Source organism: Phaseolus vulgaris, chromosome 11 (assembly GCF_000499845.2).
Source record: "Phaseolus vulgaris cultivar G19833 chromosome 11, P. vulgaris v2.0, whole genome shotgun sequence".
Classification (NCBI taxonomy): Eukaryota; Viridiplantae; Streptophyta; class Magnoliopsida; order Fabales; family Fabaceae; genus Phaseolus; species Phaseolus vulgaris.
The window spans coordinates 8,816,444-8,960,622 of record NC_023749.2 but is presented as its reverse complement, the minus strand read 5'-3'; the positions used below and the strand labels follow the sequence as shown (position 1 = coordinate 8,960,622).

The window sequence follows — 144,179 nt, the reverse complement described above, 5'->3', positions numbered from 1 at the left end:
CGCCTTGGTTTGAAGTGCTTGCTCGAGTGTTTCCTCCTTCTTCTTCTTCTTTCGTTGCTCGTGTGCCTCGAGAGAACCGGTGAGCTCGTCAACTGTGAGCGTCGCAAGGTCCTTTGACTCTTCTATCGCGCACACAATACTCTCAAAATTGTCTGTTAATGTTCTCAAAATCTTCTCCACAACTCGTGCATCGGTTAGAGTTTCACCGTTTCGGTTGAGTTGATTCACCACAGCCTGTACACGTGTGATGTAGTCAGATACACTTTCTGACTCCATCATCTTCATGTTCTCCAACTCGCCACGCAGAGTTTGTAGACGCACTTGCTTAACTCGGTCAGCTCCTTTGAACACCTTCTCCAATATGTCCCATGCTTCCTTTGAAGTGGACGCACCAGCAATCTTCTCAAAAATTGCCTCATCAACAGCTCTATACAACATGTACAAAGCTGCCTTATCTTTCGATCGCATCTCTTTCAATGCCTTGGTTTGAGCTGCCGTATAACCCGTGGTATTGGTCGGTTCTTCAAAACCTTCTTCGACCACCTCCCATGAATCCTGAGAACCGAGAAGAGCTTTCATTTGAATGCTCCAGTTGTCATATCTGGTCGCCTTCGTTAACCGTGGTAGCGGTATTTGACCCGTCACATTCGCCATTGGCTCTTGATACCAAATTGTAAAAAAATAGACACTCACTCACACTTAAATTCTCTCTAAAAGAAACACTCATCTTTGCAATTCTCTCTATTGTATTTCTTTCTGTGGTGTATCTTACAATTGAGAGAGCATCCTATTTATAGGCTTTAGGAAGCTCTTCTAGAAAAGTCTTCATTATGGCCTTAAAACCCCACTAACAACACAATTAAAATCCCACTCACAACTTTTGACCTTTTACATATCCAAACTCCCATTCTACTCTTTTCTAGTAACTTCTAACTTTAAAACCCACAAATTACATTAAAGTTTATTCAACATCTTGTACTATTCATAATGACTTTTCCTTGTCTTGGTTTATAAATTTTGCTCCCCTAAAGACCAACGCACGTTTCTCCACCTTTGCTTATTGTCCTTCAGAAAAAGGAAGAGAAAAATTAACAAAACTCAAATTAATGTCATTCTTTAGATGTTTCTAGCGCATGTTTGAATAACCCTTTTGAATGGTATTGCTATTTGTCTCTCAATAAATGAACTTTGGGAAGGGGTGTATAGATTATCCAAGCATGTAGTTAATATCATTTTCTAATCAGTATTCATTTTTTTTTTATAATATGTACTGTAAAAGTTTGGATTAGATGAACAAAGATTACTTGAGAAAAAAAATTAGTTTAATGAAAAATAACAAAAGATACTTCAAAACTGTATTCAATTTTTTTTCTTAAAAAATGTCTATAATGGTGATCCGACCATATATATATGAGTAAATATATAGTATAAATATATTCTACAATGTTGTTATTCTTTTATTTTAATTGTTATGATGTTATTCCAAAGTTTGCATACTTGCATATTGCTGGTGGGACAATTAAGGTTCTATATCTACTATATTTTTCTCATTTTTTCTTAGACTCTCTTAGTTAAATGAAAAGCACTGCAAAAGGTGTTCTTAGCTAGCTTTGTTTGATTCTCAGGATTATGGTTGTCTTGGTCTTTGCATAACTGGAAGTGTTACTGCTGTAACAGAAGTTGTTAGAGTTGATGCAAGTTTTTCAACTTTCTTTTTGGTTCATTCTTCCTTGCCAATGCTCACTATTGGTAATAATAAATCTTTGAATGGTAACCATTTTGCTCATAGTATACCCATAGTTCCTAAAACTTTACATCTTTGGTTGACCATTAAGCATATAATAATATTTATAATATAATCTTAGAAAGTAACGTTATTTTCTCTTTATTTTCCGGAGAAGCTGAATTATTGACAAGTCTCTTACAGGTAAAGAAGGATGGAGGATTTATTGCTTCAAAAAGATAATCGTTTTTGTGCTAATTGTAATGCTCTAGATCCTAAATGGGCGTAAGTGTATTCACCTATGCACTTTTTTTTTTCTTTTAGTAGTTTATGGTCATGATCAGTGATTATTATACTAAAAAATGGAGCCTGAGTTTTGACCATTTTTTGGAAGGATTTATTAAGATCCTTGTGATTAAGTTATAAGAAAATTAAGTGCGTGAATTTTGCTATAACAGAAAAATGTGAAATGCATATTACCTCCTAATTGTGAATTGCTTTTTTCTAATTGCATCTTCATATCAGAGTTTTTGTGTGCTTAAAATGTTGTGGCGTGCACCAAAGTCTTGGTTCTCATATATGAAAGGTAAATTGTTCCTAACCCACTTTACTTCAGAAAGAACATTTTATTTTTAACAAGGAGTGTAAATCAAGTTCCTTCTTTTGTATATAACAAAATAGACACTAATGGGCTAGTTATGTTTTGAAATGGGTTCCTCTTGATGAGAAAAAGAACAAACAAGTACTCTTAAATGTCTGTAATTACAAAGTAGTTTGATGAATTTTACTTTGTTTGGGTGTATTCATTTGTTTCATATTTATTGTCTTATGCTTTATGTACTAGAAGGTTAACCGTATTCTTATATCCGTAATAAGTTGTGATATCTTGTGAAATTTAGAGAGAGAAACTAAAATTAAGCATATGAGACTAGAGGTGTAAACTTTGCAAATAAGGATTTCTTTTCAATATACTACTTAGTTATCTTGTAATATATTCATAACAAAAATCAGAATCCACCCCCACAATTCTTCCATACATCAACCTAAAAGCATTCTATGCACACAAACACAAAAAAAATTAGCATTGCCTTCATATTGGCCACCCCATCCCATGTATTGAAAATCAAAACTAGACACCCGAGTCAAAAATTTTGGTTACTTTCTCACAAAGTCCAGAATTCACCCACAATTCTTTTATACATCAACCTATATACATTATATGCACACAAACAAACAAGGGCATTGTCTTCATATTGGCCACCCATGCATTGAAAATCAAAACTGGACACCCTATTTAAAAATGTTGGTTACTTCCTCACAAATTCAAGGACTAGACTCAAAGATCATAATTCACCCCACGATTCTTTCATACATCAACCTATAAGCATTCTATGCACACAAACACACAAAAAATGGGTATTTCCTTTACATTAGCCATCCCATGCATTGAGAATCAAAATTGGACACCCCAATCAAAAATTCTGGTTACTTCACCTACTTATCATCTTCTTATTGTCTTATTAAGTAATGCAAAATATGCCTTTACTTATCTAAACTCACTACCAAACCACATTATGAAACATATAACCATATCTTGCAAGAAACAAACACACAAACAAAAATTTATTCAAATCCAATCTAATATTTCAAACGGTGATAACATGATAACATTAATATCGTGTAAATGAACAATATTATCGGTCACCAAAATAAAAAAAATTCAGTCATGATAATGAACACTTAGCTTGTGTTTGTTTCCGAGTGCAGAAAAACGAACAATCACAGTTGTCAATAAAAAGAGAAGAAAAACATATAGTAAAAACAAAATAGCACGCTAATCGAAAAAAAGTTTCTACGCAAAACTTTCTTCGCAACAATGCGAAGAAAGTTATATTTTATATATATATATATATATTATTCTCATTTACTTTTTTACCCTTTTATTTTAAACTTAAATTTTTATTATTTTTATTTAAAATATAATTATTATTTAAATATAAAATTTATAAACATTATAAAAAAATAATTAATCATATTATATATAATAAATTATAAATATAAATATAAATAAAAATAATTATATTTTTAATAATTAAAAAATAAAATTATATAATAATTATATTAATTAAAAAAAGTAAAGATAAAAATAATAATTTTATTTAATATAAAAACAATTTTTTATCAAATATTTATAATTATAAATATTTAAATAATATTTTAATTAAAAATAATTATAATTTATTAATAAATATATAAAATTAATTTTTCAACATTTCTAAATATAAGGATAAATTTGTAAACTTACATTTTTATCAATTAAAAAATATATAATTTCAATCACACCCATCATATCATTCACAAACTTTTATAAATTTTTCTCATACTTTTCACTTTATTTACCTTAATCAAAACATCTTAACTTTCTTTACACTTTCCCTTCAAATCATCACAAATCCACTCCCTCATTTCCACTCCTTAATCCAAACAAAGCCTTAGACAACAAATAAAGAAACAACAAGGTTCGCACACTAAAGACGCTTACCTAATTTCAAACGCCTATACCCTAAAAAGCTTGGTCTGTGCTACTGGTTATCTTCACGAATAACTCCGATAATGATCCAAACCCCGTCCGATGAGGTCGCTGCTTCTTTTTGTCCATTTGACCTTACCACTTTTCTTTCTCCCTTCTCAGCTTCGCGCTTCTCACTTCTCACTGCCGACCTTCTCCCTTCTCCCACTTCCAATAACACTCAGATACCTAAATTAGAATGGAAATAGAAACAAGTCTAATAAACAACAAGAGTTAAAAGACAACATAATTAAAATGCAACAAATTACAAAATACTACAATAATTATTTTTAAATTACTGCACACAAGCAAATTTTTTGTATAAAAAATTAATTTTTACAAACAAGTATTTTCATACAGCAAAAATACTACTGCAAGTAGCAATTTTGTACAACACAATTAAATTACTGTATAGACACGTTTTAAAAAAATTTACATATAACAATTAAATAAATTCCTGCAATATAAAATTTAAATGATACATTCACCAATACCATCACTTTTATTTATTTATTTTGTAGATCAAACCATTGCATTCATTCTATAGCATGATTTTATGTTTTTCTCAACCAAATTCTAAGCTACATATATGAAGCTAAAACACTAAAACTATCATAGTTGTAATATGAAAAACTGATCAATGGATGCAATCAAATGGTATGAAAAGGTCATATATAATTTTTAACTTTACTCCTGTTAATGTTTAAAAAGTAAGATGCATATTCTTAATTTAAATTTTTAAATGATACAGTAATTTATTTTTTTATTAATTAGTAAATAAAAAAAATCGAAATATCGAATTGTATTCTAGCTTTTGTCCAACGATTACATGAAAAAATGTGTTATCATAAAATAACTTAAATAATTGTGCTTGTAAACGTGACACCGTGCCAAGCTAGGTAGCACATTGTTGAAGAAATGAAAACTTTAACTTTTGTAAAGAACTTTTACTTAGATAAATCTTTTATCTCTAGCATTTAGGGGAATTTTACTTTCAAAATTCAAACTAGGGATGACAATGCGAGGCGGGCTGGCTTGCAGCTCGCTAGTAAAAAAGCGTGAGACAGGTTCAATAATTCATCCTGTCGATCCGCTTAAGCCCGTCCCGCATAACCCGCAGCCTATGCGGGCCAACAGTGGGACGGGCTGGCTTGCTGACCCGCAAAAAAATAAGACAAACTTGTGTACTTATGTCAAACGCTGTGTTTAAATACATTCAAAATATATAAATAAAAACAGGTGAATAATGTTTCTTCAAATTAGACTGAACTAGTTGAACCATAATTTCTTTCTCCCTATTTATTGTGGGAGTAGAATCATTTTTATTTTGTACGATTACTATTTATTTTGAATGATGACCATATTGGTTGAACCATGATTTATTTTGTATGATGACCATATTGTTGAACCATTAGTTTCAATTATATGTTAATTCTATAGTTCCCGATAGAATCTTAATTTGCAAAATGGATTGGAATGTATGACATTTCTTCTTTCTCCGGTTTATTGTGCGAGTAAAATCATATTTCATTTTGTATGATTACCATTTATTTTGTATGACAATCATATTGGTGGAACCATTAATTTTAATTATATGTTTATTCTATATTTTTTGTCAGGATCTTAATTTGTAAATTGAATTGGAATGGATGAAGAATGTACTAACATGCATCCAATGTTATTGAAATGGAAGAATATTGATGTTTTTGAATTGGCTATGTTTAATGTAGTAGTGTAGTTGTTTGATGTTTGAGTATGTTTTGAGATGGAAGAATATTTATGTTTGATTTTTATCTTAATTGAATTATTGATGTTTGACTATGTTTGAAATGGAAGAAAAGAATATTGATGTTTGATGTTTTACAATACTAACAAACATAGGTTCAATTTTTTATTCATATAATCAATTTATATTCAATATTTTTATAATTATTGAATTTTATTATTCAATTTCGTAACAATGCAAAAAGTAACAAATATTTTGATTGAGTTATTTTATATTGAATTTTTCAGTAGAAAACATTTTTATTCAATTTATTTAAAAAAAATTGTATACAAACTAACTCTTATTCAGTACAGAGAGATCAGTCCGCATCCACTACTCGAAATGAGCCAACCCTACATCCTGTTGACCAAACACGAATCCATACTCCCAAATTTCCAATCCTCTGATTATTTAGCTTTAACAAGCCTCTTAACTGAAAGTCCCTTTTCAGCTTAGACATGAACTAAAGTGCCTAACTTATCTATACTTATAACATTTGAGGCAGCACAAACAGACAACTTTCTACACGTGTCGCTCTCACGAATTTTGTTAAAAAAGAAACAAAAATTGAAATTTACCAGAAGAAGAATGTTTTACATGTGGCGCATTGTGAGGCTTTAGCTGGGAAGAAAACGAGCTCATGGTTCTGCTTACCGAAAATGAGTGAACAGGCCCAATATGCATAGGTGGAGGAAAAATTAGGGTTTATGAATGTGTGTTCTGTGTGCCTAGCAATGGCTTTTCCAAAAGCGTGTATGGCTGTGCAAATGTCAATTCCAGCAGATATTGCAGAACAATGACAGAGCACCCTTTAGGTAATGGTTTTTGAATTTAAATTTGAATTTATGCTTTCTAAGGTTTTTTTCGCTTTCCCCATTCTCTTTGTCTCTAAAATCTAATTACTCTCCTTTACTCATTTTCACCAATTTGGCAACTTCAGAGATCAGTATTTGAAATATTTTTTCCCCAGAACACCATTATTTTTCACTATATATGTATAGAGCCATTATTTCATTTTTGTTCGGTTTTGTTCTTTTCATTTGACATTGAACGAGGTAATCTTTATACCGTTTCTAGGGTGATTTTGTGTTCTAGGGTTGTAAGTATGTGTTCATTTCATTTCTCTTTATTTTTTCCTTTCTGATATTTTGTTCTTTTGATTTGTTCATCTTATCAACTTTTTCAATGTATTTTACCTCCTTTTTATTGAGTTCGTGTTCCAGGTTTGTACGACGTAATGTTATTTCTCATTTTTGGCTTTTTTGTTCATCTCATCCAACTTATTCAGTGTGTTTATTTTTCTTCATTACTGTTGAGTTCAAAGATGGCAAACAGTTCCTCCATTCGTTCAAACAGGCCCTGCAACTATTCAGGTTGTATTTTATTCCCTTTTTTCTATTCAATTAGTTTTCTTTCTGACATGCAAACGCACTTTGATATTCTCTGCCATTTTTTCATTTTTTGTTTGTCAATATGTTTTCTCATGCTTTTTCTTAATATTTTTTGGTCTTTGATTTTTTTTTTCTGATAAAAAAAAGCTTTCTTACTAACATGCAAAAGCTTTCTTAAATTTATTTTTGTTTTTTTTCTTTATTCTTTTTATCGAAGTTTCAAACTTTGATCTTCTCTGCCATCCTTTCATTTTTTGTTTGTCAATATGTTTGTCAATATGTTTTCTCATGCTTTTTCTCACTTTTTTTGTTGTCTTTCGTTCTCTGTTTCTGATAAAAAGCTTTCTTTCTCACATGCAAAAGCTTTCTTAAATTTGTTTTTGTTTATGTTCTCTGTTTTTTTTTATCAAAGTTTCTCTGCCATCCTTTCATGTTTTTTCTCAATTTTTTTTGGTCTTTGGTTCTCTGTTTCTGATCAAAGGTAATTTCTTTTTGAATTTGAATTATCATTGTTATTGGTTTTGACATTTGTCATATTGGTTATTGCTTATATAAGAAGAACAGTCTGAAGATCAGTTTGAAGAACATGCTCACGCTGTTGCTTATTGTGTAGGCTGCATTTGAAGAACAATGTGTAGGGTCAAAGAACTTTCAGATGTAGGATTGATACAAGGATCAAAGAATTTTGTAATTGTTTAAAGACATATTTTTTATACTCTGATGAGAGAAGTATATATCAATGTAAAATCAATTTCTTTGATTGTGTAAAAAGACATGTTGTATACTTTGATGAAAGAAATCTATATGAATGTAAAATCAAATTTTGATGTAATTTATTTAGATTAGATTCAAGGTCAATTCCTTTGTTTTGTGTATAGATATGAATATGAATATTTTGAGATTGTTTGAAAACTATTTTCTATTGCTTGTGTTTTGGAAATCACAACATGTTAATAATCTAATATTACATTTAGATGATATAAAAATAAAAATATAATGACATTGATTTTCATTCAATATTATTTAAATCATTTTATGAACATTGAATAAATTAGAAGGCTTAAGAATTAATGAATAATAAATAGTAGTATTTCAGTTGTACCAACTAGTAATATGGAAAATATTTCTAAGTATAGATTCATAACTGAACTTAAGACGAGTTATACAAAATAGTAGTATTGCAGTCAATCATTATCTCTTTTGAATGTTAATAAACTTCATCAAAATTTTATTATATTAATATTATGATTATTATTATTATTATTATATTAAGATTATGATTATTATTATTATTATATTAAGATTATGATTATTATAATTATAATTATATTAAGATTATGATTATGATTATTATTAAATTATTATTATTATTATTATATTGTAATTTTAATATTAAAAATAATATTTCAGTTTCCCACTTTTGCATTGTCATTTTTAGCTTCTTTTGCTTATTTCTTTCAAAGATGACAAACAGTTCCTCCATGTGTTCAAACAGGCCCTGCAACTGTTTAGGTTGTATTTTATTCCCTTTTCTCTATTCAATTAGTTTACATGCAAAAGCTTTCTTCAATTTTTGTTTTTGTTTTTCTTCTCTGTTTTTTTATCAAAGTTCTTCTTTGCCATCCTTTCATTTTTGTTTGTCAATATGTTTTCTCATGTTTTTTCTCAATATTTTTTGGTCTTTGGTTCTTTTTTTCTGATAAAAAATACCTTTCTTTCTGACATGAAAAAACTTTCTTAAATTTTTTTTTTCTCTGTTTTTTTATCAAAGTTGCAAACTTTGATCTTCTCGCCATCCTTTCATTTTTTGTTTGTCAATATGTTTTCTCATTCTTTTTCTCAATATTTTTTTTTTGTATTTGGTTCTCTTTTTCTGATAAAAAACATTTCTTTCTTACATGCAAAAGCTTTCTTAATTTTTTTTTGTTCTTTGTTTTTTATCAAAGTTGCAAACTTTGATCTTCTCTGCCATCCTTTCATTTTTTGTTTGTCAATATGTTTTCTCATGTTTTTTCTCAATATTTTTCTCATGCTATGTTTTTTATTTTATTTTATTTTATTTTTCAAATTTATTTAATTTAACCGTATTAGCAATATTTTAACTGAATAATGTTCTAATTTGTTTCAGAATTGGAATTTTGAATTTGAATATTTTATAATGCAGTATTGTATAAAGCTCAATTTTAATATATTGCATGTAAGAATTGGAAAGTCCACTTTCAATATTGCATGTCAAACCAATAACTAGCTTCAAATGTTAAGGACATACCAAATATACAAATCCAGAATACAGAGCAAACAAGATTGACAATGTTTGTGAATGTTCTTTTCCTTTCTCAATATAATAGCAATAGCCTGTTCATACAAGGAGAACGCATCCTCCATTTTCCCTTGTAATATCAATATCAAATCAACCTAAAATTAAGGCAAATGTAAAAACTACAATTTGTAAAATTTAATAAAAAAAAATAGAAAGTGGATTTTGGGAAATCATGTGGCGCCAATTTGACTGCATTAAATTTGACTACATTTATGACATTGTTTCAATGACGCTTGTTTGTATAAAGTTGAATAAGTCTTCTAAAAAAACACTTACATAAGCCAGCTTACCAATCTGTGTTCTATATTTGCATGCCTGATTATTGCTTCAAGAATAAAGTTTCACCATCTATCACCATTTATATCTTCAAATAAGTTTGTAAAAATTGTAATTTGTAAAATTTAATAAAAAAAAATATAAAGTGGATTGTGGGAATTCATGTGGCGCCAATTTTGAGAAAATTTATGACAATGTTTCAATGAGGTTTGTTTGTATTACGAGACACATTCATCAATGTGTTCTCCAATAGTGTATAAACTTGAATAAGCCTTCCCAAAACTGTAAAAAGTATGTGCAAAATTACTTTTTGTTGCATGGACTGCATTTATAACATTTTTTTATGGTTTATGAGAGCATTGCACATTCATCAATGTTTGCAGATCTGTATAATTCAACCTGGTGTGTTTCATGAAGTGAACCAATTGCCACAGCTGCCAATCCTATGAAGTTTTGGGTGGTAGAGCAAAAGGTCTACCATGGCCTTTCCCAAACGTTGTTCAAATTGGGTTGCCAAATGGAAAGTGGATTCCTGAAAGTATCACCAAAATAGTACTAATTTTGTCTGGATTCATAACATTGTTTGAATGAGGTTTATGAGAGCAGTGGACAATGATCAATTTTTTCTGCAATAGTGTATAAAGTACAAGAAGCCATCCTAAAACTGTAAAAAGTATGTGCAGAATTGCTTTTGTATATAGGCAACGTGATGTACCTTTCATTGTCTGGAGGGGAGAATTCTGGCAAGACAATTAATTTATGTTTGCTCTAAAAAAACTCATGCCTTGGGTTTACCTTAAGGGTGTTAAAATTTAGTTGACACATGGAAAGTTGAATGTGGAAAGCATATACATTTATTATGAAGGTGTGCTATAAAGATAGGTAATGTTGACTCTATTTAAATGAACTTCAGCATTGTGAATACATTCCGATTGAAATTTTATTTTGTCATTGTGTTTCTCTCACTAAAACTGTTTTCTCTATTTTATGGAATACACTATGTCTATATTGAAATTAGATCAAACAATCAATGTGTTAAATGATGTGAATTCAAAAAAGGAGTCATGGAATGTGGTTGTTAAAGTCTTACGGCTATGGTGTGTGCAAGATTTCATGAAACAGAAAATCCCTTTTTCACTAGAGATGGGGCTACAAGATGAACAAGTAAGTTTTTTCATAAAACTCAGAGTTGTGACATACATATATTTTATATGTGTTGCTTTTGAACATGTTTTCCTTATGTATTTTTTTAGGGAGTACGAATCCATGCATCTCTGAGGAGGACACTAATATATAAATTCCAGAGTCAGATATCTGAAGGTCATGTGTATTCCATCCAATCGTTTAGTCTGGCATCCAATTTAGGATCTTACAAAACAACTAAACATGCTTATAACATTAACTTCCAATATGGAACAAAGGTATCTTTAACGGCTAATGAAGTGGTACCACAAACTAAACCACATTACACCCCTCTTTCACTGCTTTTTGCTACTGGCTTTGACACTGACTTTTTAGTGGGTTAGTTAAATTAACTTTTATGCTGATGTTTGGTATCTTTTCAATACAAGTTTTCTGTTATTAACTTCAGTAGTGTTTTACGCATATATAATTGGAATTCTGACTGGAGTTGGCACAGAGCGGGAGTTGACAAAGGAAGGAAAAGTTACCAAAATGAATGTCATCTCCATAGATTGTGATGGGTAATGTTCTAACTTCTATTCACCATTGTTTTTTTTTTAAAACTGATTGTGTAACATAGTTGTTTTGTGAGAGTAGTTTTAGGATTCAATGCACCCTTTTTGGGAATTATGTAGATTAGTTAAATGCATTCCTGTCAACTGGGGAAGTAGACAATGCAGTCATATCTATAGAATTTTCCAAAGTCAAGTTCTTCAGAGGTATCATTTTGGATGAATCAAAATATCTTATCTCTATTATTTGTTATTAGTTTGGATTTTTTAATTTTCTTACATGTTAATTTTTATTATATAGGCAACATCTATGTTCAGAACTGTATTGATTACACAAGAGTGGAATATAATGTACTGACTGAAGAAGCATTACTGTTGAAAAAGAGGTACTTTAGAAATATCATTATTTGATATTGGTGAGACGATTTTTTGAATGTATTATAATTTTGTTTTAATGGTAAAGATTGTTAGAAACAATGGACTCTCCATCCCAGGGGTTCAACCAACTCTGTGAATCTTCAAAGCAAACTCCTGAAGATGAGTTTCTTAAGACCACCGTCAGGAACACCATAGCAGGGTTGAAGGATTGTAGAGAAGTAAACGTCATTATATATTTTAAATTCTTATTTGTCTTTTGTTTCCACTTATTTTTAAATTTTATTGAAACAAGTCAACACATTCATAGTTCTTGCAACTATAAAACATGTTGTGGATGATGATGATTGGTGGTATACTGCATGCATATGTAACAAGGCAGTTTACCGCGACTCCAAAATGCTTTTTTGTGAAAAATGCAATAAGCACGTAATGAAGGTCACCCTTAGGTACACGTTTTGAAGTATGTGTTATTGATTTATTCTCGGATATTGATTATAGTACAGTACTAATGTGTTGCGTTAAACATATTGTATTTGTATGGCACGTATAAAGTGCAACTTCGTGTGATAGATGACACTGATTCTACAACCTTCATGCTTTTTGACAGAGAAGTAAGTTCACTGCTGAGTAAATCATGTGCTGAAATGTTTGAAAACCATGATAAGGTTATTGTTGCACACCTTTAAATGTGAATTATATATATATATATATATATATAACACGTGCATTGATTAATTTGAATTTAAACTTTTATTTTAGAACGAAAATCTTCCAAATGAATTTGCAAAAATATTGGAGAAAAAGGTTTTGTTTAAGGTTGATTAAAAAATGGATAAAAGGCTTCAGGTTTGAGCAAACCTTTAGAGTTAAAAAAATTTGTGTGGATGAAGACATCATTCAACGTTTCATCAGTGACAATAATAGTTCATTGGTAAGTTATGTTTTACTGTACAATGTCTGTAATATAAAATGTTTGTTAAGTACTGATTTGTTTAAATCCTCATTTGTTTGATAAGGAGATGTATGATCAAGATGGAAAAAAAAGGAAAAGAAAAGCTAGCATTAACTGATGCTTCCTGTGAGAACATCACAAAGGTATAAATAATTCTAATAGACAATAGCATTAGTTGAAAACATTTGTTTTGAAAGTGTGTGTATTGAAACAGGATTTGTTGACAAAGTTTGGGAGTGAATGCAATGAGTCGCAATCTCAAACTGTGGATTTGAGCAATGACAGTGTTATAGTGACTCCACTCAAGAGACAATCTTCACCATTGTTGTAAGTTCCAGAGGAAAATCTGTCACTCAAGACATTCAAAAGAACTGTTAAAATTGAGAAGTGAAATGTTATTTAAAATTTATGTGTGACATTTGATCTTTTGAGGATAGGAGAGTAATTTGCTTACTTATGTAATATTGTAGTAGATTTGATATATTATGCAAAACAATGTCATAACTATTTTATGTTTTGAGGATATTATGATTACTATTATGTATGACATGTTATGTATTGCATTGTTTAGTTGTGTATTGCTATTTTGTAGGTTTGTATGTTTTGATCCTCAATGGATGAAGATTGTTAGAGTATGCTGAAAGTTCTGTCATAACAAAGTTGCAGAGGTGAACCAAAATGTTCCACGACATTGTTATAAGATTGAAGATTGTTCATACAATATTTTAAACATGTATAAATCCTTTGAGATTTGATTATTAATGTGAATAATCAAATGTGTTGTTTGTATCTTTCAAGTGTGTTATGCAGTGCATGACTTTAGTCCGTGTAATGGATTTATTAATAGGTTGTAATAAATGAAATTTCAAGGGTAGTATTGGATTTGAGCTCAAACATTCTTTCTTTGGTAACATTATGATGAATAGATTGCCCAACTGTTGCTAAACTTTATTGATCTTTGTGAATACAATTACACAAAGGAATTTGTGTTAAGCCTTATGATTTTTGTGAATGATAGTTATGACATTAAAATTCAAGTCAGCTAAGATACAATTTTGTAAGAGTTGTTGAATTTTGACATTAACATCATGCTGCAGAAGCTTCCAGTAATTCTGAAAACAAATTGCATAGAAAACCATCTCCTTTTAAGATAGTGTGCATATTTAAGCTAAAGATGAGTTTTGATTTCATCCACAGATTGGATGAGAATGAGCAATTTAACTTCAAAATCAGTAAGCAAATGTTGAAGCACAACTTGCCTTAGAACAGTAGTGATAGTAAGATTGATACCATGATCAGATGAAGTAAATATTAGAATAGTACTGCTTATATCACAGTATTCAAATTGAGATAGAATTGGGCATGTTCAATATCTACCTTGGGAAGCTACCAAGATCAATAGACAATCGTGTGTGTAACTTTTCATAAAATTTTATTTTAAAATGTTTGTCAGTAATTTTGGGAATGTGCAGACAACTTTCATCTGTACTTTATAATTAATTATTAATACAATTTGACTGTCTTTTGTAAATCTTTTTTGTCTAGCCTAATTTGTTTTACTTGATAACAAGAAGGAGATGATGTAGTATAGATTTGTGCAGACCATAGGAATAGCCCAAATTTGAGAAAGTCAAAGTGCATCCAAAAAAGAGAATTTGGATTCCCGCTTTAAACTTTCACTGGTCTCTACCTATTTGACAAATTCTTTTCTCAAAACAATTTAACAACTATCTGAACTTCACTAACTACAATATATGCATATGGATCCAGATGAGTCAAAGTGTGCAAGAAACTAAAGGAATCATCCTTCATAATAAGTTACACAAAAAAGCTACCAAACTTACAGGTAAAACCTCATATGCCATTTTTAAAAAAAATATAGAATTGAAGTTTATCATTGATGACTTGATTTCTTAAGGTACTTCAGATAAAAATTGCAGCAAACAAAGTCCTCGGACAACCACAATTTCTTATGGAGAAGCAAATTCTGTTTTAACAACAGGTAAATGAGGTTCTCATTGTTGGTTATTATTTACTGCTAATGTATTAAAATCAAAACTTCATTGTAGATGTCCGTGACAAATCAGGACACAATCCAACAAATAAAATGAAGATGGTTTTCAACCAAGAATCCACAAGCCAAAAGAATAAGTTAACAACATTTTCATATGGATTAAACTACACACATGATGCAATTTTTGACATAGAGAGTACAAGACATGTACATGATAGTTCATCTGAGAATGCAATAGAGAAAGCTGTCATGGTTGTTAAAAAAATGATATATTAAAATGAATTTATGATGTGCACATATATGTTCAAATATGCACCAAAAATATTTTTATGGTTTTTTGTACTTCTCATTCATAATGGAAAATAGCAATTTATTTACTATCATTGTCATTTCCCAAAATTTAGAAAAACATATTCCTACTTCATACTAAATGTATATGTTAACTAATTAAAAATAAATTAAATTAAAATTCTAATTATAAAATGTAATTTTTGTTAATTTGGAATTAAAAATATGATATATTAAAATGAATTTATAATGTGTACATGTATGTTCAAATATGCACCAATATGAATTTATGATTTTCTATACTTCTCATTCATAATGGAAAGTATCAATTTATTTAGTATCATTGTCATTTCCAAAAATTTAGAAAAATGTATTCCTACTTCATACTAAATGTATACGCTAACTAATTAAAAATAAATTAAATTAAAATTCTAATTATAAAATGTATTTTTTGCTAATTTAGAATTAAAAATATGATATATTAAAAATGAATTTATGATGTGCATTCAAATATGCACCACGCTCTTTATTTGAAATTCTGTTAATTTTTTTAGATAGGGATATGTGTGAATGAGAATTTAACCATAAAAATATTTATTTATTCATGATGGTGCATTTTTTAGGCATGCACTCTACTCTGCTGGATTGGATTGATATGTTGCCTCATAAAAGTTTTTTATTTCACATTAAAACATATACCTAACTATTGAAGTCTTTTTCAAACTCTTACATTTTAAACTCATTATTTACCCAATCTTCTTTCTATGGTTGTCTGTACTTCTCATTCATAATGGAAAATACCAATTTAATTAGTATGACTGTTATTTACAAAAATTACCATTCATCATTTCAATACCTAGAAATGTAACATTTTTTTTTAATTGCTATAAAAACTATTAATTATTGCTTATTAGTTATTATTTATAAATACCTTTCCACAATCACACTATTAGTTGCATTTCTGAAAAGTTTCTAAACTCTAATCTAACTCTACTCTCTGAATACTTTCCTCTTCTAAACCAATTCAGTGTTTCGTTAACTCTAATCTTTGTTATATTGTATAAATTTCTTTCTTTACAAATTGTATGAGTTGATTGTATTAGATGAAAGTATATATGTTGTAAAATTTATTATTATTAAAATATTTCAATTTAAGGTTGTATAAAATTATTTATATAAGACGCTAAGATTTTTATTGTAATAAAAAAGGTTAAAATATATACCTACATAAATTGTAATTATTTAATTATTTATTAATATATTAATAATATTTCATAAATATAATTTTTTCCAATTTTATAGATAAAATCTTTCCTGTGTAATAACCTAGTATTAAAATATAGAAACCCTAGCTACACCTGTATCTATGGCCTTTGTTGGGATAGTAGCACTTTAAAAAAATCTATTTGGGTGTCAACTATGGAATTTAGTTTTTTTTTTTTTTCATTAGTATTCATGCTGTTCAGTAAGAAAATCAGCATCTATATTAGCACTCGAGGTCTGTGAGGAGCTGTTAAATCTTGAATACTAATTAGTTTTCGGATTCTAGGCTTTAAAGGTTTTTGTGGTTTTCAAAAGCACAGGGACACCAGCCACATTTATTTGCAATATCAAGAATTGTAAGTAGCTGCAATGCAACCTCAATTTAAAACCTTGTCTCATGTCAAAGAGTATCCTTTACCATATTTGTTAAAAATGTATAAATTGAAATTATTTAACGAAAAATGCAATGTTTAGTGCATTTAGAACTTAGGAAAGCTTGGTTTTTTATTTTTCGATTTCCTTTTAATGTTTGTTTATGTTTGAATCCTTAACGGCCTATGATAACGATTGAACTAATCTTCTTTTATGTTATCTGCTAGGTTTTGTTTCTTTGCATGTTTTTTTTGTCTACTCAAGCATCCAATGAAGCCGCACCGGCTTTGCATGACCCATCATCTTGTTCTTTCATATGACCTTGATAAGAAAAATAGAGATTTATGTTGGTTGACAGAGAATGTCAATATATAAGGTGTGGTAGAGAAGGTGAATCTGTGAGAGGGATTGTGAAATTGCAATGGAACTCTCAGAAGAATGGAAATCATTCTTCCCAGTAGGTTCCTCCACCGTAGCTCCTCTTCTTCTCTCCAATTCCCCTTCTCTCCCTTTAGGTCCTCTTCTCTTCAACCCTAACCCTAATTCTCTCTCCCTTCTCTTCTCTTCCCCCTCTCTGCTACCATCTCTCTACTGCCCTCCCTACCTTTTACCTTCCCGTTTCCTTCTCTCTTCCCACCCTCCTTCCATTCTCCCCTCCACCGCTTCTTCAATTGCCTCCCTCTTCTCCTCCACCCATCAAAACGACGCCGCTCCCCCCTTCCTACACAACCGCCTCCACCTCCTCACCTACCCCCACCGCCCTTACGCCCTCCTTTTATTCCCCGCTGGCTCCAACGACCACAAGCTCGCGTTTTTCACTCTCCGCTTCAAGGACTCGCGTTTCCATACTCAGCTCGATACCAAAGGCGACGTCTTTTACGCCTCTACCGGCTCCTCGCACCGTATCTTGAACATTTCTGTTAACCCTGTTGCTGATTTTGGTTTCACAGGTAGTGATGACGAGGATGATGATGCTTCTCGAGTTATCGGGTATTTGTTGGCTACTACTCTATATTCCGTTCATTGGTTCGTTGCGAGGCACAATCAAATCTTGGATAGACCTAGCGTGGTTTGTTTGGGTGATAAGATGTTCAAGACTTGTCCGGTGGCACATGCTTGTTGGAGTCCTCATATATTGGAAGAGAGCGTGGTTTTGCTGGAGAGTGGCCAGTTGTTTTTGTTTGATTTGGAGTGTTGTGGCGCCGGTGCTGGTTTCAAGGGGACTAGGTTGAAGGTGCCCTGGATTGATTCTTCAGAGAGTAAGGTGTGGCTGAGCTGTGAGTTTAGTTGGCACCCCAGGATTTTGGTTGTGGCGCGTTCTGATGCTGTTTTCTTGGTTGATTTGAGGCTGAAAGATTGTAGTGTGAGTTGTTTGATGAAGATCGAGACGCTAAGAATGTATGCTCCGGATGAAAATGAACGGTTTCTTGCGATGGCAAGGGCTGCTCCGGACAACTTTTACTTTGCTGTGGTTTCTAGTAGTGTTTTGCTTCTATGTGATGTGAGGAAGCCTTTGGTGCCGGTTTTGCAATGGGTGCATGGGATTGAAGGGCCTAGCTTCATGTCTGTATTGAGCTTGTCTGATTTGAGGTCCCACTCGAGGGAGGATGCTTTTAAGTTGGCTTCTGAAACTGGGTTTTGTATTATGTTGGGAAGTATTTGGAATTGTGAGTTCAATATCTTCTGCTATGGGAATGTATTACCATTTCGTAAAAAATCTGTTACGTCGAAGATTAACCCAACCATTTGTGCTTGGGAGCTTCCGGTTGAGATTAATTTGTCTGGTCATGAGTGTCATTGTGGAAGTTGTCTCTTAAGGAAAGAGTTCTCAAAGGATGCGCTTCCTGAGTGGATTGATTGGCAGCAGAAGAAAGAGATAGTTTTGGGATTTGGCATTTTAAGCAATAAACTTGCCGCATCACTGTGTGAACCTGATGAAAATGGGGGTTTTACATTGGTAAGGCTTACTTCCTCGGGAAGGTTTGAATTGCAGAGATATCATGCCTCTTGGGCTCAGGCCAGAAACTTAGAAGATTGTCCCGATCAAGTATTGTGTTTGAATAGACACTTACTGTATCCCACGAGTGATGAGGAGTACAAGTTTCCAAAAAATTATAACTACTTAAAATTGGATTACCTTGAATCATATGCAAGTGGTGGACTTACTCAATTCCTGATTAGAAAACTAAAAAACAACTATAAGGATGCCCATGACAAAGAACGCAAAGAAGTGCACGAGTTATTATGTGAGAAATTAAATGCTTGTGGGTTTGGTCAATTAAGATCATGTCCTGCGGTTACTTCTGTTTTTAATGATGTCAAGCTACCAGAAAGCTTACATGAGGTTGCTTTGAGAAGATTGTGGGCTGACTTACCTATGGAACTGCTGCAGTTGGCGTTTTTGAGTCGTGCTGAATGCCATGAAGTTGTTGGAAACCTGGATCACAATAGGGTAGCATTGGAATCTTTAGCTGTTCCCAACCTTCCTCAACTGCCTCCATTCTTTTTAAGGAAATCATCACCCCACAGCAATGATGACATTGTGGGTCCAGTTATTCCTTTTCCTGTTCTTCTTGTGCTTAATAAATTTCGCAATGGGAGCTCAAATATGGAAGGAGGTGAATTTTCAGTAGAAACAGAGCTTAGCCTCAAATATAAAGAAGTTATGCAGGTGGCTGGCGAGATTGCTGTCTCAGCTTATGGGCCTACACAGCTTGATAATCATGCAGTCTCCCTTGCTGAGGATGGAGAGGAAACCTGGGCTGGATCTTCGAAATCAAAATCTTTTTTGTTATACAGTCCAGTTTCATTCAACTTGTCGGCAGCTGACCATGCACATGAAAAGTCTGTTTATAGTGACACAAATTATGATACATTCATTTCTTATGTCCCAGAGAAGAAGTCCACTGAGCAAACTGAATCTGTTGGCCAAAAAATCTTTGATGATCTTTCCCCTGTTGAGTTGAGATTTGATGCTTCTGTGAAGAAGCTCGAACCTCAAGGTTTAAAGGCATATGATCTATTGAAGAGACAAATGTCTAAATGGCAAGAAAATTTTGATTCATATAAGGAATTTTGTATTCAATCTAGATTTGAAAAAAAATAGTTAACGGGTGGTCCCTCCTTTATTCATCCTCTTCCCCTTAAAAAGTAGATATGATAAAAGCTAATGGATCCCCATCTCCTCCTATCTGTTGCTTTTGGTCGATTCTTGGAGACAGGTTTGGTTGGTGAAATTTTTAAGTAAGCAATTGACAAATAAGATGGTAAATTCGAAGAAGCTGTTCCTGGAGAAAAGAGGCTCTCATCAATTTGAAGAGGAAGTAGGCAGCTAGAGGCTTATATCCATTCAATTCTTAAAAGCTCTAATCTATTTGGATGGTATTGTACTGCTTCCTCTCATCCTTCTTAGTCCGTATTGGGGAAGATGATCTTCTTTTGTGGTTGGTTTACTTAATGAACCTAAAAAGAGTTTGTCCTCTACTTCCTCTCAAGATGATTCAGGAAAGGAAAGCAGTACAGTCTATCAATTATTGATTGCTCATAGAAGAATGATATTCTCTCCCAGCAACACCGATACAGATTTTAATTGCTGTCTGTGTGAAGCTTTGTGGTAAAAGGCAAAATGTACAAAATGTTACCATTGGCATGTTCAAGTATCTTCTAGTGTACAAGGGAGATGCATTGGAAGACTTGCTTGTTTGTAGACCTGATCAAGGGCAGCAACTTGATGTGATCCTTGGTGGTTTTGATAAATTATTGACTAGAAGTTTGTCTGAGATTTTTGAATGGTGCTAAAGTTTCAAGGAGTAAGAATCAAAAACATGGATTTTTGTCAAAAGAAAGAAATGGAAAGAAATATCTAGAAGCTGCAATATTGGATTTAAGACTCTGGGTGCGGCAAATTAGCAAAGATATCGCTGGATTTAGTTTGTAATGCTGTTTCCACTGAGTTGAGAGTTGTTTGGCAAGATAACTATGGATGGATTCTACACAGTAAGTGTCATCTTTCTCACTAAGTAAATCTTATTTCACATAAGAGCCAATATGGCAGTTGTCTACCATTGAAGGTCTGTATTGAATGTGGAAAAAGCTTGAATACTGCAAGCATGAAGTTGATACAGTATAGAATATTCTTGATGAACAGTTTAATTAGAGAAACCAGAGTTGTCTCGGAAAAATTGAAAATGGTCCTGATGAATCAGAGTCAAAGCCTTATTTTCAACATAAATCTTACTCGGAATAGCATGTAAGAATTATCTCCTTATCTTTTGATATTATTGCTAGTTTATGACCATGGCATTTATGCTGCATTATTGATGATGAGTTGTAGCATAAAAAGCCCTTAAGGACTTGAAATTTTTACCCTCTCTATGGTGCTATTCTTTTTAAGGTGTTTAGTGTTGCAGCACAGATCTGAGCTTTGCCTTTATCTTTTTAAATTTGGTTCTCATGCCACTTTTTTTGGTGTGTGGTTATGTCTTCCCCCATTTCACGTTTCTGAATGTACTTTATCTGCTTTGTATCAGGTTGGACAACAATTTCAGGATCCTCAAAACAAGAAAGCAACAAGGTACCCATCTCTCAAGATAATATCAAATCCTTTTCTAAAAGGTGTCACAAGGGAGAAATAAGCAATTTCCAGTGCTTTATGCAATGCATCTAAAGACCTTGTCAGGACATGATCTTCCCCAATATCTATCCAGTCTTTCCACAAGTATTTGCTGATTATGAGAGTGGAAATCTTGATTTGTCCAACCCAAAAACATTTCACAGGCTTGATAAACCAATGGACTGCCAGACACCTAAAGGTGAAGACTAGTTTAGAAAATGGTTGGTCTCTTTTAGTGCTTTATGATTTTGTTTTGAGTTGCAATTTTTCTTTCATTACATATGATGTATTGTTTGCAGTCATGCATACCTGAGGATTATATCAATACAAGGACATTAGTGTAGAACCTGTAGGTTGAATGCATTGTTTTTCTCTATCTTCTTTATTCAAGTTCGTATTGGAGCAGGTATGGTCTCGCTCTGTCTTCTTCATTGTCTCTGGCAATGTCCACTGTAAAACTTAAGTATTTCCTATTAAAGAAAATATATTTTCATCTCCCAAAGAAAATATGTAGTTGATCTTTATAAAGAAACAAATAAAGCTGAGATGTAGAACCTCAGGAGTTCCTATTGTAAAAAAAAACCCATATTGGTAGGAAAACTTAATTATTTATTGGTACAAGTCCTCCACATGTTGCCTTCCCACTGCCATAATCACTCCTTGACATCACCGTTTGTCTTGTTGGCATCTTTTGCCTTTTTGACCTTGATTCACTATTTCAGATTACTTTGGTATTGGGACATGTTTCCCGTCTCATGATCTTAGGATTCTTCTCTCTCCTTAGATCTAGTTATTGCTCTTCATCTGTATTGATGTATATATATGAGTTACCAAACAAAGGTAAGGCACTTGCCTTAACCTTAAATCTGGGTACATACAAAAGAAACAGTAAGGAAATAACATTTTATTTAGCCCTACAATCTAATATCTGTCTTCAATTGTATACACTTTCCAAACATATATTTATGTGGAAATGTCTGACATGGTTTGTCGTAGAACATTGTCATTATAGACTCCCGTGATGAATGATGTCTTCATACCTCGTATAACTATGAAATATGGGGTAAAAATAATGCTTTTCACTGCACAACCTTCTGCATAATTCCAATTCCTATTTGCATCCTTTTTGTTGATTGTCTCGCGTGCAATGTTAGAATAGTGAATGGCATAATTTCTAGCGTTTAATTTTGTGCAATCTTATGCACTTGATTTGACAACCATGATTTTGTAGTGATCAACAATCTTTTATTACTTGCAGATACATGAAAAATCCTTAGCAGAATCCTCTTTCAACACATGTAAAATTACATGGAGGCATTCAAATTCAGTACGAGGTAATACTACATCATTTGTAACAGTAAATAAAAGTGATGCACACCTTTTCGCGGACAATGTTATTTACCCTCTTTTGGGTATATACATTTTATCAAACGAATTTACCCATTAAGTTTAACTACTTGTAACACACTTCATCTTGATTCCCGAGTTCTACTGGCTAAATTATATGTTTGGATATTCAATTTCTTACATTTTAGTATATTAATAAATTTGAGTATGAAAAAAAACATTATTTTTATTTAAGTTATTACTTGAAACTGAAATCAAGTATATATGATGAAAGTTTTGCTAAAAACTCAAATTTATCTTACCAAAAAAATAAAAGTCTATATGTAGATAAACAATGGTGGATCTTATATGCAGCTGCCCCCTTCCAAATTTTTCTTTTTAAAATTACTTCTATATTAGTATTTTTGTGTAGAGATTGCCCCTCCTCCAAATGTTTTTTAATGATTAATTAATATGACACAAATTAATTAAGAATAAAGTTGAAGTAAATGAGAATATTACGAGATAAATTAGTTACAAAAATATGAAGATAAATTAAATTCATAAAGGAAATTATATAAATAGTTAGTTCTTTGAGACAGAAGGCTTAAAAACATTAAATAAAATAGATTCTGAGATATTTGAATGTATTAAATAAATTAGATTTTAAGAGATAACGAAATTTGAATGAGATAAATTAGGTTTGATATAGACATTAGAATATAAATATTAGAATATGACGTAAATTATGTAAGATGTTACAAGATAAATTAGATCCTACGATATAAAGATATAAAGAATTAGTTCTAAGAGGTAAAGAAGTTAGAATATGAAATAAATCAAATATAAAATGAATAAAGAGAATTCAAAAGGAGTTAAATTAAGAGATTTAAATAAAAGAAATTAGGTGACCAAAGATTCAAAAGATTAGAATGAGATAAATAGAAATATTAGAATATGAGATGAATCACAGTATTAGAGTATAAGATAAATTAAGATGAAAGATAAATTTCTTGTTTATAGTATGGCACATTGAAAAAAGATGTTAGATGAGTTCAACTATTTAAAAAAAAAATACAATTTATTCATCGCAATCTAAATCTATTTCAGAATGTGAAATTTGGAATTCAAAAATACATTTTAAATTATTTTCAAATCTAAAAATATCATATTTGAATTACACAATTTACATTATTTAATTTTAAAAAAATACATTTTGAATTTTACAATCTAAAATATATTTTAGAATTACATAATTTAAAATACATCTATGAATTATTGAAGCTAAAAATATATTTTATATAACCAAAATTTTGAAAATACACTTTAGATTATATATAAAAATATATTCTTAATTACTAAATTATGTAAATTTAAAAATATATTTTAAATTATATAATACAAAATATAATTATGGATTTACATAATCTAAAAATATATTTCAGATTATATAATCAGAATATTCTTCTTAATTCCACATTTCAAAAATTCATGGATATTATAACACAATTTGAAAATACACTTTAGATTATATAATATAAAAATATATTCTTAATTACTAAAATACACTTCTAAATTATGTAAATTTAAAAATATATTTTAAATTATATAATACAAAATATAATTATGGATTCACATAATCTAAAAATATATTTCAGATTATATAATCAGACCATTCTTAATTCCACATTTAAAAAATCCATGGATATTTTAAACTTATATAACATTTCATGGAGGTGCATGAAGAAACCCAAAAAAGTAATTGCCTATAAATTAATCTGGTACTACTCTAAATTTTAAATAGGTGTATGCTCTTTCAAAAATCTGTTACTTTAGGGTTTAGGGTTCAATTATATAAAATTAAACTAAAATGAATACGCACACGTTATTTTTAAACTTTAAACTAGATACATTAAATAAGTAATTTTGTAGTCTCAATTACGATTTTTATTAAATATAACTTTTGCTCGAAGATTGAAAGCACGTTAGTAAAAAGACAAATTGAAAATTCAATAGGCAAAAAGTACAATTTAATGTAAATATTATTATATATTAATTAGGGTAAATTATGTTTTGTATCTTTGTAAAATAGCGAAAATATTAAAAATATTCTTTAAAAAGTTTGGATTATTTTAGTCCTTATAATATTTAAACACAATTTTGTATGTTCTCATAAGTAATGAACTAACACGTGTAAATCTAATTAAAAGGTTTTTTTAACATTTGTTTTGTTTTAAACTAAGATAATTAAAGTTATAAAAATAACAAGTTAGTAACCCTTGGTAACAAGAATCGGAAAGGGGAGTAAAAATAGTAAGATTTTCGAAATTATTGAACTCTTATTTGAAAGAAAGGAGAAAAATGATTTTAAAGCCGAATTTAGAATGAAACACTATTTTGCAAGGTCCCATTGACGATTATAACTTCATTTAACATTGCAGCTTTGTGATGAAATAATGTGTTTCCCTTTTGTTTTACTTTATGTTTTGTTGTTTTCTTTGATGGGACTGGTGCATTAGGGTTCTTCATTTTCATTTTTCAATTTGAATCCATGTTTGTCATTTTCGTTAAAGTTGATGGATTTTGAAAATAAAAAGCTTGTTCAATATGGTGGGTTTGGCCCTTAGGTTCTTAGGCTCTAATATGTGAGAGGGTTCTATTTTATAGGAATGTTGGAAAAATGACCTCAAGCTCATTACTAGGGTATACTTCATTCATGTATATGGAGTTGATATTTATCAATGGAGTTGTTTTCATGTTTTTGGCTTTGATAAAGGATTTGAAATATAAGGATATGTTCAAAGTTGAATTTTTAAATAAATAATATTCTGAATAAAGAAATAGTAGGTCAATTTATAATTATAATCATTCACAATCTCTCTGATAAAAATATATACATAAAAAAATGGTGTTAACAATCAAATTATAAAAAATGGTTCTTTTATAATTAAAAATGAAAAATCTAAGCACCTCGATAAACTTTGTTGTCATAATGGTTTGGACACACGGATGAACTTTAAGATGTCTTTAACTAGAATAAACTTAAGTTCATGGACATATTGTCCAACATCAATTTTTTTGTCATCCAAAAAAATATGATGAAGTCACCTGGCGAAGGGTCTTATTAAAACCTTCTTTGTGTTAACTAAGAATGAATCTTTTAAATTTGTCTATGCTTGATGACTTTTTACAGTGAGTGCATCGCGTTTGTCAAAAGTAATAATTGTCCCTAAGGACGGATATCGATCCCACAAGGAACAGTGAATTATCGACTACAATATTCGCTAAATATAACAACAAAACAATAGAAAAAGTTTGAAGTGATTGTGGTGACACTGATCAATAAGAAAATAAATAAAGAATTAGTTGCTTCAATTGGAAAAATAGGGATTAGGTTTCATCTCTCTCACTTTCATGTATTTTGATTAGCATGTTCATATTGAGTTTTTTTGAATGAAATTGATGTCCGTAGAAAATTCATTTATATCGATCTCCTGCATATAAAATTCTTAAGAATGTTTCCTAAATATCGATCTCTTGCATACTTATAAAAACAACTTAGAAATCACAATTAATGACAATTAACATTTCAAGTCTATCTCTAGCACTCAAATATGTTAAGTATTGATGTTTAGGTCTGAACCCTAAAAAAAACCTCTCGATCAGATTTAAGATTCTCAATTTGTCACGGAAAGTTAAAAGTAAACCAACAATACCAATAATCAATCAAAAGTTGAATATTAATATATAAGATATCACCTCAATACATAAGAGTTTGAGCAGATTAGTCCCAATCCAAAAGGGTAGAATTAGTCATGCATACTTCTAGCACCTTTCATTCTCCCAATTGGGTTACAATTCACTCTATGGTGTTTTCCTCTAAATCTAGCACACTAGGGTTGAGCCTCTAGCCCTCTATTTATACTAGTTTTATAGGGTTAGGTCACTTCCTGTGTCGCGCTAATGGGCTAAGTGATAAAACATAAAAAAAAAAACTAATCTTTCTTTGCATCTTTTTCCATTCTAGGACCTTCCATTTTTCTCTTTTTAGCTCAAATTATTCTTTTTTACTTCAAATCTTCATTCCTCCCTAAAGATCTGCAATTAACACCAAATTTGGGAATAAAATGCTCTTGTTCAAATAATGCTCATAAAATTGTAAAAAGGTATAAATTCATAAATTAAGGATTATTTATATGTAAATTAGCAATAAATCCTCATAAGGGCATATATTTTAATATGAAATATTACGGATATTAGACACTTATCAATGCTTTTCTTAACCTTCACCCATGCATGTTATTCCTTGTGATGTGTCCAGGGTTATGTTGCTCAGGCAAGCCATTTAATTCAATTTTTTATTTCTTTTCTTTCTCTTCTAATTGCATACATGACTTTTCCATGATGACATCTCAACTGATAAATAAACATTTTTAGTTTATAGATCTTTTACTTGATTGCTCGTAGAAAAATTAGCCTCCAAAGCTTCTTTCAACAAGCTCTCTCAAGTAGGCCAACTCTTATTTTGATTTCAACTCTATTGAGGTCCCACGCCACACCAATTTGGATCCCATTTGGCATCAACAATAACCCTAAGATTGCAAGTCCATACAAGAATTCAATAGATCATTCAGAGTAGCCATCGTGACTACTTCCTCATAGATGAGCTCAAAGAGATGTTTAAGTTAGATTCAACATGGAAGTCACAACTAAGGAAGGTCTTAACCAAACTTGTACTGGTCCTAGGATAGAATGACATATGTCTTTTAGGAGATTGGTTTGACGGTGACCTCTTTGCTTGATATAATTTCAAGGGACTTATCCCTTTCCTTATGCTCCCTTTTTAGTCCAATTGATAGTGAATGAAGATCTTGTTTCTCACATTTGGATTCTCTTTTTCTCTTCTTCTTTTTCTTCTTAGCTATAGCTGAACACTCCATCCGTAATTGCTAGAACAAGTTATTATTTTAAGGGTATGTGACTACCATAATATTTGAAGGAAAAAGAATTATTCTACAAAGTTAACATAGAGAAGATAAAGTGAAATTAAGAAAAACAATGTATACAATCTAGATTCTGGTGATATTGCAAAGATAAATAAACATAAATAATCTTATGGTGGAAAATTTCTAATGAAATTTATTAAGAATATTTAGTATATGATTATCATCCAAGATCATATGAGATCTCAAAAAACTATGATATCTCACAAGATTTTCTGTCCAATAAAAATAAAACTTTAGCTTATCCTAATCATAAAAATATTGACAACCACTCATATTAACAACTACTTTAAAAAAATCCTTCTAAAGATTTATGTGAGGTAGTATACATGGCAAAGAGGAATGTCATAGATTGTTTTACAAGATAAAGGAAACCAATTTGGTCCCCTAGTTGGATAATATAAAAAAAGGTATATTTGGGGAGAGAGGTCTATGCACAATGCCTTATATACTTGTAACTAACTGTTCAGAGAGAGTTAGGTGGGTGTCACATTTAGAACCCTGAGCACATCCATAACGAATTCATCAATTAGAAAACACATGTGTATACTTGGCCAAGTAGACATACATGTAAAAAAACTCAACTAAACTCCATTCTCGGCCATGACAACATTATCAATAGCACAATGTTGGACAACCAACAAGATATCGTCCTTGACTAAACTCTCCAACATATAAATGCTAGTGGTGAAAGCGCAAATGATAGATTAGAGAAAGTCCCCCTCACATACGAAACCACCCACTTATTTCTAGTGTCTAACGAGAGATCATTATCAGCTTGCTCCAAGGCTAACCGATGGTGTGATTATTTTTCAACAAGTGAATCGAGTCAACTGTAGTACATCTAATAAGAGGGGTTCTCGTATCCAAAGGGACTAGTGATAAGCATAATAGAAATATATTTCTTATGAAGTGGAAATGTGATCATAAAGGGTTGTATATATTATTTTTATTGAGTAAAATGAATAAAAAGTAAAAAATAAAAATGAGTGAGATTGAAGCTAGATTTAAAAAGGGGAAGTTCTCTATTCAATACAAGGGTTGAGATTGAATTTCTTTGTAAATCTCTTATGCTAAGTTACTTACAAATGCATTGTTTTTCAAGTTCACTGATCCTTATGGTCATACCAAGTTAATCCCTTAATCATGGTTATCTAGAACAAAAGATTATCCGAATCATTTCCTTGACTTACAATAGCTTGCTTCTGCTTTAAGTTGGAACAATTCAAGTCAAATATTCAATTATGTTCCCAAATATTGACTTGTTTGGATGATTTGAAAGAGTTTGAAAAATGAAAGTGTTTCCCAACATCATTCATGTTCTAAAGGAAAGAACGATGATTCCTCACATATCAAGCATTAAACATTCAATCAAATCAAATGAACTAAAATAAACAAACATTCATAAATAACAAAGGATATTACATTGCTTTTCAATCCCAAGATGAGGAGTTTAGCTACTCATAATGATGTTTACAAGAACAATCAAAGATGAATAATTAGCAACTAAAGACATGGAGTCTTGGATGTTGCACGCCAGCTGAGGCTGCTCTCCTTCTACCAAATTTTACACCTTCGTGTCAACCTATTTAGCTCGAAACAGGGTCTCCCTATTTATAGAGCTAAGGTGTGGGCTGCTTTTAATAGGAAATTCATTCAATGCATGCCAATTCATTCAGTGGATTAGCTTTCTTCAACTTGAAGAAAGCTTGGCTCAGAGCCCACTCTCAGCCTAACCCAACGAATTGATTTCCTTGGTCAAAGGGTTTCTTCTTCGCTCAGATCCTCATAGATTCGCTCAACAACCCAAATTTCCTTAGCTTGAAATTTGAAATTTCCTTAGCCCTTCTCTGGTGTAAATTTGCTTAGCGATTCCTCAATGCTTAGGGCTTGGAGGTTCTTATTTTAAGTGCTCTCTGTCATCAATTCGTTGAGCGCTTTTGCATGCACTTAGTAGATTGAGACTTCTTCTACTTCTTTGTTTCGTTTCTTTTTTTCCTCAAATTCCTGCAAGTTTTCACTCAAATGCACACCAACATATTCAATCAAGTCAAATCATGATTCTAAATGGGAAAACACTATTTTTCATAAGATTTTCTACATATTTCATTCAATTTTAGTGCCTAAGTGTATGCAAAAAAATATGAATATTTGGCACCTATCACTAACCCCTCAACCACAAACTTGAAATCCACTGCACTAGAACTACTACTATCACAAATAGTTCACGACGATGTTATGATGGAATCACTCTTAGAGTCAAGACGAGATTGTTAATAGACTTCCTCAAATAATGATTGCCCACTCGATAACTCCTCAAACCGTGAAATCAAGTATATAACTTGCTTAATGCTTGAATAAGATCTTAACAGCTAACACTATGATGTGAGTTGATTTTAGGATTGCACATTTTATGGGTTGCACTTTGTTTAGGATTTTTTGAATTAGAAATTATGGTGAGAAACCCAAAAAAGATTATCACTGGACACGAACTTAACCAAGTGGATAAGTAAGTGTGAAGGTTCACTTTTAGAGGGCAAAGAGAAAAACACAATATAGGGTGATGACGAGGTGCAAGAATTAAAATAACATAAGATGGAAGGAAGCAAAATGATGACCGAATAAAAAACAAAAAACAAATAAGCAAATGGAAATGGAATTTTGGAAGGCATAATGGAAGAAAGAAAAAAAGAAATATGAGAGCAAGCTTATGGAATGGAAGATGGATTACGACACTTGGAAGGATGAGAGCTTCTAAGATGAGTGGTGAAGAGTCGTCACTTGAAATGCATTACACTCGCAAGATAAGACCCAAGAACCTTTAGGAGACTCACACTATAAGAAAAAAAGGTTTTAACGGAGGTTATTTAGCAAATGTTGATATAACCCTAGGAATTGATTTAATCAATGAAAGTTTTTTTAACATTCGTTAAGTTCCAAAGGTTATTAAAAAAACCTCAGCAAAATAACAGAGGTTATTTTAACCTTTGTTAAATTTCAAAGATTTATTTTAAAATCTTAGCAAAATAACGGAGTTTTTTTAACATTCATTAAATTTTAAAGGTTTATTTTAAACTCTCAGCAAACTAACGGAGGTTTTTTTAACATTCGTTAAATTCCAAAGGTTTATTCTAAAACCTTAGCAAAATAACAAAGGTTTTTTTTAACCTTCATTAAATTCCAAAGGTTTTTTTTAAAACCTCAGCAAAATAACGGAGGTTTTTTTAACCTTCGTTAAATTCCAAAGATTTATTGTAGAACCTCAATAAAACACTCCAGCTTTTTCAAACTTCAATAAATAAATATAATTAAATATATTTATAAATAAATAATTAAAAGCTGCAAGTTTTAATATATTTTATAACTAAGTTCTCTAAAATTTTGAAAGTGTAACTTTACATTACAAATAAGTTTTCTAAAGTTTCAAAATTTTATTTTAAAAACTCAGTAAAATAGCATTGGATAATAAGTATATCAACAATTAATGTTGGATAATAAGTATTTTAACCGTATTTGCATATTTTTTATGATTGATGGTAGTTGATTTATATAATTCCTAGTTTTTTTTCTTACTAGCTCATACTTCAAAAAACTTGACTTATTTTGTTTTAGCTTTTGATGTACGTTTATTTTATGTATAATTTTAGTTTTAGTTTTAATTTTTAATGTTTAATTCTCATAATTTTGAAACATTTTAAATTAAAGTCTTTATTTTAAAATGCATCTAATAATTAATTCACTGTGAAACTAAGAAGTGATAAAGTTAACTTCTCCTCGCAATATGTTATTGCAATCTTTAGCCAAGAACACATATGGTTTTGAAGCCCACAACTGATAGATAATACAATTATTTAGGATATAAAAAGAAGTGATAAACACTAGTTGTTGTCGAGTTAGGTAACAATGGTTTGTGACCTAAGTTGGGGCAGTAAGGTGATGGAAGAAGCAATATTAGAGTAAGAAGAAGACAGTACCTTATTTAATGTTTCTTCTCCTTAGATATAATAAACATAAGTGAGGCTGAATTGTGATTCCTTGTTAGGACTGTCGTCGGTGGCCATTGAGCCTGTGCTGGATAGTAGTGTGTCTACGGTATAAGAGAGAAGTCAGGAGGATCGTTAGAGATAGTGAAAAATAGGGTTGAAGGTTATTTAAAACGACAACTCATTTTACGAAAATTTCGAAACTCATTGTATTTTACGGAGGTTTTTAAACCCATGGTATTTAACAGGGGCTTTGAAAGATTTTTCCTAAGGTTTAAAAAAACCCCGAGGAACATGTTCCCCAGGGATGGTTTAGTGGGGGAAATTGCAAACTTAGGTAAATGACTTAATAAAGGTTTTAACCTTAGATAATGTAAAAATAAACCTCCATTAAAACCATTTTTTCATGTAGTTTAGCTCACTAAACACTCTGACAGAGTTTCTTTTCTATTCAATTCAATGTGTAAATTACATGAGGTAAGACACCCTTTATATAGGAGAGAGTGACTTGGGGAGCAAGATTGAGAGGGGTAGAGGAGTCATTTATGAGAAACCTTCTAGAACGTAGGTCAAAGAAACCCTAAACCTAGGTGCACATGTCATGAAAAGTGAGCTTGATACAAGCCAAATTATTAAGCACACCCTACTCTATCTTATTCTTCTATTTAGACCCCCAAAGTGAGCTCAATTTATTTACATAAACTTGTCTTTTAAAAAACCATAAGAAAGTGACCTATGTCTAGTTCTTCTTCTGCTGAGGTCCTTTTTAAGTTTGGTGGGACCTTGTCTTGGATTCTGAGATGACTGACTTAATTGCGAAATGTCTATTGTGTCCTTAGTCATCTGTTTGTCGAGATGATTTGTATCACACTACAAGAAAATCATTAAATATAAACTATTTTAGAGACAAAAAATAATTATTTGCTATATTTACTAAATTAGATACTAAAAAGATCATTGATATCTAAATTAATTTCTATTATTGATAAATAGTTTTTAAATTGATATCTAATTAGCTACCAAAGTTTTAACTATCAACTTTATAATCTAAATAATTAAAATCTTGATATTTAATTACATATTAATTTAAAAACTATTTATCAATAGAAACTAATGTAAACTCCAATACTTTTTTAAGTATTTCAAATGATATTTAATTTATTCAATATAACAACTAATTATTTTGGTATTTAAATTTGGTTTCTAATTAATGATTTTTTGGAATCAAAAGATTACATGACTACCACTATCTATTTATAGAAATCAAAGATAAGACAACCCAATCGTAACAACTTTCCTCATCTATTAGATTTCTCATATTTATTAGTCATAAAAAAGATGTTATTGCTTCCAAATAGATACTATCTTCGTAGCATCATTACACTGCCGTCCAAAAGGCACAAACCAGCTCTTCCTTATTTTTAAAACAAAGAAAATACTGAATTAACACAAGAAGAGTATGAAAGAAAGTTAACTGACAAAGAAATATAAGTGGATAGGCCCATTTATAATGAAATTTTTTCATAACTCTAAATGGATTTATATATTTTTACTGTTCAGAAAAATAACTAGTGAAACTAAATTGTTAAATTTTTAAAGAGACTTAAGAATAAAGTATGTTGCATGTATAGAAATAGAGAAAGAGAGAGATTATTCCTCTTGTTTTTTTTTAAGAATGTTCCTCTTCTTGATAGCATACCATAATTCAAAATATATGTTCTGAAAAGTCATTGCAGAACTAATTTCCTCCAAATTCAACATTATCCATATATTTATTTGAAAGAGGAAAATACTACATACAAAAGTGAATACATCTTAGTGTGTATATTCATTGCCAATGAAACATATGACCAATCAAATGCAAGAAAAGAGAATATTAACAGATTTTTGTTATCTTGCTTCCCAATATTAGAAGAAGCACTAGGTGGGGGCAATGATGGTGGGATTGAACAAGCTTGAAGGCCTCACTTTTTAATGCTAAATCAAACTTTTCCATTATTTCTCTTTTACTTCGTTGATTATTTGGGTTAAATATGTTTTTTCATTTGTAAGTTTCACGCGAAATTAGTTTTTCTTTCTAATCCAAATTTTAGACATTGAATACTTGTAGTAAGAAAATTATTGGAATTAGTTATTGTCAATTTTTTTGACATGACAAACAAATCTACTCTACGATGAAAATTTGTTTGTTACATAAAAGAACACTCGTAAGGTAATGATCAAATCTAATAGTTTACTTACTACAAGTATCTAGAAGATCTAAAGTTTGAAAAGACAAAAATCAATTTCACATTTTAATAGGACGAAAAACATATTTAACTCATTTTTTTACACATTTATACATCTTACACCGCATCGATCAAAGATAGTCAATTTATAGTATATAAATAAAGTATAAATCTTATCTAATAAATTAGTTTTATGACATATATAGAGTTATATATATATATATATATATATATATATATATTTCCTAGCTATATCTTATCTTCATTTGTTGGGAAAGAGACACTTAGGTAGAAGGTTAGGCTAAAAGAAGATAAGTTTTTAGGATAACACAAACAAGTGAATTAGAAATAGGAAAGGAAGAAGAAGGAGCATGTGTGAAGAAATTTTGGCTACTGCGAAAGTAACATCCACCAAACAGCACCCAAGATGCAGAACCAGCAAAGTAACATGTAAAGCATAATGGAAACGTACTATCACTTGGAAGCTATTATGTAAATGAAGAAAGAAAGGGAAATCAAATTAAAAGATAACTGACACTTTTAGTGAATACATCTTTGCACTTTATTTTGAACAAAGTATAAAGAAAAAGAGCAAAAGAGAGGTGATATTTTTACATTTACTACATAAAATATATTTATTTAATAACTCAAAGTAATAATATTTTAATTATATTTTACTTTTTAATTTAAAATCTTGATATACGTTATTATATTATTACTGTGGTTGTAAAGGTAGATGAAAGCTGAACAAAAATTGTATATGTATAACATTTTTATGAAAAGTTATTCAGAAAAAGGAAAAAGCGATAGACGTGTGAAATTAAATGATTTATGTGATCAAATAAAGATACAAATTTTAAAAGTGATATTGTAAAATGTAACATAAAAATATTGGTATAAATAATAAATAATATAACACAATTGTTACCTTCTCCAAACCCATTTTTTTCATTCCTTTTTGTTGCCATTCTCTTCCCATCTCATTATATTCTAGTTATTCTCTCTCTATGTCTCTGTTTTAATTTTAGAAAAATTATACTTTCACAACAGGAGTTATATATAACTCCTGTGATAATTTTAATAAAAGAAAAATACAATAAAAATAAATTTATACTTAAATAGTGTAAAAAATAATTAAAATAATAGTATCGGATTTGTCAGATGGGTGTAAAAAAAATTTGAGTTGTTCATGGTTCTTAATTTTAATACATATTTATCATTTTCTCTCTTTTTTTTTTAACATGAATATCTTAAAAAATATTACTAATAACCACTTTTTATATATATAACTAGATATCTTATTACGAGTCTCACGTTTATTTGAAAATTGAAGTCAGTAAATTTTATAAACACATTTTTCATACTTTTAAAAAACAAACATAAAAATGTAAATAATTTGTAGTACACTGTAAGAAAATCATGAAATAGAAATCAAATTTAGAGATTAAAATTAATTAGTTGTTATGATGACTAAATTAAATATTAAAAATATTTTTGATTTCTAAATTAGTTTTTATTATTATTAAATGGTTTCTAAATTAATATCTAATTAGCAACCAAAATTTTAGCTACCAAATTTAGAATCTACATAATTGGTAGTTAAAACATTGGTAGCTAATTAGATACCAATTTAGAAATTATTTAACAATAATAAAAACTAATTTAAAAATCAATTTTTTTTAGTTTCAAATTATTTTTAATTTAATTATTATTGCAGCTAATTATTTTTTATATAAAATTAGTTTTTATTTCATGATTTTCTTGTTGTGGAAATACTCTAAATATAACTAAGTCCAAAAGGCATATACCAAGCAAAAATCAAATCAAAATGAGAACATTAGCCATAAAAAACAAGACTTACACAAAGAAAAAGCCTTTATAAATTGTATGAAGTTAAGAATGGAAAGAAAGTTAAAAAGATGGAATATCACATAATAGAAAAAGTTGTAAATAAAAGAAATGTGGCATTTGAAGTTGATTTGATCCAAATAAAGTGTATCCATTTGTGAGGAAGTTGGGAGTGAGAAAGAAGATCTGTATATGTTTAGAAACGCATGCATTGAGAAAGTAGGTGATGATGATTTGGTTGAGAGGGTGAAGTGGAAGTTTGGAGGGACCAGGAGTGATGAACACATGTTGAGGCATCTCAGGACACAGGAAGAGACCATGATGCATAATCAAAGGTTCCACCACGCCAGTAAAGACAAAACCAACATTTAAAATGTTGGAGCTTCCTTCTTTTGAATCATTTTCGTGTGAAAGTGACCCGACCAAACCTAACCTTATTTTCCCACTAAACTAATCCCTCTAAACCAAACCAAACCAACACTTCAGTTATACTTTTAAGGTTTTAAGTAAACTGCAATATCACCACCAAATGCTAAGGAAGATCCACATCGTACCTTGCCCTTTTTTTATTAATTGGACTGTTATCATCAAAATTACGTTTTCACCTTTCAACCAAAGATTGCAGTGAGGAACAAGGAGAAGACTGGTCAAGATATGGTTCATTCCATTTCCATTCACAAGAGTCCTTTAACTTTGTTTTCCATAAAAGGCTTGCCAATTCATTCATCACATTCAGAGTCTTCCATTAGTACCCTTTTAGCTCTATTTCTCTTTTCTCCCTCTAACCAGAAAAGAATAAAACTAGTAAATAAATTGGACACTTTTTCCTATGGCTTCATGCTTATGTTCAGTTGAAGATCAATTCAACATAGTACATTTCTAGTAACATTCAGAAACAATCAGCTCCAATTGTTTTTACAAACTAAAATCACTGTCTAAGATAGTTTCTAATTGTTAATCTGATAGAGTGGACTTGGTCTTGGGGTTTGGATAATTCGCATGCAAATTTTGAGTTCAAAGGTTATGGTTTCTAAATTACATGACAGATATATCAAAGATGGTTTGTGAGAATTTGACAGTTGTGGCACAAACTAAATGCAGAGAAATAACTAATTTTTCTTGTACAACTAAAATTTCTGAAACTGGAAATTATTTTGTTTCTCTTAAAAAAAATGAGTATGTTTCCTTTCAAGAGGAAAGGAAATAAAAGAAGAGTTAAGGCAAGAATAAGAAACTAAAGAGACAAAAAAAAAGGTTAAAAAAAAGGAATTAGAAGAACAATTTCAGTTCCCTTATGTGGTCTTACAGGCATAGATCAACAAGGAGAATTCAACTCTGTCTTTATCTTTCTGTGCATTCTTTTCCTCCAACCACAACCTGCTATCCATGCCACTCCTAGTCCTGAACATGAACACTGCATATCCAGAAGAAGATGAAGAAGAAGAAGAAGAAGAAGGGCTGAAGAACCAGTCATGAACATCCCAAAGCAAATCAACCAGCAACCCATCAACAAAAATGGTTTGATTCCCCCTGAAATTCCACTGCAACCTCTTCACACGAATCACGGTCTTCTTATCTATGCACACACACAAAACCGGTGACTTGAACATCCCTTCATTCTCCTTCTCCACGCTGCATCTGATCATAACATCGTGCCACGTGCCAGTGTCGCAGAACTGAGCCTTGGTGGTGTAAAGGGTGTTCCCAGAACAATGCTCTCTTCGTGACAAAAGAGAGACCTTAGCCAAAGCGGTGTTTATGTTGTTACTTCGGAAATCGAGCCTCTTGGAAACCACTGTTTCTTCAGCCGTGTCACCGAGAACCAGACCAATTTCCGAGTCAATGACGATGACAACGTGAAAGCCTTGAACAGGTTCGGGACCGGATTCATACTTGGCGTTTGAAAGATCCCACGAGATTTCGACCTTGGATGAGAGAGAAGAAGAGGGTTCGAGGATTTTGGTGCCCTTCTTCTTCCTGAAGAAACGGGAATTGGTGTTGAGTCTAAAGGGTGGAGGGTCCTCTTCGTTGAAGGTTATGGCGAGTCCTTGGTTGGAGTGGCTCCTACACCATGTGACTGTGACCAGAATTTGCTTTAACGTGGAGAGGACTAGTTTGTAGACGCTGGAGACTGAGTTTTGGGTGGAGGGAACAATGTCGGAGGGAGAGATGCAGGCGTTGTTCGAATAAGAAGAACACGAGATAGATGAATGAGACACGTTAACTGCGTTCTCGCTGAAGCAAGTAACAATGTCTCTCATTGTTTGGTTTTCACAGGGAGAGAGCACCAACTGACCAAGACCTATCTCACCTGTACTTATATACACTTGCTTTTGTCTTTATGTGATCAATGTGGGATTTAATTCTCACACAAAGATCTGAAGTTTTTGGAGAAATTGTGAGGTCTGAGAGAATGGAGGTTATGGTTGCATCTTCTGTCTTGGGTCTGTGAAAAGGGGAAACTGAGAGGAAGAAGACTTGACATTTAGCATGACAGTCTCTCTCTTCTTAGAATAATGTGCGTCTAATGAGAGGGAAGAGAAACCTTGGGTGCTCTGCTTTTTTATTCTGAGTTGCCAGTTGATACTGCAATTTAAAAGAAAAGAAAAAGGGCGAGAGAAGAAAAGATTCATCAGGTTTTCAACACCAGTTTTTTATTTTTGTTTTTGTTTTCTATTTACTATTCATATCTTGGGTTTGATGATGATTAATAACTCCAATTAAATAAAAATATGTTATGAACAATTTATTAGCCTCATCGGGTATGAGTGGTCAAGTTGGAAAACAACAAAGGGACATAAATGAGAATGAATAAGCATAACAAAAAACAGAGGAATCTCCTTTATTTCCCTTTCTCACCTGTTTTTTGTTTTCTTTTTCTGTATTTTTTATTCTATTATATCCTGTTTTTCTATTTTACTTTTTTAAAATATATATATATTCTTTTTAATAGAGTACTATTAACTATCTTTTAATAAATTTCACTTATGAATAATTTTCTTAAATACTTAATTTGATTCTCAGTTATGCTCCCAATTCCATTCATTTTTGTAAGAATCACATTAAAAGTTAACTTTAATAATTTTGTAAAGCCCAATGTAGAATTAATCTTTGCATTAACTATTTAATTAAGACTCTTTTTTGAATTTAATAGCTCTTAGTGATGAAAGAGACTACAAGAATTAATATTAATTGCTGATAAAAAAAGAATTAATATTAATATAAAGATTTCAAAAAAATTAAATGTAATGTTAGGATAGTAGTAGCTTTGAAAAATATATCAACTATGTTTCAACAATAATGAATTCATTAATTGAGTCTTATAAAAAAGAGGATAATTCACTAGTTCTTCTGATAAGAATATGTTTATTTAAAAACTCAGTTATTTTTATCACGTGTAATTAATCATTATATTCATATATTTAGCAGAGAAATAACGTGAGATGACAGCAGTGGTTTTTATTTTTTGGGAAGTTTCCTTTGTCAACTGTTATATGTTAAGTTTTAGGTGCAAAAAATGTGTTGTTAATTCCATTTTTAAATATCTGTGGCTCTCTAATACCCAATAATTTTTTTTATTCTTTAATCGGTACTATTTGAGCATTGGTTAACATTCATCATATTAAAAAGAAATACATAACTTAATGAAAAAAAAAATAGTTTGCTAAATAGAAGTTTTCTTAGGGACCCATTGGAGCAAAAGTTTGATTGGATAAATATGTGGTTGTTTTTTCTTTCTTTCTGCTGCCAAAAATACTATATCTCTTTCTTGCAATAAACCAGCAAAGTGAATAGTGCAGTGAGGATGCCATGAATATGCAATAGTGAATGTTGGTCCCACAAAATAAATATGGCCTTTGAACTCATCCCAACACAACCTCATCATCAATGAGAAATATTTAAGAAGCCATGCATCAACTAGTTATAGACTAATACCTTTCTGAGTAATTAATTCAGATTAAAGTATTTAATGTGAAATTAAAGGAGTGTGTGTGACTATTTTAATTAGTACGATCTAATTGTTGCATCATAGGATAAAACAGAGTATATCATGTGGTTGTGGTTGGGAAAGAAAAGCATTTGAATGAACAGAAGCACATGAAGTATTAAAGCTTAACTGTTGATCCAGTTTCTACCCCCTCATTCTACACTTTTTGGGAAGTGTTCTGAAACCAAACATAAAGTATGATGAGTGTGTGAAGATGAGGGTTCACACATCACAAGGAGTTGCAGTTTGATTTGGTTTAAGGACTCAAGTGGAAAAGAGAAGAACATTTTTCATTTGTATATGTTAGGTTATTATGGTTGAATTATTGTTACAAGTGTGAAGAGGTAAAAGAGAAGTGAATTAAGGGGATGGTGGAATCTGTCACAAACAATCTGAAACAGGGCATAAGGGGCATCATTACTTTCTCTAGTTGAGGTACAAGTGTAAGGGCATGTTGTTTTGGGTCATGGACCCCAGAAACTCTGGTCCTGCTGGGGGCATGTTCTGCCTTCCTCATTATGAATCGAACATTCAAACTTGCTTATGGTAAACGTAAGGATTCTTTATATGTAACCGCATCTACAAATCACACTCTACAGTGTGATGACAAATATTGAGCTGAATTGCAGCTAATTTATTGCTGTGCATTAAGGGTATTCCTGTGTGGACAACTAGACCACTTTTTTAGGTGGAGAATCACCAATTTGAAGTTTAAAACTAAATGAGATATAACATATGATATGGTTATAACTTTAATAACCACATATCTTGAATATGTCAGCAAATGCTACATGTGAAATCTTCAAATTTGTATGTAGGAAAGATCATATATTCAACCAGAACAACTTCTTAAATTATTTTCAGTAACTCCAATAGTTAGTTTCTAAATTTTGACTAGGTACACCTCAAGTTCACAAAAGTAGGTATAATCCCTCTTGACAAAGTGTTCTTCAAATGAAATATTTAATGGTCTCAAACATTTCACAACTACAATTGCAACTATATATGTGCAGAATTAATTTTAGTTGTTATTTAAGAGGGGAAAGGAGGAGCTGCAAAAAGGTGAATAGAATGCATGGTTCTTGTGAGTTTCCTGGTTTATAAAGAAGGCATGTTAACTTTTCTTTTTCTTTTCATCTACATTTTGAACTTTTCCCTAACAAAGTAGAATAACCAGATTCCTTACAAACCATATGTTTCTCTCAACAAATTATTAGCTAGCTACAATACAACTTGCATTGTGAATGCAAATCCATGAATGAAATAAGAGAAGCATATTATATTCCAGCTTGCCCACAAAGCTAGCTGAGAAAAGGCACACACTTGTATTCACTCTTCACTTAGAAACCTTGAAATTCCTTGAGCCTTTTACTTTTGAAAAGTTCATAGTAGCTGGTAATTGTAATAGAGACTAGAGATTCATGGTAGGGACTGATGAATCAAATCGATGTGTTATGATTAAGCAATTATAATCCATGTGTCACAGACACATTATATACCTTTGTAAAACAATAATCAGTAAAGTGAACCCTATGCACTCTACTCTTTTTCTAGAGAAACCTCATTGTTTTCTTCTTTCCCTTTTGATGCTAAAGATTACTTAGATTAAGATTCCAAAGGGTCATGACTCATGAACATGATGATACATATAATTAAACTGAAGGTGAGGGTGACCACTCAAAAGGGGCAGAATGGAATCCAACTGAAAAGGAAATTATTGTGCCTTGGCCTTGTGTAATACTGATAAGTTTTTCTTCAACCAAACACCTTTTCCTGGCAAAGTTGAATTTGAATTTCTTTTGGCACATAATAATGCACACTTGGTACCAATAGATCTCAGACTTTATCCTAAGTTGTTGATGAAACTTGAAGGAACCTGTTACCTATCTATCTGCGGGAATATTGGGAATTAATAAATCAATTGGGCCAGCCATAACCTTTTCCCCCACTTTTTATTTGGTTCCTTCCCAAGAGCAATTCAAACTTCAAAATCAAAACCGTTTTCAACTTTATCTTTTCTTCCAAAATTATGCTGTAACTGAATGTATGCAGACAAAAAATTTGAAACTGATGAGAATGATCAAGCTAGGGACTAGGCAAACTCTCCCTGCCCTGTGCTACATGTTCTCTCAATTATTCAACACATTCTGCAAAATCCCTGTTAACCATGGAGTACACAACTATTTGTATATTCCTGTTTTATATTTTACTTTTACAAGCCTTAATCTAACTAATTTGGGTGAAATTTATGTTTTTTTGTGATCTTAACCAGAGAGATTATTACATGTTTTAAGACCACCATACTTTTAATTAATTTTTTCATAACATATAATTAAATGTTATCAGTTAAATATTTTTGGTTATGTTTCTACCAAGATAGATTGAAATGATAAGTGTGTATGTGATGATATGAAACACTGTAATGGTTTATCAAAAACAGGAAAATAATCACTCTCTTTGAGGCCATTTATTACCAGAAATTCAAATTACTTTCTTGGAGATGAAAATATTCCAAGAATAAAATTTCTGAAAAATTTAAATAATCATAAAAATATGTATAGTTGTTAACTTCTTTTAAAATAGGATATTTATAGTCAATTATTATATAACATTTTGTGTAAGTTGACATTTAAAGGTAAGGAAGTTTCATTTTTACTTATGGATTAACAATTCATATGAATCTTTTTTTAATAAACATGAAAAAGTTTTACTTTTATTCCACTTTTTAAAAAATGTCAAAATATTAATGCCAAAAAATCTTAAATGCTCTCACAATCTCATCTATGATAATCACTCCATCAATATATTAAATTTGGTTTTAGAAAAAAAAATTGCATGTCTGCATATATAATTTAAGGAGTGACTTATTTAAAGACCTCACTTCATTTTTTTCATTCAATTACTCTCAAAACTCCTTTTTCTTCCTATATCATGAAAACTATACAATTATTTTTAATAAATTAATATTGATTTATTAAGAAGTAAACTTTAAGTTCCAATCTTATAAAATCACTCTCTCATGTCCGAGATCTGTCAACTCTTATGAAACTATATATTATGCGTTGTTCGATAACGATTAATAGCTTGGATTTTAAACTTAACTTTACAAAATCATTCCCCACACATCAAGACATGTCAACTCGTGTGTGAGACTATATATTATGGATGGTCCGATAGTAGTGTAACAGCGGATGACCTGATCAGCCAAACAAACTCTCACTAGAATGGACCTTAAATGACTGTGACATCATATGAAAAAGTAGACTTTAAATCTAACTCAATCTTACAAAATCAGTTTATAAGATAAAGTTTGCACTCTTACATATAGTGTTATTCCCTCAAAGGTATGAGAGTTGAAGTATATAAACATAATTAATAAATTTGAGAGAGGAAGATGTGTTTGATTCACAAATATTTTAGCCATTGAAATTATGTATATTGGAACATAAGTTGAAGTAGCTATCTTGTAAAAACCATCTGTATCCTGGATAGTACAATAATACAGTGAATAGTCCAATGTTGGGTTCAATGAGTCACAGATTATTATAATGTCTTAAATGTCATGGACTTTTAGAGTACAGTTCTTTAAATATGGTATTCAATGATATAGGTGAATGTTTAACTAAAACCACCGTTTAAAAACATTAAATGTGCAATCTTTGATTAAAGTTTTTGTTAAATTGGGAGAATTATTAGAAGGGTACTTCAAAACTTTTTAAATGTATCTGTATATATATATGATGCTGATGTAATGTCTGTGTTACATAAAAGAAAAGTTTTGTGGATCACTTTCTTCAGTTACAACTTTGTCTCAAGAATACTGCAAACAACATGATTTGGGTGTGCTAGCTCTCAAATAACTCTTTTTTATTTTATTTTTTTAACTTACTCTTACCATTTTAAATGTCATTGATTTTATTTTATTTTGTTTAAAATGAGTTAACAAAAAGTGATACACCATATGTAATTGTAATAATAATGGAAGATACTTTTCAAATTTGTTACAAAACATCAAAATATTAAAAAAAAACTATAAAAAATGAATTGGTTGAAAACTAATAAAAAAATGAGAGCATTATTCCAAATTAAATTTAACTCATGTTGGTTTGTTTATGTGATTCCTTTATTTAGAATAATAGACAATTGACTTTATTTTTTTTCTAATTATGTTATAGCAATTGGTTTTCGCGATAATGACAAGAAACCAACCAGCAATTGAATTCAATGGCTACTTTTGGGCTTTTTATTTCTTTCTTTCGTTGAAATATTTTAAGGAACTTGTAAAAGAAAGAAAATTGATCTATTGTATAAAAATCATGTTCAAGCACAAAGTCAATGGAGCAAGATTGAATAAATTTTCCATTTTTTTTTCTATTTGAGTTTTGATCTTCCTAGCCTAGATCCATTGCATTGTACTGAATTTTTAAATATAGTGTATACATTAAAATAATTATAATGTATATTTTGGGTTATATAATATAGTGTTATTAGTTTTAATTTTAAAAAATATATTTTAGATTTAATGTATTAATTATTATCGTTTTATAATTAGGCTTATCTATATTTTTTTCACATACTACCGTCAAACTTTTTTATTTTCGTAAATTTTATGATAGTGTCATGAGATTATTTTTTTTTAAAATGAGGTCAGAACTATGTTGTTCTACAAAAATTAGTAAAAAATCACATTGTTTTGACTTTTTTTTTTAAATTACATTTTGTTATTCTACTAGAAAACTAGTGAAGTAGTAAAATGGTTGAGATTGAAATTTTTAAGAATAAAATGTGAGTAAAGAACTTGTTGAAAATATAGTAATAAAGCATCAATATTTTATTATTCTCCCGTTGTCTTCATTGAGAAGGTATTTTTTTTATATATAAAAAAAGTTTAAATATTATTTATTTTATTTTTCATCCGTTACTATATTACGAAAACAACAATTGCTGTGTTGCTATGGGTTTGCAATTTTTACATATCTTTAAGAAAGTTTATAGTGTTTCTTTATTATAGATATTACAGCTTATAATAATTACAATTTTATTAAATTAAAATATAGTATAAATTTATAAGTATCATTACAAATTTATTATATATTTATATTCATATATATTAAAAATAAAAATACCAATTTAAAGAATGATACATAATCATGTAATAATAAATTACATGTTAAAAACGAAAACATTAATTTAAAATCTGACAATCTTATAATTTTATAACAATAAAAAAATTAAATAGAAAAAAAAATAAAAATTAGTATTCATGAGTTGTTTTTTTTCAAATTCAAAAAAGTTGATTTTTTTTTTCGTTTTAAAATTAAATTTTTCTAAGCTTTTTAAAATTCAAATTTTCAGTTTAAAATAACTATCAGATTTATTATATTTAATATTATAAGTAATAACATTGGAAGATGAGTGTACAGTGTACACTAAATTTTGTTTTTCCTTTTAACTCTATAAATAATTGTGTTTACAATATTAAATATTTTTACTATTCATCTCCTATATTTTAACTTATTATAAATGATTGAGAATTAAAAGTTAGTTGCTAACCTTTATTAACAGAATAAACTTAATTATAAACAGTTTAACGGTTTAAAATTTGATACACTACAAACATTTATTTTTTTTAATTAATTGTCTATTTATAATATTTTTTTTCTCTTATAAGCATGTAAAAGTGAATCCTACGTCAATATCCATCAGAGATGAGTAAAAAACTGCAACATGGTACCTAAAAGTAATGAATGAATCTTTGTTGCAAAGACAATTAAGAATAAAATAACATTCTTTTACATGAGATTGGTGTTGCTTTTGGGAAGTTTGGTTAAGGGTTCATTTTCTCATTAACACAAACTTTAACAAACTTGATTGATGAAAGTGACACTTAAAATTCTGCAAAAACCTTTTTTTTTTTCTCAAAATCTTCTTTGAAGATACAAGATAATGTGATTGTCGGCAAAATCAACAACTAGTTCCGTGTGATGGGACGGATCAAATGATATACTCAACAATCATTGAACAAGTTTAAACATGAATCACATCACAGTGTTTTGAATTTGAGAATTTCTAGATCTCTTCCTCTTAAAATTAAACAAGCAATGGCATCATCCATTGAAGAATTTTGGTGACTAAAATTAGTTGCATCTCAGCAATCTTTGTAATCTTGTGTAAGATTTATAGTATGCCAAGGTGAAAATTTTCAAATGTTTGATTGGGTGATAAATTTAATCTTCTTAATTATAATGTTTTTTTTTTAAATAGCATTATTTTTATTTTTATTTCTCCATCCAACACCATTTTGATTTCATTTTTCTATTTAGATTTGTTTTTTTTACCTTTTTACTCATATTATTATTTTCACTTTTAAATATTTATAAAATTGTAGTGAATTTAAATATTTATAAAATTAAAATAGAAGAAAATTTGAAATTTAAAAATTAAAAATTAAGTATATAAAAATTTATGAAGAAATATCAATACAAAAAGAATGAAATAAAATATTTTATAGGTATTTTGATGTAAGTAAATATTATGGATAAAATAAAAGTAAACCCTAAACCCTAAATTCTAAACCCTAGACTCTAAACTATAAACCATAAATCATAAATCCTAAGAAATTATAAGAAATATTATATAATCATATTTGTTGTTATAATTTATGACATATATTTATATATACTTCATCATTTACATAATCTTTCAATTTAAATATAATATTTTTCTTAATTTTTATATTAAAATTTATACATTTTTTATTAAACCTAATAATAAATTTATTCACTTAATTTTTTTTATTATTACATACATATCATCAATGAATAACTTAATTTTTATTTATAATTTTTTAAACCATTTGGTTAATATTTTTTTATATATAAAATATCCAAACAATTTTATTTAATTTTTACTATTACTTATTTTGATATCTTTTTAAAAAAAAATTATTTCAATTTTATATATATGTTTAAATTTACTACAATTTTGTAAATATTTAAAAGTGAAAATAGTGCTATTTGAGGGGAAAAAAAGTAAAAAACGGTGTTAGATAGGAAAATAAAAACAAAATGGTGCTCGATGGGAAAATAAAAGTGAAAATAATGATATTTGAGAAAAAAGTTCATAAAAATGTAAAGAAAGTGAATGTGTTTGGATTGGGGTATAGTATAATGAATTTGTGAAAAAAGTTTATTGAAGTTTGTGAGTGGTGTGATAGTTATGAGGGTATTTTTACTTTTTTTTTAAATGTGTAAAATGTAAGATTACAAATTTAACTTGGTCTTTAAAAAAAGAATAATTAAATATTAGGTATTTTTCTCTAAATTTGAATGAATTAAAAGTATTAGAGTATAATCCAATATAGTTGAATAATTAATTTCTGAAAAAAAAGGAATTACTTAACTAATATATGTAAAAATTATAAATTGTTATGTAGAAATAAATAATTTAAAAATTTTAATTATAATTTTTTTTGTATTAAATGTAAATGATATTATTATATTTATAATAATTATTATTATATAATTTGTTTATTATAAATAATTATATATTTTTGTATTAAAATTTTATTTTCTTATTAATTATTATTATTTTATTTTATTAAAATATTTGTGTTTGTTAAATTTATTTAGTAGGCAATATTTGTAATGAAATCTACTTTTTATTAATGAAAAATGTAAAAAAAAAATGTCAAATCCTAAAATAAAAAATGGCAAATTTGTAAAAAACTTAATGTTGAGTTGGTTTTCCCTTTGGTTCTTTTCATTTCAATAGGAGAAGAGATTTATTGTTCATACTTATATCCTCTTCTCCTCTTTTCCACAAAACTATGGATCCAAATAAGAATTATATCCTCACATATTTGTTTGTGAATAGTACATCCATAGAAACAAACAGGTCCAAGATGAATTTCACAGACAAAAAAACAAAAATGATAAAATTTGAGTAAGATGAAAAATGATATTATTTAGATAAAAAAAATGAAAAGTGAAGAAAAATAAAAATAAAATTTATAAAAGTTTGTGAGTAATGTGATGAATGTAATTAATAAAACAAATTAAAGAAATTGTAAAATTACAATTTTATTTTTGTGGTAAAAAATAATTTAACATGAAATCTTAACTCATATATAATTAAAACATTATTTATGTTATGATTCTTTTTGCCACATTTAAAAAAAAGTACGAGTTATTTGACATTAATATATGTAAAATTGTTGAAAATGGTTAAATAAATTTTAAATAAAAATAATTGTAAAAGATGTAAGCAAAATTGTAAAATTTAATTAAATAAATTGAAATTGGTGTAAAAAATTAGCATCTAATTAATATTAAACATAGAATGATACAATACAATATGGTGGATAAAAAGAGTTAAATTACAATATTTAAGCATAAATATTTAAAAAAAAAAACAAGAATCATATCATGAAAGCAATCATTCAAGAGAGTCTTGAAACTCATCAAATCTTCGTTGCAAATGGTCAATTCTTTGATGTAGTCTCTCAAATCCTTGCTTCATATTCATGTTTAAGTTATTTAATTCATGTTGCAACTCCTAAATACCAGACTATCATGGTAGATTGGGGTTTGGTGGGACATGTTGTACATGGTCATCATGTATTGTTGGGTCTTCGTTGTCAAGATGTTCTTCATCATCCTGGTTGGCCAAACCATGTTCTCCAGACACCGTTGACAACAATATTCAATTTCCTCAAGTTTTTTTTTACCAAAATTGTGTATCCAGCCTAATTAGACAAATGCATCAATAATAAGTCATGATACGTGTAATCAGATTGATGTATGGAAGATGCATGTTTAAATTATTAATATATACATATTTAAATTAAATTCATATAAATTTTACCATAGAGTATAATTTGTCCTTCATATTATATATACCTTAACCTAATTTTTTTTCCTATTTAAATATTTTCCTTAACTAATTTAGTTTTGGACTAAATCAATTACACAAAAAAGACTTTATATTCAACTCAAAGAATACAAATAACAATAATGTATTTGTATACAAATAACAAATAACAAAGATTTTAATTTTTATTATTTGTATAATTTTAATCAATTATTCAAACATAATTTGATATCAAGTCTCCATAATCGATTATGTCTCACATGCAAGACCTTTGTGTGTCCAATATGTATATGCAAATGAGACACTCATCAATGGAAAACAATGCATTTGAGAGCTTACTTGTGGATGTCCATAGGCATACAACCACGAGACCGCCAAAAGAGCTACATCAACACAACTACACCTGCCTTGAGGTTGCACCTACAAAACATCATTCTATTAATTGATTATGGGTCACTTGGAAGAATCAGATCATGCACACAAAACAATCCACAACTGGAACAAAAACACAATGATTGAAAAGAAAACACCATGTGAAAAAACAACAACATAATCAGTTACCCATAACTGATTATGTTATTCTTTGCTTTATGGATTTGTTTTAGAAAAACACATCAAACTCCATATATAAACTTGGGAACCATGAACCTCACCTTATTCATTGATCTTGACCCCAAGGTCTATCAATAACTCGTCTTCACACAACAACTCCAACACACTTCCAACACCATCTTTCTTCAAAGCCACCAACACCAACCAAGTAACACAAGTAGATGAAAATGGAACAAAGCACCTCACACTAATCACAACACCACAAAGCTAAGATTCGAAGGTTCAAACTATGAACCCAACATAATGATTTTAATGTCATGATAAAAACCTCACCTACTCGTGATCAACATAGCAAGAACTGATTTTCCTACTCGTAATCAAGATAGCAAGTGTTGGGAAAAATGGGTAATTTTCCCACTAAAACAAAACCCTAACAGAGCTACCCGACAAATAATATTGAATAAATAAAGCGGAATAATAAAAGAGATAAAGAGGAAAAAAACACACCCGAAAATTGTTAACGGAGTTCGGCCTGTTTAGCCTAATCTCCGAGCACAGCAAAAACAACTCACTTTTATTATTATGGGAGAAGATATTACAAATTGGGATATATAACAGTGAAGGAGGAAAGTTTAATTTATAACCCTCAAACCTCCTTCCCAAACAATGAACCCACTGATGTGGGACTTGGGATTAAGCCAAAATCAACAAATCTCCACCTTGGCTTAATTTCAAGTCCCACCTAAAACAAATCTTCTCAAAACATAACAAAAATAAACTTTACAGTGCTTCAAATTTGCGCCTCCGGGCGCCAACTTCAAATGTGCAAGATATTAACCAAGTCTAAACAGTGTTCAAACTTGGTCCTTGTAACCACCTTGGTGAGCATATCTACAGGATTCTCCGTAGTGTGAATCTTCTGGAGAACAATCTCCTCTTCTTCGAGAATCTCACGCACAAAGTGATAACGAACATCAATGTGCTTCGTCCGTGCATGAAAGAATTGATTCTTTGCTAAATGAATAACACTCTGACTGTCAGAATATAACTCAAGTTGTTTCTGACCAACTCTCAAGTCTTTAAGCAACCCATGAAGCCAAATTGCTTCCTTCATAGCCTCTGTAATCGCCATATACTCTACTTCTGTCGTAGACAAAGCCACCGTAGACTGCAAGGTAGACTTCCAACTAACTGGCGCTTTTGCTAAAGTGAACAAATAGTCAGTTGTAGATCGTCGCTTATCCAAATCACATGCATAATCAGAATCACAATATCCAACTATGCATTGACCAAGTGATTCATCTTGCTCAAATGTCAATCCAACATCTAAGGTATTTTGGAGGTACTGTAGAATCCATCTCACAGCTTGCCAATGTCCCTTGCCCGGATTATGCATGTACCTGCTAACAACACTCACAGCCTGTGAAATATCTGGTCTTGTACACACCATTGCATACATCAAGCTTCCAACTGCATTTGCATATGGGACTTTCACCATGTATTCTCGTTCTTCATCAGTCGTCGGAGATAAACGGCTACTCAATTTCAAATGAGGAGCAAGTGGGGTACTTACAGGTTTTGTATCTTCATGTATACCAAAACGTTGTAGTACCTTCTGCAAATACTGCTTCTGTGACAGCCAAAGTTTTCCCCTCTCCCTGTCCCTATTTATCTCCATGCCGAGAATCTTCTTGGCTTCCCCCAAATCCTTCATTTCGAACTCTTTACTCAACTGAGCCTTTAACCTGTCAATCTCAACTTGGCTCTTTGCTGCAATTAGCATATCATCAACATATAAGAGTAAGTAAATGTAGGAACCATCTTCAAGTCTGCGCAAATACACACAGTGATCATATTTGCTTCTCTTGTACTTATAATCCTTCATGAACTTATCAAATCGTTTGTACCACTGTCTCGGAGATTGTTTCAGTCCGTACAACGATTTGCTAAGTTTACAAACCCAATCTTCTTTACCATCAACCTTGTATCCTTCTGGTTGAGTCATATAGATTTCCTCCTTCAAATCACCGTGTAGGAACGCGGTCTTTACATCAAGTTGAGCAAGCTCCAAATTCAACTGTGCTACCAAGGCCAACAAAATTCGAATGGAGGAATGTTTAACAACTGGAGAAAATACCTCATTATAATAAATTCCCTCCCTCTGAGCAAAGCCTTTAGCAACCAACCTTGCCTTGTAGCGAACATCTTCTTTATTAGGAAATCCTTCTTTCTTTGTAAATACCCATTTGCACCCAATTGCCTTCTTACCTTTTGGTAATTGTGCCAGCTTCCACGTCTTGTTCTTCTTCAAAAACTGCATCTCCTCTTCCATCGCACCTACCCAATTACCACTCTCTGAACTCAGAATGACTTCTGGGTAAGTGGATGGAATGTCATCAACAACTGGAAGTGCATAGGCAACCATATCCATGAAACGAGCAGGCTTCTGAATATCTCGTCTCTGTCTTCTAACTGCAATTGGCTCTGATTGTTGTTGAGATTCTTGGGTAGGAGCCTCTTCCTCATCTGACTCTTCTACTACCATAGGAGAGTCACTTGTGGTATTTCGTTTTGGGATCACCACTATCTGTTCAAACTCCACCTGCTTCTGGGCACACTCCACCTGTTGCGGAGTACTATCAGCTCCTTCTGGATTTACCTTCTTTAACATGGCAGACATCAAAGGTAACATCCCTGCTGATAATCGTCTTCTTTGCCTCTAGACACCACAAACGGTATCCCTTCACTCCAGGACTAAAGCCCATGAAAAGAGCTTTCTTTGCCCGTGGATCCAATTTTGATTCAATCACATGATAATATGCAATAGAACCAAAAACATGCAAAGAATCATAATTAGTTGCAGGTTTTCCAGACCATACCTCTAACGGGGTTTTGCCATCTATAGCAGAAGATGGCAAACGATTGACGAGATGTTGGGCGTATGTCACAGTCTCAACCCAAAACTCTCTGCCTAACTCAACATTAGACAACATACAACGAACTTTCTCCACAAGTGTCTTGTTCATACGCTCTGACACCCCATTTTGCTGTGGTGTTTTTCTAACAGTGAAGTGTCGAACTATGCCACAATCTTGACATACCTTCAAGAACGGATCACTCTTGTATTCTCCTCCATTCTCTGTTCGGAGAACCTTAATCTTCCTTCCTGTCTGGTTTTCAACTTGAGCTTTCCACTTAAGGAAAATTTCAAACACATCATTTTTGTTCTTCATAGTAAACACCCAAACTCTCCTGGAAAAATCATCCACAAAAGTGACAAAATAATGCCTACCTCGATTGACGGAGTCTTGGCAGGTCCCCACACATCTGAATGCACATAATCCAAAATACCCTTGGTATTGTGAATTGCAGTGCCAAACTTTACTCTTCGTTGTTTTCTCATAACACAATGCTCACAAAATTCAAGTTTGCAAGCCTTCGTACCTTTCAACAATCCCTACTTGTAAGAATTTGCAAGGATTTCTCTCCAGCATGTCCCAACCTCATATGCCACAACTTCGTTGCCTCAACATTCTTCTTAGAGCTAGAAGTTGTTGTCGCTACTGTTCCCACCACTGTACTACCTTGATAGTAATATAGATTGTTCTTCCTCACGCCTTTCAACATCACCAGTGCTCCTGAAGTTGCTTTAAGAATTCCATCTCGCATCGTCACAACTAGGCCTTTAGATTCTAAAGCCCCCAATGAGATGAGATTCTTCTTCAACTTTGGCACGTACCGCACATCCCGCAAAATTCTGGTGGATCCATCATGATTCCGCAACTTGATTGAACCTATCCCAGCTGTCTTACATGATTATCGTTACCCATGTAAACAACCCCGCCATCAAGTTCTTGAAATTCAAAGAACCATTCCCGAATGGGGCACATATGATAGCTACAACCTAAATCCAATATCCACTCATCTGGATACGATGATGTTGAAAGCGAGACAATTAAAGAGATATCTGATTCCACATCACTTTTGCATTCTGCAACATTTGCATCTTGCGGAGCCTTCCCTTTCTTCTGCAGTTTTGGACAGTCTTTCTTCCCGTGTCCTTTCTCATGACAGAAAGCACACTCATCTTTGACAACGGCTTGACCTTTAGACTTAGACGTCCCTCTTCTCCTTTTTGTCTGACTTTGCTAACGACCTCTTGCCATCACAAACTCAAAATATTGTATTCAATATTACAAACAACCCAAGGGTGAACCTTCGGCTCTTGATACCACTTGTTGGGAAAAACGGGTAATTTTCCCACTAAAACAAAACCCTAACAGAGCTACCCGACAAATAATATTGAATAAATAAAGCGGAATAATAAAAGAGATAAAGAGAAAAAAAACACACTCGAAAATTATTAACGGAGTTCGGCCTGTTTAGCCTAATCTCCGAGCACAGCAAGAACTGATTTTCAGGAATCTCTACGTGACTAGGATCTTTGTCATGCAGAGTGAAAAAAAACATGCAAAAAAGAAAGACAAAATTCGTAATCTATTTAATATCCAACTAGCTTTCTCTTAAAATTTGTTCACACACGCGAGAGACCACAAAATTGAATCACCTGCAAATTTGTTCACTCAAATCTTTATAAATCACGTGAATACTCAACTACATTATTTAAAACGACACCCAATTGCCACTGTTTGTGAGACTGACCTTGTTATTGGGACAATGAGTTATAGTTAAATATCCGGAAAAACTTGTTTGAGACCACACTTTCATTTCACAACTCCTTAAATATCGCCTAACGTTACTATTCTCCCGATTTAAAACATGCGCATGTCATTTTAGATTGTTTCACTTTATCTGTTATTTAATAAATTTAAATATACCTGTTTTTTTTATAGTTTTTTTTATAGTTGTTTTTAGTAATACGTTATTTTTACCAATGAAATGAAAAATGGTAATATATGTTTTCTATATTGTTCTGTAAGCACTAAAACTTTTCCTTCATAATGTACAAAATAAAGTTATTTGAAATCATTCAAGAAGAAATGGAATATTCGAACATAACTCACGATTTCTTTTACTTGTTATCTGAAGAGAGGAGAGTAAAATATACTAGACAGCACAACGTTAGTTCCATAACATATTCAATGCCTCCTCAATTCCGTTTTTCTTAAGAGTCATACCATTTTTTGTTGTATCTTTTGAATTCTGTCAAAAATTTCTTCCAGTGACACTATTTGCTAATAGCGAGCACAGAACTTTGATTTGTTTTCTACACAGGAAAATAGTCAGCAATCACCAAATAGTGTATATTCTGAATTGCCATTTGAAAAGAAAAATACAGCACAGTTGACAAAGTAATCTTGGATGATTGGTGTTATGAACTGCACATATCACATGAAGCAATATCTATATCTTGAAGTGAAATGCATTACGAGGAAGGCAGGCAAAAAACCATGCTGTCTCATCCCTAGGTCACCCTCCTCTTACTAAGACCTTATAAGATTTCATTTTTACTGCCATCATCATGCCTTGAAATTTCAACTATCTTCACCATGTTGAACCTCTGAAACTCTACACTTGAAAGCTGGGTGTTATTTCAATTCCATTTTAGAATCACAAGTTTACACTTAAAACTCTTCACCATCTTCTGTTGATCTTGTGATAGGTATGGACCATCTCCCCAAGTGTGCAGTATAATTTATGCACCTGATGACACCTTTTCCCTTAGCTCCATCAGGGAAGTCAAGAACACTGATGCTCCCTGCATCAAGATGAAATGATCCCAACCATTCTTTAGTCAAATTAAGGCAGTGCCCCATTAGTGCTATGTGGATTGCAGGAGGACCAACTGTCACTATAACTTCGTCTGGCTTAGATTCATCAGATATTTCATCCAACAATGATCGCCAGGCTTTTCCAGATTGATTCCATAATGTTGTTCTCAATCCATCATCAACTCTATTTAACCAACCAGGTTGAAATGGCGGAAAATTGGATACATCCTACAATACATAAATAAAAATTAGATAGAACATACTCATAATGCACACATCAACTGTTAACCAATCCTTGTTATTTTAAGAAGACTAGAAAAATGGATATTGAAATTACAAGCATAGCAGCTATTAGTACCAAACACTTGGCAAAACCTTTTTCTAGTTGAATTTCTTGGTACATTGAGATGGTCACAATTTCCTTCTACTTTTCAATATTGTCAAGTGATTATCATCAAGCTTTTTTTTTTCTATATCTTCAATTTGTATTTACCAAATTTTTGTGATCATTCCTTTGTAAAGATCATACCAGTACAGAAAATACTACATTAACTAAAGTATCCATTTCAGAGAAAGAAAAATGTCAACAAATGATTGATCCACGTTTCCACATTCAAACATTACTTGCCATTTCAGATTGTTTGAAGATAGTTTCAACATCAAGGCTCCCCATCTGCTTCATCTCAACATATCGAGGCACACAGTCAGCACCCAAGCAGTCTGCAGCTTCTTGTACCTAAATTCAAATCTAACAATTTAATTAGAGGAGAACAAATATGAATAGAGATAGAAACCAAAGCTCTCCAGTTCAGGCATACAATTTAACAGGGGTGTGTGTGTGTATAAAACCAGAGTCTATGTAGAAGTAGATGCAAGTACTTGCAATCAATAGATTAAACTAGCAAATAGGAATTTGACACGCTAGAACTATGAATTTGGCATGACGAACTAACTACGAAGTACCAAAAGTGAGGCTACCTGGGAGATTGCCGTGGCTGTCTCAACACATGCTTTGTTAGGACTGCTAATTATGGAATTCACTTTCAAATCAAGTAGTAGCTCTGCAGATTTCTGGGACTGTTATACATGCAAAAGATCAGATGAAATAACTTTTGCCCACCTATTTCTGATGATTGGATGTAATACCTGTATGACACCAAGCATGTTCAATGGTTGATCACCACCAAAAGGAAAACCATCCTGTTAACACAAGATAGTTTGTTTAGAACCTGTATGTGAAGAAATGCATTTGGAATCATAAACCAAGATCAATCAATTATCCCAAAAGCTTAAATTATTTGGTGAAAGCACAACTCTAAACCACATGGTTGACTATCATATCATGAACACCTGAAAGATGATCAACAAATGGTTTTCCAAAACCTTAAGCTTTTTGGGTGAAAGCATACAGATGGTTTTATATCTCAATTTTCATTTCGATTCAAAAATTAGAGCAATAAGCATTTTGATAAAATCTGGAAAATAAATATAGCAAAGCATTAAAGAACCAGATCACGTCAAAAAGATATTTGAGTAAACATTAATTCTGGTCATACAACAATCACTTCCATAAATTTACAGTTTTATTCTTTGAACACCTTCCATCGTACTTCCCATTCAAGTTTTAAAAACAACATTTCGCAACTTGCATTGGATATTAGAATGAGTCATAAGAACACTGGGTAAATTACTTAATATTTCAACAGGCATTGCTTGGGTTCAATGGAATACACTTCGTTGCTAGTATTAGAAAATAAATAGTTCAAAAGGATAGAGTACCCGCAGCAGCATATCAGTTATAAATTCACAAAAGTAAGTTAAAACAAAGACTCAAATTTTAGAAATTTATCAAATACATTTGAGCCATTGCTTCATACCTCTGCACTTCCTTGTGTTGATCCATTACAAACAAGTACGATCCGCTTACTTGTCTCTCGACCTCCAGATTTTCCACCAGCAATAGGTGAACCAGGGGTCTGCATTAAAGTTCAACTCTGTTTGTAGAACAGTTTTTTGTAATAAAAAAAACATTTTTTTTGTTAAGAGGGAATTACACATTCTCATCAACTTTGAAGTTATGGCCAGGGGATAACAAAGCCAATTCCACATTTAACCACAGCTAGTCCACTTTGTGACATTGTACCAAGTAAATGGGCCCATATACCTGGTTTAAGCGGTTAAGGCAAATATGTGGAGATCCACCCTCAGATCTTGGGATGAAATCCAGCACACTAACACCACAATTGCTCTGAAGTAATTTTCTGAAATACTCGGGCCCCAGACCTGATTGTTAGGAATGGAAGAAAAACTGAGTATATTATTTGACAAAATTTGATCTTTTCTTTTCATCATCAAAATTTCCTCAGGGAGAAACCGGTACCAATTGCTGTGGCAACAAGAGCCTGATTAACAGCATTGTGAGCAACCACAAGAACAGACCTGCTATCATGAGCTAAGATTTTAGTCCAGCAGCTTCTAGCACGTTCCCACAGCTCTCTAACTGGATAATGACCATCAATGATGAAATTCTCAGCATCTATCTGCCATTCACGAAAAGCAGAACCAAATTTTGCTTTCCCCTCATGCTTCAGCAGACCCTAAAGCAACATAAGATCAGTCACACCAAGTCACAAGCTATACCTCAGTACAATACAAAAACCATTTTAGTACTTAATAAGGTACAAGCTTATTTAATTTGGTACCTAACAGACTAATTTTATTAATTGATGTCTGAAGGTTCAAGGTCTTTAAATACTTCCATCCTTAAAGATTAATTTTACCAATTTCATCCCTCCAAGTTTAAATTCTCAATATTTTAATCTTCCAGACAAAATAACAAAGGTAAGACGTGGAGTAGAAAGTTAATGGCTTGTGTTCGTTTACCAGGCCTTTGACCCTGTTATCCGGAAGTTACTTTGAATCTTGACTAATCTAACTTGAGCTTGGTGAACCCTCTTAAGGACACAAAGGTTTCCTAATGCTTATTTTTCCCATAATAAGATTCTAACCCAAAATTTTTCTTAAGGAAAACCAAGTTCTTTGTAACTCAAACCAACAAACATTGGTTAAGAGCTTGCTTGGTTTGGGAGAATATTAGCGAATCTCATTTTCTATTTCATGTGTTCATGTTTTCAAATATCATGCATGAAGAATAGGGTCAATAAAGGTCTATTTGGTTCGACAAAAGTTTTCTATTTCTACTTTTAACAAATAATATGAAAAGGAGAATGAATCAAGCAAATGGACTTTAAGTCTAACTCCAGTTTGCACCCACTTAAACAAACTCTTAAACAAACCCTTAGTAGGATTGATTTCACTTAAACAAACTCTTAGTAGGATTGATTTTAAATGACTCTAATACCATGTTAATAAATAAATTTTAAGTCTAACTTAATCTAATAAAATCGACTTATATGATATATGATGAGATTAACACCTACTTATATAATATGAAATATCTTGTCTCCCATCTATGTACGATCTCCAACAACAACAAAAAGTATTTTCGTAAAGTTACTCCGAAAATAACTTGATCTCTCCTAATCATAAAATTGTCAAACTTATTTTTTCTTTTTTCCTTATTTTCAAAGATTTGTACAACAAATAGTGAAACTTTTTCGTGTATAAATCTTTGACATCATGAAAACGTGACATGTTTTATGACTGCATATGAAAAGCAACAAAAAAATGAAAACAAAATGTTTGCTTAAACAGTTATTCTACTTTTTTTTCATACCACGGGTTTTCTCCGGCCCATTGGATACACTAATATCTTTGACTCAACAAGTTTTCGTACACAAGGAGAGTCCAAACATGAAGTCTTCACTATATGAATCATCACCAAAATGTGTGAGAGCAGGTGTCTAACCACTACGTCAACCCAGTGCATGTTCATTTTTTAATTACCAGTGAGTATAAAGAGAGAGAAAATAGAATATGCTCTTAACTAATCAGAAACTGACATGTATATTAGCTCTTATAATAATGACTTTAACAATCACAGTCAGCATGATTCACAATCGGTCAACACTGACTATAAAAGCTGCTACAGAGACATTAAGTAGAAATTGAACTAAAAAAGAAAGAAAAAGATGATTGTGTGAGTGGAGCATAGCATACTTGAAAGGAGTACAAATCGATTTCCCGCAATTCAAAGTCGGGAATGAAGGGTTCCTGGCGAGATCCCCAAATGATTTCAGCGGTTTTCTTGGATCGAGCCAAAGGACTACACATTATTAGAACAATAAAGAGCACAAAGAAGAAAATCCAAAGTCACGAAGAGCCACAATATCTAGCAATTGCATTAAGCAATGGAAGATGATGAAGATGATGAAGAAGAAGAAAAAGAAACCTGGCAAAGCAGGCATCGAAGTTATCGTCGATGAGCATTTGGCGTGATGTCTCAGCCTGAGACTCCCCCTTCTTCGTGAGAACAGAAAAATTAGAGCTTCCTTGGATTCTCCCCTCCGCGTTCCACGTGCTTTGGCCGTGCCTCACCAGAACCACCCTCTTCGCCGCCCTGATCGGCGGAAATGATACCGAAGTCTGGAGCTCCGAATCCAGTTCAGGTTTCTCCTTCTTCTCCTGCACGCTGCTGAGGGAGCATCTAACGACGACGTTTCTGGTACGGTGCGATGTGGGAGTGGAGTGAAGATGATGAATACGCGCAGAAGAAGAACCGCATGGTCTTGCCACCAAAAACATCGTACTGTGTTGGGTTGGAACTTGGGACTCTGTTTCTTTTTAATGTTTTATGTTATGTAATAATATTATGGTTGGTTCCCATTGTTTCCATATCGCTCTGCGTGGAGGGAGATGCCTACGGAAAGACACGTGGTCCAACAACCAACCCTCTATCTTAAAAATCTTATATTATATAATTTTTTAAGATAAAGTAACTTTTAAATATTAATAAATTGTTTACATATAAAGACCAAATTTAATTCAAACAACTTTAGTTTCGGGTAATTTAACATTTGAGTGAGCAAAAAGGGAAACAAAGTTTCATTTACCAGTATCTATATGCCTTTGTCCATTTTTCCTCTTCATTTTAAAGTTTTTGTTACATTTAGATCTACAAAACCGAAAAATCTGAAGAACGGATGTGAGAAACCTGAATTACATATATGGTGTCTGAAGTGGAAAAGCAAGATAAGCAAGATAGAGTGATGCAAGATGGTCACTGTTTTAAAATTATATTGCAAACCAAATTATTTATACTAAAATACAGATACTAAAGAAGAGCCTCTCCCACTCACGATGTACGAAGAAAATTTGGAAGTATATATTAATTTAAAAAAAATTATTGATGGTATGTTATTATTATTGTCAAATAAATATATACTCAAAAAGAGAGAGGTAGATCATCATCCTAAACAGAAGCTAGATAGACATCCATGGTGTCAGTCTCTAGAAGGAATAGAGAATAAGTTGTTGTTGTTGTCAATGATGGTGATGTGTCGTCACATGTGCTACGAGAGAGAATGAGAAAACTTGAATCGAATTTTTTAGGGTGCCTATTAATACGTTGTTGATGCAGCCGACCACATGACTTGTAAACTATGAGGGGATGAGGATGGACAAATGCAAGCTAGGTAAGTTTGGGATTTGTCATCCCCAAATTGAGGTCATGGTACTTAACACCAGTTATTACCACTTTGCAACGCTAGTTATGAGACTGCTGATAAATGTCTCATATTAACCTTTGTCGAGAGGTGGTACCACAACACCAACAATTTCCACCTTCCTATTGATGAGATGACTATCACTCTGGATGATGTATTTGCATTGCTTCATCTCCCCATTATAGGGCAGTTTTGTACGTATGTGACGTTGGATCTATGTCATCATTGTTGTCGAGCTACTTGGGGTAGATTTTGGTGATGTTGACTAAGTTGGGAACCAATGATATCACTCCCACATTTCAGGAGTTCCTCCCTTAGATGTGTCATTATGTCATTGGATACCATATATGTATAGTTAGCCTTTTGCATGTGCAAAACGACAGTCTTACCCATGTTGAACTCCTTACGATGACCATTAGCCTAGTTGACTGTTTGAGGCGATATCAATGTTCTCAAGATATATCTGGCTTGGGACATGCCCATAACACCATTTTCTCGAGCATGTGTTGCACCAGTTTGGGTACAAGCAAACAATTGCTCGGCCTCCTCCACCTTTCGAATGAGGTGTATTTGTTGTCATTGGGTGACCAATTGTTGCACTTTATCGATCATCTTGTTGCCAGTGTGACACTGGCTTCACATCACTCAGCATGTGCAATAGAATACATGCACTAGCTCATATATGTGCCACATCCCTACATACTTCCTCGGATGGACAAAAATTATGGCAAAAAATGACCACGAGCATGCTTGTCCGGTGAGTTATTTATGTTAATACGTCATGATTTTTTGTTTTTATTTTTCAAATGCTTAATGCATTGGTTCAATGAATGCATTACGTATTCAAGAAGATCGTTGATATTTTGTAGCTTATGATCACTATGGACATGTGACACAACATATTTCAATGTGTATTACGAAGTGAACTTTAAGCCTAACTCAACCTCATAAAACCGGTACATGGGGATAACATATGATGGGTGGTCCGATAACGGTCTGATAGCGGGTGACACGATAGACCCATCAAACACTTGCTAGGATAGACTTTAAATGACTCTAATATCATGATTCTGATTTTTAAACTTGAAATGAGGTGGAAAGTCATGCTTTTTATAGCATGTATCAATGGTATGTCATGTCCTTCCATTGCTTCCTCTTCCGTATCTAGCACCTCTGCCATAGGTTGTAGCATTGTTTTTATAACCTCCTTTGCTAGTAGCAATCATTGCCTTGGATTGATCACCAAATATTTGCCTCTCTTATTGTGTAACAAAAGAGCAAACTTTATTCAAGGATGGCAAAGGGTCCATCAATAGAATTTGAGTTCTCACAGTCGAATAATTATCATTTAGCCCCCTTAGAAATTTCTGGGCTTGTGTTTTATATTTAGAAACATTCACAAAAGTATTGCATTTAGAGGCACATGAAGAAGCGGATAGCGGGCTGAAAAGATCAAGTTCATCCCAAAGAATTTTTAATTGAGTGAAATAGTTTGTAACAGTCAACTCACCTTGTTTAAAGAAGAAATCATCTCTTGGATATCAGAAATACGAATCATGTCTCCTTGTGAGAACCTTTCCTTTAAATCATTCCATATGTCAAAGGCATTGTCCATACAAATGATGCTCTACGCGATGGATTGAGAAACAGTCTTGAGAATCCACGAAACAACCAACATATTGGCTCTCTGCCATGTTGGAGACAATTATTTGGTACGATTGGGAGCTTCTATAGTTCCATCAATGAAACCTATTTTGTTCTTTGAAATTAGGCTCATTTGAAACGAACGAGACCAATGATGATAATTTGGTCCCTCGAGAATAATAGGGACAATAAGAAAGGAAGGATTATCTGATGAACTAACATGGTAAGGTGAACTAAGATCTTGTGAGGGATCATCAACTTCACCCATGAATAAATGTAGCAAGCAGAGCTCTGATGATCAGAGCTCTGATGATCAGAGCTCTGATACCATATTACAAAATAGAACAGAGATGAACAAAAGAGTAAACTGAAAACAAAGGATATGAGAATGAATATCTCTTCTTTCTTATTATTCAAATCAGAACAAATGGTCTGAATATATATAAGTAGTACACTCATTATAGGGTTTAACTAAAAAAGGAAATAATCAATAATTAAATACTAGAATCATAACACACAAAGAGATAAAATAAAGGTTATTCCCCTCTATAAAGAGAAACAACTGATAATTAGAAAAGACACCCAATTATTCTCTTATATAAAGAGAAGTAATTGATAATTAGAAAAGACACTCAATTATTCTTCTATATAAAGAGAAACAACTGATAATTAGAAAAGACACCTAATTATTCTTCTATATAAAGAGAAGCAACTGATAATGAGAAAAGACTCCCAATTAATATTAGGATCCTCCTTCTGTAATTCTGGTATTTGTATCCTTTAATAATGTGAGATAAAAATCACAATGCATTGTAGTTAGTTTAGGGTGTCACGGATGAAAGGGTAGTTTATACAGACGTCCCCAGGCTTTATAGCAGGCAACATGGATATATTCTATTACTTATATTTTGTATTTTTAATTTTAACAATGATTATTATATATATAAGAATGTTTACTTTTAGTTAATATTGTTCTTATTAAATAAATTATTTGTGTTTAAAATTAAAAAATACTCTTTTAAATAAATTAATTGTATTCAAAATTAATTTAAAAGGATAAAAAAATTATATATTTCAGAATATACGATCTAAAATATAAAATATGTGTTTCTATGTATTCCAGATTATACATTCTGAAATACATATTTTGGATTTTATATTCTCTAAAATATAATTTTAAAAATGTAAAAATAATTTTCAGATTATATAGAGGTGGAGTTAAATTTTATGGGGTGCAGAATGCAAAAGGCTTATTTTATGTACATTACAACGGGCTTAAATAGTTGATCCACTTTAAATTAGGCCTGGCCTACTATTTTTTTAATTCTTAGTTGCAGTTTTAAACGTGGGAGATAGGTAATAAGTTAAAGATCTAATTCTTTTAAGATTTCTCTATTAAAATATGTGATATTGTATATTTTAAATAAGACTTTACTAGAATGAAAAATTATTATTTTTATTTTGAAAATATCTCTTAACAAGTAAATAAAAGTTATTAAGATGTGAATTTTACAACATTCTTATATAGGAGAAAAATTTTATGGAAATTTTAAAAATGATGTAAGATAATAAAACATATAAAATGTAAATTAAAATTGTATGTGATAATTTTTGCATCAAAGATTACCATTTTTTTTATAACAATATGTAAATATAATATTACTTTATGGTGTATTTTTAAGATCCTTATTTATTTTGTAAAAATGCATATTTAAAAATAAATGATTGTAAAACATTTCAATTCTAAATTTTGATAAACAAAATTTTAATTAAACATAATTACAAAGATTTTTTGATTGTTTTTTAGAGTAATAGCTTCTTTTCAAAATAATTGTATCTCTCAAATAATTTTTTTTTCCCCGTCTATTTTATGCTTAAACACATTCTCTTGTTATTAATATTTTTTTCTGGTACTTTCTTTAAAAAAAAAAAAATCTTTTGAAATATTTTCTTTAACAAAATTTAAAGACGAAAGACAAATTTTGACTGTTTGCTCTAGACCTTTTTCATTTGAATGTATATGTTAAAGAATAACTAAGTTTTGCATACATTATATAAAAGTTAATGATATATAATAGATTATTAGAATAATGACACTTCACGAAAACCACGAACTAATATAGAAAATTAATAATGACCAATGTTGTTAAATTTTATGGTTTGATTTTAAGTTTTAAATATTTATTAATTTAAGTATTTTTAATTAAATTTTTATCAAAAACATTATTCTAAGTACTTAATATTTTTTATTTTATCATTAAAATGGTGTGGTTATTATTTTTTTTCGTTTTATTTCTAATTCGTCGATCAACTTACATTCTGTCTCTACTTTGTTTTAACTCCATCAACTTTTTATCTTTGATTTTATTGTTGAAATTTTTTTTCAATTTTTTTTTCTCATTCATTGGAGTTGTAATTTTCTTTTTCTGCAAATTTTAAAACGTATATTCATAATTTTTCTATACTATGTCAAAAAGACAATTTAACACTAAAAATATTATGATATATTTAATTTAATGTTATTAAAAAAAGGACAACACCTGTGTTTCCTAGTTTAACTAGTGGTGTGGTCTAGTTTCACTAGTTTTTTTTATTTATTTTTTATAAGAAGAGTGCTGTTGATAAATAACATTTTTTCGAACACATTCTTTCTCACATTTTATTATGGAAATATATTAAATACACGTTCACTTTTCTTAACTTTTAATTAATCATGAAGAATAATATTGTATAAAATATAATAAAGTGCACTTAATATTAAGATCGAATGTCTGCATTATACTTTTACTTAGACATTTAATTCCTTGGTATTTTTAATGTAAAAATCACAGTAATTTATATAATATAGAAAATAAAAAACATAATTATGAAATGATAGGATTAATGAGTATATCTTTATTTACTTTATAGTGTTTAATGCTCGCATTTAGATTGTATTTGAGAGTAAAATTAGATTAGGTTTGCATCACTATATGAAAATAGACATTAATTAGAATCATTGTTTAAATCTATTTTTTAGATACATTTTATTCTTTTTTTATATTGACCATATGTAAATATTATGGACTTTATTAAGGATAATGCAGATGAAGAATTACATGGAATTGAAGTCTGGTAAATTTTGTCAAGGACTATAGAGTCTCATCTTTCACATCAATTAGACAGTCTTTCCAAAATATCGAAGTAATAACCAAAATATTTTAATCTTATACGAGGACATTCTCTCAATTTATGCTATTAAAATTCTTCCTTAAAATGTGCCATAAACTGAGCAAATATCATTCAAATACATTATTCAAGTAAATATAAATAAAAGTGAAAACGAGATGTGAAAGTGATTGGGAATTAGAACATATGCTTAATAAGTTGAAACAGAAAAAAGGAAACATTCAATAATTGTCAAACAATATCCTGAGACAGATTTTGAATTCAATTTTGTGCAAAAAAAAAACGAATATTATAAAAGAAACCTCATTAGAATGGGGGGAATTGAAGAGTCCCACAACACACTCAAGACTTAGTTTGCTTAATTATAATCAATCTCTTGTTTGCTTAGTTTAAGAGGTAGAAAATAACCATATAATGAGTAAACACTTGAAGATGAGTAACATACTAAATACGTCAAAAAACACTTGTTTTGTCGATAATATTATGTTGAATTTGATTGACATTTGTTTGATTAATTTTGACATTTGTGTGAGAATTGGATAGATGATAATCTTATGATAACCAATGAGGATTTCATGAAATTGGGAGCCAACCTACTTTTTTTACTCAATCCTCATTTTACTTTATTGTTATTACTAACCTTTCTTGTTTACATATAAGTTTTAAACTTTGTTGCATTGCATTCAGTATTGCATAAGATGATTATGAGTCATTCCAATCAAATTTATATTATCACATCTCTAGTACTAGATGGTCCAACACGGTTGTTAAACGATCTTTACACTAAAATTGAATTTTCTTTTAATTTGATTAAGAAATGATTGTTATCAACGACTCTCCTCTATATTTTAAAAAATAATATATGTATTTTTTTTCATGTACTATAAAGATTTAATTAGATAAATACCTTTTTTTTCATGAAATTTTGTTCTTAGGTATTTTAGATATTTAATTAAATAAACAACAACTTAAATATTTTACTTTTTTTAGTTATTTATTTAACTATGTCTCTTCCTTTCTTGGAAGGACAAAAAAGTGTTTCTTATTAGTGCTTTATCTTTTATTATTCATTTATTCATTCTTTGTAATTCTTACATGAGATAAAAAAAAGTTTTATTAAATTGAAGAGAAATAATGAGAAAATGGAAGTGGTGATGATGAGGTTGAGTTGAATTAGAAGGTAGAAAACCCCAATGGTGGATAGTGTCTTGTTTATAGATGCCCAAGTTTCCGAATTCGCGGTTATAATACTGAGACCATCGATGAGTGTGTTGAATACTCTGAGAAACTATCATCATTTTTTGGCGTAATATGCTTCTTTCAATGCCAGCCATAATCAACACACTACTTGTCTGCTTCATGCTCTGCTTTTTCAAACACAACACACAATCAATCAATCCATTTCAAAACTGCCTTAGATTAACATAACCTCGGAACCATCACATCACCACTTACTTCCATGTAACTACTGTTGAATCTTATCAAAAATATATATTTCATTGCTTTTTTGTACATGTAAATAAACTATAAAATTATTCTTTGTTAATATAAAATTTTATATATTTTTATTGTTTATCTTGGGCATTTGAATGTCTAAGTTTTTGTAGGTTTCACTTTCTATTTAAGATCACTATGAACTATTGAAGTCATATTAGTGATTCTTCAAAGGTATCAAAATCTCTCCCCCCATCAAACTTCCCTCCAAAATATAGTTATATATATTTAAAATTATGTAAAAGTTTATTCAAATCATAGTTATTTAGTGAAGGGCGTGAAATATTGGTTAATGATGATGCTAACTTAAGGGCAATTGTTTAAAGTAAAAAATCTTACTTAAAAAAAAAATAAAATAAAAAGATAAATATTTAATTAAAAATATTTATACATATAAAAAATATTTAGTCAATCCAAATTCAAACTCAAGATGGTAGGTGTAAGATTAGGTCATTGGTCAAATTAGGTCAGGACGGGATGATATCAAATTAGTCAAGATCGATCAATGTATGTTGAGTCGGGTTCAAGTCAAATCAGGTTTAAGTCAATAAGAGATAAATCAGGTTAAAGTCAAGTCGAGTTTGGCTTGGCTCAAGTCAAGTTAGGTTGAGAGGAGCCCAATCCATGTTAGACCAAATCGAGTCGAGCCTACATTAGATTGAGTTAGATCGAGTCCAAGTTAGATTGAGTCGAGTGGAGCCTAGGTCAAGTTAGGTTGGGTCGTGACTATGTCAAGTTGGTCGGGTTGGGCCAAAGTTGTCCAAGTTCAAGTCAAGTTTAGTTGGTCTTACGTCATATCGAGTAGTGTCGAGTCATCTCTTGTTAGGATGAGACATGATTAGCCTAAGTTAAACTCATGTCAAGTCAAGCCCATGTCAGGTTGGGTTATGTGGGTCAATCAGTCCGAGTTGGATTAGACCAAGGTAAGACCAAGTTGGTCTATGATCAGGGGTTAGATTAAGTCAAGTCGGGCTCATGTCAAATTGAGTTGGGTTGAACCTAAGTCAGGTTGGAACCTTATTAGGAAAGGTCAAGTTAGGTTGGCCCAAGTCATGAAATGTTATTGGGTTGAGTCCAAGTTAGGCTTGGTCGGGATAGGTCAAATTAAGTTGGATTGAGACAAGTCCAAATTAGTTTAGGTTAAGCCTATGTCAGGTTGAATGCATTAATTCTAACCCATGTCAAGATGAGACTAAGTTGGGTTGGATCCAAGTTAGTTTGAGTCAAGCCCAAATGAGCCCATGTTAGGTTGGTCAGACCTAGTCCATTTAGGAGGTGTCAAATCCAATTAAAGCTTTGTTGGTCGGGCTAAGCTCATGTTAATAAGGGTTAATGTTAAACCAAGTTTGATCTGGCTAAAGTCAAACTGAGTTGGGACAGATTGAGGTCAGACCAAGTTAGCTCAGTTCAAGGTCAAACCAAATTGTACTTGGATCATATCAAGTTCAGTCCAAGTCAAGAAATGTCTAGTCAAGTTGCACTTAAGTCATGCAAGGTTGGACTGGGTCAAATCGAACACAAGTCAGATTGGGTTGAGCTTGACACTGGAAAGTTGGGATGGATCTCAACCTTACAATTAAGTTACAAATAATAAAAATAATTAAGGATCAATTTATCATTATTATAAAATATTTAAAAATTAATTTGTAAGAATTGATTTGTAATTTATAATATTGTAAAGACTTATGTAATTTTGAAAAATATTTAAGAATTAATTGTTTTGGGGCGAGTTAAATTTACTTATATGGACACTAGGATTTTTTCAATTCAATTAGATCAATAATATAAAACTTATTTTAGAAGTAGTTTGAGATTAACTCCAAATTAATAATTTTAGTGAAAAGGTATCTAATGGGTCTAAGAAAATGTTAGTATATTTATTATTTTAAACTCTTAAGATAGTGTAAAGCATAAATTCTCTCAATAGTTTTTTGTTACACTTGGTATTTGAATATAAAGTAATTTGTTTTTCACACGTAATCTCTGTGTTTGATTGTGAACCATTGATCAATAAAACAAAGTTTCGTTCTTCTCTTTCTCTTATTATATTCTATTGTTAAAAATGCAATAATTGATGATAAAAAGGAAAAAATAAAAAAAATCAATAACTAAGACATGTCACCAAATTTAAGATCAAAAGGTTTTTAATAATAACAACTTTATACTATAGAGGATTGAAGCAATGAGGTAAACATATTTCTTTGTCACAAAAAAATAAAAAATCATAAATGAAATTGAAAGTATAATAATTTTACATCTTCAAGATAAAACACACTTAAATTGGTCTATAAATCTTGTTAACCATCAAAATGAACTTCATTAATGGATGATTTATAGATATTTTTAAATCTTAAGATATGTTCAAATATTGTGAGGTTCAGAAATTCAACTTATATAGCATTTGCATGTTTTATTAGTAATTCTAGTGGTTTATGTAAACCAGTGGAATGCATTTTTATTAGAAATTTAGAATGTAACTATAGATATTTAAATAATATGGTGCTATAGATATTTTTAAAATCTTACTTTTTTTAATATTATTATATTAGTTTTGTTGTTGTGGTGCATAGTTGATATTATTAAACGACTAGTAGGTGTTTGGATAATGTACAGAAGAAGATTGTTCACAGCTAGCATTTTATATTTTATATTTTTATATTTTCTTGTTTTTTCTACTTTTCTCAATAATTAATATTCCTATTGATAACTTGTGAAGTGTACCCCACCATCACTATGTCTTCATCTTTCTACCAGTTTAGTTTCTCACTACAAATTTGTTAATTTATTTTTTCTCTTTATTTTATGTTTTTCTATTATCTGTCATTTTCATATCTGTTTTCCTCAGGTTAATCTCATTTTTTTTATAGAAATCAAAATAAAATAAAATTTATTAATATATTTAAGCCTATTTAATATAATAACTAGATATTTTAAAATTTAGGTTTAGACTCAAGTCAGCAATAAAAGAAAACTTAAGTATAATATTTCTTGAGAATTTTAATGGTTGAAAATGATTAAATTATGTTTGATGGATAAAAGTATCTCGATTATAATTATATACATTGTCTACACGTCAAGTAGATAATATGTCACTTTTACTATTTTTTAATGCATTACCACATAAAATAATTTAACAAGAACAATACAGTATTTTGTTTCAATAATTTTTTATTTTAACTCAACAAAATTAGATTATCATCACTTACTTTTAGTAAAAAAAATCTACCTGTCATGTTTTTTAGGAAAAATCTAATCAAAGAATGAAAAAGACATATTTTATGACGTTGGGAGATTTTTTTTTATATTTTATGAAAAAAAACATAAAAAAACTCATTAAATATAAATTAATGTTAAAGATAAAAAACAATTAATTATTATATTAATTAAATTAGATATTATTTTAGAGACTAAAATAATTAATATTTAAAGTAATTATTATTATTAATATATAGTTTCTAAATTAATATCTAATTAATAATTAAAAATTATTTATTAATAATAAAAATTATTTTAAATATTAATGGTTATTTTAATCTTTAAGATAAAAATTAATTTAATTAATATAATAATTAATTATTTTTATCTCTAAAATTAATTTTTATTTAATGATTTTCTCATAAAATATTGAAATAGTATATACAAAATTAGAATTATGTTCTTAAAAGTTTTCTTTGAAGGTATAACTAAACTCATCTTATATACAAAGTTGTATTGTAATTGTAAATATTTAAATAAACAAGTTGGAAGAAATTAGAAAGATAAACAACAAATTAATCTAATAAGTTAAAGATAAGAAAACAAAATTAATCTGAAAAATTGAAGATGGGAAGACAAAAATAGCAGGAATGTAATTGGGTTTAAGATAAAATCAGAGGAGAGGTACCTAACAAAATATTAGGCACTCAATAGAACAAATTTTGTAATAAAAATTCAATTAGAAACATTTAAATTTAGAAAAATATTTAGAACTTAATTAAACTATATAACTATGTCTAAAATGGGTAATTGGAACTTAAAAAAAATGTAATATTTTATTTTTATTAGCAGAAAGAAATGTGAAAATTTAGAGATTTATGAATTTATTGCAAAACTTGAAATCCTCATGAGATATGTGAATTTTTCTTGACACAGGATGACATTGATGAATGAAATGGAGAGAAGGGATACTTTGTGCAGATATCTCTCGTGAACCTTTAATCTTTACACCAAACTCCCAATAGCATATATGGCAATGATGATTCTGTGAATGCACCCCACCATCAATTCAATTTCATGCTGCATATATCAACATAAAAAACTCGCTCATGCTTTTCTCTGCACCAAATGCCTATTTTTTTTCCACAGCTACAATACACTGTAACATGAAAATAAAAATAGGTAAAAAGAATAATAAATAAGAAGAAACACAAACAAATTCATTATGTTGAACGAAAGAATGAGTTGTTTTCTTAAATAATTGTTGTGTTTATGGTTTTCGACTTTGATCTTTGGTTTCAGTTTAAGGTGAGTTATTTGTAAAAGGCACTCCGACGTGTTCAAGTTAAGATTCGAAATTTGGTTGTTCGAGTATTAATTCTTGTAATAAATTTGTACATTTATCTTGTGTGAAGTGCATACTTATAGCATCGTAGTGGGTATCTGATTTTGAGTTTGAAATATTAGAACAAGTTATTGAATTAATCTCGATAATAGAGTAACATTCTGGGTGATAATTATATAATCATGTTGTGTTGATGGATGCTTGTTAAGTCTCGATAAGTGCTTCAAACAGTTAGTCAAATAATTATGTCCCTATGGATCACTTACCTAACTCATTCTTCTTAATATTTTGGAAGCATTAAAACATGTAAACAAATTATAAATAATTATTTTAGATTTTTTTTCATGGAGTTATATAATTTTGTGAAACCTTATAGTATATTTTTTCGCTACAGAAATTTTATCACCTAATATAGTACTATTGTAGAATTTAAATTGTTTATAAATTAAAAAAAAATATTATGTACCGAGAATTTTTATTTACTATACTTTTAGTTTAAACACATTTAGTGTATATATTTAAAGAAATATCAAATCATAAACTTTTATCAATATTACACAATTAATAAAATTTATATAATTTTTTTTCAATCCAACTATATATTAAATTACAGTTTCATTTCAGCATCAATATTCATATTAATTACCTTTTAAATGAAGTCACACTAATATAAATAAATTATTTTTTAATATTTATAAAATATTTATATCAATTTTAATCTATATGAGTGAATTATTAAATACTTTTCTATTAATATAAAATTTGTATATATAATTTATGTAAAAGAACTTTTAATTAAACGTAGAATTTATATATATATATATATATATATATATATATATTCAACGTGTGTGTGTAAGTTTTAAAAACATGATCAATTTATAAAAGAATCATAAATTATGTTTTATATAGCTTTTGAGAACAAAAATACGAATTGGATAATTTGTGATTGAAAAAAATTACAAAAAGTAAGTAGGTATATTTAATTACATAACAAAGATCTATCAAATTTTGTTCAAAATATATTATTTTTTATCTCTTTTCTTAAGATGATTTCTTGTTGGATTGATTGAATGTTTAGGTATAGATGCTTGCATGCGAAGTTTGATGGGTAGAGATTAATCTATGTTACTCTTGGGCCAAAATAACATTTTTAGTTTGTTGAAACGGTACTTGTTGGGTTTCAACTTGGAGTAGTTGAATATTTCAAGTAAATTTAGCTACCTTAAATAACCTAGTTGATGATTTTGATATAAAGTTTGTTTTGTTTGGGAAGGTTTAAGAGAATAATGTTTTGTTACATGAATGAGCTTGAAGTTCTTAGGTTGTATGTGAATTTAAGTTCTTTGGTGCCTGTGAGTTTGAAGTTCATCTGGTATATGTTGAGCCTATAGTTTCACCTGCATGTTGAGTTGGACGCTCTCCAACAGCGTGATTGACTTTGATGATTTTTAATTACATGTTGAGTTTGACGCTTTCAATTGGATGTTGAGCTTGACGTTCTTAAATTACATAATGAGTCCAAATTTTTTGCCTTATATATTGAATTAGATTTATTCCTAATTTGTTTGATCAAAGTTTTTATTTTATTTTAAGTCTTCATGTAAGTTAATTTCTTCCATTGTATTTTAAGAGGGATAATCTTATGAAACGAGAGGGAGATGTGGTTCGAAGTTCAAGATAAGGATAATTTCGTTTCTAAAAGGGTCTATATGCTAGTGCAAAAGGTTCTTTTGAGTCACTAAGTGAGAGTATCATCTGAGTCACTCCAATGAGTCCTTCATTTGATGCCCCAGCTCAATAAAGGCTCAAACGAAGGTTTTGTTTGAGTCGTTTACGTGAGAGTATCGTCTGATACCCTCGCTTGAGCGAAAACAAATGAACTTAAGCAAAGGTATTGTTTGAGCCACTCTATTGAGTGTTTCATCAAATACTCTCGTTCGAGTGAAAACAAATGTGCTTAAGTGAAGGTAGCATTCGAGTCACTTTATTGATTCCTTCATCTAATAGCCTAACTTGAGTGTAAATAGATGTGCTTAAGCATATGTATCGTCTAGGTCACTATATTGAGTGCTTAATCTAATATCCTTGCTCAAACCAAAGTAGATGCGCTAAGCGAAAGTATAATATGGGTTATTCCATCATTTGTATCATCTGATACTCGCTCAACAAAACTATTTTTGGTCAAGTGGAAGTATCTTTGGTGAGAAACTGAATGAGGGTTTATTGTATTATTAGATCACATGTTGGACTCTAAAAGAATGAATAAGAACACATGTTGTAGTATGAGTAAGGATATAATTTAAACTCACTCTAATTCATGTAGTCGAGGTTTGTATATATGAGGTGCTAAAATAAGTTAGATGTTAAATATATGGTGGAAATACATGTCCTTGAAAAGGAACCAATATATATTCTTTGTTGAATATGATTGATATGTGGGTCAATGTTTGATCTGTATGGATGTATGAATGCATTTGATAAAAAGATGATAAATTGAGTTGTTTCTATTTAAGACCTTGTTTTCATTGTTTTCCTTTGGATAACTTTATTAAGAAGTTGACTTTAAGCCTAACTCAACCTCTTAAAATCGATTTATAAGGTGAAGTTTGCATCCACTTATAAACTATGAAATGTCTTAATTTTTAGTTGATGTAAGATCTCCAACAAACTTTTTCTTATGTTTGTTGCTCGTGTGATGACCTAGTATGACTGTATTGTGTATGCAAACAAATCCTGAAACTGCATCTGAACATATATTTCATGATTATGTTTTAAAAAACATATATAGAAATATAACGTATATTATTGGGTTCTCAATACTAACAAAGCAAGAAAAAACAAGAATAAAGTTCAAGAAAACACTTTATCTATAATATAAGGTCTATATGCATAAATTTCTCACTATTTCTAGTGTGTTAACACAATTTATAAAGACTCTCTATATATATATATATATTTACGTCTTATATCGAAAGAATAACAAAAGAGCATTAAAAAAAATCCCGTTAAAATATTTATAACGAACATGTGCTAGGCAGTCTAATTCGTATTAACTCTTTTAGAGAGTCTTCTCCTCCTTCACATCAAATAATCAAAATGTTTAACTTAGTTATTCATATACATTGTACATGATTTAGAACCAATCATTATATATATATTAACTAAAGTTTATTTTTGAATTATTTAACGTTTGATACGTACCCTCCTTTTATTATAGAATAATGTTAGAAAGTAATATGACTTTTGGTCGTAGATAAATTGAATCAAATAATTTATGTGAGTGAGCATGAAACGTTAAATTTATCATTTTACTATATAATAAGTATTTTAAAAGCATCTATGAGAGATAAAAAGTAATCTGATAAAATAATATAGTCAGAGTCTGATTGACAATGGACAAACTACCAGAAAAAAAGCTATAAAACAAGATAAAAGAAGAAGTGAAAAGAACAAAATAAAAGATGAAGCCCCTCACAAAAAGTCTTGAATGGGGGTGGGGGAAAGACCTTAATGACACTTATATTAAGTGAAGAAGATGACACATTAAATAACAACACACCACACTTCAAAAGAAATGCACTTAATGCGACACGATAAAATACGCCTTACAATAATATATAATTTTGTATATTTAATTTTGCTCATACTTTTTTATAATCATATAGTTATAATAGAGTGTGATGTTATCCCACTTAATGGGATTATTTTCTTATAAGAAATTATATGTATTCAGTTTAATATAATTTTTAAAATAATAATAATAATAATAAAAAAGGGAATAATAATACCTGACGATGCTCCGTTTAACCAGGGCATAAAATTCATCCCGTTTTGTTTGTTTCTGTCTTTTCTTCCCAACCCATGTAATAGAATTTTGAAGTCCACCGTTTGTCTTGTAAAGAAAGAACAAAATAAACAGAGTAGAAAAATAAGAGAAATAGATAGATAGATAGATAAAATATCTATTCTTAAATTCCAACGGCCTTCTACACGTTCTACTTCGCCTTCACTCCACACTCAACTCTCACACTCTTTCCTTTCTCTTCCTTTTCCGCTTCTCACACCTCACTGCGTATTTTCCATTTTCGATTTTCGATTTTCCATTTTCCATTTTCCGTTACTTCATTCGTCTCTAAAACCCTAGCACCTTCGCTTCTTCATTCTGCAACTCCACGCGCCAGATCTGCAACCATTAAGCTATGCACACCACTACGCATAGCGCATAGCTTATAGCTTATCCCAAACATGTCCAATTCCGATCCTAACAACCGTAACCGCATGGCTCCGTCCCCGCCGGAGCCCAAGCCAATGCCGCCTTCTTCCTGGGCCAAGAAAACAGGTTTCAGGCCAAAATTCTCTGGCGAGACCAATGCCACCGATTCGGGCCTGATAACCATCCCTCCGCCTAACGTTGATCTCGAGGCCGGTCGCGTTCGAACTCCGGGAACCGTTAACGGCGTCGCACAAGGCGACAAGCCTCCCGTTCCGATTCCGCCGCCGCCTGCCATCGCGAAGAAGCGGAGAGAATCTGACGGCGTGCCGAAGAATTCGGTTCCCAGCACCAACGGACAGGCGGTGCCGGCCGCGGAACAGCCGCAGCCGAGGAGAATGGCGAGGCACGAGGAAGTGGTGGACGGCTTGCCGGTGGATGACGACGAGTTCGTGTCGCGGCACGCGCATATGAAGTACGAGCTCAGAGATTCACCTGGTTTAGGTATTGAAATATTTTTTAATTTCGATTTGAATTATTGAAGGGCTCGTTGATTTGATTCGGTTATTGAAGGGAATTAAAGTATGATTTCAATTTCATATGTGTGTTACTCTGTAGTTCCTATTGGCGTGTACGGTGTTCAGCACTACGTTTCGATATTAGGTTCGTTGGTTCTTATTCCGCTTGTGCTTGTTCCTGCCATGGGAGGCACTCATGTGAGTTGTTTTCATCTGGCTTAGTTTGTGTTTTCGTGTTGTGTGGTGTTTGGTTTTGGTTTTGGTGGCGAAGTTCTTGATGTGTTAGTGAGTGTAGGAGGAAACTTCTATGGTGGTATCGACCGTGCTCTTTGTCTCGGGGGTGACTACTCTCTTGCATATTGCTTTTGGCTCCAGGTTACCCTTGATTCAGGGCCCTTCTTTTGTTTATCTGGCGCCGGCGCTCGCGATAATCAATTCCCCGGAGTTTCAAGGATTGAATGGAAATGTTTGTATCTCTTTCCTTTCCTTTATGTTTAAGAATCTTGGAATTTGATTCCCTGCAGTCATGAATTGCGACTGTTGATGCTAGATGAAGTTCGGATGATTTATATTTTTACTTTCAAGATAAAATATGAGCTGTCTGATTTTCGTTCAACAAAGGGAATCTGACTCCCAGAAGATATTGATTCTGTCTGTATATTGGTTTTGTCTATAACAAAGTTGTCGGGTGTTGCAGCAGTTTCTAATTTTGTTTAGTTACTCATTAGTTGGGAGTTTGTGAATGATTGGAAAAAATAGATGATGAAATTTATTTATCAATTTGCAGAAATTCAAGCATATAATGAAGGAGCTCCAGGGGGCTATAATTATTGGTTCAGCTTTTCAAGCTTTACTTGGATATACTGGACTTATGTCACTGTTAGTAAGGTATGGTTTTGGGATTTTCTCAATTTGATTGTTTTTATTAGTTTTTACATATACACACTTCAATTTTTCACTAAACTGAATAATTGTGCATTGATGCAAGTGGTGTGCTAAAGGCTGAGAAATTCACGTTACAGAATCGTAGACGTAGCAATGGAACCTAGACAAAAATTTTGGAGGGGCAAACATACTAACGCATAAGATTTCATTTCTTAGTTTTTTTATTATATTTAGGCGTGACAAATCGAACCATTTATCCATCCAATTCATTCACAGGTAAATTCATTCATACAGTTTACAAAATGAACATAAAAAATGGATGGGATCCAACCCATCCATTTAATTTTATGAATGACTAATGATTCATCTATTATTATTCAAAATCTAATGGATCCTTTAATAAATTCTTAATGAATCAAAATTAACTTACCTATTTTTTTTCACATTTAAATCTTTCTTAGATTTAATTTTTAAAATATTCAAAAAATATATATATTTTTTTTCAAAAAATATATTTTAAAAAACATATGACTAATTTCAATTACATTGATTGTTAACTTGTTTTTATACTCAATTTATTGTGAACTATATCAATGAGACATTCACTCATTTTTTTAATGAAAGCAAATGCATTATTGGTTATTGAATAACATAAGTAATTTTGGAAAACAATTCATTGAATTATGACTATGAGTAGTTAAATTAATCACGCCTTATAAGTTTTAATTATGTGAATATTTCTGAAATAAAACTAAAATTGTGACATTATTATTAATTTAAACTAACCAATTCAGCTACTTTTAAACTAAGTATTTGTTTTTTATATATAGAACTAAATGTAGTATTATTTTTGTGGATGAATTGGATATCCATTCATGAGAAAATTGTTAATGAATGACTTAGAAGAACAATTTTTGTCAAATAGAACATGGATGAATCGGATTTTTTTAAATAAATCAAAATAAGTTAACAAATTAATGTTATCTGATTCATCTAGTTTGTCACTCCTAATTATATTTAATGAGTTACAAACATATCGAAGGAATACCAAGATTATTGACAGTGTGGGACTTCATACATGAATATTTATGAATGTGTTAATGTTTTTAAAACTGGACCATTCATTAAATTGCTCATGACGCTAGTTCAAGGTTCAATGGTTCACTCATAATCAAAACAGTATTAACAAAGTAATATGTAAAATAGTATTAAAGAAATATGATATCAGAACTTATAACACCAAAAATACAAACAAAATATCATTCAAAAGTATAAAATCCTTAGATTTAAGTTTTAACAAACACAAGTGCACAGAATGTTCATTAACAAATAGCAGGTTTACATGTAAAATAAAAAGGCAAATACCATTTTTTTCTTTTGTTTTTTCCTCACCTTTTAATGGAACAATGAAAATGGCATCATATTAAGCATTTTTCATTAACCCACAATAAATCAATCTTTCGGTGTTTTGACCAGTTTTTCTTTTCTTTGACTGATTATTAGGTACATGATTTAATTTAGAGAATACACTAGATTGACATTCCAGTAATATATATATATATATATATGTATATGCAAAGTTTGCATTATCCTGACCCTGTTGTACCTTGTATTTTTTGAAAAAATTCTGTATCCCTGATGTAATAATGATCATACTAGTTGAGCTAACTCCTGTCAGCATTTCTTATAATAAATAATAGAAAACTCCAACACTAAATAAGGTTATATAAAATTTAAATAGATCTATAATAATATTAATATTGGCGTTCTCATGCTAACAATCACTAGATGATGATTTATGTAGATCTAAAAAAATTCTCCTCTTCTGTTAAGAATGAAAGTGTAAGTGTAAGTCTCACATTGAGTAAAATATCTTAAGGTTTTGGGTTGGATTGAAGATGGTATCAATCCCTATGTGAGTTTGACTAAGATCTTATTGTTGTTAAATCTCTTTGATGAATTTCCCCTTGAAAGACTCAACATCTTCCATAATAGAGTTGGTGAATATATTAACCAAAAATAGCTAGATAAACAATGTTCTTTTGAATAGTTTATGAGTACTTTTAAAAGTATGGAAATGATATATTTTTCTTTATTGTTAACTAAGGTTATTATCTAATTTTATAATTAGCTGTTTTATAGTATGGATACTGTCAATTCCCATAATTAAGATGCTGAGATAGTTCTTCCATGAAAAAGTGCTTTTTGTTCAAAGCTTTGGGTATACCTTGTTTGAATATGATTCCTCCAACCAATCCCAGTTATACACATCCCCCTTGATGTTTTATGCAATATGAAACTATGTCCTTTGCCTTTTGTCAGAACTTAAAATTTAAATCCTTTTGTCACAAATTAAAATTAAGTCACTTCATTACCTGAGTTGACTACAATAAAAACATCAAATTGCAGTCTTACTTTCTGTTCAGTACAGTTGACAATGAGCCTCATTTTATGTGTTTCCTTACAGGTTAATCAATCCTGTAGTTGTAGCCCCTACTATTGCTGCAGTTGGCCTTTCATTCTACAGTTATGGTTTCCCATTAGTTGGTACATGTATTGAGATTGGTGCAGTTCAAATATTAGTGGTTATTGTTTTTTCTCTTGTAAGTTTGTTTAATTGGCCTTGAGTGTTTATTTCTTTTAATATGGATTCACTTATTTATTCTTTATTAAAAAAATCCTTGAGTGTGTATAGTATTGCTTGGTGCCTGGACTAGAATTTGTAATCTGTTATTTCTTTATTTCCACAGTATCTTCGTAAGATATCTGTTCTTGGGCATCGCATATTTCTAATTTATGCAGTAAGTAATCTTACGTAACTCTTTGGTACTTGAAATTAAATTTTGTGCTGTAGCAAATGATTTCTGTTTTCTTTGCCTAATTGCCAGGTTCCTCTGGGACTGGCAATTACATGGGCATTTGCTTTCTTGCTGACTGAAGCCGGAGCTTACAGCTACAAAGGGTGTGATATAAATATACCTGCCTCAAATATGGTTTCAGAGCACTGCAGAAAGCATTTTTCAAGGATGAGGCATTGTCGGGTTGATACATCTCAAGCATTGGTATCCTCTCCATGGTTTAGGTTTCCTTATCCACTACAATGGGGTACTCCTGTCTTCCATTGGAAAATGGCTCTTGTAATGTGCGTGGTTTCCTTAATCTCATCAGTAGATTCGGTGAGTTTCTTGTCTTTCTCTGTTTTGGTTCCTAGGCTGTATTTTATCTTACTCTGAATATGTTGATCACCTGACATGTTATTTTCGAAAAAAAAAAACTAGTTATCTACAGTGCCCTTGTAGAATCTTTATAGCCATTTCTAGTAATATTGTATTTATAAGGCTGCTCTTATTCTGGGATGTGGTACAGGCTTTGATGGGAAATTGTGATTTGGATCTACCACCAACTTCATAACTATGTTCTATTATACTGTATTCACAAGACTGTTCTTTTTCTTGGATGAGATACAGGCTTGATCGGAAATTATGATTTGCACCCACTTCTATGTTATACGTTTAATAAAAATATTCCTTTGGAGGGTAAAATATGAACCTTGCATAAGCTATTGTAAGTTAATTTTTAATTGAATACTTTGTCAACGAAGGTGAAAAACTTTTGCTATTGAAATTACACATTATCGGATCCAAGCTTAAAATTCATGATTTTCATCTTGTCATTTTTTTATATGATCAACGTCTTTTCTTGTGACCGTTGTCTTTTAACATCAAGCTATTACCAAGTGTAAGGTGAGTAATGTTGTATTGGTTCTATCTCAAGACTTAGGAAATTACTAGATCAATGAGAATAACTATTTAATTGCTAAAGTCTTAAGAATTTTGATGCTGCAAGGTGGTTATCAAATAAAAATATGTCTTGATCTAGTTGAGAACAACTGTAAATGATATGTTCCTTGTATTTTTCTCTGTATGCAGGATTATAAGAAATCATTGTACTGTGTCGTTGATATTCATTTACTTTTAATCTTTGCAGGTTGGCACCTTCCATGCATCTTCGTTATTGGTAGCATCCAGACCGCCGACTACAGGAGTTCTTAGTCGAGGCATTGGTTTGGAAGGTCTTTCTAGTATCTTGGCTGGTCTCTGGGGAACTGGAACTGGATCTATAACTTTAACCGAAAATGTTCATACAATTGCTGTGACTAAAATGGGGAGTCGCCGGGCAGTTCAACTGGGTGCATGCTTTCTGATAGTGTTGTCTCTTGTGGGTAAGTTTCTGTATTTTTTCTGTGGTTGGATCTAGTCTAAATTTCTTCAGAAGTACACTTATTATGAGCATTGAGTTACTTGGTTGAAAAGCTAATTTGGGTTCTGTAGTTTGTGGTATTACTTATCATGCAATTTATTTGGTTTCCCAGTGATTCTGAAATTTCATTTTTCTGGTCTGCTGCATTTAGTACAATTATTTTGTGTGAAACATATAATGTTTGTCAAATCATTTCTGGAAATCAAGCTTCCAGTAGAATTACGGGCTGTAGAATAAAAAAATTGCATTAGTGTAGTTCATTATGATGTCCAAACTAAAGTCTAAATCTAGTCTTATGTAAGTTATTGTCCAAACAAATGGCTACGCCATTTGCACTTTGATCAATGATTTCCCAACAAGTGAATAAAGAAGTATGGCTTTTGGGGCCAAAATTGTTTAGTGCAAAATTTCCAAATATATCAATTCGAGGAATGTTAGAAAAATCGGCCAGCAGTTGGGAGGGGGGTTGAACTCAATTGGGATTTAAAAAATTTCAGAGAATTATTTCCTTTGAATCAAATGGTTTCGATGATCAACAAAGATCTTTTCTTTTCAAAGATTGTGATGTATGAGGTATTGAAATCAATGCACACTTTCAGCTATTGCAGTATCAGGTTTAAAAATCTTGTTAAAGATTTTAAAGAAAACATGCCATATGCCCCAAGCTTATGGGTTCAAGGGATAAAGAGAAAGTAATATAATAAGATTTTTAACTTGGTTCACTTGGTCTCTCAATCGATTAGGATTCCACTAAATAAGCTAGTTGCTAACTTATTGGCCTTACAAAGCACTCTCTTAAAGTTATTTTAATCCATTAAATTGCACAAATCTTTTCTTCAAAACTAGGCATTTTAACATTAAAATCTTTATAACAGATTAAAGCTGGCAGCAAATATAAAGGCTTGGAGACTATCTCCTCTCTATATGATATTATTTCGACAAAAGATCAAATAGGTTTTTCTGAGAAAAATAAAGTTCTTCTACAACGGTCTAACTTCTTTTCAAAAGATCGTCATATTTTCTGTGCATAAAGATCAAAGAAGTTCAACATCCTATGCAAGATTAGTCATTTGTTTTTTGGTAAAACGTTTACCCAAATGATGTTGTTCTGAACTTTTTCTTTTGCATTGTGGGTTTGTTAATCCTTGACACAAGGGTTGTGTTGAGGTGTATAGCTTATGGTAGAGTTTAATAAGTGGGCTTGAAAGTGTTCTTGTCCTGTTCTAGAAACTTTCTTGGTTGGCTTTTCTAAGTTTGCATGTGAGGTATGTTTGTAAAAGTTTGAAAATTTAATGGAATCATACTTAGCTGATTAGAAAATTGGATGTTCTAGAGTTAAACGAACCAGTACAAAAGTCTTTGTATATTCTTTCCTTTTATCTCTCTTGAATTCATACTTTGATGCATACGGTATGTTTTCTAAAAATTTGAATTTAGAGCTTGATACTTTAATAGCTGAAACTGTTTATTGATTTCATGATCTCATCCCTTACAATCTTTGAAAAGCTTTTACTTTTCCTGGTACAAACTGATCCCTCCCTTGTCAGATTTGATACTGATGTAAAAATTACAAGTTCTGAATAATTAGGTTATCTGTTAAGTGTGCATGGAGTAATGAGCAAGCATAGGGCTTATGAAGGCAATTGATGACATCAGAGTTGAGTGTGGAAGTAGATAAACTGTGTTAGAGAATATATTCAATGTGAAACACATTGAGACTATATATTTGTGAGTGGTTTGCGCCTGATAGCGGGTAGCATGATAGACCCAACAAAACTCATTAGAATAGATTTTAATACCATATTAGGAAGTGAATTTTAAGCCTAACTTAACCTCATAAAACTGGTTTATAAGATGAAGTTTGTACTTATTTATATACTGTGATTTGACCTTATTTCTAGTCAATGTAGAATCTCCAGCACATTGTTTAACAACTAGATTCCCTGATTTTTTACTCTCCCTCACACATAACAACCGTTACCCAGACTTGTAATATATATTTGTGTTACCATTTAAGGTATGACTAAGCAGCTTTATGTTTTTAACTGTGCTCAATAATGCACTAAGAGATGCTGGTTTTTAAGTTAAGGCGAACTATACAGAATGTTAATAGTGAAAGAAGCGGTTGTGATGCTAGAGAATCTCAACATTGCTTAGGTTGTACGCATTAATATGGTTAGATGATTTTGCAACCTTTAATATTCAGTTTACCCTGCATTTAGAAATGATTTTCCTAAGTTGCATAGTTCCAAATTACTAACTACTATAATAATTTATTATGATTGCAATGTTATTTTAGCATCATCATGAGACATGCAAATAACTCTAAAGACTCAATTATATTTGAAATTGTGTTGGGTTTGATACATGTTTGACTGACCCAGCTGCTTTTGAGGTATCTGTACTTCATATTTCGTTGCAGCCAAATGCTTCAATGGGGCTTTATCTAACTGGTGGCTAGTTAGCCCTTTTGAACTGATGATCTAGAGCGATTTCTATCTTTCTTCCGAGAGATAGAACCTTTCTTGCTTTCAAGTGATAGCTATTGACATTGCATAAAATCTCAATTCTAAGGGAAAAAGTGGTTTGAAGCTTCCCTGAGATACTTTCTCAGTTCTCCTATCCATATTTTTGGCATATGAGTGGTTATTCATAACCGGTGTTATCAATGGCAGATGGTTGAATATGGTGAAAGGCCAAAGTTCCGCCATATAAACATGCCACATTGTGTTCTATTATGCCACCATAGTAGGCTTGACTTCACGAGTTGTCTGTGGCAGTTGGCAAAAAATCTGGCATGTCTCTGCCATTTAACCACAGTGTTGCTCACTAAGTGCATCAATCTTCATAGAAACATTAAATAAGCTTTGATTTCTTGGATGTCTGCATTCATTTTTGTGACCAAATAAGTCTTAATACAGTTAGGCGTGTGATTTATTCAGTCTGCTTTTGCTGTCTTTTCTTGTGCCCACTTAATATAGTTTTGTAGTTTTATGCTCTCATCATCTGTAAAACAACTCTTACAAGTTATCCGTGTTTAATTTTGCTTATGCCGCACAACAGGTAAGGTTGGAGGATTCATTGCTTCAATACCTGAAGTTATGGTTGCTGGTCTCCTCTGCTTTATGTGGGCAATGCTCAGTGCATTGGGCTTGTCAAATCTACGCTATAGTGAGGCTGGAAGCTCACGCAATATCATCATAGTCGGGTTATCACTGTTTTTCTCTCTTTCCATACCTGCTTACTTTCAACAATATGGCATCTCCCCGAATTCCAACCTGTCTGTGCCAAATTACTTCCAGCCCTACATTGTGGCTTCTCATGGGCCTTTCCACAGCAAATATGGAGGGGTATGCCTGTGTCTTTATGTTTTACTATATGGTGCTTGAATTTGTGTCAAATTTTCAGAAAAGATAGAGTAATCCAAAGGCCACTTTCATTTCTTTAGATGGGTGTGGCTCCTCATGAAACTGTCATTACATATTTATCTCCATGATACTGTGAATGGACGTTGAAACTACCAATTTCTTAATAGGGAGTAGGTATTTGGTTTCTTATTGTAAGGCCAAAAATGCCTATTACTCCATAGTTTTGACTAAATATTCATGATGTGGTGAAATTGTTAAGCTAAAAAGTAATTATGTCTCTGGAATTAGTATTGATTATTTTTGTTATTTTAACACTTGAATGCTGGTTAAAAATCACTGTTACTCCTTTGTAGAAACTTTACTTGTGTTGCAATGTAGGTTTGTCTAAAAGAGCACTTGTTAATCCTTTTGCAGTTGAACTATGTCTTGAACACGCTTTTGTCGCTCCACATGGTGATAGCATTTCTTGTGGCTGTTATTCTGGATAATACCGTACCTGGCAGTAAGCTGGAACGTGGGGTATATGTTTGGTCCGAAGCCGAGGTTGCTAGAAGAGAGCCTGCTGTCGCTAATGACTATGAGTTGCCCTTGAGAATTGGTCGGATTTTCAGATGGGTGAAGTGGGTTGGCCTGTAATGTAGAAGAACACTTGTTTTTCTTTGGTTGACATATTCACTTTATTAAATACTCTCTCAACTGCTTAAGGAACCTTAGCAGTGATGGAGAGTAATAGGTGATGCATTTTACAGTGCTAGTTTGTACACATTGGGATTTGTTGGGGCCTATTTGTGTTGTAATTTATTAGATTAACCTTATAGCTAGTTTCTTTATTCATTCGACATCTCCAGGTGTAGTTTTTTTCCTTGCATAAAGCCATTTTGAATGTATATATAATTTCCTTTTTGTAGTTTTATCAAGCTTCATTTGCAATTCCTAGTTGAGACTAGCTATATATAATTATAATTAGAATGTAAGCATAGTTAGTAAGTAATCACGAAAAATAATGCATCTTCAGGACAACGGAAGGTTTGTGCTGTTCTCGTCAATATCTCTCTAGTTTAATGTTTTCATTGCGTGAACAATCTGTAAGAATATAAACGCATCTCATTTTACACTGTTATTCAAATCAATTGCCAAAAAGTTGTAAAGTGATGCAAGCCTATGTATTTATTTGCTAAAAATACGGCTCCAAATAATTAAAACTAATTCATAACCAAATCAATTTGAATAATTTTAATCCCATCTTAGTAGTTTGATTTCATATTTAAATCCATTTTTTATATTTTAAATTCAATCCCATTAATTGGATATTGATTGAAACATTGTTTGGACTTACAAAATCCAAATTGACTGTCCATTCCAAGACATATAGTTTGGTTAAGATATATTTTGGTTGGTCTTGTTGAGAAACATCTTTAGTTTTTGTATATGGTTCTGTTTAGTTTGAGCTTTGTTGAGGAATCATTGTTTAATCCTCTCGTATACAAAATATTTATGTAGGTCATGAATGAGACTCTTCCGCCCATTTATGTAGGTCATGAATGGGACTCTTCCACCCATTTATTATTCTTTTGTTGTTTGTTTTTTGATCTTTGGCTAACATTAGAATTTTTAGGTTAATTTTGGTCGGGATATCTTTTCGTTGGCCTCAATTAAAGCATCACCAACTCATCTTTCGTTGGGTTGTTAATGAAAATGACTTAATATTTAATGTACGTTATTATTTGTTCTATAAATAATAATGAGTCTTTACATATCATTACTATTACTAAATACATATATTTTATTATTATATTTGTTTAACCTATTTCTTATGAAGATTATTATATACAATTAAGAGAGAAAAATAATTTATTAATTGTCTATCTTTTTAGGAAAATATATTAATATAGAAAAGAAATAATTCTTGATTCACATTACCTTTTAAATTAATGCTATTCTCAAATAACAAAAATTTGCTAACAAGAAACTGATGATCGATACAAGAAATAACTTTGGTGAGAATATTCATAACTTAAAACTAAGTATTGATATGAGTGATTGATGTGATATGGTCATCTTAAGTCTCACGAACAAATGTTTGGATCGTTTTTACAACACCAAAATTACAACAACATGAATAACACTTGTATTGGAGCATAAAGAGGCATTGGATCTACTTGAGAAAATCCAAGTTCATCCAAAAGACCACAAAGTCAAATTATTTCAAAATAAATAGTAGACATGGTGCAATACTTTGATTTAGTAAATAATATAGAGATTTGTGTTTACTTCTCACTTTTCCATGAGATCAACGAGAGCCAAGAACTATGTACCTACTATTGATCGATTATTGAGGTTTTTTTAACTATAATTTTTTTTTTTACCAAGGTGAGATTGCTTTTAAAAAAATTATAAATTTAGGTAAGTTGTGTCAACTTGGCACGACTTAATATGAAGAAATCGTGCTAAGTTGGCACGATTCTTATCACGTCAACTTGGCACGACTTTGTCCACGTCATAATTTTTTTTTCTTTTTTTGACTTAAGTTTTATTTTTTAAATAAATACATATTATTAATTATTTAATTATAATTAAAATTGAGTGGTGAGTTATGTAATATTTGAAATTAATGCTATTCTCAAATAACAAAAATTTGCTAACAAGAAACTGATGATCGATACAAGAAATAACTTTGGTGAGAATATTCATAACTTAAAACTAAGTATTGATATGAGTGATTGATGTGATATGGTCATCTTAAGTCTCACGAACAAATGTTTGGATCGTTTTTACAACACCAAAATTACAACAATATGAATAACACTTGTATTGGAGCATAAAGAGGCATTGGATCTACTTGAGAAAATCCAAGTTCATCCAAAAGACCACAAAGTCAAATTATTTCAAAATAAATAGTAGACATGGTGCAATACTTTGATTTAGTAAATAATATAGAGATTTGTGTTTACTTCTCACTTTTCCATGAGATCAACGAGAGCCAAGAACTATGTACCTACTATTGATCGATTATTGAGGTTTTTTTAACTATAATTTTTTTTTTTACCAAGGTGAGATTGCTTTTAAAAAAATTATAAATTTAGGTAAGTTGTGTCAACTTGGCACGACTTAATATGAAGAAATCGTGCTAAGTTGGCACGATTCTTATCACGTCAACCTGAAGTCATGTCAACTTGGCACGACTTTGTCCACGTCATAATTTTTTTTTCTTTTTTTGACTTAAGTTTTATTTTTTAAATAAATACATATTATTAATTATTTAATTATAATTAAAATTGAGTGGTGAGTTATGTAATATTTGAAATTAATTTGATAAATAATTTTTTTTATGGAGGAATATTTGTTGTTGGTTAATTTAGGTTGTTAGTTGAATAAAATAAATGAAGGCATAAATACATAGGTAAAGAAAATGAGGGAATTAATGATCAAAGTTGAGATTAAATTTTATTATCAAACTTGTCTGTGCGGACAATTGCTTCTATTGAGACATTCAATTCTACAATATGACATTTTTTTGGCTTATTTGGAATTGAATCATCCATTTCGTTACAGATACGTTGAGTGATAGGTCTTCCTGATTGATGTCGATGCATCATGGGGTCAGGTAACAAATTCGATCCCATGTAAGTATACCAATAATCCTTATTTCAAAATGGATTAAATTGGACCTCATAAGCCTTGAAAATATTGTGGAGACTGTACACTAGGATCTCATAATGAAGCCAATATCGATGATGACGAACATATCACTGATGATCCTCTTCCACCTCCACTTTCGTATGATCATCACCCTCCACGAAGACCTCAACGACAAATATGAAGATCACATTGTGACACGTCTTCCCATAAATAACTTACTTCCAATAGTTCAACTTTTTATTTTTATTTTATATATTGTAATGAATCTTACTAATTTGTCTAGTTATAATTAATCTCTTCTCATCATTACATGTTCTATAAAATCATTACTTCCCAAGGTATTTATTTTCCAAATCCACAACAATAATTCTCTATTTATTTTCCAAATACAATAAATATTCTCATTTCTCTATTTATTTCCAAATGCAATAACAACTTTCTTCATATTTTTTATTAATCACATAACCAAATTAATATATTACATTACCGTCAAACATGATCCATGCACGATAACCCAACTTTTTGTCACTTAAAACTAACACCCTTAAAAAATTATTTATCAAATTAATTTTAAATATTACATAACTTACTACTCAATTTTAATTAATTTCAAATGTAATTAAATAGTTATTAATATATATATATATATATATATTTAAAAACAAGAAAGTTTTATAAAAAAAAGAAAATTTTTATGACGTGGACAAAGTCATGCCAAGTTGGCAATGCCTTGAGCTTGACGTGGCGGAAATCGTGCCAACTTGACACGAGTTCAAGTGAGTTCAGGTTGATATGGCCAAAATAGTGCCAAGTTGGCACGACTTCTTTATATGAAGTTGTGTCAGATTGACATGATTTACCCAAATTTGTAATTTTTTTAAAAGTAGCCCCATTTTGGTAAAAAGCAAAAAAAGAACCCCATGGTGGTCAAAAACCCGATTGTTGAATACTAAGACACTTAACCCAATCAACATCACTATAAGCAATTACTTTAAGAGTTATCCCTATGGGAAAGAATAGACGTTGTTGGGAGGTTCTTTTCAAGTAGTGAATTATACAATGGACCATTGTCAAGTGTATATGATGACCACAATGCATAAATTGACTCACTTGTTGCATGATAAATGATATGTGAGATCCTGTGATGGTCAAATAATTAAGACTACACACAATATATTGGTAAAATAAAAGATCTAGAAAAAGATCACCCTCATCATGGTGATATTTAACATTAACTTCAAAAGGAGTATCCACCAAATTAGCTTATTGGATGTCAACCATAAAAATCAAGTTTAAGGTATATTTATCTTGATGTAGAAATGTACCTTTGTTGGGAGAATGAAACTCAAGACCAAGAAAATAATGCAAGTAATACCTTTATATGAAATGTGATTTGTACTTTTTGTTTAAGTTCTTTGACGAATGTCTAATCAAAGTCAATAATAACCATATTGTTAATATAAGGAAGTAAAGAATAGTCATATTTACTCTGAGTAGAGGAGAACATGGATAATGTAACAAAAGTTATTTATACTTTGGGAGCTTGGTTAAGATCATATAAGGAGTGTTTGAGCTTGCACATACCAACGAATCAAGCGAAGAGACCCTGAAGAGGATCCATGTAAATAACTTTAGTGAACTCAATATGAAGAAAAAAATTCTTCACATCCATTTCATGAAGAAACCATCCATTTGAGGTAGTTATAAAAAGGAAGTTCTGATAGTTTTCATTTGGGAAACAAGTCTAGATGTCTCATCATGATCAATCCTATATTTCTACTTGTTACCTAAGACAATTGATCTAGATTTGTAATGGTTAAGAGAACCATTCAAATTTAGTTTCACATGATACACCCATTTGCAACCTATGGGTTTGATATTAGGAGGAAAAAGGACAATATCTCATGTCAAATTCTCCTGAAAGGTCTGAAGTTCATCATTCATAGTTTTTAGCCAACATACATATTTATGTAATTAACAAGTAGGAATACATGTGATAGAGAAAGAAATAATCAAAGAAGTATAGAGGAATCAAACATGTATGATAATCAATGAATTCTTAAGGCATTCTACTATATCGTTGAGGTACAACTTGTACAAGAACAAAGACGAATTAGCTTCAGAAGGAGGATGTGATCATGCAAACTTTTTTTTTTTAACATATGGATGCCTAGTTTGAAAGATTTAATAGATGGAGACAAGGTGGAAAACTTAGGAAGAATAACAACATGGTTCAAAGTAGGAGAAAAACAAGGAAAGAAGAACTAATTATCAAAGAATTCAAATTTTTGAAGATGCAGAAAGGATGGTTAGAAGTATCATAACACATGAGATTCTTATGAAAGTGATTATACCTAAAAAATGCACATTGAACATATTGTGCCCCCAAGCTTATGTTGTTTAAGCAGAGTAAATGGACAAAAACATACACAATTAAAAGTATGTAAAGTACTTAAGGAAGACAATTGATCAAGAGAACAATGGTGGAAAGAGAGGCTTGGACAAACAATGCATGTGTTACATCAAGTAAGTGACAATTCTTATGTTTTGCAATGCCATTTTGTTGAGGAAAATTGGGGTAAGAGCATTGAAACACAATGCCTTTTTACTAAAGGTACTCCTGAAACATGTATTTACTACCAAAGTCAGAGCAAAATATTTTAGTACTAGTTTAGCATTGAGTTTCAACATATGCCATATATTGTTTTAAATATGGAAAACTTGGCATATTTATATCAAAGAAAATATACCCAAATAAAATTATTATAATCATCAATAAATATAACAAAATATTTGACCTTTGAATTGAATAAAAATTGAACTTGCAAAAATGATATTATTCTAGTAAAGAATCTTCTCTGAGGAATCTTCCTTGGAAGAGGAACCCTAGTTCAAATTTCTTAAAGAAACTTGGAAAATGTTGAATTTTCTAAGTCTTTTGCTACATCAGAGGGCGCTCCCATCAGAATTGAATGCTCAAATGTAACAAAAATACTTATATTGAGCATGTAAAGTCACAAGAGACTTATCCCAAACATCATTATGAATAATTTCAAAACAAGAGGAACCATAATGAGAATTAGATGGAAAAATAAGAGTTTTCTTTTAGCAACAAATTTGCAATATATAATTAAAAAAAACACAAAACATATACAAATTTTTTTTATCAACAATAAAAAATAAATAAATGGGAACCACTTCAGGAGTGGTTCAACCCTTATACAGAAAAGACACCTTACTAATCGCCTAGCTAAGACCCAAATACAACCAAGAAAAACACCTCAAGGCATTAGGGAACTAACCTCATACAGGCCAGAGGGTTCAATACCCATCGGAATAAGAAAAGGACATATACCGTGATTTTGCATGGAGCCAAGACCAAACCTTCACCTGCACCAAAGCGAACACTTCAAACGCATCTACCACTCCCCTATTAAAAATGACACAATTCCTGTGTTTCCAGATTTCGCTCACAACACCAACCCAAATTGCACCCCAAACATCATTAACTGAAACTGAAGCCTGACTCAACCTAAATTGTAAGAAATTTGACATAGGGTCCTTGTGGATTACGTGCGACACTTCAAGCCACCCAAAGCAAAGACTCCAAACACGCCATGTAAAACTGCAAACAAAAAACAGATGACTGGAAGACTTTTCCTCCTTCCCACACAAACTACACAAGGAATTTTCAACCACCACCCCACGCCTTTCCAAGTTAACCCTAGTAGCAATCTTATTTTCCAACACCCTCCAAGCAGTGAGCAGAGCAAAAGGCAAGACTTTACACCTCCACAACAAACTGAAAACTGGAGAGAACTCCCCATCACAAACCCCCCTTACCTAATCATAGGCAGAGTTAACTGTAAAAGTCTGAGGCCCCCCAGCCTTCCAAATCCAACTATCCACCTCCCTCAAAACAAATTTCACCCCATGCAACAGCTGAAACAGCTGATCTGCCATAGACTTCTCCTAGTCGAAGAAGGGTCTACGCCAGACAAGATGCCAAGCCCAGACACCATTAGCCCATAACCCAAGCTCATCCACCTTTGCATCTTTGGTCGAGCTAGGAGAGAACAATCTCGGGAATACTCCCTTCAACGCCCCGCAACTCAACAGCTATCCTTCCCAAAAGAAATAACCTTTCCATCCCCAATTTTCCACTTAAAACCGTCTTCAAAACTTCTTCCCCATCCTTCCGAAGCCCACACCTCCTTCAGATCTTTCCACCAAAGGGAGCCCCTACTGATATTTCCATCCTCTCTCAAGCTTCTCCAACCACCATATTTAGAAACAAGAATCTCTTTCCGCAATCCTCCCTTATCCGCACCCAACCTCCAAATCCACTTTCCCAACAGGGCCAAGTTAAACGTCCTAAGGTCAATGATTCCGAGAACCCCCACATCACGAGGCTCGCACTCCTTTTTCCAAGAGACCCAAGCTATCTTCCTTATATTTCACAGCAAACTATATTTAAATAAGACACAAGAACCAAATAAGAACTAAAACAATTTCTTAGACTAGGTGAGGAAAAATGGAGATGACGAGGTGGTTATAGTTAAGAGGATTAGAGCACTGTTGATATTTCTCGGCAAGTGTACCGAATCAACTATAATATAGTACTCTTTAAAGTACGAATGTCGAACCCAGAGGGAACAATTCTAATTAAGATGTTCTGTTTTAAAACTCATTAAGTATAGAAAATAATTTTGAGACTTTGTTCATAACCAAATTAAAGATTTCACAAGAACTCAAAGATTTAGGGTTTGATTCTGGATGTAACAAAACCAACTTATCAAATATAGAGAAAGATACTTGGGATAGAATTGCGTTTGTCTCAATCATCTGTATTTTGAATAATACAATATATAATACTCAAAACTACTTATTCTTGATGCTTAATTTAAAGTCATTCATCTTGATTCTTCACAAATGAAATTCATAAGATAATTTCTCAAACACTGATTCCTCAGATATTTAACAAATCATCCAGCTTTAGGAACAAAATTATAATGCAATCAATAACCTGTAATCTATTCCTAGCATTACAAGTTATCAAGTATTTTCGTTTATTTCATATCCTTAAAGTTACTTTCCAGTTAAATTTAAGGATCAAAATCAAGACTCTATTGATCAGACAGAATCAAGCAATAAGCATAAAACGAAAATACCAAGAACAAGTAGAAAAGAGAATTTTTTATATATATATATATCACCAAAAATACATTTGATCAAGATAAATTACATTCAATCCCAAGTTAGAAAGAACTTAGCCACTCATGATAGCTCCTTCAATCTTCATTCTTGATCTGGATTGCATAAGAAGGGCTTATCTGAGCAAGTTCTTCTCCTAAGAACAGAGGTTTCTTCCCTTTCTCTCACTAGTCTCTCTCTATAAAAACCCAATCTTTTTCCACCGCTGGTTTTGAGTTATGTTTCAGAATTTATATAATCAATTTTAGCTCAAGCTAGCCCGTTTTAGCTTGAGCTAGATCTTTCAGTGCATTTTTAGCTTGAGCTAGCGATTCTAGCCTGAGCTAGATCAGTACTGCACCTTTAATCAACTCTGGACAGTTTTAGCTTGAGCTAAATCTTCTTGTGATCCAATTCAGTTTTTACTTTTTTTTTTCTTTCAATGCCAGCTTGAATACATTCTTTCAATGCTTCATATTCATCTGCAATTTACACAAAAATTGAGATTAAATTTCTTCATTTGTTTCTTGGTTCAAAATATATATAATCAGATTCAATAATTCTCAGATTAGGGTAATTTTCTTACATTAAGCAACAATTAAGTTCCAAAGTGTTCAATTTTTTCAATCATAAAAATTACACATTGGTACTTATCAAGCACATAACTACGAACTACATTATTAGGAATAATCTTTCCACGCCTCAATCGACCAAATATGAAAAGATTTTTGTCCTTTTGAGTAGGAAATCATGATTAGACTAATGAACCCAAAATTATGATATTATCATTTTTATTGTCAACAACACTATTATCACTCTCATCAATATTATTATTGTTATCACTAGTCTCATCATCATTATTATTGTCATCATCTTCATATAAATTGTGACTTTTTGTTACTTTCATCAAAAGAACCAAATTGTTATTACCATGATTAATGTCACCACCACCATCAGTGCGGTTGTTATAACAGTTAATGTTATTTTTACTATTATTGTGAAGAAACTATTGTAGTGACTTTCACTTTAATCATTATTATTTATATTTTTTATTGTTATCATTATATTATTTTTATTATCATTATTAGTAACACTACTTCATTATTATCATTGTTATTATAAAATTATAATCATTTTGTATTATTGTTACCATTTGGTTATTATCAATGTTATCAATATTACCATTTTTTTACAAATATTTTTAACATCACAATCGCAATTCATTGTTATTAGGTATTCATTACCATGCATATTGGATTTCATGAATTCAATAAGAAAAATATAGAGGAACAGAGTATAGGCAAAGAAGAAGAAGGACTCTTCTAGAAGAAAAGCAAATATGTTTTTAGTTATCTATTTTTTTTATCCTTTGTTTTTTACATAGATAATGTTTTATACAAAAGAAAAGGAAAGAAAAGACTTGAACTTCGTAGTAAGGTCCATAAGAAACTATAAACTCAATAACATAAAACTTAAAACCCTCCCTCAAGCTAGATCATGTATGTTAATAAGTATCTGGAAACTGTTTCGCTTGAGGGCCTTTGTTAGAACATCTGCAGGTTGTTCTGCAGATCGAATGGGCAGGAGATGAAATAATTTTTGTTGAAGCCTTTCACGAACAACATGACAATCACTGTTTATGTGTTTTGTACGTTCGTGAAAGCTACTATTAAAAGTCATGTGTCTGGCAGCTTGTGAATCACAGTAAAGACATGTAGTGTTGGAGATGGTGACATGGAGATCTCTTAAAAGAAAGGTCAACCATTGTAGCTCACATGATGTTGAATCCAAGGCACGATATTCTACTTTTGAGGATGATCTAGAAACCAGGCTTTGCTTCTTGGTTTTCCATGAAATCAATGATTCTCCTAGGAAAATGCAGAAATTGGTTGTCGAGCGTCGAGTCATAGAACATGATGCCCAGTCAGAGTCACTAAAAGCTTTCAAATGCAAAACCAAACTTTTTGAATAAAACAAACCTTGTGCAGGTGGAGCTTTCACGTAACGTAGCACATGTTGAACAACACAATGATGGTGGATTGTAGGTTTCTGAAAAAATTGGCTTAGATGCTGAACAACAAAACATATATTTGGTCTAGTGTTTACAATATACAAAAGACGTCCAATGAATCTTTTATAACTTGAAGACTCATGAATGTCAGCATCTTCAAACATGTTCTCTGCCTTTTCTGCATGGGTGTGGTTGCTGGTTTGGCACCTAGCATCCCTACATCATCAAGAATTTCTAGAGCATATTTCTTTTGATAAAGATGAATGCCTTCATGTATATGTGCTATCTCTAGGCCAAGAAAATATTTCAATTTACCTAGGTCTTTGATTTTAAAAGCAACATTTAGCAAGTTCTTGACAGTATTTATCTCATGCATATCATCATCACCAGTTAAAATAATGTCATTTACATAGACTAATAAAGGAACAAAAGAATTTTCTAATTTTTTTGATAAAGAGAGAATTATCAGCTTGATATTGGATGAAACCTATGGTTAAAAGATACGAGGAAAGTTTTTCATACCACTGTCTACTAGCTTGTTTCAAGCCATATAAAGATTTGGTCAGATGACAAACTTGATTTGGTTTTGCTTTGATGATTCCAGGAGGAACTTCCATATATACTTCTTCAGTGAGATCACCGTGTAGGAATGTGTTATCCACATCTAGTTGTTCAAGATGTCAATCTTTGATGGCAACAATAGCAAGAATCATGTGAATAGTTGTCAATTTTGCTACTGGAGAATATGTTTCGATGAAGTCAATCCCTTCTCGCTGGGTGTAGCCCTTTGCTAATAATCGAGCTTTGTACCTCTCAATATTTCCATATGCTCTTTCTTTAATTTTGTAAACCCACTTAAATCCTATGAGGGTCTTACCTTCTGGAAGATCCACTAATTTCCAAGTGTTGTTGATCTCAAGAGCTTTAATCTCATTGTGCATGGTTGCTTTCCATTTATCGGAGTGAATGGCTTCCTCATAGGTGTGTGGTTCAGTTTATAAAATAAGAGAAACAAAGTAGTTAAAATGTTCATCAGATAATTTTTTATATGATAATACTGAATTGAGTGAATACCTTGTTGTGCTAGTATTTATTACCTTCTGTGAAGAGGTTAGCAATTGATGATAATAATCCTTGAGGTATGCAGAGCTTCTTTAAATTCTTGTTAATCTTTTGAGATCTTTAGTATCCCTTGTCTCATCAGTGTGTTTCCTACTCTATTCATGCTGCCTCTGTGATAGCTGTCACGCGAACTGTCATATATATGCTCCACAAAATTTTGGTCATAACTTAACTTGTTTTGTTCACTTTTATCAATAACTTGATAAAAGCTTTGTTCATAGAAGAGAACATTTTTGGAGACGAATATTTCTCTTGTTTGGACATCAATGACTATATAGCCTCTTGTTCCTGCCTTAAAACCCAAAAAAAATACACCTTTTGGCTCTAGGATCAAGTTTATTCTTGTTGTTTTCAGGAGTAGAGGCAAAACACAAACATCCAAATATATGAAGATTACTTATATCAGGAGCAGTAGAGCATAGTTTTTCATATGGACATTTATTTGAAATAATAGCTGAAGACACTATATTTATGAGATGAACAACATGCATTATGGCGTAAGACCAAAAAACCTTAGGAAGCTTAGATTGAAACATGAGACACCGGGTTACATTTAAGATGTGTTGATGCTTACGTTCCACCACAAAATTTTGTTGTGGTGTCTCAACACAAGTGGCTTGGTGAATGATACTGTGCTTATCATAGAAATCTTTCCAACAAAATTCTTGACCATTGTCAGCAAAATTCTTTCCAGCAAGTGGTTCTAACAACTAGTAGGCCTAACATTATGTTTGTTGTTTGCATGTATGCAAGGTTTCAATCTGCACCTAAGGAGTCACTACAATGCTGCCAAGAGGATTTTGAAGTACTTACAAGGGACTAAGGAAGTTGGTTTGTGGTATTATTGTAATGTCTCTTTGAATTTAATTGGTTATTTTGAACCAAAATTTGCATGGTGTAAAATTGATAGGAAGAGTACTAGTGAAACATGTCACATGCTAGGATCAAGCTTGATTTCTTGACATTACAAAAATAAGCATGTGTGGCACTATCCACAGTCGAGGCTGAGTACATAGCTACAGAAAGTTGTTGTGCCCAAATTCTTTGGTTAAAACAACAACTAAATGATTTTGGAATTATTTTGAATAATATTATACAACTAGCCGATCTTTTCACTAAGCCACTTGCTAAAGATAGATTTAATTTTCTAACAAATGAGTTAGGCATAATCTGTCTAAATAGTTATCTACGGTAAATTTTAATTGGTTGAAAAGCATATCAGTTGATTATTTCTTCTCTGTATTATTTTAATTGATTGTTTAATGGTATAACAAGTTATTTTTCTGTTTCTGTATTGCATATGTGATTAGGAAAGAGAAACTGAAAATTCCTTGACTGCTTGGACTATGCATTCATGTGACTGTATTTGGAATTGATTATTGACCAACAAATTCTTCACAACTTTTTCTAGTCAAACTAAAACTGAAAAAGCATTGATTGTTTTCACTCCTATGTTCAAATTTAATTGGTTAAACGCACCACTACACATGTTGCCTACACTACTGTGGAACTCTACATAAACATAGCTTTGCACTGCATCTCTGCACTGCACCTTATACCTTCTTTGTTATACATTGCTTTTCACAATTTTTTCTCTAAACATTGCACTATTTTTCTAGTCTTTCTCTGTTATGCATATTTCTCTCTTGCAGTTTCTTTCAATGGCTTCATTCTCACAAGAGAAGAGAAGGTCCTGAGAGCCATTTGCCACAGAGACCGAAGTGTTGGAGAGGAAGAAGCAATGATCACCTTTATGCACGAGATAAGTAGAAAACAAATCAACATTCCATAAGTGTTGGAGTTCTCATGGATGAAGGAGCAAAATCTTGAAGAACCGAGAGCCTTGCTGAAATTCCAGAGGCTAAAACTCTTTCTAGAAATGAAGGGAAATGTGTATCTTGATTTGATAAAGGTATTTTGGTATTTTACATCAGTTTTTATAACCGATGTAATATATGATTGACACTTTACATCGTTGAAATCTACATCAGTGATAGACTCAGTGTAATATATCTCCTAAAATCGATGTGATATGCGTCATTTACACTAATAATTTTTTTCTTTTTAGATTCTCATATTTATATCAACAATAGTTTTTCTCTTAAATGGAAGAGTAAAAAAAAAGTAAAGCATATCTAGGATACGAGGTATATGTCCAACATAAACAACATTTTAATAAAGCCTATTTAAGACCTATTCTAACACTACCATCCAAGACTAGATGAATTTCAAAAGAATATTAAATTCGAACATGTGAAATTAATATTAAACATATATTTTCACTTTACAATTATCAATTCCACAATTATGAGGGTAAATTCTGACATACTTGTCTAGGTTACTCATTAACATAAAATAATCATGTTTTCATTATGAACACATTTTATAATTCAATATTTACACTTCAATCATACAAATTAGTATTCCCTTCGTTTTACTGGAATTACCATTTTATACCAATTAACTTTGGATTTCTCAACTCATTTACTAAATTCAGCATTCAAACTTCATAACCATACATTAATTAAAAACTTTGATGAAATATAAAACAAGAAATACTACCTTTAAAACTTTAATAATACATAACATCTTAATTAAAAGGCGAGATATATAATAAATCAAACAAATAATAAAATGCAAGAGAATTTTTTTTTATTGAATTCTTCTCACTCGAGTAACATGCAAATTACTTTAATAAAAAAGCAAAATTTGATTACACCATTCACCTTGCTCAATTTCTATTTTAGGGAAATTTTCTTACTGTATATGAGTTGTGTGGTGATCAGAAAAGAGTTGTATCTAGAGATCAAGTTCTTTTTAATGCATAGATTAATCGAGCTATTTTGGTTTATATAAATTTTATCTGTTATTATATACCGGTCAATTGATTTAACCTGTTTAATTAACTATCTACAATTTAACCATTAATCCATTAAGAAAGTACCTTAACCGATTTGATGATGAGGGTGGTTTTCATAGCACTGGTTAAACGTATGACAAATGTAGCATTTGTCACCATTTTTTTGTGAAATAAATAATTGGTGCAATGCATACAAATTGAAAAATATATAATGGTAAAGTATAGGAAAACAATTTAGACAGTATGATATGTTAAATTTAAAAATAACAATAAAATACGCATACAAAATCAAATAGTAAAATTCATGATGTTCTCTTTCGGGTATTGGGGTCTGGAGAACTCTGTTGGTTGTTTGCTTTAGGCTTCAATCCTCTTTCCTTGCTACTTTCCTTCCTTCTTTCGTCTTCTCTCGCGGTCGTCCGAGGACACAGGCTCAGATGGTACATACAGAAGGCACTCCGACGAAATGACTTGACTCTCGGTTGTCAGGGCACGGTAGATAATGACGTACCTGATTCTTGAAATCTGCGTTATTTATATTACCTTAATGGACTTTGTTGGTGGGTCAGATTAAGAGATTGATTTGTGTTTAGGATTGCATTAAATGACCTTTAATTATGAGTTAACCTCGCTGACTTGATCACCCCATGACTCATCGTTATGGGTCGGTCAGTCACGTGCGGACTCATAGACCCGTTATCGTGAGCAAGTGATTGAATGACCTATGATACTGACCGCATTAAGGTGACCGTCCGACCGTACCAGTACACATGCAATAATAAAAGTTAAGTAGTAAAATATGTAATTAAACTTTTATATATATATATATATAAACTTAAATATGTGGGGTTGTAATTTGACATTATGCTCCATGTATTAAATTATTTATTTCATAGTTTGAATCTTGATGTACTTTTATGTAAAATTGTTCTCTCCACGTGATAATATGATATAATATACATATATATTATTATTATTTTTAAGCAAACGTGGTTATAATTTTTACTTTAAGTGAATACTTCTGCTTATACATTCAATTTCAATATCTTGAAGTTACAACAAACCCACGAATTCACTTATTTAAGTCAATTTAGACGTAGTGTTTTATAAAATGAACACATTATAAGACATGGATGCCGTGATTCTCTATTTCATAAAATAAATTGGTAACTTCAAATCAAATGGGTTGATATGCTGACACAAAGGAGAGAAAAATATAATTATCGTTTTGAATAATTGTTTTTACATTATTTCATATAAAACAAAAATTATATATATATATATATTAATTAGAATAAAGTAGTTTTAAAAAAAATTATCTCTAAAATTAGTTTATATTAATAATTTTTTAATAGTAAAATTAGAGACTAATGTATTAGTTTAGAGCTTAAATATTTAAATATAATAATGTTGATTATATATATATATATATATGTCAATTACATAATAATAAATTGTTGGCTAGGAATTTATTTTACAGTACTAATGTACTTTAATCACATTTAATATTATTAGTATAGTACATCAGGAGTAACGTGAAGTTTTGTAAAGGATATATTTAATATTTTAAAAACTTTATAGGACACAAATCATATTTTAGCTTTTATTAAATATTAAATTTATTTTTTAAAGTAAAACAGAATTGAATAAAAAAATAAAGAAATAAATGTTATTATCTATCATTATTTTTCGAAAACAATGGTTTTTATCTGCCATATAATGAATAAAAAAAACCTGCTTGAATGAGAAAAATATATATATTTATAAAAAAAACAAGTGGTTTTTCTACCGAATGTCTCATTTGCTTACCAAATGAGTTTGTTGTTACCTTTTTACCCTTTTCAGATCTGTCTTCATAACTTTCAGAAAATTCTGTTTTCGCCATCCTTCGGAATCATTGAGATAATCTTACTTTTTAAGTATATCCAATTAAGGATTTAATCTTCAGATTCATGTATACAAAATATTTATTATAAAAATTACCTTCGTTTTAAAATAAACTCTTCAAAAAAATTTAAGCTACTTAACTTGTATATTTAAAAAATATCTTTTTTGTAATTTTGAATGTCTTTTTAGTTTTTATCGGAGATAGAAGAAATTAAAAAGATGTGTAAAAATGAATATTAAAAAATAAATCCAACTTTATAGTAAGTTTTAGTTAAAGAAAGAAAAGAATCAGTTCACCAAACCTATTTTCTTTTTGCATTTCTGTTGATTAGAGAAAACTAAAAATAATTATAAAAAAACAGAAAACAATGATGGCCAAGGCAGAAATTCTGTAATGACAAGATGACGCAACAGCAAGAAAAAAATACAATTTAGAGATTTAAAGAAAGAATAAAAACTATAGAGAGAGGGAGCGTGTGAGTGTGCAATATGAAAGATGGAAAGAGAAAGGAAGGGGTTAGGTGTGGGATTGACCGAACCTCCTTCACGCATACAACATCCCCTCAAGACATGTCATGTTCCATTTTCTCCTAAAATCTAAAACCACCAACCAGTATATAAAATCCTCAACCCCTCCCTTTCCTCTCTCAGCTTCTTCGTTCCTTTCTTAAGAGAACACCAAGCTACACACTACACCCTTCCAATAAGCAATTTCAACCCTAAGTTTTCTTCTTAATAATAATTTCACTTAAGCCATTTAATATGCAGACCCTCACTCCGCCGTGTGCCAACCCTATCAACTATCTCAACCGCCCCTCTCACTCGGTTATTCGAATCGCTCCGACCCGATTAAGGGTCAAATGCGATTACGGCTTAGACACCGCGGGTTTCTCGCAAGGGTTCGGCGCCACCCGAACCGATTGGCAAAGCTTGAACGTTATATTAACCAGTAAAGTTTTGTCGCAGAAGGAGGATTCTCCCGCCGGCGACAGCAACGCCGCCGGCGTAAACGGCAATAACGCTGCCGCAACGAATCTAAATCTCGTACCTGTCAAACACGACGGCAGCAACAGCAAGCCCCTTCCGCCGAAGCCGCTCTCGATCACGGACCTCTCCCCCGCACCGATGCACGGCTCGCAGCTGCGCGTGGCGTACCAAGGTGTTCCCGGCGCGTACTCGGAGGCCGCAGCGGGAAAAGCGTATCCGAACGGAGAAGCCATACCGTGCGACCAGTTCGAGGTGGCGTTTCAGGCGGTGGAGCTCTGGATCGCGGATCGCGCGGTACTGCCGGTGGAAAACTCCCTTGGCGGCTCGATACACCGCAACTACGACCTCCTCCTCCGCCACCGCCTCCACATCGTCGGCGAGGTCCAGCTCCCGGTGCACCACTGCCTCCTGGCACTCCCCGGCGTCCGCAAGGAGTTCCTCACGCGCGTGATCTCGCATCCGCAGGCCTTAGCGCAGTGCGAGCACTCACTCACGAAACTCGGCCTCAACGTGGCGCGTGAGGCAGTCGACGACACTGCCGGCGCCGCAGAGTTCGTCGCCACGAACAGCCTCCGCGACACCGCGGCGATCGCGAGCGCCCGCGCCGCAGAGCTCTACGGTTTGCAGGTCCTTGCGGACGGAATCCAGGACGATCCGAACAACGTGACGCGGTTCGTGATGCTGGCGCGCGAACCGATAATTCCGCGCACGGATCGGCCTTTCAAGACAAGCATCGTCTTCGCTCACGATAAGGGAACTTCAGTTCTTTTTAAAGTTCTTTCCGCTTTCGCGTTCAGGAACATTAGCTTGACGAAGATCGAGTCCAGGCCTCACCGTAGCCGTCCAATTCGCGTGGTTGATGATGAGAGCGAAGGAACCGCCAAACACTTCGAGTATTTGTTTTACATTGATTTTGAGGCTTCTATGGCGGAAGTTAGGGCACAGAACGCCCTCGCTGAGGTTCAAGAATTCACCAGTTTCTTGCGTGTGTTGGGCAGTTACCCTATCGATATGACACCCTGGAACCCCTCTTGTCCCCGAGAAGATTAACATTGCAAATTTCTCCCACGCTTCTCATCATATTATCATATCTGTTACTCTCAATCTTCCATTTGTCACGCAAAACATCAAATTGTTTGAATCCCAGTATATACTGTATGAAGTATCCAATCGACAGTGTACATACTGTCACTTAATTATTTTTAATTAGTTAATCATGTCTGAAAATTAAACTATTTCATATTTCTCTATTTTTATTTCCTTAAGGTTTATGATTTATTTATTTATTTAAATTAAATTTGTTTTGCATAAGTTTTTTCCATGGAGTAGTGACGAATATTTTACGATTGGTGTTTGTTTCCGAAGGGATTGCGGATATTCTATGATAGAAGTTTTAGCACGTGCGCAGGAAAGGGTATAGAATATTCGGTTTGGCATCTTACTAGGTATTTCTGTAATCAAACTTTTTTTTTCTAAATTGAATTTCAATAATGGTTGACGAGGGATCTGTCAACATATTCTAATATAAAAAGTTATTTATTTTTATTATAAATCTAATTTATAATTTATATATTTTAAAAAATCATCATATTAAATTAACGGCGATCTTTTACAAAAACTAGACATATTGAAATACTTTCCCTTTTATACATATTTTTAACGAGCTACTACTGAGTTCAACATTTATTTTTATATATTGTGCAATAGTTAAATTAGAGACAACAGTGATTAGCTTAATAATTACTAAAGTAGGTAACATATTTGACATAACTTTTGTTTGACAAGATAACACGGAAAAAACAATTACAATTCATATTGCAACCTTTTTGTCCATGACTGATTAAAATACCGAAAAGACGGTTAGCATTTTGTAGTTTGTAGAAAAGAGAGAAATAAAAGAATTAAAAGAGAAATATCAAAAAGTAAATGAAAAAAAAGGGTTGTTTGGTTCAAATGAAATGTAGTAAAAAAGTTTAAAGATAAATACTTTTTTTTTTACAGAAAGTGACATTTTTTATGAATTTTAAGTTGCTATATCAATTCCTAGTTTTTAAGCGCAACTATTTTAAATTATCTTTTTTTTTTCAAATTTTTTTTCAAATTGTTACATATGGTAGATTTTACATCAATTAGAAATAAAGATATTTTATAATACATAGATGGGTGCAAGATTCATCTTACGAGTCGAAAGGTTGAGTTAGGTTGAAAGTTCAATTCTTAATACAGTATCATAATCATTTAGAGTATATCTTTAATAAGAGTTTGTTGGGCTGATCAGGTCACCCGCTATCGGGTCGCTACCGGACCACCCATTATATAGTCTCGTGCATGAGTTGATAAGTTTCGATGTGAGAATGTGAGATGGTGTGTTAGAGATTCCACATCGACTAGAGATTCCACGTCGACTAGAGATTCCACATCGACTAGAGATAAAGACATTTTATAGTACATAAGTGGGTGCAAACTTCATTTTATGAGTCGGAATTTTGTAAGGTTGAGTTAGACTTAAAATCCACTTCCTAATACTATATTTAAACTATTAAGAAATGTATATAAGATTTCTTGATTTCTATAACCTTTAGTTTTGATCATCTATTAGGATGTTTGACTTGAATATGATCTTTATGGTAGAAATGATGTTTTGAAATAACAACTCAACTAGTAATTTAAGATGAGAAGTGGGAATGACATGTTCGTCTCATATTTAGTTATTTTAAGAACTATTTATACATTTTTATGTTTTATGCTTTAGTTAGTTGTTACACATTAAGATTTGTTAGTGTTTAATTAGATTCTTAAACATGAAACTGGTATGTGCCAAAGACTCTATGCTAGGATTTAGGGTTTAGTGGATTTCAAATATTATTTTTTAAAAGATAAAAAGGTTGTTCTTCAATTTGTGTAACTTGTTTGATACATAACTATGAGTTCGTGGTGAATAAATCACTGGATTTAAAAATCCAAGATAATAATAACGTTTACATTTCAAATAATAATATTTGTTATTTGCGTCATGCTTTAGTTATCATGTTAGTAGTTTATAATGTAATGCACGAGTAGAACATGTCATGTGATGTGTATATATATTATTATGTTTATATGTTAATTTCATTATTATAAATTTTTAATATGGACAAAGTGTGTTGTATTTCTTATATATCCTAATTCATTTGAACAAAATCATGACAACTTCCATCACTTGAAGTCTTGAATTAGTTTTTATAAACATTTTATTATTGTTACTATTTGAATTAAGTTGATACTTGATATTGATAGGTACCAAATAATTGTTTTTATTTAGTTTTACTTACATTGTATAGTATATTTTTTAAAAATTTAACAATAACAAATGTTTGAAAATTATAAATTTAATTTTTTTTTTTTTAAATTTTAACCTAATTGGCCTAATATAATCCAACACATTAAGTATAAAAACTTATGTTTAAAGTCTGTTATCTCCCTTCTAATCCACCAATTTGATACAACAACAATTTTTAACCATTTTAGAGAATAAATCATACAATACTCTTAAAAAAGTATAATTTCATTCACCATACACGATAACAGTTTAAGGATACAACCATTGAAATTTCATTTAATTTGTAACTAATTAGATCAAAGCAAAACAATTAGTTAACAATAAAAAAATTTCATTGTGTTGACTTCCACTCCTCTTGACACTCAATCTCTTGAATTTTCTCTTTATACTTTCAAGAGATGAGTAAATATTTTGTTAAGATATCTTTGTGCTCTTTTTCCTTCTCCTTTTTATAGTAATAGATATCATCCAATTTCTTGAGTAAAGATAATTCAAAAGGGAAAAATGCGCATTTTCTTCTTCTTAGGCATGAGCTTCTCCAGCTTGTATATGATCAATTTCCTTTTCATGTACAAAAGTTTGTTCTTCATTCTTAAACATTCATTGACAATTCCTCTTGGTCATCCTCATTTTATCAAGATAATTTTTTCTAACTTTATTTGAGGGTTATATAGTTGTGAAAATCTTTCCCTCAACATCAACATCAACACCACAGTGCAAAAAACCTTTAACAAAAAATATTAGGAAAGGAAGATGACAAACTTACATTCTTTTTTTCCTTAAGCATAATCTTTGAGAAAACAATTGGCTAATGCAACTGAATACCATTCTTAAAAGCATGAAATAACTATCATCCTCAGATAGTTATGCATGATTACTCCCCCTAGGAGCCAAAATCAATGCAATTACAAAAGTCTTAGGTCTTTTATTCATTTCCATACCCACTAGTTTTTGAAATATATAAAATTGGTACCTTGTAATGTAGCAGGATTCATCAAACAATCAAGATAAACAATGAATTTATTAAAATTTTAAATATCAGAGGCAAATTCGCCTTCTAGCTTTAACTCAACAATATTTGACCACACAAAAGCATAAATTAAAATTTCAACCCCTTTGAGATGAGAACTTCCTCAACACAAGTCAACTTAGAATAGAATATTCTTACCAAGTCTGGAAAAAAACATGCTTTACATTTCCATAAATATTTTAAGCCATTGATCCCTAAGTAGTTTTTGGAAAGTAAAACATTATCCTCTGAAAAGGTCCAAGAAAAAAAACTTATGAATAATTTTCGGTTACTTCAAAACCTCCTGAATTCTTCTCTTGATTCTTCATCAATAATCCAACCTTTAAGAGATGTAAGTGGCATTGACGTGTCTAAAGCCTTTCTCTTCTTTATTGCAAATCTTCTAGCTCTTTTTGGATTGTGATAGAGAAGTCATATAAACAAATATTTGGAACTGAGAGTGTGGTGAATGCAATGAGAGAATATGCTTACACAAGAAAATTAATTCAAACAAGAATGGTTTATAAATTGAGTTCAGGTTAAACAATATTTATAAGAAAAAAAAATATGAATGTTTTAGGCATTTAAATCAAGATCAAGACTTCAAATCATATTGAATGTAGTGAATATAACTAATTTTAGTCGATTATAATGACTCCAAATGGTAACATTAATCGATTAACAACTCATGGTAATTGATTAGGCATATTCATAACTTTTTTAAACAAATAGAAATAGACAAAAATAATCGATTATTTTAATACTGTAATCGATTAAAACAAAGAAAGCAAAGAACAAACATTCACACAAATAATTAATTAAACCTAAGGATAATCAATTAAAACAAAAACCACAAGAAAAAAATAATTTGATATAATTGATTAGAGCATACTATAATTGGTTAAGCTTTAGCAACAAATAAAGTCCATTTAAAAAATAATAGATTAAACTATAAAATAATATATTAATATATATTGAAATCATATTTAAACATTTTATTTAACACATTCAATTTACTTAACAATTCCTTTTGCAATCTTTAATCACCTATATAATTTTGCAAGAGCTTTTTATTTCAATTTTTCATCTTGCTCATTTTACTACAAAATAGATAGATAATTCTTTTTGGGTCATTTTATGTTAATAACACTTATATTGCTTTTCAGCAGCCAAGTGTACTTCCCATTTGGAACACTATTTTTTTTTAAATAACAATAATTTGATATATAACTCTTCTTTAAACAATAAAAACAAGACACAAAAGGTGTATTGGATGACTTTTTAAAATGAAAATAGTTCTTAAAATAATTTTGTTTCCTTGAAAAAGAATATCCAATTTCGACTCTATCGATTACACACTTTTGGGAATTAAGAAAGGTGTCCAAGTTAGATTTTTTCATTACAAACTTTGCCAGAGTTTTCTCAAGATATTTATTTTTAAAGTTTTTGTAATGTTTAAAATTATGAATTTCAACTTGAAAGATTGAATTGAAATAACAAAAGGAGATTTTATAAATGATTTCTAGATTTTAAAAATAAGAATTTAGAATCTCATTCTCCTCTTCTAATTGTTTCAATTTGTCTTCTAATGTCTTGTAATCCATCTTGAGTTTTTTTGTTTAAACAAGCAAGTCTATTTGCTTCTTTATGAAATTCTTCAAAAACATCAAGACTTTCATTATATTTAACTTGAATAGAGTTAGAAGTACTTAACTTGTTTTTATAGAGTCAACATCAGACACGAAACATGTTTTGATATCTTTATTGTTGTTGTTGCTTTCTTTAATACTTTCTTGAGTTTTCTCCAGGGTTTTTCACAATTCTTCTGCATTCTTGCACTTTGAAACTTTGAAGAATTTCTCCATGTTGAGTGCAAAATCAATTATGTATTTTTCTCTAGCATTGTACTGCATTTTCATGTTTTCCTCTTCACTCCAAGAGTTGAAATCTTTCTCAACCTGCATATTGAAAATGGTATGCATGAGAATGTATATTACATTTATCACAATATACCATATTCCTCTATCAACTGATTCCAATAATATTTGCTTTCTTACTTTTCAAAATGGATAAATTTTGCCACAAAATATGGGAGGCATGTTTTTAGCAACACCTTCCATAAAAGTCATACCAGAAAATACGATCTTTGTCTTGAGTATATTTTAAAAACTAGTTGTGAGACCAATTGTTAGTAAATGAGGAATGACTTGATTAAACCACCAAGAAAAGGGTGAATTGATTTTTTTTTAAATCTCCTTTCTTGGAATTCTCTTAAGACTTTTTAAGATATACAACTCAATGTAATTATTATTGTAAGCAAAATTGATACAAGAATTGGTTGTAGCATAAAATATTTATATTCTTTAAGTTTCTTTTAAAAATAGTTTCAACTAGAAAACCATAATGCAATTAATGTGAGGATCCAATTGATACAATAATTAGAAAGAAATACAGAGAAAGAGATAAATCATGATGAAGATCACACAACAGGTTTATACTGGTTCAGATTCATCCAATCCTATATCTAGTCTTTAGTTTTTTACCCTTTGAAAAATTGATTCCATTATCAATCAAGTGTTTGTACAAAGCAACATAACAAACATCAAGAGGATATCAACTTCAATCAACTTTAGATATCAGAGAGGATGTATGTCATGTCCATTCCTAAATCACATCAAGAGGATCTTAACCTTATCCATTCCTTAATCACCTAAGAAGATATTTGCCTTATCAATTTTTGCAACAGCAACCAACAACAAATACCGGAAACACTCAAGCAAAGACAATCTAAAATATAATACTGGAATCACTCCAACAAGAACAAATTGAAAAGAGATTACCAAATCACAAAAAAAGCACACAAGGGAGCAACATCACGATCTTTATCAAATCTTTGTTTTTTCTTTAAATCTTGATACTCAAAATGAGTATATGAAAACAATTTATCACTTTGAATACTATTTTTGATTTATGATTCGTCGTTAGAAAGAATGAGCGAAAGGTTCTATTTATAATGATTAAAAGACACTAATTTAAAAAGCAGAGACTTGCACTTTTAATCTAATATCTAAAGTATTAATTAATTATTTGTTTAAAAATAATTATAACAAAACTGTTTTAATCGATTAAAAATACACATAATTGATTGTTCTATTTTGAAGATCTTCAAGAACAATTTAATCGATTCAACAAGAATACCATCAGTTATAAGTTTTATAAAACCTTTTTAAAAACATTTTGACTATTTTTAGATTTGAACCTGTGTTTCTCTTATAAACATTTTGTGTGAAAGACTAAAACAACTATTATAAAAAAAATTAAGATATTCTAAATATATCTTTATTTTTAAATTTTTTCGTCATCAAAACATTTCACTTGCATCTTGAACATTTTCAAATCATTAAGTCTAACATTAATTGCACATCTCTTATTTGATCAATACTCTGATATAAAAATTTTATTAGAAAAAGAAAGATAGGAGTTTAATGAATTTAAATAAGTACAAATATGATGAAATTGATGTGGTCTTATTTAAGGATATTAAAGATAGTGTACTTAAGATTGTTTAGTAGGTTAAAAGACTTGTTTTTAATGGGTTGGTCTTTGTTTGTTTCTTGCATTTGAGTCAAACAATTTATTTATTTTATTAGAACTTCATATACTATTTTAAATACCCGTCATCTTTGAACTCATGAACCTTACCATGAAAACTAGTTATGTTATCACATTATTTCTCATAATTTCTCTCTTGGGATTTTTTCAGTTGTATAGAATAATGTCATATGGGGTTAATTTAACCCTTTAATCACAAAATTATTCTTTGAAAATGAGATTAACTTATTTTTTTAAAATATACAATTTATTTAAAGAATATATGGTTAAGGGTGTGTATTAATTAAGAAATAAAAATGATATACTTATACTATTCGTTTTTTTTTTCAAATATCGAACAACATAACAAAATAAAACTAATTTTGTCTTTTAATAAATCAATGAAAGTTAAGGTCAACTGTGGAACTAATAAAAATAAAATTAATGCTAACGGTTTTGAAGAGCACTTCAACCCTCCTGCTACTTTTTTATATTGATATTTAACATTTTAATTAAAGTATATTAATAGTATAAACATTTATTGAAAATTCTATACTTATATAATAATTACTTGAAGTATAATGTAATAAATAATTAATCATGTAGAAAACTTATAAACACTAAACTATTAAGCAATCACGATTCTAAAAAATATATAACATTTAAGATGTTTGTATCCACTAAAAAACGACATTGTATATGAAGTTACAAATTTTACATTTAGAGTAAAGAAGAGGAATAAGTTTTGATTTTGATCCTTTTATAATGTTTTTTTTTTCTATTTTGATTACTAGAAAATTAAAAATTGTTATTTTTTTAATCTAAGTATTATATATGATATTAAATAACTATTTATATGTTAAAAAAAGTGACATAATATAATTTAAATTAAAAAAAAGTCAATATATAATAACTATTATTAAAAAGTAAAAACTAAAGATAATAATTTAAAATTTTGAATAGAAAAAAATGATAAGAACTAAAATCAAAATTCATATATTATATAAAGACTAAAAATGATTTAGATTTTATAAGAATAATTTTTTTAAAAAAATATAAAATTCAATTAGTTAATTTTACACCATTAAAAACGTAGTTAAACCATTAAAAATATTTTTTAACTGTCATAATTTTGTAAGCTATGTTTATAATTGTCATAATTTTGATGGTCATAAACTTACTTCATCTACATTTATAAAATAAAATTGTGTATAAATTGAATGATAGATTATTTAGGGATGTTAGAAAGACGTCTTCAAAGTCAATCGTTGTATTTTTTTAATTAAAATATTTATATTCATATTTTAACAAAAAAATTGAATCTTTTTTTATGTTATTCTTTTTATTAGTCTCAAAATATATTAGAAAAATTTATTTTAATATATCAAAATCAATTTATATTGTAGACATACTAAATAATAACAAAAATGATCAAAGAATCTAGACTTCTAATTTTTTTTTTCATATTTCTTATTTACAATAAAATTTTAATCAATGAAAAAATTATGTAGAGATACTATTTTTTTTAAAGCATATAAAGTGTTACACTAAATTATTTAATTAAGTAGTTGAAGGGTGAAATGAAGATAAGTGAGAAGAAAGTAAAATCTAATTTGTAGGCGGCAGGTTGGGTTGAGAATGAGGGTTTGGTGAAAGGGTTGTGTGTAGTGGTAGGTGAGGGATGTGCTTTCTTTATTCTTATGATCATCATTAATTAATTAAATAATTTTATATTATTTGTGGTTGATAATCACTGTAGCTCAAGCAAATCTCCACTGCACCTCCTCCTTAATTACTAATATTTTATACTATATTTTCATTTGTTGTCATTTTTTTAAAATAATTTAGTTTTAAGAGATATAATCATTGTGTTATGATTCAAGGAGTTTAGATTTGCAAAAATTCTCCTATTGATTCTCCTCCCTTCATATTTATACCTAAAATCTCATTCTTTAAGTAGAGTATCTATAAATAATTTTCATGGATTTCAACTCGCGTTAAAGAAATTTTGTCAAAGAAATATAGGTTAGTTCCTATTAATTGTTCATAAGGATTGGAAAAATGGTTATGTAATTGACTTAATGATATCACGACATTTAAGCATAAATTAAATTTATCGGACAATCCATATTAATAATATTTGAGTCACCTGTACCATTATCATAAGGCTGAGTATAGTTAAAACGGCATATACATTGGATTTTTTGACTTATGAGAAATATCTGAGTCACTCTTACCGTCAGAAACTTCGAAATGAGGTCAAACAAGGTTGGAAGGACACTTATAACATTCGATATATCGGATACCGACATTCGTACTACACTTGTACTACACTCGTACTACACTTGTACGACACTCGTAGGAAACGTATAAGTGAATTATCCAATTAAAAAAAATATTTTTTGGATTTTTGACAATTTTAACACCATTTTAATAATAATAAATACATTAATTTTCTAAAAACTCAAACTTATTGTATAAATTTTAGTATGATTATAAAAATAAGGAACAAATCCTTTTGAACTAGCCATGAAAAATATTTTTATGCTCTGACAAAAAAAATGAAACATACTTGTGCACATAAATTTTTATTGTCAATATATATAATTTATAATTATATAATATATAGATTTATGTCCCCGTATCATACATTTTAGAGATTATACGTATATCTGTGTTCGTATCGTATCAGTTTCTGTATCAATGTTTGTTCTACATAGGAGGACACACATTGAGTTTCGAGGTTTTTAAGAAAAAATATTATTTTTAAGCATTTATATTCATTTTAAATTAAAATAATAAAACTTAAAATCTCACAATGTCATGGTTTAAATTTGAGGCCATTTCTCCTGGCACCATATCAATTTCAATGTGCACCCAATCTGCTATTGAAAATTATTAAAATGCCCTTCTTAAATAACAAAAATAATCTTACATAAAAGGTAGGTGTAAATAAAAATTACTTCTGGAACCTTTTATCTAAAAATATTCTGGATTTTAATTTCCAGATCACATTTTTTAATTCCAAATTTTTTTATCCAAAATTCATTTTTAATTTTGTGTTCCAGATTTTGTTCGGAATGTATTTTTTTTTATTTTTAAATTATATTTACTATTCTCCAAAATAAAAGTAATTTTGGAAATTGGAAAAAATAATAGGTGGAAATTAGAATTTATATGGTGTAAAAAGAAATTGCCTAAATTTGATCTTCACACTGCAAGAAGGATCAGATTCAAAATTTCAAAACATCGACACTTGCAAATAAAAGAATCAGAAGGATTGAAATATAATTTAGAAAAACAAGGCATTCCGTCTAAGGGTGCGTTTGTTTTCAGGGGAGAAAGGCGGAGAAAGACTTTTTGCAGTGAAAACTGAAGAAGTTTCTATCATCTCAAACCCAGTCCCTCCTTTTCTATCATCTGGGCTGGGGAACTCACTTGTGGGTTATGAACCATTGCTGAAAATCATGCTTCTAGGTTCGTTTCAGTGTTCCATTTCCTTTTTTTTCTGTTTGTGTTTTTGAACGAATAATGATTTAAAGTGTCGATCTTAATGTGTTTATAAAGCTTCAACGAAACGGGCGTTCCGTGAAAATCCGAAAAAGCCCTAAAATGTTCCAGAAGCGTTTTCGTCTCCACCTTCTCCCTCTGTCGGAGAAGTACTATCAGTTTCCGCTTCTAGGTAACGCGGTTACGCTGTCCGACGGAGTTCAACAACCCTCAGACGCCACCATAGCCAAACTAGTCCTCGAATCAGACCCACTCACTCTCTCCGAGGCCCTATGCATGCCCACGATCCAATGGGCCCCCGAGCTCGTGAACAGGGTCTTGAAGCGCCTCTGGAACCACGGGCCCAAGGCCCTTCAATTCTTCAAACACCTGGACCGCCACCCTTCCTACATCCACTGCTCCTCGTCGTTCGACCATGCCGTCGACATCGCGGCCCGTATGCACGACTACAACGCGGCATGGGCCTTAGTGGGTCGTATGCGATCCCTCCGCCGCGGGCCAACTCACCGAACGTTCGCCATCCTCGGCGAGCGCTACGCCGCGAACGGAAAACCACACCGCACCGTCAGAACCTTCCTCTCCATGCACGAGCACGGTTGCCGTCAGGACCTGAACTCATTCAACACCGTCCTAGACGTGCTCTGCAAATCGAAGCGCGTGGAAATGGCGCACACCTTGCTCAAGACGTTCAGATCAAGATTCAGACTCGATAGCGTGAGCTACAACATTATCGCAAACGGTTATTGCTTAATCAAACGCACGCCGATGGCATTGCAGGTTCTGAAGGAAATGGTGCAGCGAGGGATAAACCCTACGATGATCACGTACAACACATTGCTGAAAGGGTATTTTCGGAGTAGTCAGATTAAGGAGGCTTGGGAGTTTTACTTGGAGATGAAGAAGAGGAAGTGCGAGATTGATGTTGTGACTTACACGACTGTGATTCACGGGTTTGGGGTAGCGGGTGAGGTTAAGAAATCTCGTAGGGTTTTTGACGAGATGGTGAAGGAGGGTGTGGCTCCTAGTGTCGCCACGTGTAATGCGTTGATTCAGGTTTTGTGTAAGAAGGATAGCGTGGAGAGTGCGGTGGTGGTTTTTGAGGAGATGGTGAGGAAGGGGTTGTGTGTGCCGAATTTAGTTACTTACAACGTTGTAATCAGAGGTTTTTGTCATGTTGGTGACATGGAGAGGGCGTTAGGGTTTATGGGGAGAATGGGGGAGCATGGTTTGAGAGCTTCTGTTCAGACTTATAATGTTGTGATTAGGTACTTTTGTGATGCTGGGGAGATTGAGAAGGGTTTGGAGATGTTTGGGAAGATGAAGGATGAGCCTTGCTTGCCCAATTTGGATACTTACAATGTTGTTATTAGTGCCATGTTTTTGAGGAAGAAATCGGAGGATTTGGTGGTGGCTGGGAAATTGTTGATGGAGATGGTTGATAGAGGGTTCTTACCGCGGAAGTTTACTTTCAATAGGGTGTTGAATGGACTTGCTATTACTGGGAATCAGGATTTTGCCAAGGAGATTCTGAGAAAGCAGGGCAGGTGTGGCCGTGTTGTTCGGCGTTTGAAATTGTGAGATGTTTAATTGTTGGATTTGGTGAGTTGTTTCCTTTTCTGGCGTTCTTGTAAACTTTTGGATGAGTTTTCAATTGTTTTTGAGGTCATATTGCTCTGTTCTCATTTGTCTCATCTGTTGTACTGATGTAGGTATTTGAAGGAACATAATCCACATGGTTTTTAACAGTTGAAAGTGCATGGTGCATTCAATTGGAGAGCATGTTCCGCATCCTGTAATTTGGACGAAGTTTCTATCATTTGTGATGAACCATTGCTGAAAATCATGCTTCCAGGTTCGTTTCAGTGTTCCATTTTGATTTCCTTGTGTTTTTGAACGAATAATGATTTCAAGTGTCGATCTCAATGTGTTTCTGCACTATATGTTCAATTTGAGTTTCATTGATTCTAACCTTAGCATATTTCAAGCTTCAATGTGACATGTTGCTGAAAAGGTTTTATTTTATGAGCATTTTTCTTCAATGTTATCTCAGGATCTGTATATATAATATAATACAAGGGTATGGACTCTGTTAATTGGCATTTAGGAGATTACTTGGATACTTTTTAACAAAATCAATATGTGAAAGCCTAGACCATTGTCAGTGGTTAGGGAACTTGCAAAACGGGCAAAAATGGTTGGGAGTTTAGGTGGCTGGTAATTTAGTTCTCATGTGTCTGAGTTACTGGTTTAAATTAAAATATTAGCTGGTGGAGGTTGTAGGTGAACCATTTGTTGTGAGATTTGCTGTCCGTGATTTTCCTTCAACTTTCATGAATCATGATAGTCATGTTTTAACTTTTAAGAAAGCTAGAATAAATGTTGTTACTGTTTAAGAAAAAGCTGCATATGCAAATGACTCTAATCTGAATTTTGACATTCTTTTTCAAAGGATATTAATAAATTGAATGAAAAAGAGGTAAATTGCCAGGATGAATGTGCATTTGGAAGGCTATCTGGCTCTAAGCTACTTGTTTAGAAGATTATATACCTTTTGCTTTAACTGAATTTTAGGCGCTCTACAATATAAACCAAAATATTGAAGGCCAAAATTCACCATTATTCATCTTAACCAATATGTTGCTATTTACCCAAATTTTAATTTTTACTACAATTAGCCAACTGTGAGTGAATGCTGAGCTAGTGTCTACAATTTGATCACATTTCAGACCAGAAGATGCGAGAACATTGAAATTTTTGGGTTTGATCACTAACATGTTGAAAAAGATGGGGCATATATGGGTCTTGTTCTGCCTCTAGGGGAATACTGGATCATTTGCTGAAGGAAATTGGATTCTTTCTGCTCTTACAATTCAATGGTCTATAACACAAGATCACACCCGTTACAGCTCCTTCAAGTATACCCAGAATTCACTCATTGCTTTTCATTAGAGTTCTGCAGATGATCTAGTGGCACCATCCTTCAGAATATAGGTGGATTCTTTAATACAGTAGTTGTTACTGTCACTTTCCTTTGCCATTGCCAGTACTCCATTGTAACTTGGAATAAGCTTGATCAATCAAGTATTGTGTAATTCCCTTTGCAGGGATGATGTTGGGCAAGATAATGAAGGAACTCTTTTAATCCACGATTCATCTTCCTTGCATCCGAATTTAGTCTGATGTAAATTCAACTATTTTTTAATTAAGAATTCTTTGTAATATCTGTGCATTATTTGTTACTGATAAATTATTTTGTAGTAATCAAATTATGGCATTTGATCAAATAGGGACTTCAAGCTTGTGGAGGGTCATTATTTAATCACGATCGAACATTTATAAACTAAATTAGATTCTTTTATTATTTTAAAGACTAAATTTAAAAACTAAATTAGTGATTTATTTTAATATATGTAAAAAGGTTCTTGTCATGAAACAAATGCCCATAGAAAATTACAAATTTATTCTACCACAATATACATGATTTTACAATTTTACAAGTCCTGAAAAAACAAACCATTAACGACCTTATCATGGAAGTTGGAGTTAGTCATGTGAATTACATAAATAATTGAATTTAGCAAAAGAAACTATATTTTTATGATAATATTCATAAAGAGATTCATTTTTATATATTTAAAGTATTTATTGTTTCCATATACTCTTTTTCACCGGGTTATTCTACATTTCTAATGTTGAGGTTCACCAAACTTCACTATTTTCAATAAATTTTAATTAATAATAATAAACAGCTTAATGAAAAAAAAAGTATTGCCTGCATTCAATTATACACACACAATTGTGCTATAAACGAAAATGATTTGAATACTCTTCAAAAAAAGAATCTCATAAATATAGGGAATTTAAATGAAATAATGATTTTTTAAAATTTTAAATGCATCATCAAAACATGTCCTAAAAGGGGTGCTCAGGCTGTGACTTTACTGGAGTGTGGATTTTTAGAAGAAAAAAAATGAGACTTTTTTTTTGTTTAATTTCGTTTTTCACCTAAATCGTTCTGATTATGTATTGATTAAAATATAGTTGTGCTTTCTATTTAAAAGAAAAATATGACATTCCCCTAAAAATGTAAGGCTTCAGAAGATGGATTTAGGTATGATGGTTCTGACACAAACAGGGCTATCTATCATCAGATTCTCAGTTGGATTGGATCCAACAGACATCAAATCAATGTAGTTGGTTGGGCAATACTTGGTCCACAATTAAACGAACTTATGTTATTGGGTCAACTGGGTCAACCCAATTAATTAAGTTAGGATTGAAAAAAACAAATAAAAATAATAAAAATAATTTCAATTTTGTTGAGAGTGGGATTTGAACCCACGCCCTTTCGGACCAGAACCTTAATCTGGCGCCTTAGACCAACTCGGCCATCTCAACTTCATAAGATTTGTTTCTATATTTGGATATCTATTTCATATACTAATTTATAAATAAATTAGAATTAACTATGATGATGTGTTCTTTACAGAAGCATGAAAACAATAAAAAATAGTTAACATTTCAATATATTGTAATATGTTATTTTCCAAAATGGCATTTTAATTACATAGTTATTTTATTGATTGTAGGATTTTTGTGTGTGAACATAATAGGTGTTACATTGTTTTAGTTTATACAAGAATTTTCTGATAATGAAAGAAACTGAAGAAGCTTATTAGTTAGAGGGAACTATCTTGAATCAAAGTTGGACAAATAATTAAAAAAACTTTGGTGTGTCTTAAGTAGTGTCATAAAGGAAAATTGCAAGTCTTGACTAAATCAAGTTAATAACAATTATTAATTCAATTTGATAGTTATAACCGAAATAAAAATACATAATTGAGGGAGAAATGTGTCACCTCATAGATTTATGATTACTTTTTTTTGGATAAATTAGATACTAATTCAAATTTTTAATAATGTTCAATTCATCCTAATGATGGTTTCTAATAATATAATCAAAATAGTAGGTAAAGAAAATAAAGTCATGAAATATATTTTGGATTTGAGATAAGCATAAACTAAAATATCTGCAACAAAACATCCTTTGAAAAAATCTATTACTTAAAGCAAGAGACACTATGATTTAAATGTTTAAAAAGAGAAGCATGACACATGCTTCTAACTAACTCCATTAATTACATAGAAATGACAAAATGTGATCATCATCTAACTCCAATTAAATTAAAAGGTGTGATAATGATTTAGTGTTTCAGTCTAATTATCCATTAATTACATGGAAAAAGCAAATGGGACCCACTGACTCAAAGTTTAAAAATTACAATTTCTTCATCTTTTGCGAAACCTTTTGTTGAAAAATGGTATATCTTCTATTTGGAATGTATGGATCAAAGGAAACTTTATATTACATATATTGGATCCAATACAAGTAAGATATTAATACCTGCCAATTTTAAAGTATTCGTGGTTAATAAATAGGTTTACCCCTAATAGTTTTTTAACTTGGTAGTAGAAAATACTCTCTTTTATAGTTTTTTTCAAAACTTATTTTATGTTTGAGTGAAATATAATGAAAATCAACTATTTTCATTTTACTCTTTCTCCTTATTTAGAAGTGAGAGTCATTAAAATTAGTGTTTTCTAATAAATTTCAACCCATTACAAAAAACTTTTAGTGTAAATAAGTTTTTAAATAAATGTATTATGTAATTTTGTTTTATTACCGTGTCTTTATTCCCATGAGTACCAAAAGACAATTATGAAATGAGTTTTTTATAAATTAAAGTCAATTTATACATAAGTTTAAAATAAAAATTTAAACGAACATAATAATTTTTATATATATTAGTTTATTCGTTTAACTTATAAAAAATAATTTATTGTTTTCTCTTAAAAAGCCTAACAAAGAAACTCATTTAAACAAGTTTATATTTTTAATCGAGTTTCTCAATAAGGATATATATAAATTTTTGTATAAGTTAAAATTATTTTGTATATGTTCTCACCAAATATATTAGCGAGTTTTATCCGTAAGCATTTAACATTTGTTGTTTATAGTGTAGTATAAAAGTATATTTATATATCTAGAAAATTTAATATTCAACATTTTATTTACACTACTATAAAATTATTAAATAACAATTAATTTTAGAGATAAAAAATAATTAGTTATTAAATTGAGTAAGTTATATGTTATTTTATAAACTAAAAAATTATTAGTATTTAAAATTGTAACATCCCTAATTTTTATCCATATATAATAAAATAAAAGTAAAACAAACACTATCTACTTAACATATGAATATATATAACTATCTCATAATTGTATCTAAAAAAATATCCCTCTTCATAGGGATTTTAATATATACATCAAAAGTTTTAAAAACAAACAGAGCATTCAAATTAAAATTTTCACATCCTCCAACTGCTCACTTAGGAGCTCTATTACCTGCAATCTCATCTTACAATACGATCATCAAACAAACACAAACAAATAACAGGGTAAGCTAGCTATAACAAAATTTTCTATATAATTTAAAATTGATACACAAAATTCATAAATTCTCATACAATTTCTCAAATATTTCACATAATCATCAAGTGTCTATCACGTTCATCATCCACATTACTCCTGTCAGATTTCTACTGATTCACATACTCAGACACTTGACTCTACTCCCGGAAGACTCGTGTATTGAAATTAGCATCCAGACATCTGCACCTGTCATACTGTGAAACCTAGACAACCATGCGCATAATTATCTCAATATCTCATCATCTTCATATGACAGGGTAAATCCATTTGATCTGCTCTGATCAGTTCTTTCAAACCTCAGACTCAGCCAACTGAAACTCCTTCGACTCTCACCAACTGAATAACTTCATTTATGTGATTCCACTATATCAGTAGAGTTAAGATCGTCTCATTTACAGGACACTCACAAATCAATACACCCTAATAACAATCTCAACACGCTATTTCCTTTCCTGAAAATACTATGTCTTGATCACACTTTAACCTCATTACATACATCATTTAACATATCAATGCACCACTCAATCACATTATATTTAAGCTTTCTAAACAATCCAAATATATCTCAAACTTTACTTAAATACATAATTAATTCCAAATATATGCTCTTTAAATCAATCATCATTTAAAATCAAACAACCACTTCTCATCAAACATCTCATTAAGTAATTCAACAAAATATTCTAAAACAAGTTTCAACTTATTTATATTATTATTCAAACACTTTCAATTCTCAATCACAAACACCTTCAACAACTTATTCACCTTAAAATCAATATAAAATATTCAAAGTCAATTATTTTAGTCAATATATTACTTTACTCTTCAAAAGAGACAATCCTGCAAGCAAAAACAATTGGAATTAGTGACCATGTCACCCCTAATTAAAAGAATAAGACTAGCTTCCCTTGGACTTGAGCATATGCTCACTAAGAGCTTCAACCCACCAAAAGCTTAAGGATAACCTAAACTGCACCACAAAGTCCTGATCACAAATCTAACTATATCACTAGGACCCTGATCTAACAGAGACTAATTCTGAAGATAAAAACCTCACATGCAAACTTAAACTAAAAGGAACTCTAACCAGATCAAAACTAACTCAGAAAATGAGCCAAAAATGAACTTACTCTATCTAAGATTCTGATCGGGCAATCTCGTAGAGTTCACTGCCAGGAGTCGGACTCCGATCGTCAAACTGATGAGCGAGGAAATCAGAATCTTAGAGAGAAGGAAGAGGAAAGAAAAAGGGGAACAAAAATGAACTTACTCTATCACTCTATCAAAGATTCTGATCGGGCAGTCTTGTAGATCTCGCTGCCAGGAGTCTAATGGTGGACTCCGTCAAACAGATGAGCGAGGAGGTCAGAATCTTAGAGAGAAGGGAGAGGAAAGGAAAGGGAAATTTCTAGAGAGATGGTAGTTCTTTTAAAATGAAACCTGAATAACTAATTTTCTATTTATATAGCTTCATTCACCAAAACACAGTAACATATTGGTATACAACCTCATAAATAGATCCTTACTAGTTGTTGACTTTGTAATTTATTATTGCCATCATTTATGATGATATAAAAAAAATTGCTTACATTTAATAACCGAATTTTCTGTCCATGGCTAGACACTAGACACTGCATTTGTTTTGAATCCAATGTGTGCATACATTTGGTTCTGTTAGTATAATTTATTTGTTGGTTGTGTATCGAAAGTACAATAGATAATTTGTGTGGAAGAATCAGGGATGATAAGTTTAGTGATGCAACTTACGAATTAGAAGAAACATTAGAGAAACGAAACCCATCCTTATCTCTTTTCTGGTAAGTCAATTTTCGGGGACGAAAATTTTTCTTGTTGGGGAGAATGTAAGGACCGAGAAAAATAGTCTTAGAGTAGAAATGGTACAATTAAAATGACACCTGAATATTTTATTATTAAATTGAAAAAGCTATATAAATAGAAAATTAGTTATTCAGGTTTCATTTTAAAAGAACCACCATCTCTCTAGAAATTTCCATTTCCTTTCCTCTCCCTTCTCTCTAAGATTCTGATTTCCTCGCTCATCAGTTTGACGATCGGAGTCTGCCATTGGACTCCTGGCAGTGAACTCTACGAGATTGCCCGATCAGAATCTTAGATAGAGTAAGTTCATTTTTTGCTCATTTTCTGAGTTAATTTTGATCTGGTTAGGGTGCCTTTTGGTTTAAGTTTGCATGTGAGGTTTTTATCTTCAGAATTAGTCTCTGTTAGATCAGGGTCCTAGTGATATAGTTAGGTTTGTGATCAGGACTTTGTGGTGCAGGTTAGGTTATCCTTAAGCTTTTGGTGGGTTGAAGCTCTTAGTGAGCATCTGCTCAAGTCTAGGTAAGGGAAGCTAGTCTTATTCTTTTAATTAAAACCCTAGGTTAGAAGATTTTGGATGTGGGGTGACGTGGTCACCAATTCCAATTGTTTTTGCTTGCAGGATTGTCTCTTTTGAAGAGTAAAGTAATATATTGACTAAAATAGTTGACTTTGAATATTTTATATTGATTTTAAGGTGAATAAGTTGTTGAAGGTGTTTGTGATTGAGAATTGAAAGTGTTTGAATAATAATATAAATAAGTTGAAACTTGTTTTAGAATATTTTGTTGAATTACTTAATGAGATGTTTGATGAGAAGTGGTTGTTTGATTTTAAATGATGATTGATTTAAAGAGCATATATTTGGAATTAATTATGTATTTAAGTAAAGTTTGAGATATATTTGGATTGTTTAGAAAGTTTAAATATGATGTGATTGAGTGGTGCATTGATATGTTAAATGATGTATGTAGTGAGGTTAAAGTGTGATCAAGACATAGTATTTTCAGGAAAGGAAATAGCATGTTGAGATTGTTATTAGGGTGTATTGATTTGTGAGTGTCCTGTGAATGAGACGATCCTAACTCCACTGATATAGTGGAATCACATAGATGAAGTTATTCAGTTGGTGAGAGTCGAAGGAGGTTCAGTTCGCTGAGTCTGAGGTTCGAAAGAACTGATCAGAGCAGATCAAATGGATTTACCCTGTCATATGAAGATGATGAGATATTGAGATAATTATGCGCATGACTGTGTGGGTTTCACAGCAGTAGTATGACAGGTGCATGTCTCTGGATGCTAATTTCAATACACGAGTCTTCCGGAAGTAGAGTCAAGTGTCTGAGTATGTGAATCAGTAGAAATCTGACAGGAGTAATGTGGATAATGAACGTGATAGACACTTGATGATTATGTGAAATGTTTGAGAAATTGTATGAGAATTTATGAATTTTGTGTATCAATTTGAAATTTAAATTATATAGAAAATTTTGTTATAGCTAGTTTACCATGTTATTTGTTTGTGTTTGTTTCTTTATCTGTGATGATCGTGTTGTACACGGGAGCTGATGAGATTGCAGGTAATAGAGCTCCTAAGTGAGCAGTTGGAGGATGTGAAAATTTTAATTTGAATGTTCTGTTTGTTTTTAAAATTTTGATGTATATATTAAAATCTTTATGAAGAGGGATATTTTTTTAGATACAATTATGAGATAGTTATATATATTCATATGTTAAGTAGATAGTGTCTGTTTTACTTTTATTTTATTATATATGGATAAAAATTAGGGATGTTACAAAAATAGTTTCTATTATTAATAAAAATTTATAAACTAGTTTATAAATTTTTATTTAATATTAACTACGAATATTTTAGCTACTAACTAGTTTAGATTCTAAATTAGTCAGTATAAAGGTTATCATTGTTCTAGCCAAAGAAATGGAGAAACTTTAAGCCATGAGTATTTAATGTATGTCTCTTATAGATGTAGAGTTGTATTTAATATCCACCATTTTATTTATGAATAATGGATCTTGTCAAACAGGATAAATACAAAGTAGGATTTTTTTATCCTAGATTGGTGTTGTTCACATAGGGTCTCGTTATGTATGACGCTCCTTAAAAATAATTATCAATTGCGGCTACACAATCCTAGACAAGAAAGATGTCTACATCGTCTTATTCCTGATTTAGGAGAGATCAAGACCGAGTACATCTGCTTAATCAATGATTGTATGTCTTATTGACTTAAAAGTTGCATGGTGCCAGTACCAATATCCGAATATATAAGAACCTCTTGTACTTGACCTATGAACTAGATTTGCTATCGGACAAATCACATTCCCCAAAACTCAAACCTTAACGATGTGTTTGTATTAAGGGATGTTCTGTTCTCGACGACGGTTTTGTGAGATTGTTCACGTGTTGGATCTACATGTGTTGCGCTGATGTGAGGGCAAGGAAAGGTGTGGAGGGGAACAAAACTCGTCTTCAGGTACATGTAGAGAAATAAGGTGAAAACCATGTAAGTAATGTCATTTTCCAATTTTGTACTGAAAATAATTTGTTCATGACAGTGTTTTGGTGTCTTTGATTAACACACATAATCGATTTTTGTATAAAAAACAAAGACAAGGATAATCGATTTCAGAACTTAAAATAGAGGATAATCGATTAAGTTGAGAACATAATCGGTTATAAGTGTCTTCTTTTTTAGGATAATCGATTATGTGGTCAATGTTGTTTATGCCCTAATCCATTATGGTACCAAATATATAGGTAATCGATTACCCTCTGAATAACTCTTCGTCCTTAATCGATTATGCTTGAAAAATGTTTGGATAATCGATTATCCATGATACACATAATCAATTTTTTGTTTTGTTTTACTGCTTTTGTATTATGTGCCATGTTTCCAATATCTTAGTTTAATTTAGAGTATAGGGTTTATAATTTGTATTTAATTAAGATTTTGAATATTTTAGAAATTTTATATATATCATATTTTTATTTAAATAAGACATTAAATAATTTAGTGATGGTATTTATTTATTATTTTAAATATTTTAGCAATTTTATATACTTGATGTTTATTTAAATAGGACATTAAATAATTTAGGATTTGAATTTATTTATAATTTTAAATATTTTAGAAATTTTATATATTTCATATTTTTATTTAAATAGGACATTGGATAATTTAAGATTTGTATTTATTTAGGATCTTGAATATTTTAGTAATTTTATATATTTTAGATTTTTAGTTTAATAGAGCATTACATTTTTAGAATTTGAATTTATTTAGGATTTTGAATACTTAGGAATTTTATATATTTTTAATTTTTATTTTAATAGGACATTAAATATTTAGAATTTGAATTTATTTAGGATTTTGAATATTTAGAAATTTTATATGGTTCAAATTTTTATTTTAATAGGAAAATAAATAATTTTGAATTATAAATTTATTTAAGATTTTGAATATTTTAGAAATTTTATAAAAATAGAAATATTTTAGAACTTTAAATAATTTTTCTGACAACAAATATGTTTAGACAATCTAACATAATTTATATTTTTTTTATATTACTTCTTATACAATACCAAAAATATTACTTTAACTAACTAAAATATTTAATTATATTATTAATATAAATAAATGATATTAATTAATAAAATGAATAATAAAATAAATTTTTAATATGTGACAAAAATATTTATTTTATTTATTTATTTTCATTTCACATTATTTTATTTATTTATTTATAATTTCAATTTTACATTATTTTAATTAATTAAAATGTACTAAAAAATAACTCATTCCATTTTTCAATTTTTTTACACATAAAGATAAATTTATAATTTTACATTTTACAGCATTAAAAACAATTTAAATATCCTCACAACTATTATATCACTTATATATTCAAAACAATTTCCTCATATATTCATTCTAAATATAGTTCAATCCAAACATACAAATTTTTTTCATACTTTCTTTTCACACTTCAACTCTCTTAAATCCTCATAATATAAAGTGAATAAACCAATTATAATAAGTCATTTTAAAATGTTACTTTTAACTTGTACATGGGAAAAGCTTCGCGGAGGAAACATTTGGGCTTAAAATATTGTGACGGTGCCCAAAAGATTGGACAATCTTTTCCTACACGTTCATAGTTTCTTTCTGCACCTTCATAATTATTAAAATTTCAAAAACACTCTTCTGAATTTGTATTCCGAATTTTACAAATAGGAAATAATTTTCTAGATTTAGAAATTATTTCTGAATTGTATAATTCAAAATACAAAGTTGCTTATAATAGGAAAGTTTCTATTCTGAATTATACAGTTAAAAAGTCATTTATGAATCTCAATAATAACTTTTTGAATTGTAGAACTCGAAATATTTGCACTGGAAAAAAATGATAGACAACGCATCAAGTTAAACTTAATTTTTAATTTTATTAAAAATAAATCTAACTTTTCACCAAAAGTGTGGAGGTGTACAAAGAAATTGTGGAGTTGCACGAAGAAACCCAAAGATTGGTTTGTGAACAGCGGGCTGGGCTCGGACTCGTCTTGATCTGACAGATTTTAAGTTTTAGCATGTTAATCAAATCGGAAAAAAATTGTTAATATTTAATATTTAAAATTTACAATATTGCATGTTTTAAAACGAGAGTAGTTTTTTTTTAAAGGAAACTAAGAAATATATAAGATAAGTATTAAAATATTATATAACATTTAAAAAAATACTTGTTATATACAGTGAGTGGTATTGTTATCTGACTTTTCATCATTTGGCATGGAGTGAATTTCACATTTATACAAATTTGTTATATACATAATAATTACTTTCAAGGGATAGAACACACAGAAAACGATCACAAATAAAAATAGCGAAAAAAATAAAAATTTAATGTTAGCACCTATATCCTATGTTTATAAAAAAAATCTCAATTACTATCCATAATCTCAACTAAAATCATAATTAAACTTGAGAAATTTTCTAATCACATGAGAAATTTTAGATACCATGTTGCCATGCACTTGCTGCAATGAAATTTCTCAATGCCAATCCAGTGAACTTCATTTCATTTTGGTACAAGAAGGAAACATATGCAGAGGTGTACAACTCAGTTATCTATCCAGTGAACGGTGAACAAGTATGGGAAAGAATTGAAATGCCAGATGTTGTCCCACCTCCCACAAAGAAGATGCTAGGAAGACCAAAAAAGAAGAGAAGGTTAGAGCCATGGGAGGTAATGAAGAACAGAAGTAAGTCAGGCCAAACTGGGTTAAAGAAAAAATGTGGGATCTGTCATAAGCTTGGCCTCAATAGAAAGTCTTGCATTGAAAAATCATCTGAACAAGGTCCAAGTGCACCTCGATCATCTCACCTAAGGCCATTTCTCCCAGGCCCATTTGACCAAGGTCCAAGTCAAGCAGCTACAAGTGCACCAAGGCCATCTCAGGAAGCTCCAAGTCAAGTAGCCCCAACCGCACCCCTTCCACCATCTCCCCTTACTCAACCAAAAGTTTCACAACCATCTCAGGAAGCTCCAAACCAGGCAGCCTCAACCGCACCCCCTCCACCATCACCCCGTACTCAACCAAAAGCTTCACAACCATCTCAGGAAGCTCCAAGCCAGGCATTCTCAACCGCACCCCCTCCGCCATCTCCCCTTACTCAACCAAAAGTTTCACAACCATCTCAGGCATCTTGAAGGACAACAAGATCAACTGCAAAATTTTCAAGACCCAACACGAGGTTTAAGTTACTGTCTATGAGAGGCCGTTTTTGGAAGCCATGAATGCTTTTGGAACTCACTCATTTCTAAACCTATGTATTTTGAAAAACAGTTATTATAGGATCCTGCTAATGTATTTTGGATTGATAATTTGGTAATTTGTTAATGTATCATGTACATTAATGTTATTAGGTTCTGTGATAATTAATCACTTTTGCTAACTCTTTAGGTGTCATTTGGATAAATCAGTGTTCAAATATTGAATATCACTACAAAAAAACGTGTTTAAAGTGGCGGTTTTAATATGGCGGTTATTAATAACCGCCACAATCTGCCGTATAATATGACATTTTAGTAACTGCCACAATGATCCTTTAGAATATGACATTTTTAACTGCTACAATTATCCTTCAAAATAAAATTCCCGCGTTTGGTTTCCTTCCTACACCATTCCTCTTTATTTTCAATTTTTTTTTAAAAATTTTTGGAAACTGATTTTGTTTTTGAAACCAGGTGCCTCCCACTCTTTGGAAACCAACATTGGCTCCCACTTTTTGGAAACCAACGTCTTCCCCCTCTAGCGTCTTCCCCCCTCTCTGCTAACTCTCTTCCCTCTTTGTCTTACGACCCTTACGCGACCTTCACGAAACCCTCATGCGACCTTCACGAAACCTTTATGCGACTTTCACTAACCCTCCTCCAACCTTCACTAACCCTAACTCTTGATGGTTAGTTTATATGGAAAATCAGTTTAATATAGTCAAATATTTGATGGTTTCTTCTAAGATGGACCTACTCACCTAAAGTTTAAGTCTTACGAACAAGTTTTTGATTCTGTTTCTAAGATCCTTAGATTCTTGCTTGATAATGGAAGTTGAAATGCATGAATAATGGAATAGGCCTTTTAAGTATAACAGAGTTGATGAAGCAGAGTTGATGATATAACAAGCCTTTTAAATATAAGTATGTTTAAATTATAGAAGCTGAAATTATCCACTATATATGTTGTATACAAAAAACATTAAGATAATGGTGCATGGCATTTGCAAAAGTTGCCAAGTTAATCCAAGATTAATGAAGAAAAAATATAAAAGTCCATCTTTTTTATTGAAAATTGTGATTGTGGCTCTCTTTCATTTCTGCAGGATTTTTTTATGCTTCCAAGTGCTTGACAAATTTAGTCTTTAATTTTGGTTCATCTTTTTTTTTTTTTAAACTCAATGTTCTTTGGTGTTTAATGGACCCAAGTCTTCCCCTAGAAGATTTCTACAGTAACAGAGGCAATTAAGCACATGCATCACATGTGGGAGGTGTTTCTGTGATATGGTAGATATTTGTTGATGGAATTGATAAAGTCAGCTTGGGTTATGGGCTCTTAGTCACATAATTTTGTCTCTTATCTTATCTTTTAGGTTCCTATTTATTACTATCTTGCATCTTGCATCTTGCAGTTCATGGTTGGTTTAGAGGCATTAGGATCCTTTTGCAGTTGTTGACCAGGGGGTTTCTGCTTTAAAGTTGTTTGAGTGTAGTTTGTATATGTATCATGTCATATATAATTTATTGTTGTAGATTCGGTTGGGTTGCAGATTCTGTTTTGGATTGTTTTTTATTTAATAATTGTTGTATCCTCTAACTAATGCCATTATACCATTTTTATATTGAGAAATTCAGAAGCTTCAGAAAATTTTCTAAAATTCTGCAAGGTACATTATTTTATCTGGTGTTTGGTAAGTTCGTACTTTTTGTAGCCTAGTCTATTATGAATATTTATTCTGCTGATGCCCACTCTTCTATTCAAATCCAAGATAACTACAGTATATTGATGGTTTGTTATTCAAGGGGTATGATAGTTTTCTTAGTAATTTGGCATGATTGACTGAGTTGTTTTGGTCCTTGGTTCCATTCACTTTCCATTTTAGTTTGCTACTCATAACTAGCTTAAACTTGAGAATGAGTGTTAAGATATTGATTATAGGTTGTTAGTATTTATTGAGATCTCACATCAGTGGTGGATATGACCATAGTAGAGCTTATATAGGTCTGAGAAATACTGTACTGAATTAGGCTCAACTAAAATTGAAGACACCATTGAACTCTATAAAATGAATTATCTCAACTTGTTCTTGTATGTCTGCATTGTTTAAAAATTAGATCTTAAAGGTTATTTTTATGTACTTTACAATGTGTAACGTGTTATTTTTTTGTTCTTCTTGCAGGTCTATTTTATTTCTTACACCATACTGTTCCAGGATAATATTGCAAATTCAGCTCCAACCCAGTAATTTATTACAGGTTTAGCCATTTATTTTTATTCTACCTTAAGCATGAGTCGGTTTTAACCATTTGCAAGATATTGTTATTGTAGTTTTATTGTTTTTGAGCTTGTGTAACCACATTTGTATATGGCTAACCTTAGATCTTGTCAAACCTTGAATAACTGGTAGTTAAATTTTGACTGCATTGTGTTAGCTTATAGACTAATTTTCCATATTTAAGAAACTCAAATTTCTATGTTGAAGAAGTATGTCATGTTTGTAGATATAAAATACTTTTGGTACCTTGAATAATTCTACATTATTGAAAAGATCATCTGTTATTTGATAAACATTGATTCATCGAATCCTGTCACTGGTTTAAGTTGATGATTAAACTCCTTGTTGGCCTTGCGGCTGAACCAATATGAACCCATCTTGAAAAACCGTTTGCATCATCAACATGTTCTTTATTTGATAATGGTTATTTATATAATGATTAAGAAATTTATAGAGATAACAATCGATCAAAACCAACTTGCAAATTGGTTTGGATCTAACTTTATATTCAACCATACAGATATGTTTTCAAGCGTACAAATTGCTTGTATAATGTGCTTGTATGATCCAAGTACTTGCAAAATTAAAATTTTGTTTGTGTAACCCATAAAATTTACCAAAAGCTAGTTTGGTAAATGTAGGTTCCGATTAACTATTTTATGTATTTAACACATTTATGTAAGTAATTTTTTGTTATGGTGTTTTGTTTTGTAGTCATGCCAATTGATACAAGTTGGATTTCTAAACCACGAAACACAATTGAATATGCAAATGGTTTGAATGAATTTTTGGAATTTGCATTTGGACATGCTAATGGTGTTGTCATAAAGTGTCCGTGTTCAAAGTGTGGTTTCAATAAGTGGCAAACAAGGGATGTAGTTCAAGAACACTTAACATGTAGTACGTTTCTTGAAAACTACTAAACTTGGTATATGCACGATGAAGGACTAAGTGGAAATGAGTCAGTGGTTGTTCCAAGTGCGCATGTCATTGAAGATGTCACAGAATCTCGTAATCCAATGGAAGACATGTTGAACGATGCATTTGTGTTTGTGGGGCACCATGATGATCACATTGATGAGGGTACTCAAGATGATGGTGTACAAGATGATATGTTGCATGGTGAAGGAAAAACAAACTTTGATGCGTTGTTGAAGGACAATAACAAACCACTATTTGAAGGTTGTACCAAGTATTCAAAGTTATCATTCATGTTGAAGTTGTATCATATAAAATGCATGTGTAGAATGAGTGATAAAGCAATGACCATGATTCTATACTTGCTAAAGGACGCATTTGAACATGTTAAGTTTCCTAACTCATTTTATGAGGCCAAGAATGTGATTAACAAACTTGGTCTTAATTATGTCAAAATACCAGCTTGTCCAAAAGATTGCATGCTATATTGGGGTGAAGAGAATGAAAGCTTAGAAGAATGTTATATTGTTTTTGAGACATACTATTTTGGATTTGGATACTGATTTGGATATTGTTTTGGACTATTTTGGACTGTTTTGGGAACATATTGTCTTTGCCATGGGTATATATTGTTTTGGACTGTTTTGGGAACATATTGTCTTGCCATGGGTATATATTGTTTTGGACTGTTTTGGGCTATTTTGGATACTCTCTTAGACTGTTTTGGGAGCATATTGTCTCTACCATGGGTATATATTGTTTTGGAGTGTTTTGGATTGTTTTGGGCTATTTTAGATATTGTCTTGGACTGTTTTGGGAACATATTGTGTCTGCCATGGGTATATACTATTTTGGACTGTTTTGAATTGTTTTGAGCTATTTTGGATACTATCTTGGACTATATTGGACACTATTTTGGGAAGACGAGCGTTAATGTTGAATGCTTCCATTTTTATGTAGGATAAAATTGATGAGCTAATGCTGGAAAATCCAGACATTGCATCACATATATCTCCAAATGATCCCGTTGGTGTCATTTTTGGAAAGGAGCATCTAGGGAGGGTCATAGGACTTTCATATGGAGCTTGTTCTACCCTTGCTTTCAGGAAATCCACAACAAGGGTAAGCAATATGAATAATGGTTCCTCTAGTGGTGGGTCTTCAACAAATGTTGAAGAAAAGGTAGAACAGATGACAACTGAACTTGTCGTTGTAAGGAGCCAAATGCATTGTAAGACAAATTAGGATTGAGAATTTACTTGTAATATGTTTAGAAAGTGAAACAATTTATATTTTCACAATTTAATTTACTTGTTTGGATTAGTTTAACATTATCAACTTTGTTCTTTCAATGAATGAATAAACTCATCTTTTGATTATTATATTTATCAATTTTAATTATATTATGAAATTAGTTTATGTTATAACTTAATTATATTATGAAACATAACTGTGTAATGAAATTTAATTATAATATCAAATTGATTAATATTATAAAATCAAATTATAAAATAGAATTAAATAAATTAGTATAAATGTTAAAAATAAAATTAAAGTTTAATTATAATATGAAATTAAATAATATTATGAAATAAAATTATAAAATAAATTATTATAAACATTAAAAATAAAATGAAATATTTAATATTCGAATTATGACAGTTATAAAGTGTATTATAAATGTCATTCTATACTGTATTAAGTGGCGGTTAAAACTATCACTATTTACGTTAGAATTGGTTTATCCAATTTTAAAATTATGACATTTATAACTTACGCCAATTACACGCTTAAAACTGCCACTTTATACAAGGCATAATATGGCGTCTGCTACAACGGTTCTCAATTAACTGTCACATTAAACTTTGTGGCGGCAAGAATTCAAGCGATACGCGGTACCACCACAGACGTATACTGCGGCGAACGCCAGTTTTTGCGAAAATAACCGCCGCATTATACATGTTTTTTTGTAGTGTATGGTAAACTAAAATCTGCACTCAAGCTATTCAAATATTGAATTGTAGGCCAAAGTGCAAATTTTCCACCTAAGATACAAAAAGTGCAGATTTTTATTCTAGAAGTTATCAAATGGTGCACATTTTTATATAGCTTTGAATATAAAAGTTTGAATGCTGGAAGTTCCAGTCACCAGGCTAGCATTCAAAGGAGGAGTGACTTTAAAAGTCATCGTTTAATGTGGCTTTGCTAAATATTGGTGTGGATAGGAATTCTTAGGTTACATGTACATTCTTATATGCCAACAATAATCTTACAATTGTAGCACAATATATTATCCTGTTCTTGCTGAAGCACATATAGATTCACACATTACTATGCCTTTTCCAATTCCTTTGCACCCCATGCTATCCACTACTTCATGCCACTTCCTATAATTCTAATCTTAAAAGTGGAACCTCTAGCAGTAAAGAGGTTCTCTACCAAGCCAATAAAATTGTTGCTCTATTAATACAAGGCATCAAAATAAAACTACACCATACTTATGCAACACCAAAATTATGCAGCACCAGAAAACAAGAAAATGGTACATAACTTCTATGCTAGCCACTTACTAAAATTCATTTTCCATTGATACAAAATTTCGGGATACATATTACATACTGGACATAATGAACTCAACACATTAATACATATTACATTAACTCTTTCAATCATAATCCCAACCAAAATATACATTCATACGTCACTCATGGGAATTTTAAGAAAATAATCAACATAGCAATGTTTATTACAACAACATCTTTATCCACTTTCTTGACATCTTCAAATGTTTTTCCAAGCTACAAATCTTGTTTCTTTGTCTAGCAATAGTTCCATCTTTGTCATCCCCAATGTCTTCAATGCACTTACACCATCTAAAAAAATTGCATCTCATGCTTACGCCACTCCTACTCTATATTAGACAAAACGATAACCAAAAAATCAATACCAATGCATTTTTTTTCATAAACCATAGTTTAATACATTTCACCTTGTACTTTGGACACCCCCAAAATTGTCTCCCACAATTTTTGACAATTGTGGCGGTTCTCAAAACCGTAAATTCCCCACAATCGCAAATGGGAGCAACAAAAGTCGTCCTGCTCCCACCACCATGGCTAGAATTCGATCGTTGTTACTACACTTCCATTCGGTTACAAATGCATGATGATACAGATGCAGATCTATAGGCACACATTTCCACCACAAACTGAGCTACACCCACGAACTCCACAATCACCGACTCCACCACAAACGGTGACCCTCCTATATGTTAACTCACTCATTTATGGGAACAAGGCAACAACCAAAAACGTTTACGCAAGAAAACCCTAAACTGTCAATTCAAAATTCGTAATCCCCAGATCAAATCACTATAACCCTAAACCCCTAATTCAGTATTCACTAAACTAATGTAACCACCATCCACGTCACTTGACACGTCTCTGCCACATAAGCACTACTTAACGTCATTTGGTGCAACTTAACAAAAATGACCATTTTGACTATATTTTAAAAAACTTAAGGACCAAATTGATTTTTTTTAAAAACCACTATACTAAATTGCCTATTGACTCTAAATGTAGGGACAAAAAAGGTAATTAAACATTTTTATTAAGATGTTTCTTCCTCTATTTCATAATTTTCTTCATGCATCTCATCAATTTCATAATTTAATTTTTATAACATAAAAGTAAATTTCTAAAACAAAAATTGAAGAAGAAAAAATATTCTAAAATAATCTTGTCAGAACAATTATTTTATCACATATAATTGAATAATTATTTTCACTTTTGAAATTCAATTTCTAAATGTGAGTGGATTTTTTTTAAGAAATGTACAAAAAAACATTATTTTTTTTTTATTATTATTATTATACAAACTTGAAGATTGAGTTATCGCGCTCCATATTTAATCCATGCAAATTATAGATACGAAACTAAATAGATCAATAAATAAAAATAAAGAATGCCCCATATTTTTATACTATGAGAAATTCAGTGTTAAATGTTGAAGTAAGACCAAAAAACATAACAGTTAAAGTTACCATAAAATCCCAACTAACAACAAAAAAAAAAAAAGACATTATTATTACTACCGGACAATCTATCCTTCCACGTGATCATTGGTAATAGGACACTTCACCACTGTACAATCTACCATGAAAAAGTTAAGTGCAGGATCATCAATGAGTTTAAGTTGGTGGGATTCAAACCTTTTTCATATCGTTATTTTGAAATAATAAATGGCAATGGTCAATGGTTTCAGGAGAAATCTATAAGATCCTCAAATGTTATCTTATGTCCAATGAATTCTGGGGTGCTTAAAACTCTTTAACAAGCTTGGACTTAGGGTTTCAAAAATATATATTGTTCTGGCATTAATCAGATTCTTGTTTAAATATAAAAGCAAGATTAAATTGTTTTTTATTAGAGATATTATATGGCCTCTATGTCATAATATGTTCTTTTGTAGCTTTTAGGTTTGTTCCCTCAATATAACAAAATTGTTAGTATTAAAGATGAACAATATTTATAAAAAGATATATTTTGCTACTAAATTTATTATTTTTAATAACAAAACATTTAATTAAACTAAATAAACAACTCGGTAAGTATAATCAAATGGTGTTAACATTGAATTCAAGTGTTAAATGTGTACTAAAACTTCTTCGTAATCAATTAAGTGATAGTTTAACCCCTTTTATAAGAACACATAGAATTCAACTCCTAACTCGGCATGCAAAACCGCCGAACGAAAGACCAACCAAACCAAGCGCTAACTATTTTTACCAAATCAGTCGTATACAGACCAAAGGATCCAGAACCCAACAAGGGTAGTAAAAATAAACTTCGCGCACTTTGCAGCAATCCAATACCACACCTTTACTTGCGCTGAGGCAAAAATTTCTAACACATCTGTCACTCCTCCATTAAAAACGACCGAGTTCCTATGCTTCCAAATTTCACTCACAATTTCAGATCAAATTGCTCTCCAAACATCATTAACTGAAACAGATGCATGACTCAACCTGAATTAGATAAAATTTTGGATAGTGATAGAAGAAAGTGATACCAATCTCTTATCACATAACATATTAAAAGGTTAGATCATAAATGTAATAATTTAAGTTGCTTAAAATAAATAACAGCAACATGTTTTCTTGAGTTCCAGTTTAAAGCTTAATTACAAAATCATTTTGAAAAAAATGTATAAAATTATTTAAAACCTTCTAAACATTGCCTCGGAAAAGAAAAACTTGGCAATTAAAATTGTATCTTAGGATTTTTTTTTAATCAGCAATAGTATCTTAGGATAATAAATTAATATTTAAGTTAATCCAAATAAACTTAAGCAGAGACGAAGTTTCGCAGATTATCCACAATGTCACTTTTCACACGTACAACCACATTCATTTACCCATTACCCAATACAATGGATGTTTTTGTTGATTTTTAAATTTAAGTACCTTGAAAAAATTATCGAAATAACTGTTTTTTTTTATCATGTTTTTGCAATAAAATTCGTTTACTTAAGTTAAAATGTCGATTTTTATAAATAAAGTGATAAAAAGGCCTATTTAAAATAAATGAAAAACTTATAGAATATTCTTAAATTTAATGTAACTAGAGGTTAAAAAAATATTCTCAAAGTAATATTCTCTCATTTAAAATAATAATCTACATCTTTTTAAATAGCTATCCTATATAGCAGCTATGAGTCTATGAGTATGGAAAATATAGAATAATAAGAGTAGTACTTGAAAAATTAAAGGTAGAAAGTTAAAGTTCAACTACCTTCTACTTGATTCCTTGTAAGCTATGATGAACTTTGTTTGCCAACCACCACTCAAACAATTACAGTCATAACATGTCATATCAAAAACCATTTTTTAACAAAAAAAAAGTCCAGTTTTCCAAAGAATATTGACAAATTAAAATATATATATATTTATATGGATAAATCGTGTAACACAGTTTTAGTACGAATAAGTCTTGCAAAAAAATAATACGACTTTATATTTGTTAAAATAAAGTTAAGAGAATATAGCAAGACTTTATTTGGCCTAATTCAGATTTTTTATTTTTTTTTAAATTAAGTCATGTCACGATTTTAATTATTTTTTATAATAGAGTGAAGTAGTGTATTTTTAACACAATTTTTACATTGAATTATTATTTTTATTTATGTTAATATTAATATATGTGATTTTATATAAAAAAAAATATTAGTATTTTTTAATATTTTTTTATTCGAAAATATTATTGTGAAATGTACAAATTATTCTTGTGCAATTATTACAAAATATGATCAATAGGTAATTTTATAAAATTCAAAATAATTTATTTTAAAAATATAGAAATCGTTATGAAAATTGTGAAAGTAATAGCATGAACATTAGTTTGTTAGTTTTATGTAATTATATATTAATATTTGTTTGATTATTTAGTGGAATATTGAAAAACAATAAAATTATAAATCACAAGAATTAATAATAATTGTGATAATAATGATGATCTATTTTCACCTTATTCTGAAGATAAACGAGAAGATTAATGTGTGATATTTATACCGAAGATAAACGAGAAAATTAACGTGTGATATTTATAGAAAAAAATATTTGATCTAATGTACAAATATTTATATTATAATTTAATTACAATTTGTATTATTTTTTTCTTCATTTTGAGTTAAATTTATAGATTTTTTTTTCAAATTTTCCATATTTAAATACTAATATTTAGATTTCTAATATATCTTTTTTTTATAATTTCTAAAAAATTACCTACTGTTTTTATTTATTTCCCAATTACACAATTTTAATTTTTAATTTTATAAATAATATTTTTATATAAAAATTTATACAATATATTAAATATTTTTTCTTAAATAATACAATTTTTTTCTTAAATAATACACTACATTGTACATTAAAATTAAGGAATACAATCGTTGCAGTAACACGACTTCATTCCATATTATTTCCTATTTTACCTTTTAATATATAAACATTTTATTCTTTAACTATTACAAAACTGTCACATTCCTATAATAACTGTATTCAGTTTTTTATTTCCTTTTTTAATAAAGAAATTACACACTCTCTTTTATCTAGTAAAGGTGAGTTGTTGTCTTTCTCCTTTTCAGCATGTTGTATTTTTTCTTTTGGTGATTTAATGGGTTTATTAGGAAGATTTACATAAAAGATAGAGGAGAGTGTTTGTCGGTCTTCGACTTTTTTTTCATTTTTATTTGTTCTCCTTTTTTCCGTCAACTCTTTCTCTCGATCACTCGTATTTCTTGGATTATCACTCAACACTACCGATATGAGGTGTGGTACCTACAGAAATTTTTTGAAGCTTAAGTCAATGTTTTTGTCTTAATCATTCATTTAAAATCTAACTATTGAATTAAATATGATATCTATTTATACTACTTACCAATGGGCCTATTGAGTTTGTCACCTGAGATTAAAACTTATGTTTATCTTTTCTTAATTAATTTTTTACATTGTAATTTTGTCCTTAATATTTAATTAACTTTATTAATTATATTTACGTGTCTTCTATTTATACTGACATATGTATTTGTCCTTCCACACAAGGTTTTCGTTGATCAATCTTTTCGTTCTTCCGGCCTTTCGGCATGGTTAGTTCACTATACCCGAGGATTGAGGAAAAATCTTTGACAAAGATCCTAAAGATAAATGTAGTCATTATTAATTGTTTTATTGGTTTTAACGATTTCTGCATGCAATCACTTTTGTTCTTGAGGTTCGTGCGCATTAATTATTACTTTTCATATTGATTTGAAAGGTCTTAGATTCTAAATCGTTTAATTCTATGAAATTTAACGGTTGGATTCTAGCATCGTTTGACCTTCCAAACACTGAGTGTTTCTACAAATAGGTTTTCATTTTCAACTGTGGTGCACATCTATTCTTCTATCATTTGAGAGCTTTTGGATTTTGCTTTCGGTTTTAACTGCTAATTTGTTCTTGTATTGTTAGGCATGTCTTCTTTCAACTTTGTTTCAATGTTAGAGTATTTTTCGAGTGATAGTGACCGGAATGTCATTAAAGAACTGATAACGGTTCCCTTAAGCTCTTCGCATATGGAATCAACTAATAATTCATTTCCTGCTGACCAAGGGAGTGTTGGTACTAAAGAAGAGTCTCCAAATTTAGTGGAAGAAAGAGCCGAAAGAGCAGAAGAAAATTGGAGCTTGAGACGTGGTTATGAAGGGGTTGATTTTCATGTTCGTGACTATTTATCTCAATACCGATGGTCGATATTTTGTATCACATGCAGATTTTAACGAACCTCATTCTAATTAAGACGTCGTTGCCTTTTGAAGATGTCGGGCTATTGATAATGTTTGCCATGGTCGAGAAGATTCGACTGAGGATTTTCTCTACTTTTATTCATGTTTGCTTATCGATATACATACGAGATTTCCATTGGACGAATTTCAAATCAAAGTTCTTCGTGTTTTAAATTTGCCCCAACTCAACTTCATCTAAATAGTTGGGCAGTCGTTCAAGCCTTTCAGCTTATATGTAAATTTTTACATTTAAAAGTGAGCCCACAAGTCTTTCTCTACTTTTATAGTGCTCGATCTGGAAAACGAGCAGGTTGGCTATCTTTGATAAGCCAAGCATAAGCTTCTCTTTTGGCTCCCTTCTCATCTTCGTATAAGAATTTTAAGTGTGGATTTTTTAAAGTGTTTGTTGAAAGGATGGTCGTAACTACTTCTATGATGGAGATAAACCTAAGTTTCCTTTCTATTGGACTAACACTCCTTTGAAACAAAACTTTGGCCTCAATCTTTAGTGATTGTCGATGACTAGGAGACGTTATCTGTTCTTAATGATCTTCTCCAAAAGCTTCCTACTTGGAGTCTTCTTCGCATTTATTTATCTCCTCGTCTTGAGGATGACTTCTTCAATATATTTTCTTTTCGATTCTGACTTTTTAACTTTGCTATTTTTTTCATATTTTTCAGGTATCATGGCTACTGCTAGCAAAAAGGGCGAGAATTATTTTTGTAACATAGCCTTACGGAATAAGACGACTGCATTTCCCATGATGCCCAAACTCGAGAAGAACCTGAGGTTGTTGTTGTTGTGACTCCCATCACTCAAGTTCAACTGAAAGCTAATATTAAAGGCAATACCTCTCAGAAGCATAAGTAGAGAGATGATTCAAACCGTCGATCTCATTCTTCTAATCGATCTCCTGCAAGAGGTCAACATGATGGGTCGTCATTACCTTTACTTGTTGGCCTTTTCAGTTCCTCGTTGAAGCTTTCAGAGTCGTTATTCTTTAGCTTAAGTAGTTTTGAGAAAGAGAATTTTTTGAAACTCTTCTTCGAAAGATCTATCTAATATTGTTGTTGAACTTACGACTTAAACTCTATTGGTTTGTAAAAGACTTGTTGAAGAGACCGCAAAGGGTGTACAACTTATGAATTTGAGCGTTTGAAGAAAGAATTGGCTTATGCGACTCAAACTCTTGAAGCGACTCTTAATGCTAATACTTCTTTGACCGAAAAGATAAAAGATATGTCAGATGTGCATTAGAAGTGTGGTCAAATAAAGAATCCTTGAATAAGAAGATTGAAGATTTGACTACCGAATAAAACGGACTTCAAGATGAAATGGAAAACGTTAGTCGAGAACTATCAAGAATGACAATCTCTTATCATTCTGAGCAAACTCGCTGAGAAAAAGCTGAAAAAGAAGTTGAGGTAGCCCAACAATATGTTTTGGAACAACATACACTTGGCTTCACTAAAGCTCTTCAACAGGCCGAATACTTCTATAAAATTCCTATCAATGGAAGGAATTTTGATGTGATGAAAGATTTTCACAAACGTCAATTAATGCCTATTTGGACATTCTTGATGAAGATGAAGATGAAAATTAAGATGCTACTGTCGGAAACAACGAGAACTGTGAGGGTAATGAGCTTGTTGATATTGATTAATGTATTTTTTTCTTTTTATTTTCTAAGTGTATTATCTTTTGATTGACTTTGTAATACACTTAACCCTTTGTTATGAACTTTGTGACTTTCTAATTAGTATTTTTTTTAAAAATTTATGCTCTTAAATCAATTTAATCATTGGGTATGGATTCATTTATTTTGAAGACTTCCTTAACATAAAATGAAATCTTTTTTAACATATAAGATCATTCATATTCGGCAGGGATTCACTTAGTAGTGAAAGCTTCCTTAACTGAAAGATTTGTTTGCTTTCGATAGGGATGAACTTATGGTGAAAGTTGCCTTAATTGAGATATTTGCTTGCATTTAGTAGGGATTCACTTACAGTGAAAACTTCCTTAACTGATAGATAAAAAATGAAATGGACAATGAATAGAATAATATTAAACTTCACGATGAAATGCTTCATTGATTTTGTCAATACATTAAACTTCTAAGTAAAGTAATGTTTCAGATGACTTGCATTCCATGTACGTTCTATTTGCTTGACATTTATCTCTTCAAGCCGATATGCTTCATTTCTCAAGTTTTCAGTAACTCTGAATGGTCCCTCCCAAATGGAGGTGTATTTTCCATGTGTTGCATCCTTTAGGATTTCCATTATCATCCTCCATACCAAGTCATTTTTGTTAAAACTTCTCAGTATCACTTTGGCATTATGCCTTCTAGTTGTTGGGTCTATTAGAGTCCAAGTTCAAGAGGAGAGGGGTGAATTGAGCTTATAAAATTTTCGCAAGAACACACAATTTTCAGTATATCATAGGCAAAAGAACAAATTGTTTTTACATGAAACAGATTGATTCTTCAGAGCAGTCTAGCACAATTTGAATTTGTTCAAATTAAAATTGTGATCAACAGAGGGATATAATAGAATCAGATTAATTAGATATTACGAGTATGAAGAATACAGCTATGCTCAGAAATTAATCAAATTCATTCAACACAAGATTTTAAGGAGAATGACTCTTTCTCCGGTTTTAATGAATAGACTATTTGTTCACAGATCAATTAAAAACATCATATACCACTGCCTTGTTTGTGATCAGAGAGCTTTAACAAATCAGGAAGAACAGTTTTTATTAAACCCAGAATTAACAGATTCAATTTCAAAAGAACAGATTTGGTTCTTGACAGAATTAAGCAAAACCAGAAATGAGTGCAGGGATGAGAAGAAAAGGCACGCAAGTTTTTATACTGGTTCACTCATACAGAGCTACATCTAGTTTCACCTTACCCCAAGGTGGAATTCACTAAAAACAGTACCAATCACTTACAAACACAGCAGTTCTTGAACACTACAAGAACAATACAACTAATGCTGAAAAACCCTATTTCAGCACACCTTGCACTCCAAGAAACCCTATCAAGGAGTGACTAACACTTACACCTTTACAAACCAGAATAAAGGAAAGATTACACCTGAAAAGAAGATGCAAGAACTCAAAACCAGTAGTTCAATTTGCTGCAGAACTGCACCAGCACCTTCACCAAGATCAAAGGTTTCCTAGAACAAGCACACTTGAAAATTCCTTTGGAAAACCTTTCAAAAGACCTTACAATCCTTCTTCTCACATAGAAAATGTTTGATCTCTGTCAAAAACGTAATTGCTCAGCATCCTTTCATGTGAGAGAGGATTTTCTTTATATAGAAAATAGTTTCTAACTTCTTTTCAAAAAAACAGTTGAAAAGCTGTTATGAAAACAACAGATTCAGTTTTGAACTTAACAGATTTATTTTGTGAAAACTGCCAACTCAGCTAACTGAAATAACTGTCTGAGTTGTACCTTTGGTGCCCTAACTAACTTTCGAAAAACCTTTCAGCAGACCAAAGAATAAACATGTTCTTTTACAGAGAAACAGATTCATTTTTGTGCAGTATCCTGATTTTAGGAGAAAACTCTAAAAAGCTTTTGGAAACACTTTTAACCACTTCATGTGCTTGATCTAGGCTTGGTTAGGCATCTAGGATAGATCATGTAGCAAAAGGCAACCTTACACAACCACAAGCCTACATACAAGATCATCTAAACCTATTACAAACTTTACAACAAACTAGCTATTTTCTACATCAAACACAAACTAACACTAGGTAGAAAAGAGGCTTCATCCATCTTCAACAATCTCCCCTTTTTTGATGGAGACAAATCCCCTTTGCACAACATAGTTTGATGATCACAATCTGTATTAGAGTAACTGCCAAAACCTGCACAAAATTTTTAGACATAAAACCAGAATTGAGCAGTTGTGAGTTTTGGGCTACCTCCATGTAGCTTGAGTCAGAACATCAACTTTTATGAGCTTTCTGTGAGCTGTTCTTCTCCCCCTTTGGATTCATCAAACAGAATAAAACATGGGATAAAAAAACATACACGCCATTCATCACAGTTCAAACTATAAATCCAGTATTAAGTTCTATTACAAACCTCAATAAAATCAACTAAAAAACAATGCAGAATAAAGACAAACAGATTAAATCCAAATTGTTCAACAACATATAAAAGCTAAAGACTTAGATATAGGATCACTTGTCATTGTAGTAGAGCTCAGCTAGCTGCACTTGAACTCCTTCAAGTTGGTCATCCAAGTGCTGAAACCTGGCGTAAGTCATTTCATAGTGTGCCTTCTGCTCATATGTGAGTGTGTCCAGCCTGCTTAGCACTTGTCTTTCAAACATGGACAGAGGTTCACCTCTGTACTCAGGTTCCTCATATGCAACCATTGCATTTTGACTTGTAGCAGCAACATCTTCATGTCCAGCAGAGTGCACTGGTGATTCATCCATGTGCTGCACTCCATCAGCATTTTCTTCTTCTTCATTTGCTGGATCAGCTGCTTCATTTTCAGCTTTGTTTGCAGCAT

General features: G+C 31.1%; 7 protein-coding genes and 1 non-coding gene across 15 annotated transcripts; 5 read left to right on the top strand and 3 right to left on the bottom strand.

Annotated features, from left to right (window-relative positions):
• The first annotated feature begins 11,043 nt into the window (after positions 1-11,043).
• Positions 11,044-13,399, top strand: LOC137833589 (uncharacterized). The gene is made up of 8 exons (XM_068641933.1): positions 11,044-11,208; positions 11,298-11,565; positions 12,040-12,124; positions 12,202-12,326; positions 12,424-12,562; positions 12,724-12,781; positions 12,876-12,932; positions 13,283-13,399. Exons 1-8 carry the CDS (start codon positions 11,044-11,046, stop codon positions 13,397-13,399), a joined length of 1,014 nt encoding a protein of 337 aa, XP_068498034.1.
• A 3,722-nt stretch (positions 13,400-17,121) lies between these two features.
• LOC137820614 (uncharacterized) lies at positions 17,122-23,132 on the top strand. Of its 7 annotated transcripts, none has more exons than XM_068624792.1 (4): positions 17,129-21,001; positions 21,153-21,254; positions 21,535-21,816; positions 22,876-23,132. In XM_068624792.1, exon 1 carries the CDS (start codon positions 17,427-17,429, stop codon positions 20,109-20,111), a length of 2,685 nt encoding a protein of 894 aa, XP_068480893.1. In that variant the 5' UTR covers positions 17,129-17,426; the 3' UTR covers positions 20,112-21,001; positions 21,153-21,254; positions 21,535-21,816; positions 22,876-23,132. The 7 variants fall into 7 exon arrangements, with proteins under 7 accessions (XP_068480901.1, XP_068480893.1, XP_068480918.1 ...); XM_068624817.1 differs by adding an exon at positions 21,917-22,023 and having other exon boundaries at positions 17,129-21,254; XM_068624808.1 differs by adding an exon at positions 21,917-22,023 and having other exon boundaries at positions 17,129-21,254; positions 21,535-21,838.
• Positions 23,133-36,849: 13,717 nt separating this feature from the next.
• Positions 36,850-38,577, bottom strand: LOC137831021 (uncharacterized). Its single transcript, XM_068638507.1, has one exon. It carries the CDS (start codon positions 38,264-38,266, stop codon positions 37,298-37,300), a length of 969 nt encoding a protein of 322 aa, XP_068494608.1. The 5' UTR covers positions 38,267-38,577; the 3' UTR covers positions 36,850-37,297.
• A 16,079-nt stretch (positions 38,578-54,656) lies between these two features.
• LOC137812586 (probable 2-carboxy-D-arabinitol-1-phosphatase) lies at positions 54,657-60,001 on the bottom strand. The gene is made up of 9 exons (XM_068614718.1): positions 59,500-60,001; positions 59,268-59,373; positions 57,529-57,745; positions 57,313-57,431; positions 57,026-57,124; positions 56,295-56,348; positions 56,127-56,225; positions 55,777-55,884; positions 54,657-55,376 (listed from the first exon to the last, which is right to left on the bottom strand). The coding sequence occupies exons 1-9, from the start codon at positions 59,850-59,852 to the stop codon at positions 55,002-55,004; spliced, it is 1,530 nt and encodes a 509-aa protein (XP_068470819.1). The 5' UTR covers positions 59,853-60,001; the 3' UTR covers positions 54,657-55,001.
• Positions 60,002-75,431: 15,430 nt separating this feature from the next.
• Positions 75,432-85,773, top strand: LOC137820413 (nucleobase-ascorbate transporter 12-like). Of its 2 annotated transcripts, XM_068624498.1 has the most exons (10): positions 75,432-76,335; positions 76,450-76,547; positions 76,645-76,815; positions 77,137-77,237; positions 79,702-79,837; positions 79,985-80,035; positions 80,123-80,410; positions 81,222-81,456; positions 84,558-84,844; positions 85,277-85,773. In XM_068624498.1, exons 1-10 carry the CDS (start codon positions 75,867-75,869, stop codon positions 85,496-85,498), a joined length of 2,058 nt encoding a protein of 685 aa, XP_068480599.1. In that variant the 5' UTR covers positions 75,432-75,866; the 3' UTR covers positions 85,499-85,773. The 2 variants fall into 2 exon arrangements, with proteins under 2 accessions (XP_068480599.1, XP_068480607.1); XM_068624506.1 differs by lacking the exon at positions 84,558-84,844 and having other exon boundaries at positions 75,552-76,335.
• A 15,396-nt stretch (positions 85,774-101,169) lies between these two features.
• Positions 101,170-103,811, top strand: LOC137825173 (arogenate dehydratase/prephenate dehydratase 6, chloroplastic-like). The gene has a single exon (XM_068630849.1). The coding sequence runs from the start codon at positions 102,337-102,339 to the stop codon at positions 103,609-103,611; it is 1,275 nt and encodes a 424-aa protein (XP_068486950.1). The 5' UTR covers positions 101,170-102,336; the 3' UTR covers positions 103,612-103,811.
• A 9,963-nt stretch (positions 103,812-113,774) lies between these two features.
• LOC137828261 (pentatricopeptide repeat-containing protein At1g74900, mitochondrial) lies at positions 113,775-117,274 on the top strand. The gene is made up of 4 exons (XM_068634755.1): positions 113,775-113,957; positions 114,048-115,589; positions 115,700-115,842; positions 116,717-117,274. The coding sequence occupies exon 2, from the start codon at positions 114,093-114,095 to the stop codon at positions 115,566-115,568; it is 1,476 nt and encodes a 491-aa protein (XP_068490856.1). The 5' UTR covers positions 113,775-113,957; positions 114,048-114,092; the 3' UTR covers positions 115,569-115,589; positions 115,700-115,842; positions 116,717-117,274.
• Positions 117,275-118,307: 1,033 nt separating this feature from the next.
• Positions 118,308-118,388, bottom strand: TRNAL-AAG (transfer RNA leucine (anticodon AAG)). Its single transcript has one exon. It is a non-coding gene; the product is annotated as a tRNA-Leu (tRNA).
• Positions 118,389-144,179: the final 25,791 nt, after the last annotated feature.

Bases quoted from the DNA above. Each gene is read 5' to 3' on its own strand.
- LOC137833589 (XM_068641933.1), top strand. From the start codon at position 11,044: ATGTCTATATTGAAATTAGATCAAACAATCAATGTGTTAAATGATGTG. The intron at 11,566-12,039 runs GTTAGTTAAATT...TTTATTATATAG, and splicing joins TGACACTGACTTTTTAGTGG to GCAACATCTATGTTCAGAAC. The intron at 12,125-12,201 runs GTACTTTAGAAA...TTAATGGTAAAG, and splicing joins GCATTACTGTTGAAAAAGAG to ATTGTTAGAAACAATGGACT.
- LOC137820614 (XM_068624800.1), top strand. From the start codon at position 17,427: ATGGAACTCTCAGAAGAATGGAAATCATTCTTCCCAGTAGGTTCCTCC.
- LOC137831021 (XM_068638507.1), bottom strand. From the start codon at position 38,266: ATGAGAGACATTGTTACTTGCTTCAGCGAGAACGCAGTTAACGTGTCT.
- LOC137812586 (XM_068614718.1), bottom strand. From the start codon at position 59,852: ATGTTTTTGGTGGCAAGACCATGCGGTTCTTCTTCTGCGCGTATTCAT. The intron at 55,885-56,126 runs GTAGCCTCACTT...ATTTGAATTTAG, and splicing joins CAGCCACGGCAATCTCCCAG to GTACAAGAAGCTGCAGACTG. The intron at 55,377-55,776 runs GCAAGTAATGTT...TATGTATTGTAG, and splicing joins TCTTCAAACAATCTGAAATG to GATGTATCCAATTTTCCGCC.
- LOC137820413 (XM_068624498.1), top strand. From the start codon at position 75,867: ATGTCCAATTCCGATCCTAACAACCGTAACCGCATGGCTCCGTCCCCG. The intron at 76,548-76,644 runs GTGAGTTGTTTT...TAGTGAGTGTAG, and splicing joins CTGCCATGGGAGGCACTCAT to GAGGAAACTTCTATGGTGGT. The intron at 76,816-77,136 runs GTTTGTATCTCT...ATCAATTTGCAG, and splicing joins TTCAAGGATTGAATGGAAAT to AAATTCAAGCATATAATGAA.
- LOC137825173 (XM_068630849.1), top strand. From the start codon at position 102,337: ATGCAGACCCTCACTCCGCCGTGTGCCAACCCTATCAACTATCTCAAC.
- LOC137828261 (XM_068634755.1), top strand. From the start codon at position 114,093: ATGTTCCAGAAGCGTTTTCGTCTCCACCTTCTCCCTCTGTCGGAGAAG.